The sequence below is a fragment of the Biomphalaria glabrata genome, chromosome 9 (assembly GCF_947242115.1).
Source record: "Biomphalaria glabrata chromosome 9, xgBioGlab47.1, whole genome shotgun sequence".
Classification (NCBI taxonomy): Eukaryota; Metazoa; Mollusca; class Gastropoda; family Planorbidae; genus Biomphalaria; species Biomphalaria glabrata.
This window is the reverse complement of record NC_074719.1, coordinates 8395506-8518279: the sequence shown is the minus strand read 5'-3', so window position 1 is coordinate 8518279 and position 122774 is coordinate 8395506. Positions and strand designations below refer to the sequence as shown.

Genomic DNA, 122774 nt, shown 5'->3' with positions numbered 1-122774 from the left:
CGGGACGAACAGATCTAAGAAGGGGGCAGTGTTACGAATGAACAGTGACAGGTAGAGGTCACTATGTGTGACCCCGGCGAGATGACACAGCACCGAGTGTTATCTGGAATCTATGCATGTAAACAAAGACAGGATGGGACGTGCCTCATGTGTTGTTCCAGAGGACGAACAGATTTACGAAGGGGGGCATTGTGACAAATGAACAGTGACAGTTAGAGATATTATCGCGTTAACTAACATGCAGTTCAGAGATAGTACATTGAACTTTTTTTTTCTTTTACGAAAATGTGTTTTTTTCTTGAGGACCTGAATAAGAGATTGACCCTTTACAAAACAGTTAGATCAATTAGATATTCATTACAATTTAGGACATCAGTTAGGCCAAATTCACATCTAACTTCACATTCACCTATCTTTTAGTCAGCTGGACCGCTGGGGCACAACACAAGATCTGTCAACCTTATTTCTCCATTCTTCTCTGTCATTTGTGTTCGATAGAATTTCCTTCTGATGTTCTTTCTGAATATATTGAAACCTTCCTTTTTACCTGCCTGAGTGGACCACTTTTGGGGCCGATTTTGAGTTTCCACAAAAACTGTTTTGGTAACCTTGTTTTACATAAACATTCTTAGAGATGGCTTCATAATGCGTATTCTTTGTGATGTAAATGTACATTTTAAGTTCCTGTGTGAATCTTAAAGATACTAAACTCTAATAGTAACTAGAGTCAATGTGCATTTGAGGAAGTGTTTTTTCCTTTTATTAACTGAACTTATAAATCCTCCTCATAAACAGAGCCTGCAATAAATAGTTCTATTTGTATGCTTAGTTGAAATTTTTTTTACTTAATAAAGGCTTTTGGGTGGAGATGGTATAAGACCTATTTGAGTTTTATTTTCAAGCAGAATTTCTTTTTCAACTATGTAGTTTCCCTGGCTTTTACGGTTGAAATAACTTTTACGGACTTTTCAAAGCTGTGTGCAAACTATTCTCATTAAATCTACAGTAGATCTAAAGTCTTGATCTAAGTATATCTAAGTCACTAAAATTCGCGGAGAGAGAATTATATTCTAGAGATTTAGCGTAAATAGCGGTGGAAGCGCGCTTGAACTTGGCTTGGCTACCTAGAAGGGGGCTCGAGGTTCGACACCCGACACGGGCAGAGTTGTGTTTACTGAGCGCCTAAAGGCAGCACGGAAAACCAACTCCTAGATTACCCCCCCTTCCCAATTGCTCCACAAATGAGATTGGACCAAAAGCGCTCTGAGCATGCTATAAGCATGAAAGTAGCGCTATATAAAAGCTCTAATAATAATAAATCTAGTCTAATTTGCGAGCTTTTCATGGTTGAGAGAAAATTATCTTCTTTAGATTTTTGTAGTGATTGAGCGTAAATTTTAGAATCTAGCGTATTTCATGAGTTTTCGGGTTAGTTGAGTTTTTTGGCCCATCGGCACACTTTAGGCCATGTTGTGATTTCGGGTTGTTTGCGATAGTAGTTACGCTGAGGTTGTCAATGTAATCAAACTGAATTTCCATTTGATTGGATCAATAAAAATTATCTTATAGACCTAACTCGATAGCCTACTATATTTACAAACTTTCCAAGCGAAGTCATGGAATAGGAAGTTAATCCTTTTTGACATTTTGGACATTCAAATGATTTTTTCATTATTACGAACCAAGCAGTGTTGTTTCAAATATGAAGCACGAGAGAATACTTTTCTACATATGTGACATTTAACCAGTATGAGTCACTTGGTGGCTAACTTTTATAGATGACTTCATATAAACATTATTGTTATAAATTAAGTTGAAATTTTTTATATAAAGAGTCCCTTTTCAGACCTTGCGATCTAAATGGTTGTTCCAAATCATTTCATCTCATGGTCATTTCATCAAATACTTGGTAACAATTGTAAAAAAGTATCACATTAACAATATTTCATATATTTATTTTCATTTATATGACAACAAGAATGACTCATTAAATAAAAATAGAATAAAATGTCATTAAAATATATACAAATGTAACATCTATAGATATAGAGATAATGTAAAAAAATTATTTTTTTTGCAGGTTAATTAAAATCAATAAGATTGACTATTGATAGAAGGTACAGAAGACGATCCATAGATTCGTATTGCTTTACAACATTCTTTGTAAGTTCTTGGCCATTGTTGCATATTTCTTGAAGTCAGCGTTTATTAGAATAAATAAAACATTACATATGGGTTTGAAATGACACACTCATAATCAAGAAAGAACAATTTACAAGTAAAGATATCTTGAGAGATGGCCATCAAAAGAAAAGTTATCAGAGGCGTGATCAAAAGTAATCTAATCATTCTCATCTCTCATAAGATTTTTTTCTACTTCCACCACACTTTGGCCTTTGATCATTACATAACGCAATATGAACAGGATAATATTGATATCCGTTACATCAATAAGAAACTATTTGACTATATACAACTCCGTTTTATAATATATTATTTCATTTCTCTACAAGTATAAAAAGAGGAGGGGGAACTTTAATAACATATCCAATATATCCAAAAAAAAACATTCTAAATAAACATATTTATAAATTAGATTAAATCAGTGCTTAAAGACAAAGCCTAAAAAGCTTCTTTAACTTGTTCAGGGGGAGCAAAGGTTTTGTTTACTAATAAAGGGATCTTGCTGGAAAAATTTGGGATCCATTTTGAATAATAGGACAATAGTCCAATCACCCGCTTTTGTGATTTCATACCTAGTGGTGGAGGTAGATTTCTCAAAGCCCAAAATCATTTTTATGAACCGAGCAGTGTTTTTTCAAATATGAAGCAAGAGAGAATACTTTTCCACATGAGTCACATTTAAATGGTTTTTCACCAGTATGACTCTGTAGGTGGACTTTCAAATTATATAAAAGTGCAAATCCTTTCTGACACATTAAACATTTAAATCGTTTTTCGCCAGTATGAATCAGTTGGTGTTGTTTCAAATGAGTACAGTTAGTAAATCCTTTCTGACATATTCGACATTTAAATAGTTTTTCACCAGAATGAATCAGTTGGTGTTTATTTAAAGATGAAGAACTAGATAATTCTTTTCCACATGTGTAACATTTACATGGATTTTCACCAGAATGAAACTGTTGGTGTTTTTTTAAAGATGAAGAATTAGATAATCCTTTTCCACATGTGTCACATTTAAATGGTTTTTCACCAGAATGAACTACTTGGTGTTGTATCAAATGATGAGACTGAGAAAATCCTTTCTGACATATTGGACATTTAAATGGCTTTTCACCAGAATGAATCAGTTGGTGTTTATTTAAAGATGAAGAACTACATAATTCTTTTCCACATGTGTCACATTTAAATTGATTTTCACCAGAATGAATCTGTTGGTGTTTTTTTAAAGATGAAGAATTAGATAATCCTTTTCCACATGTGTCACATTTAAATGGTTTTTCACCAGTATGAGTCACTTGGTGGAGTTTTAAATTACTAGACTGAGAAAATCCTTTCTGACATATTGGACATTTAAATGGCTTTTCACCAGTATGAATCACTTGGTGGAGTTTCAAAGTATAAGACTGAGAAAATCCTTTCTGACATATTAAACATTTAAATGGTTTTTCACCAGTATGAATCAGTTGGTGTTTTTTCAAATGACTAGGCTTATAAAATCCTTTCTGACATATAGGACATTTAAATGGCTTTTCACCAGTATGAATCACTTGGTGGAGTTTCAAAGTATAAGACTGAGAAAATCCTTTCTGACATATTAAACATTTAAATGATTTTTCACCAGTATGAGTCAGTTGGTGTTGTTTGAAATGACTAGACTGATAAAATCCTTTCTGACATATTGGACATTTAAATGGCTGTTCACCAGTATGAGTCAGTTGGTGTAGTTTCAAACTATGAGACTGAGAAAATCCTTTCTGACATATTGGACATTTAAATGGTTTTTCACCATTATGAGTAAGTTGGTGTTTTTTCAAATGAATAGGCTTATAAAATCCTTTCTGACATATTGGACATTTAATTAGTTTTTCAGCAGTATGAGTCAGTTGATGTAGTTTCAAAAGACCAGACTGAGAAAATACTTTCTGACATATATGACATTTAAATGTTTTTTCACCAGTATGAGTCAGTTGGTGTCGTTTCAAATTACTAGAATTACAAAATCCTTTCTGACATATTGGACATTTAAATGGCTTTTCACCAGTATGAGTCAGTTGGTGGAGTTTCAAACTTTGAGACTGAGAAAATCCTTTCTGACATATTGGACATTTAAATGGTTTTTCACCATTATGAGTCAGTTGGTGTTTCTTCAAACTACTAGAATGAAAAAATCCTTTCTGACATATTGGACATTTAAATGGTTTTTCACCAGTATGAGTCAATTGGTGTAGTTTCAAACTTTGAGACTGAGAAAATCCTTTCTGACATATTTGACATTTAAATGTTTTTTCACCAGTATGAGTCTGTTGGTGTTGTTTCAAACTAGAAAAATAAAAATATTCTTTCTCACATATTTGACATTTAAATGTTTTTTCACCAGTATGAATCCGTTGGTGGAATTTAAAATTAAAAGACTGAGTAAATCCTTTCTGACATATTTGACATTTAAATGGTTTTTCACCAGTATGAGTCTGTTGGTGTTGTTTCAAATTAAAAGACTGAGTAAATCCTTTCTGACATATTTGACATTTAAATGGTTTTTCACCAGTATGAGTCTGTTGGTGTTGTTTCAAATTGGAAGAATGAAAATATTCTTTCTGACATATTTGACATTTAAATGGTTTTTCACCATTATGAGTCTCTTGGTGTCGTTTCAAATTGGAAGAATGAAAATATTCTTTCTGACATATTTGACATTTAAATGTTTTTTCACCAGCATGAATCAACTCATGATTTTGTAATATTTTAGAGCTAGAAAACCTTTTTTGAGAAATTTGACAAGTAAAAAGTTTATTTATTTGATGATTATCAGTGCACGTAGAATTCTTGGTCTTATCTAAAACAGTTTCATTGGATAGGCTTTGTTCCATATGATCATTCATATCCTTTACAAATACATTTGTTGAAGTCATTTCTTTGTCTTGCTTTGTGATTTTTATCTATGAAAAAAAAATGTATTAATTAAATGCAATTTGAATATGCACGATTTAACATTGTTAGTTTTAAAAAAAGAGCCACTCATACACAGAATAGGTAAAGTTGTCTAAAAGTGATTTTTAAACAGGCATTAAATAGAAGAATATTGATTTTGTGCACTGCAATTCAAGCATATAAGCAGTAAAGTTATTATAAGCAGTAATCAGTTAGGCATTATAATTTTCTGAAGCAGCTAAAAAATTTAGAAGTTTCTTCAGTGCATTTTAATCATTGTATATTTCCAAGGCTAAAAGATTGTTGGTGCCATTGAATATATCTAAAGTGAATTATTGTATTGTAAACACAATCATAGAAAACTTATCCCAAATAAGACTAAGACTAGCCTCTTCCACAAACTTCCTATAAACATTATTGTTATAAATTTAGTTGAATTTCTTTATATAAAGAGTTCCCTTTCAGACCTTGCAATCTAAATGGCGGTTCCTAACTTTTCATGTCCTGGTCATTTCATCAAATACCCAGTAATCATTGTAAAAAGTGTGAAATTAACAATATATATATAAATCTCTTCATGGCTCAAGAGTTTGGACAAGAAAAAGAGTAAAGGAAAGATCACTCTTATTTCTGTGGATAGAGTTATTATATGAAAAAACGAAAGGGGGGGAGTACAAGTAGTATTCACATGTCGCTACGGATGGCTGCCTGGTCGTGCGGTTTGCGCGCTGGACTGTCAAACCCTGCCTGCTCCATTCCCCCTTCGTCCTGCAATATAAACAGGATAATATTGATATCCCTTACATTAAAAAGAAACAATATGACTAAATACAACCCTGTTTTATAATATATGATTTCATTTCTCTACAAGCATGAAAAGAGGAGGGGGGAACTCTATAAACACTTTAATAACATATTCAATATATCCAAAAACATTCTAAATACATGGTCAAGAGGCTAAGTACGCTTGAACTTGGCTTGGCTACCTATGAAGGGGACTCGAGCTTCGACACCCAACTTGGGCAGAGTTGTATTTACTGAGCACCTAAAGGCAGCACGGAATAACCTTCTACTAGATACCCCCTCCCCCCAATGGTCCACAAATGAGATTGGACCAAAGCGCTTGAGCATGCTATAAGCATGAAGTAGCGCTATTAAAAAGCCATAATTTATTTAAAAATTAGATTAAATCAGTGCTTAAAGACAAAGCCTTAACATTACAATTACACAATGACTAAGAAAACATATTTAATCAGGTATGACCAGAGATGAAGTGACCAACGATGAAATGACCAGTCATCCTAAAGGGCTGAAGCTATAAAGGTCATCTGTTTCTGTAACTCACAATTAACAAGGTTGTCATAAAGCCAGCACAACGACCAAGCTCTTTAATTTTCCCCTACTAATGTCAGGTATGCATTAGATTTAGCTGAACTTAGAAGCCCCCAAAAGATTCCCAAATTTAAAATCCCAGTCCACATCAGGATTCAGACCCGTACCCTCTTCAGTTCAGAAGCAAAACACTTTACTACTCAGTTACAGTGCCTCCTAATTTTTTTATATACCAATATTCAAAGCCAAAAAGATTCCAGTAGTGTTAAAACTAAGATATCTCTTTTCTAGCATTTAATTTTAAAAAATCAACAGTCTCTTACCTCACTCATTGACAGTTCTGCGACAGATACGTGTTCAGTTAGTTTTAAGTTCGGCAAAATAATAGGCACCGGATAAAAGTTTCTGTCTGCCTTTTTTGACATAGCCAGTAGTCTTGATGCTAAGGACAATGGTTCATCACTTTCAGTAGTACAAGACATTTTTATCTCCTGCTTTAGAACATCATCTGCCTGTAAGACAAAGAAATTTAATTCATAAACTACTAATTAAAAAAAAAAATATTTGTTATAAATAGGAATGTAAATATTAAACAAATTTTCACATTGAAAATAATTAGCACCAACATTCCGGTGTGCTACTTATTTCACAAATTAAACCCTGAAATTATACTAGTCAACTTTTAAAAACACCCAAGGTAACAATTAGATACTATAATTGAAAAAAAAAATGTTTGGCTAAATAAAGAAGCTGTACATCATCATTAATGAGTATTATATAATGACACAAAATTATTTCATAAATAATTGTTAACACTAAAAGCTTATAAAATGTTTTATTTCTTTATTTTCAACTACTGAAACTTCTGTTTATAGAAATAAGATAAATAGAATAAATAGATAAAACACAGAGTAAAGGCATCCAGAGACTATCCCTCTTGAAGATCTACTAATCATCTACTAATACTACTAATAGTAATATTCTATATAGTTAGTTATACACGTAAATATATTGATCTAGAATTAGATCTAGATCTAGTCTAGGTCTTTATTTTAAATAAACCATTTGATTTGATTTGATTGTCATTGTAAATTAGCTTTCACTTTAGACTTAGACTTAACTTAGGCATTGTAAACCTTAAACTAGATTTAGACTAGACCTTTAAAAACTAAAATCAACAACAGTCATCATGAAAATGCTCTGGCTGTTTATCCTAATAATTACTAAATACCCTAACCTAACCCTAACCCTGTGTATTATGCCTTAAGCAACAAAGACGCATCATCGCACCACATACCGTGTGGGTTACCTCAATTTACATCAGGACTGTTTGATTCCTTTGATGAGGACACTTCTAACCGATACAACATCCTAAACCAAACTCACCAACCACTAGCCAGATCCAGGATGGCTGCCTGGTCGTGCGGTTTGCACGCTGGACTGTCGTTCAGATTAATCGATGGTCCCGGGTTCAAACCCTGCCCGCTCCCATCCCCCGGCGTCCTGTGGGAGGTTTGGACTAGGAAGTAATTATCTTCAACTCTGAAGGAACATCCGAAACATGTAAAACATTTTACAAACATTTTTACTCCTGTTAAACCTAAATCTACTAAAATTAATACAACAGCCTCACTAAACAAACCTACTAAAGAAGTAATACCAAAATACCTTAAAACCTTAGTAATAAATTTTCAAAGCATTAGGAACAAAACAGCAAACTTATAAATTTTATTAGAATGTGAGAAACCAGACATAATTGCAGGAACAGAAATTTGGCTACATCCTGAAATTTATAATGCAGAAATTTTCAATAGTAATTATGAAATTTTTAGAAAATATAGGGCTGATAATCATGGAGGAGTTCTTTTAGCAATAAAAAAGACTCTTATAGCAGAAGAAATTACCTTACCTAGCTCAAAAAATATAGAATCAACATTTTGTAAAATTAATACCACCTCAACATCCCTAATACTAGGCAGCATTTACAGACCACCAAATTCTAGTTTAGAATACATGCAGGAACTATGTAATCAGATTACTACACTTAAAGAGACAAATAAAAATGCAGTTTTTTGGATTATGGGTGATTTCAACCTACCTTATATAAATTGGAAAACACTAACCATAGATAAACACCAAAACCTAAAGGACATAAATGAGCTTTTCATAGAAACTTTACACAACCTAAGTTTAGATCAAATCATTAAAAAGCCAACTAGATTAAACATAAACAACACATTAGATCTCTTCTTAACCAACAGACCCGGATTAGTAGTTGATTATGATATTATCCCTGGTCTATCAGACCATGAGACCATAAAAATACACAGTCAGATAAAAGCAGTAGCCAATACATAACCCAAAAGAAAAATCTTACTCTGGAATAAATGTAACCTAACACAACTACACCAAGCTGCATTAAACTTTCAACAAACATTCTTATTAGAAAAAGACATTAACCAACCAGTCTGGAATTTCATTAAAAAGTATCTTAAAAGCATTATAGAAAATCAGTCATATACCAACTAAATACACATCAAATAAAATAAATAAATGCTGGTTTAATAACAGACTAAAGAAGCTTTGTAAACAGAAGGAAAACCTATATAGAAAATTTAAAGAAACTAAGGCAGAAAGAGTTTACAAAAAGTATATAAAAATTAAACACATAACCCAAAAAGTAAGCAGACAGCTGCAGAGTGAATACATAACAATGTAATATCTAAAGATAACAACAAAAACCTATGGTCATACATTAAGTCTAAGAAAATGGAAATAACAGGCATAGCGCCATTAAAAGATGAACATAACATAATACATAATGATAATGAAACTAAAGCAAACATCCTAAACAAATATTTTGCATCAGCTTTCTCAGCCCCAGGAGACAAAGACATATTACTTAATTTGAACCAAGTAGACAACATAGAAGATATAGTAGTACAAGAAAATGGAATTCAAAAACTATTAGCCAACACCAAACCAAATAAAGCGTCTGGACCTGATGGTATTCCAGCTAGATTACTCAAAGAACTAAGCAATGAGCTAGCCCCAGTGTTCAAAATACTCTTTCAGGCATTGCTTAACCAGGGCAGAGTACCAAAGGACTGGAAAGAAGCGAATGTCACTCCCCATTTAAAAAAAAGTGAAAAATCTGACCCAGGAAACTACAGACTAGTATCACTTACCAGCATCACATGTAAAATCCTAGAACACATAAGATGTAGCAACATCATAAACCACTTAGACAAACATAATGTCCTCACACCATACCAACATGGCTTTAGGAAATATAGATCATGTGAAACACAACTAATAGGACTAATTGATGATTTTTCAAAAGGTTTAGATAATAGTGAACAAATACATGCTATCTTACTAGATTTTTCTAAGGCTTTTGACAAAGTTCACCACCATAGTTTGCTTAAAAAATTAAAATATTTCAGCATTAATGGTCCACTGCATCAGTGGATTAAAGATTTTCTGATAGGGAGAGAACAAACTGTAATAATAAATGGCTCTAAATCAACACAGATAACAATAAACTCAGGTGTACCTCAAGGAACATAATATATAGAACAATAAAAACAACACAAGACATAGATATTTTACAAAGAGAATTAGATGAATTACAGAAATGGGAATCAAATTGGAGCATGTCTTTCCACCCAGAAATATGTCAGTTGTTAAGAGTAACAAAAAACTAAAACAAATTAATTCCACTTATCTTATTCATGGCAAACCAGTAACACAGACTAAAAACGCAAAATACCTAGGTGTTATAATAAATGAAAAACTGTCATGGAATCCACATATTGATGAAACTATAAAAAAATCAAACAAAGCATTAGGATTTATTAAAATAAATTTCTATAAACAAAATAAGAACATAAAACTAAAATGTTATTTAACATTGGTTAGGCCAATAATAGAATATGCATCCTCTGTTTGGGACCCCTCAACTCAAGAAAACATTAAGAAACTGGAACAGACACAAAATAGAGCAGTGAGATTCATAACAAACGAATATTCACATTTGACTAGAGTAACACCTTTAGTAAAATCACTAAATTTAGAAAGCCTTCATGACAGAAGACTCAAAAGTAAAGTAGCAATTATACATAAAACACTGAACCATAATCTTCAAATACAAAAACAAAATTTAATAAAATACTCTGAAAGACACAAAGATAAAGGCACATTCCTCGTCCCATATGCTAGGACAAATTTGTACAAATACTCCTTCTTCCCTAGTGCTATTAATGCATGGAATGGGTTGCCTGAGCTAGCCAGGAAAACCAGTGACTTGGCAGAATTTAAGTCATTGGTTAATATGCATGACTAAATAATCTTCTTTTTTGAAGTAACGTCTGTATATAAGATAAGATGAAAAGATTAGCTGGCACAGATTGGGGAGCTAATCACAACATCCTGAAAAAGATGTATACCAGTTACATAAGACCTGTACTAGAATATGGTGCCACAGCATGGGGTTCAGCAGCCCAAACAAACCTAAGAAAAACAGACAAGGTTAAAAACATTGGTCTAAGGATAATGACAGGAGCAATCAAAACAACACCCATAAGAGCTATGGAGGAAACCGCTGCCCTGATTTCTCTGGATGAAAGAAGAGAAATAAAAATCCTTTCCCAATTCACTAAATTGGAAACCTTGGAGAGGCACCCACTCAGAACAAAAATCCACAAAACTGGCACAAAAAAAACATCTCAAAAGGACCAATTTCATACAGGAATCTCTAAACCTAAAAAAGAAACACCAACTTGAAAAAATTACTCAGGAATCCTCGATACACTATAATGAATCTCCACCCTGGGACGAAAGCCCTCTTCCTACTATAAGGGACCATATTGAAAACATAAAAAGAAAATCTGATTACAGACCAACAGAGCTCAAGAAAATAGTTAACTGTTTTCTACATACCAATTATCCTAGCAATCAGTGGATCAGAGTTTACATGGATGGCTCATCCCATAAAGCCACCACAAATGGAGGAGCTGGAATACTTATCGAATGGTCAGATGGAGGAAAACTAGAATAATCCATTGCAACTGGAGAGCTCTCTGACAGTCACAGAGCAGAAAGGGAAGCACTAGCACTAGCTGCTACCATGCTAGCAAATCATCCAAGTTCCCCACACAGTCAGATGCCTTTCTAACTGATGCGAAAACAACCCTCCAAAGCTTGCAAAACTCTGATTCCTCTTATATTAAAAACCTCAGAACAGCACTTTCAAAGCTCAACAACAACAGCAAAAAAAAACTGTTATTCAATGGATACCAGCTCATATACAACTAGAAGGAAATGAGAAGGCTGACACACTTGCCAAGAGTGGGAGAACTAACTCACAAATAAACTCTGCACTCTATCCAGAAGAATTGAAGAAATTAATTGTAAATAAAATAAATGAGAAATGGACGAGCTCTCATCCAAATCATAAGAAAGATGACCTTACTATAAGCTATCCCGACAAGACCGTCTAATCTTTCGACTCAGGACCGGACACAACAGAATGTGACAACACATGTACCGGAAGCTCAAAATTGGAACCAGTGAAATCTGCCCATGTGAGGTATCACCAGAGAATGCCGACCACATCCTCCAAAACTGCTCTCTTTACCAAGAGGCCTGTATAAGACATTGGCCCCAAATCACCCCAATAGAAAGAAAACTATATGGAGAGCTCCCTGATTTGGAAACCACTGCACAGTTCATCTCATGTATTGGTCTAGTCATCTGAACACTCCAACATAACAATGAGAACAAAGAAGAAGAAGTATATAGTTTATATTTCAAGCATTACTCCTTGATAATCTTAGTTCTAATATTGTTATGCACTTTCTTACAAAAGAGTTTGCAATATTAGTAAATCAATCAAAATCAATTTTTATTATAGATTTAAGCTTGTCATTTCACATTCTTATTTCTACTTAATATAACTTCCTTCACCTATCACTTAGTCTGTTGAACTGTTGGCAGGGCCGGTCCTAGCCATTGCGGGGCCCTATGCGAAACGGATTGCGCGGGGCCTATTCTGGATAGGGATAAGGATAATAAGTGAAAATTATGATTCGTCTTTGCATTTTATACATTCAGTAGATCATCAAAATTCTGTTTCCTACATAGATCACCCTCAATAGCAAGAATTGCCACATTGTTCAATCTCAATTGTGAATTGTTGACCTTAAGTAATTCTTCATTAGTTTAAGACGCGAGAAACTTCTTTCACAAGATGCCACAGTTACAGTTCAAATCTCAGCTGCAAGTAAATTGCAGTGTTCACAATTCTGTTGAAGCATTTCATCCTGTAGCTATCTTCAGCTTTTCGATGTGTGAAGTTTTCCACATATTTATCATACTGCCTTTTCCTTTGACTTTTGGTTGGAAAGATTGCAACAACATCCATGTTTCCATCCAACTTCAATTTGCTGTCATAAGAAGAAACAACAGGAAGAAACTTAAAACGTTCATACACAACCACAAGCTCTTTCACATTAACTCTAATCTGAGAGATACCTATAACATCTGCTCATTGTGACTTATGTCTGGAGTACAATCCAATATCACTGCATGTCTCGAAAGATAGAATTCACCACAGCATCAGCTACTACAGTAATAAGTTCGTTTTGAATCTTCTTTCCCAGGTAACGATCATGAATTTCTGCATTGGTAACACGTCGAAGTTGTTCCCCCATTACTGGGTCAAACTTTGTGAGTAATTCTACTAGACCAGGAAATTCCCATTGCTTGGCTCTTTAAGTCTGTCAATGGTCCCTCTGAAAGCTAAATTGCGCTTCGCTAGAGATTGTACAATTGCAACTAGTCCAACGTTTAATTTCAGAATAAATCATCTCCTGGTGAACTTTGTCAATGCCTGTTTTTTTTTTTTTACTTAGTCTTGCTCCAGCTAGACAGCAACTGGTCATGGCGTCTAAATGCCTTTGCGATTTTTCATGCTCTGCTAGCCTTGTGGTACAGCTTTGCCACTGGTCAAATCCTTCATTTAAAAAGGAACTTTTTTTGTTTTTCCATTAGACAACAGTAGAAAAAATAGATCTTGTCTGCTGACACAGAATATATCAGCCAAGGACGCAAAACACTTTCACCATTACTCAGGTTTGGTTTGCAATGCACTTAAGAGAAATGTCTACAATCCTTATTTTTTGGAAAATTCTCCAAAGTAATCTCAGGTGGACATTTTTGTAATAAATAGTCAATACAAGATCTTTCCATTTTTTCTAGACACATGGCAGGATAATCCAGATTTCTCAATGAATCGACCACATTTAGCTCATTATCTATATGTTGATCAGTTATTACATTATTGCCTTCATTTCTTACATGTTGATCAGTTATTAGTGTTACATCATTTTCTTCTTCTCTTACGACATTCACCACTGCAGTTTTTGCATTCTTCATAGAAAACTGTTTCAGCTGTCTCACTAGAAGTGATTATGTTCTCATTTTCAGGTTTCGATCGTTTTAAAAACGTATTCTAGTTCTAATGGAACTTTCATTTTGGTTAAAATGTGCACTATTATTATATTTTTATTTAAATTTGAAAGCTGACAATGCTTTTTTTTATTCGCGTAAGATTTGTGTTTTCCATATAACAATTTTGTCTAATTTTCAGGAGATTTTTTAAATAATTTCCACGACATTTTCGTATATTTTGCATCATTATGCAATTACAGATATACTTAGCGCGGGGCCTATGAAAGCGCGGGGCCCACTGCGGCTGCATAGGTTGCAGTGGCTTAAGACCGGCCCTGACTGTTGGGGCACCACACAAGATCTGTTGACCAGCTTTTCCCATTCCTCTCTTGTCCTTTGCCTTGGATAGAATTGCTTTCAATGACAGGCCTGCGCATCCTTTTATGTTTTTTCCTATCGCTTTCTCTATCTGCCTCTTCTTTTTCCTGGTACTACTCCCTGCAAGCCCTGAAGACCCAGTAATATGACCATAGGGTTTAAGTTTGCATCTTTTGATCAGGTCATTGTGGACTCAAATTGCTATATTAATCCTGGTTCTAATCTCTTCATTTGTGATGCAGTCTTTGTAAGTGATACCTAGGATCTTTCTTTAGCATCTCAATTCCATTGCTAGGATGCTCCTCTCTAGATCTGCAGTCAGTTTCCAAGATTCGCAGGCATGTAAGAATGTGAAGGTGATCAGTGAGCTCATCAGACTGATTTTAGTGTCTACGGCTATGCCTTTGTTTAAACACCACCCCCTCAAATAGTACAGCAGAAGCAGTTTTCCAGAGCAAGGCCCTAGGAGCCACATGTGAGAGATTTAGGGGTTGGAAAGTGACCAGTAAGGCAATCCAAAGGTGCAATATGCTGGACCATCAAAGGTACTACCCATTTCCAGCTCACCCTATGCAGTAATTCATGTAAATATAAAATAATCCATCGTGGTACTACTCATTAGACAAATGTAGTCCACAGTCTGATGCGGCTATAAACAAATGATAGCTTTAGTTGCTGACCAGGCTATAGAGCCTAGTGTAAAGCTTACATGCAAGAAGAAGTTGTAATATAAACTTCTTTGTTTGTAATTTATTCTGAATAAATAGAAGACCAACTCTAGAGATTATCATATCATGACTTCAAATAATCTTATAACGATAATATTCTAACTATATATTCACTTATTATTGAAAATGTATGACTTTGATTGCTTTCTAGCTTAGTAAAATTACACTAAAATACAAACCAATGAAATATGAGATTAATGAAAGGACTGCCTAGTATGGCTGATGAAGAATACTTTAAGATTTCTCTGTATGTAATAAGCATTATTTATATTAGCTTTCTGTTATTTTTACTCATTGTGCACCTTTCTTATACTAGTAACTATTTTATTAAATGTATTACCTACTATATACTAGAAATGAAATACCTGATATCCTGGGGTCACATTACAAGTTTGATCATGGCTGTAGTTTTCAAATGGCTGCATAGAAGAAGTTACTTCATCTCCTTCAGTCTTTTCAATTTTTACATGTGACAATTTCATGTCTTGTAGTTCACATGACTGTGTTATCAAACATATTTCATTAAGACTTTCTTTCTTCTCATGTTTTATTACATTGCCCAGGTCAAGACTGGACTCATGTTCTATATCAGCCATCAGTGATACTTTGATGTCTTCTTCTTCAGATAACAGTATTAACAAATATTTTTGAATTTGGTACTTTACTTGTACTTTTTACTAGCAGCATGGATTTCAACAATGCTTCAATTGGTCCATTAACAATGTTACTGAAGAAAAAGGAAATGAGAGAGATTAAGTTAGATTAGAAAAAATAAATAGGGGTGACAACTAGTTCTTTCAAGGAAAATATAACAAATGTTCAGCATGGTTATCAGAAGTGTCAACACAGTAAATGTCTACACAGGAAATGTCTACAAGGAAATGTCTGTGTGGTGCAAGGCACACATCCTGAACTAGAAGGTAACAAACAACAAGTGTTACAATTTCTTGTGTGTCAATCCTTTACATTATTGAATGACATTGCTGCTGTCTTAGAGATTTGTACAAACTTATGGATGTATGTGTAAATGTAAAGAAAGATCCTTGAAACTGATGATTATTAAATACAAAAGGAGAAAAACAATGGTGGTCCAAAGATGTGGCATTGAAAAAGTTCTTCAGGTCACTCTTAAACAAACAATTATCTCTCTAAATCAGTATTAAATTCTTGTGCTTGACAAATTTGAAAAGAATAGCATATTAAAAGCAGACCCAATATCAAAATATAGCATTCAAAGATACTTTACAATAGCATTTGTTTTCTTACATGTCTTTGAACTTACCACACCTCTTTCAAATTACCTTGAAACAAATAAAATGGATGTTTTGAGAGCATCTAATATGATGTCTATAACAAAACCAAGATCAAAAAAAAATTTTGAAGTGGTGTAGAAAGATAATGCAAGGAGAACAGGAAAATGATTATATAACTCTCGATGCTCAAAAAAAGCTTAAATGAAATTCAGGACCTTCTTGCCAACATTTGCAGATCAGTTCGTGTAGTACAGACTAGTTCAGAGGTTGGCTGGGTGTGGTTTTGCACTGTTTCAGAAGATCTGAACAGTGAGGATACCATCGCATACAGAGGCTTTGCTGGCAGTTATGTCTACTTATCAATCGTCTTATGTTGACTATAGTTTTGTTGAGTTCTGTTTGGGTGGATATTTCATCTAGCTGAATCTACTTTATCTCTAGCTCATTCATTGTGTGTGGGTAATTCAAGTAATTGGATAGTCAAGACATCTACTGATCTAGATCTAGAAATTAGACACAAGGTCTAGAGAAAGTAGAGACTAGAGACAGAAGAGTGACTAAGTCTAGTAAAGTAAGGCACTAACTAACTTCATGACACGGTGTAAGAGTGTATAGATCTATCCTAGATCTATATTATATATAGTATCAGTCACTTACTGAACTTACTGTCTGTGTGACTAGATACGCAGAATCAGGTTTCTCTTATATTTTAAGAATATGCAGAAAAAAATGCAGATTATAAATATGTAGTTTGAATTTTCCAGAGATAAATAATTTTTTAAAATATATGTATTTAATTAATTTCTTATTACTGTATATTGACAGGGGACATGACAATTCGTTCACTGACATTTCGTTCAACGATAAATTGATCACGACTTTTTTGTTCATGCGACTATTCGTTCATGCAACATGTCGCTCACAGACAACTTGTTGTATTTTTAAGTTTAATTTCTTATTACTGTATATTAACAGGGGACACGACAATTCGTTCACTGACATTTCGTTCACCGACAAATCGATCACAACTTTTTGTTCATGCGACTATTCGTTCACGCAACATATCGCTCACCGACGATTCACTCACAGACAACTTGTTGTTGGTTGGTTCACGACAAATCGTTCATTGAAAAATTGTTCACTGGATAGTAACATAATGTTAATATTATATATTGTCGCGTGTTTAATTTGTATACATTAAGACTTTTTAGACTTTTTTGGAAAAAAAAAGAAAATGTTCCAAACAAGCCTAAAAAAAAAATATTATTATTCAAGTACCAATGAAGCTATAGTAACATATTTGGTATCAAAGTAACGGTAAATGAATGGAGAATGTGAAAATGTAAACATCTTTCTATTTAAATATAAGATACAAATTATAATCTAAATAATATGACCCTAAAAAAAATGGATGCCAGCTTTCGAACTTCTGAGACCTAAATATAGATTTTGATCTTTGCATTTCTGTTGAAACATCATATTAGACTATTGACATCTTTTTGAAAAAGAAATGTAATAAAACAGTCAATAAAAGATGATGAATCACTGATTATATTATTATTTTTACACGGCTTTTTAGTCAGAAAAGGGAAAAAATATTGCACTATTTCTACCAATAACAATAGATACCAGTACTAAATCTATCAATCAAATGTACTCAAATATTATGTACATTTGATTCAATGGGATATATATCTAGATTTGTCTTCTTTCTATTTGCCTAGAACATCTTTCATTCTAATACTAGACCAGTGCAAGACATAGGCTAGCGAGAGATCAAAGCGTAAATCTCTAACTAGATGAAGGACAATAAAATTCTAATTCATTATACCTAAGATCTAGACCTACACCATTATACGGAAAAATGGAATAAAATTACCGTAACTTATCTAAAATTGGACATGTGCAGTCCCAAAACGTCGTTTTTAGCTCCAAACATAAAAACAAATGAATTACAAACAAAAAAAAAGCGACCTGTTCAAAAAGGAGAATTGGATGGAGTGTTCAAAATATAAGAACCTCCTCTAGTCTAGATCTACCATTCCATTTCCTTTCTTTTTATTTATCATAAGCTTTGATCTAGAGATTTATGTACAAATTAACAAATAATGTAGATCTATATAGAGTCTAAATCTAGAGATAAAAGCTTATATCTAGTCAATCTCGATCTACACTCTACACCTAGCCTACTGAAAATAATAGATTTAGACATTAGTAATTAGTATCATCATATTACATATAATGATAAAAAAAAATAATCATTTAAATTTAAAAATGACTAAATTACTAATTAAAGTAAAGTAATTATTATTATTTATAATAATATTATTAAATATACCGTTATATAGTGTATGAAATTACCACTCTGGATTTGTGATAAAACTAGCGTAGTCATGGCGACGTTTTTATAAATCGTAAAAAAAGTAAAAATAAATGTGTAAGTACTAAGTTAAGTCTAAATAAAGCCAAAAGCTTCTAATTCCTACTTAAACAAAGGATGAAGAATTCTTTTATAAAGTAAAAATAGTTCCACTGTTGCTAGTTAAAAAGTTTAATTTAAAAATGCAACAAAACAAAGGTAGGGTATAAACGTCTATGGCAGGGGTTCTCAACCTGTTGGTCGCGACCCCCTTGGAGGTCGATTGACGAATTGCCAGGGGTCGCCAATGACAGGGCCGGCCTTAGCCAATGCAGCCTATGCGGTCGCAGTGGGCCTCGCGCTTTCATAGGCCCCGCGCTAATTCAAAGTGTACATTATTAAATTAAACCATTATAACGTATATACAATAACAGGGTTTTCGCGACCTTCTGATTTTCCTGGGCCTCCAGGAAATCTCACGAAAAGGCCAAAATATACGATAAAGTCCTGAACTTTTTTTTGAATTTATTCAAATCTCCTGAAGAATAGACGAAATTGACATTTAGGGGTGCCAATAAATAAAAAGTGGCATTGCGAGCTTTCATTTGATAAAAATTTATTGCAAAGACGAAAGTAGGCCTATTTTCTAATAAAAAAAAAAGTTTTTGACATTATGCTTATCCCTAGCCAGACTAGGCCCCGCGCGATCCGTTTCGCATAGGCCAAAGACCATCGAAAAAATGAATTGTTATTGTCTATTTTTCTATTGTTGTATGTGTGAGCGCGGGGGGGGGGACGCAGAAGAGTGGGGGGATAGTAAAAAGGGGACGCCGAGCATAAAAGGTTGAGAACCGCTGGTCTATGGGATAGACGGGGATAGACGTTCCGTGCGTATAGGGGCAGAAAGACCGTCTATGGCAGTGATGCCCAAACTACGGCCCGCGGGCCAGATTCGGCCCGCGACGTTGTTCCAACCGGCCCGTCTAAAGATTGACACAAAATGTAGAAAAAAAAAAAAAAAAAGAAAAGGTTGAAAAAGTTACCTTCTCAATGTTAGGAGTTTTTCTTTGATGGAACTCATTCTAATCTATTGCAACAGGCATCAGCGAAAGTATGTGGGAAAACATAGCCAAAGACCGGAGTGCATGGAGACAGACTGTGCATGTTGGGACAACCCTCGCTGAGAACAAAAGAATTGAAGCGGCCTTAATCAAGAGGGAAAAAAAGAAAGCTGCTCTGTCCGCTAGCCCTGAATCAGATGTATGAATTGTGGCAAAGTCTGCCGTTCTAGAATTGGCTTAATTGGCCACACCAGATTCTGCCCTGTCTCAAGATTAAGCCAAAACCAGTGACTCATTTGGGCGCATCCATTGCCTTATGAGACAAAAGGAGCTATATATATTGTCTTTCTAAAACAAACCATTACAAAAATATGGTGGCATTGTTGGTTTGAGCCGCTAAGAAAAGATTGCTAATTTACGCCTAGAAGTAAGCGATTGACTCAATTATTTACCAAGAAGTCAAGAAAGTGAGTCGGCTGTCATGGAGGCTACAAAGTTGCTCAATTGTAAAGAAGAGAAATGAAGCATAAAAAAATGCTGGCTACCACGTAATAGAATCAAATCGTCCTGTAAACTAAAGTTGAAGCTGTGCCGCCTTTCTGGAATGACAACTGCAAAATGAGTGAACGATGTTGGTGAAAATCTCCATTCTTAAACTAAATGACAAGAGCAGCAGATTGTGAAATTATTGCTATCAGTGGCGTAGCTACCAATGTGCGGGTGGTGCGGGCCGCACAGGGCACCAAGTGGAGAGGGGCACCAAAATTCTTAATAAACATTACTATACCGAGTTCTTTTTTCATTTCATTTGAAGAATTAATTCCATATAACGTCAGAGGGAAAAAAATACACTACGTCACACGGCCTAGCTAGACTAAAAATCGCCTTCATCTATAAGAGCCATTTATCGAGTGTTCATAGTACCATAAAAAAAAATGTCTTTATTTACACGAGATATTTAACGAGGGTTCATAGACATTGGTGCACTGAGTTCTAATAGATATTATTTAAAAAGGATCAAAGCCACATTGTTTTTGCGTTTTGTCTGTCAGTCGGTCTGTCCGTTATCTTGATATAAAAAAAACAACTAAAAGTTATTAAAAATTGATTAACCTTTATTTTACGTTTCAAAACATCGCAATAATTTTTAGGTATGAACACAATTGAAAAGTTTGTATAATAGATTGTTCCGGACGTTTGTATAAATAGTAAAAGAAAAAGAGAATTTCAGATAAATGTAATACCGTTAATTAAATTTTTTGGATGGTCTCGTATAAAAATTAGATGTACTACAGCAATTTGGAGAGATTTTCATACCTTACTTTGGTGTTTGGATTCTGTTTTCCTTAAAAATCGGAACATAATATTAACGATAATTAGATTTTTTAATGTTTTAGGTAGAAAGTTAAATGTACTGTAAGAGAGTAGTGAGTTAAAATATTTTTCATAAAAATCCGTAAAAACATTATTTCGTAAATGAGAAGATTATTTGTTTATTAATTAGAAGAGGGAGTTCAAACAATTATTTGGCGTAGTAGATTTTTAAATAAATTCGGAAATTTCTGGCGACGATTTGTAAGAAACAAAATCCGGAACTTTCTTTATCGATTACAAAACTTCTATGTTATGTTTTACAAGAAAATTAAATGTCTAAAAAGTAATTTTCAGTAATCAATTCTAGTAAATTACTTTTTTTAAAAGCCTTATGCGATTTCAAACAATCATTAGGCATAATTCATGTTTTATAAAACAATATCCGGAACATTTTTACACTTAATGAAATATAAGTCAGTATAGAGATTATGATTTAGCATTAATATGCTATTTACATAAAAAACGGAACAACATATTATTGATAATGTGTTTTTGCAACTTTTAAGCATGGAAATTGAATGTAATATAAGTTAGAAGAGCAAACAAACATTTGTTGGCGTTGATTAGTTTTGCACAAAAAAATCCGGAACAATCAATTTTAGATACTTAAAACTATTGAGATGTTATGGGAGGAACATTAAAGGGTAAATCAGATTTTCAATAGCTTTTAGAGTTCTAGTTTTTTAAATCTAATCGTGACGGACAGACCGACCAACAGACAAAACGCACAAAAATAAGCTTCTTTTATTCGGATGGGGGCACTAAACAAAAAATAAATAAAATCTGATTTTTAAAAAAAGTTTAAGGAATTGGTTTAGCACCTGATCATGTTGCGACGTTACGCTACTGCACGAAAATCGCTGCATAAAAAGTCCATTTAAAAAAAATGTGCGTGATATTTACATACAAAGTGCATTATTAGCCTTTATAAACAAACAGAAATGTTTTCTTTTAATTTTAGCAGCTAGTTGACCAGAAAAAACGTCTTTAGCTATTATTTGTATTTGTTGTAAACATTTCCTGTACATTTTAAAAATATATTTGACTTAGTGATACTGAAAATACACAAAAAACTGTCCATCTTTGTTAGCATATTGTAACATTGCCTCCCTTACATTTACGTAATTGTTTTAGAATTGGTGTATTTTTATGAAAAAATCGCTTGCATAATTAATTTTATAAATTAAACGGTTTGCTTTTAGAAAACCAAAAGTAGCCGTTGCACCTAAACTTTTCAAGCCGGATTTAATGATGAAATAATATTTTTCATATCTCTTCTAGTTTTCGAGATCTGAGTGTGACAGACGGACAGACGGACAGACGGACATTTTGCACAAACCTAATAGCGGCTTTTTCCCCTTACGGGGGCCGCTAAAAAACAAGGATTGTCTATTCGAGACTGCTCACTCAAAATAAAAAAAATTGGAGACATTTTAAAGTAGTAATCGAGAGGCCATCGCTGAGCCAGCATTACCTTTGCCGAAAGCGTGTGCTCAGAACTGAGAATCAGTACAGAACCTCAAAAAAGTATTGGCCATAAGAAAAAGATGCCTGGTGAGAAATGTGACGACTCTGTACTTACACACAAAGAAGAGCTACGAAGGGAAATTTATTCTACCTTGGACAGGATTGTTCAAGAAATAATCACCCTATTCCAGCAACTTCATGATGTAGCAGATAGATATGAATTTTTGTCGCCTTCCCAGCAATTAAATCCTCAGGTCGAAATCAATCTCGATAATACTCCTAGTGACATTGATAAAAACGAATTTCTGCTGGAGCGAAAGAGGCTTCAACGGTTTGTTACAGTTTCATCAGAAGCCTCCGAACTTCCAAAACCTGTTGAGCTCTTGAAATTAAAAAAAAATATATCAACTAGATGATTCAGTCCCGAATTTCGTCATCATGATTCGCATATTTTTGACTATTGTGGTAAGCGTCGCTACATGCAAGAGAAGTTTTTCCAAACTTAAACTGATCAAGAATTATTTGCGATCAACGATGACAAATTTACGACTCACTAATTTGGCCATTTTGTCCATTGAACAAGAGCTGGTGGAAAAAATTGATTTCGATAAAATTATTGATAGGCCTACTTTTGCCAGCAAGAAAGCGCGTAAAATTCACTTGTAGTATGTTTAAGTAAAAGTGATTTTTGAATTAACAATATTTGATTAATGAATACATATTATTTTGAACAAAAAATTAATGTTTTGCAATGTTAGTATTTAGTTATCTTTTTTTTTTTGGGGGGGGGGGCATCAAGATGAGGTACCGCACCAGGCATCATATACTCTAGCTACGCCACTGATTACTATTGCTGCTGAAGAGTGACACCAACTGGAACTTACTAAGCCAGACTTCCCTTCTTGACAAATTTCAAGCAATACAAACAATAGATTTCTATACCGCGTTGTCTACTAAAACCTTGCACATTTCCGAAAAAAATTGCTGCGTAGGACCACAATGTTTACAAGCACTTCAGTTAGTAGAAAAACTTTTTTAGTTATAAGACCCCTGAAATCCTTGTTACGTAATTAGCTTTAGGGTGTAAGTAAACCTATTGGAGCCACGGGAATTGTAATAAAACAATTTTAAATGGGTTAATCTTTATTTCGAGGCGCTATGGTTGAGCGGTAAAGCGCTTGGCTTCCGAACCGAGGTCCCAGTAAGAATCTTGTCGAAGAATGTGATTTTAATTTCGAGATCTTTGTGCGCCTTTGAGTCCACCCAATTCTGATGGGTGCCGTACATTAGTTGGGGAAAGTAAAGGAGGTTGGTCGTTGTCCTGGCCACATGAAACCCTGGTTAACCGTAGGTCAAAGAAACAAATAGATGATCTTAACATCATCTGCCCTATAGACTGCAAGGTCTATCGCAACTATTCTCTATTTCATGTTTGTGTATCTTTTTGTTAATATGGCCCGCGAAAAGAGTGTCTGAAATTAAAATGGCCAGCAGGCCGCATAACGTTGGGCATCACTGGTCTATGGGATAGACCAGTGATTCCCAAAGTGGTCTATATAGACCCCCAGGGGTCTACGAAGAGCTCCAAGGGGTCTACGAAAGTGAAAAAATAAATTGGAGGTCTATGAGATGTCCATGGGGGTCTACGAAAATGGATTTCATTTCAGCAGGTCGGGACTTTTATTTTCACATCTCATCAATGTAATTATTTCATACACTAATATATGATTTGTAACTTAGTTAATCCTTTCAATATTTATCCTGCTATTCAAACGAAAAATTGTTATATTTAATTTCAATACGTATTTAAATAGCTTAATTTTTTCTACATGTAACAAAAATAAATGTAGATTATATACAGCGTTGGTTATTTAAAATTGGAATTCATTCAAACAAGCGATTGCCTAAGTGCCTTTTTATGATGATATGAATAATCATGCTGGAGGATCAATTGTGACAATGCCACCCTGATAAAAAGATAAAGATTTGAAAAACTTTAGAAATCCCAAAGATAAAAGTTCAGTCCACAAAATCTCTCTTCAACGTCATATAGAGAAGATGATGGTGTGTGCGGGTCTTAAAAGATCTCTTTACTTATAGCCATATACGGAAAACACCATAGATAAATCATGATTTTACCAGCTGTTAAAGTAGTTTTAAAAACTATTTTACACAAATGTACATCTGATATTATTTTAAACACATTTCTTTAAGCAACAATACAGTAGGCACATCAGTGGTATGAGTTACAACAAAAGCTTATGTAATTCTTTGCAAATAACGTATACAGTTTGGGATCCGCGGCCTCGCAGGCTCGCTCTGACTGGGTGTAGCGCTGTGTGCTGCCTACTTCCTAAGGATCATCTGCTCTTTATTTTTCTTCGGGATTGACCCACGAAAAGTTCCCATGTTTGGGTATATCTGCAAAGGCAGCAGAGATTTGAATTCTGTTTTCCCCCTGATAGGTGGGATGCAACATAGGCTAATGAGTCCCTCCTTCCCAAAGCTTACTGGTTTAGACACCAGTTACTTCGCCCCTTCTCCTGTTTAAGAAAACAGTTCCGTGGACCCAATATTTGAGCCAGACGTAAAAGATGAAGAAATACAAAAACAGTGATACCTAAGACCAATTAATTAATTAATATTTTTTGTTTGAAGAACTACTTCATAGAACAACAAATTCCTATGTGAAACATAAAATCCCTCGCAATGGATGATGAACCTGCAAAAAAAACAACAACACATTTCCAGTATGTTTGGTGGTTTCAGTAATACGTATCAATTGTTATTTAAATTGGTTATAAATTTGAATTTTATGAATAAAAAAGATAGAGCTCTATAACTTGCAAAGTAGCTTTAAATTACTTATTTGCTCTTCGACTCACAACAGTTAGAAATTACTTTTAAAAATGGAGTTGGGGAATTTGCAAAAATGCAGTACCGGTGTAAGTTAAGCAGGGGGTCTACCGAAAACCAAAAAACATAGCGAGGGGTCTACCCTAACCCTAACATGGAAGCCAAAACGAGGAAAGCGCAAACAGGGACGTCCTCGTATTACCTGGCGACACACCTTCATGGAGGACCTCAGAACAGTGGACACCAGATGGGAAGAGGCTTCAGACATTGCCAGTGACAGATCATTATGGAGACAGCTTGCCGCCCAATGCGCCGAACGGCGCGGGAGGACCTAAGTCTAAGTCTACGAGACAAAAAAGTTTGGGAACCACTGGGATAGACTCTCCGCACTGAATTAGTGAAGAGTGTTCATTCAAGGGGCGCAACTCTCGTAATAAAATGGATAAAGGGGGAGATGATTTATAACTCTTTTCTAAGCGCAGTGCCAATACATTAGCAAGATTAGAGATTAAATCAAATAAGATGTACAAGCATTTACATTTTGCATCAAATTGCAAAATATATACGAAAATTCCTGGAAATCTCCTAAATTTATTAAAATCTCCAGAAAACTCATAAAAATCTCCTGAAAAAATCAACAAAATTGTCATTTATAGGTGTCATTCATTGACAAAAACGCTAATCGTAAGCGCGATAAAAGAAAAAAAAAGGCATTGTCAGCTTTCGTGTGATAAAATGTAATAAACTTGCGAATATTCACCTTAATCAAAAGTTCCAATACCTTATTTACTTTACAGTCATTGACATATAAATGTGTCATAGGTTACAAAGTTCGTTATGTGGAGTATATTTGATCGCAATTTTGTACTTTGAATAAAATTCAAAGTCAAATTTATTTTCTAATACACAATCTTAATTTTCACTTATTATCCAGAATAGGCCCCGCGAAATCAGTTCCGCATAGGGCCCCGTAATTGCTACGACGGCCCTGTATACAAGGTTGTGTCAAATGATCGATTCAGCAACGTAGCAATAATATTGTGAACATAAGTTAATGCAATATATAAACATGCACATATGCAATGGTTATGTTTCTTACTTACGACAGCGAGAAATACACAATGTAGCCTACACATTAAACAGAAATGAAATAAGTGTGAGCAGGCCAGTCAGGCGCGAGTGGGATAGAGAGAGATGACCTATTCTCTGCTGCTCAACATTAAAATTTACCAACAGTAGGCAGATGTTTGCGCTACTGGGTGGGCTCAATCTGTGCACCTCGGTATGGTGACCAAGGGGCTAGAGTAGCCTAAGTAACCAGACAACTAACTATACTAACTCAACTAAATGAAAACAAGATAAAAAACTTTAGTTTACGATAAATAAAACAAAAAGAAACTTTATTTACATGGAATCAAATAATAATAAAATATAATATATACACTAACCACTATAAACTACCCTCTAAATCTACACCACAACAAACACTAACAAACTAACCAAACCAACTATCTAACTAAATCACTACAACTACTACACTAGACCTAGATCTACACAAACACACTACAATAAACTAGTCTAGATCTACAATATCCTACTATTACACTCATAACACTAACACTAAAACAAGAATATCTTATAAATCCTTAGGCTCAGTACCTTACTATTCACTAAGAACAGAACTGAGAAACAGACTATAAATATAACTAAGTTTACTAAGGTAAGGCGATAATAAAGAAACAAAATAACACTAGCTTAAGCTTCCCTAGAACTTATCTTATCTTAGAATAGATCTCCACTAGAATAGATCTAACAACAGCAGTTATAAACAGTAATATTCAACAGCTAAAAGGCAGCAGTTAAAAGCAGTAACACAGCAGTTACACAGCAGTAATAATAGCAGGCCGTCCCAGGTACAGGAATAAAAATATAATTAGACGACAGACCACAAATATCTTCAGCTGTCACACAGACAGATATGGTACTGACCACTGGTCAACTGTACACTGAACTGTTTTAAAACAGCGTGGCATCACTTTTTATACACAAAAAGCGGAAGTAGAAATAATAAGTTTGGCACTAGCCTATAAAAATAAAATATATAAAAATATAGCTCTGGGAGCGCAAGCTCACATTCATCCCGCCTTAAATTTTTGCGTCCTCGCAAAACAAAATACTAACAAACTACTTAAAATGCATTACATACATACTGCTGACATATTCTACCATCAAAGAAAATACACACTAAAATCTATTTCACACAAAAATATACATCTCCATGACATGACTTAAATTACATTGCTTTACCAGGACAAAAGCAAAAAAAAATATACACTTCATCAGCTAAAAACACAAGAAAATACTCATGATTCTGTACATTCTCAAATAGGTACAGCAACTACTAAGCTTTTTAAAAAAACTTTTAAATACACATGTAGATAACAAGTACTCATAGAGTTATTACAAACTAATACATCTTGATACATTGGAATGCAACCAACATATTAAATAAAAATTACAAATATACAAATGAAGAATTATGCTAGTATGGTGAGGAAACGAACTTCATTTCCTCCTCTCGTACATATCGGTAAGTACTGCCGTCTTCTGCTTCTACCATGTACCAGCCAGAAGCATACTTGGGTACTGCAGTAATTATAAAACACGAGGGCTCATACTGCATGAACATTCTTCCCTGGCCTCTGACTCTCTGTTCAACAAGAACTCTGCACCCAATGTTCAGAAGGTCGTTCCTTTTCTTCTGCAACTCAGGAACCTCATGGGAAAGCAAGGTGGATTCTGGTTGGACCGGATGAAACTGTAGGAAAGGATTTGTTTCCCTACCTCCTTCTGCATGATTACTGGAAGTGTCAGGTGAGGCAACTTCTGTACTAATCGACATCATTTCTGCCACTGCGTGTTGGCTTCTGCGAACCAACGAATCAGGCGCAGTGTTGGATCGCCTAGGATTCTGTGGCACCTCCACCGACAATTCTGTTGGCTTGGGGGCAGGTTGCAGTTGTACTGCCTGTGGTTGTTCAACTGAGGCAATCTGAACGTGATTCAATGCTGCAGTGACATCAGGGCAAGCTCGGGTGAAGTGGTCCCGGCTTCCACAATTCGAGCAGTTGCTTCTAGAAGGGTGTTGCTGGTGAGCCCGGTTCCCTGGCTTCTTTCGCTGACCTTGGAACCTGTTCTGCAGCCTGCAATTTCTTGCCAGATGGCCAGGTTTGCCACAAGTGTAGCATTTCCTGTTCTTCGTCATTGGCCTCTTATGGTTAAGAGTGCGCTTTGTCTCCACGCGCTGTTGTGAGGTAATCTGTCTCACATTACCGCTAATGTGATCAGGTTGATGGTGGTTGCAGTGGGGACAGTTAGAGTTCTGTGGTCCCGAAAGTTGTAGGCGCACAATCTGGGCTGCAAGCTCCTCCACTTGCTTGGAGAGCGCAGCTAGCTGGCCTTCAATCTTTATCTCACTGCATGTGACGTTGACTTGTGGTGCGACCTCCTCGTCTTGTGCCCACCTAATGGCCATGTCTCTTAACGCCAGGAATTCAGTTTCTGGCCTGTCAAGTAGTCTCTCTCGTAGATCTCTCCTTAGGATCCTGTCACTGAGGTTTTCTACAAACTGGTCCCTCAGGATAGACTCGCTGAAGGGAGTTTCAGATAGAGCTCTCTGCCTGTCTGTGAGTGCTTCAAATGCTTGAAGGAGACGGTGTGAGTATGCGCGGACAGACTCATACTGGTGCTGGCTTATTCGGAACAGCTCCCCAATGAGGCAGTTGATGCTCTGCCTTTCTCCATAAGTGGAGCGTAGAACTTGTACAAGGACATCTGGACATGCCCTTGTCGTCTGAGGGTGACACCTAAGTTCGGCCTTCACTGCCTCACCTAGATGTGCAAAGAGGAAGTCACATTTTTCCTCTGGATGCACCATGTGTTGAGACTTCCAAGCTCTCTCAACATTATGAAGGAACTCTTCAATTTCCCTGGCAGGACCATCACCATGGAAGCGCCGGATACTCATCTCTGTCCTAGGCACCAAGATCATTGTCTGAGACGGCTGCATTCTTGCTGCTGCTGCTGCCTTGCTGTTCATCTACGTAACTACTCAACAAAACTAAAGCCTAATAACCTCTCAATAACAATACCAAAAAAACAACTAAACTAACACTATCTATACCGCCTATCAATGCCTAAACTCCTACGCAAACCTAATCTATGCCAATAAAAAATACAAGTCTGGTCACTCAAGCACAGATCCCACTTCTGACACCAAAAATGTGAGCAGGCCAGGCAGGCGCGAGTGGGATAGAGAGAGATGACCTATTCTCTGCTGCTCAACATTAAAATTTACCAACAGTAGGCAGATGTTTGCGCTACTGGGTGGGCTCAATCTGTGCACCTCGGTATGGTGACCAAGGGGCTAGAGTAGCCTAAGTAACCAGACAACTAACTATACTAACTCAACTAAATGAAAACAAGATAAAAAACTTTAGTTTACGATAAATAAAACAAAAAGAAACTTTATTTACATGGAATCAAATAATAATAAAATATAATATATACACTAACCACTATAAACTACCCTCTAAATCTACACCACAACAAACACTAACAAACTAACCAAACCAACTATCTAACTAAATCACTACAACTACTACACTAGACCTAGATCTACACAAACACACTACAATAAACTAGTCTAGATCTACAATATCCTACTATTACACTCATAACACTAACACTAAAACAAGAATATCTTATAAATCCTTAGGCTCAGTACCTTACTATTCACTAAGAACAGAACTGAGAAACAGACTATAAATATAACTAAGTTTACTAAGGTAAGGCGATAATAAAGAAACAAAATAACACTAGCTTAAGCTTCCCTAGAACTTATCTTATCTTAGAATAGATCTCCACTAGAATAGATCTAACAACAGCAGTTATAAACAGTAATATTCAACAGCTAAAAGGCAGCAGTTAAAAGCAGTAACACAGCAGTTACACAGCAGTAATAATAGCAGGCCGTCCCAGGTACAGGAATAAAAATATAATTAGACGACAGACCACAAATATCTTCAGCTGTCACACAGACAGATATGGTACTGACCACTGGTCAACTGTACACTGAACTGTTTTAAAACAGCGTGGCATCACTTTTTATACACAAAAAGCGGAAGTAGAAATAATAAGTTTGGCACTAGCCTATAAAAATAAAATATATAAAAATATAGCTCTGGGAGCGCAAGCTCACATAAGCAAAATCCAAATAATATTATAGAGCAAGAAAATACACAAACTAATTAAGGTGGAACTGTGAGTAAGTTCGGCTTACCACCAGGTATTCCTCTAGAAGTAGGAATAAATTATTAATAATAATAATAATATAATAATAATAATTATATAAGTTGTTTAATAATGAAAAAAAAAAGAAAAGATTTTACCTGTTTTTAATTATTACATTTAATGTGAAGGGTGTGCCTGTTTTTGAGAGCAAATGCGATCTAATCGAGGCTCCAGAGCCGACAAACAAACTCGCATTTCATCGTCTATTGTAAGAAGTCTCTTTCTTTTCTTAGACTTTATTTCAGTCAGTGCTGAAAATCTAAACTCACAAAACAATGATGATGCCAATGGAAGAATTATTTTGATCGCTTTGATTGCAGGATATAACTTGTTGATTGAAATCCAAAACACATCCAGGCTTTTCTCGGCAAAACTTGACTTAAGAACTGCATCGTTTTTTTAAATCTATGAGCTGCTCTGCTTCTTCAGTTGTCAGATTTGTAGCTACATTGTTTCCAAATGGATAGCTGACCCATCCATATTCATTACTTCCAACTGTTGGAAAGTAATGCTGCAATGCTGACTGCAGGTGTGTCAAAGTGTCCAGAATTTTGGGGGCGATTTCTTTATTTGAAGCACATTCATTGTAAGTAGGAAAGCAGTCGAACACTCCTTACGAGATCTTACTTTTGCACTTTTACAGCTCGATGTTTTGTTCCCAAGTGTCTCTTCAATTTGCTTGCAACAAGCGCCTCATTCGACAGAGTTGCATTACAGATAAGCCAGAATGGGAGTGGAGATTCTTCAAGTCCAGAAGATAAAAAATTATATCCGATGTAATCTTCTTTGTACCTTCGTTTGGTTCCTTGCTTTTCATTTAACGCTTTCGCCGTTTCATTCTTGCTAACGTATTTCTCCATAGATAACAATGAATAAGGCTTATTGCTAATTTGTCATTATTAGCATACACCTACACAATTTACATGAAACACATCGCTTATTATTATCGTTACCAATTCAAGAACTGATGTGAGTCTGCTAAGTGGGAGTGTCATCGCAACATAAAATAAAAATGTAATAGTAGGCAACCTGTGTAACGCTGCACTTGTGGCGTTCTGAAAACTCACGCGGCACACCTGCAAATCTTCGGCGGCACACTGGTGTGCCGCGGCACACAGTTTGAGAAACACTGCGATAGACTAAAGATTATCTCCCACGTGGGTGAATTCTGACTCGAGACTGAATTCGCATCTTGAGATGTCAAGAGGCGGGTTAAAACGAATAATCTCCTTGATCAAAGAGAGACGTCTAGATAACATCATTAAAAAAGCATCAAAAATTACACTCACAACATTACCACATTTAAAGGAACTTTTTGAACAAACGTGCCTAAGAAAAATCGAAAAAATCTTGGAAGACAACGGCCACCATCTCCATCAGAACTACGCCAGGTCGTCGCGAAGTGGGCGACTGCTGTCAATCAAAACAAGAACGGAGCGGTACAAAAACTCGTTCGTACCTCACTCGGTCAGACTCTATCACCGCCACTCATTGATCAGGGAACATGAAATGCACCAAGATACCTGTTTGTAGTCGCTGAATGAATTCTTTATGTTGTCTGTTGTATTTATGTGTATTTTTCTGATGTGTTGTCTTTATATGAGAAACGAGTCCTTGTAATCACAACAAATTTCCGTAAGGATCAATAAAGCAGTCTTAGTCTTAGACTTAGTAAGGGGTGGAAGAAAAAATGAAGTATATGCCAGCCTAGGTGGTGTCGAGTGTAGCTTCAGACACCCGGCGCCTATGACCAATGCCTGTGACGGGAGTGTATATATTTCCCCGGGTCAAGGGGAGATAAGCGAAAAGTCGTGGCCTTGTTGTCCCCAAGGTGGTGGACTTTTTTTTTTTAGGATACCTCAGCTTTTTAGCTTTTGATTTCAGTTGTCGAGCTGTTTACATCCTAGGAATCCTTGGGCTTTTGCCTCTTTTCTTTGCCTCTTTTTTTGGGCATTGCCTCTTTTTTGGGGGGCTATCGGCCTCTTTATTGGGCTTTTTTTTTGCTTTTTTTTTTATTAACAAAAAGATGCATATTTTATTGGTAAGCTTACAAATTGAATAATTACATTTTAAAGTAGGCCTACAATGATTGCAAACATGGCAATGCAAATAGTTACATTTAGGTTGTCATAATATTTTAACATTTTAAATTGCTTTGTATATGGCAGTTTTTTTTCCAATAGCATATAATGAAATATTTTTAAAATTTAAGGTTCTTAAAATATATGTGGTGAGAATGTCAACAATAGGTAATTAAATAGAAACAATCAAAAAGTGAAAGTAGAAACTTAACTGATATTAAAACATAAACATCGTAGTCACATTTTTTTCCACTTTGTCTACATTGCTTATGGTTGTTTCCCTTGTGCTTTGCTACATTGCCCCAGTTTTTTATATTAACTTCTATCAAACGTGCATACACATCTATGTGTGTACACACTTATGCGAACATAGTCATTTAAACATTTTTATTGTTTCTTTTGTAGTCTCCCTTCATATGACAATTTTTTATTTCCTCCCTTGAGATTTGGAAAACTACTTCCTTATCATCAAGGTCGAAATCCTGTCTGCCAGAGTCAGTCGAGAGTTTCTGTTCTGAGACAATTTCTCTATGGCTTTTTTTTTTTTTTTGGTCACAATTAGGGTCGTACTGAAAGTTATTTTATGTGTATCTATATATATGTGTAAATATATAGGCTACTTTTTTTTCTTGAATATTTCCCCCACCCCCTTTTTTTTTATTTTTCCTCTTCACCTCTTTAATATATTATTTCTCTGCAGCCTGCACAAGCATGCGCAATATTGACAATGGTGGTGGAGAATTTGTTTTTTTTTTTAACATTAGTAAAAACTTTGACATATGTATAAAAAAAATGAAACTAAATACTAATTTGGTAAAATTTGATGCAAAAGCTTGTTGAGATATGAGGTTATGTTGATGCTCAATATAAGAACTAACAAGATTACAAAGAGAGTTTGTGTTACACAAACTCAGAGGCGGCCCCCGTCGAAGTCGGATCCCTGTCGGATCTGCATATTCGCAAATAATATTTAAGAGGTCATTTAATTTTGATGGTCAAAAGTAATAATGTTTCAAAGATTCATTAGCCGTCAATTTAAATTAAATTTTTAAAAGTAGATTAGTTTTAGTATATTAAAACATTGCAATATTGATCAAAACGTTTGGAAATGAAAATCTACAATTTTTTTTACACTTTAAGTTTAGAAATTGAAATTCTACATCTTAATCTAGTCTATTTTAGTCTTAACTAGATCTAGAAATTGTAGATCAAGACTCTAAAATAATTTTAATTAGAATGTAAATCCAGATCTAGATATACTGTAATAAAAATCTAGATCTAGTTTAAAAAATCTAGATTAGATATAAATCGAGATATCATTCCTTTTTTAAACGCGAGTTACATAACGAGGCTTAATAAACATTACTTTACCGAGTTCTTTTTTCATTTCATTTAAAGAATTCATTCCATATGACGTCAAAGGAAAAAAAAACACTACGTCACACGGCCTAGCTAGACTAAAAATCGTCTTCATCATTACGAGCCATTTATCGAGTGTTCATAGACATTGGTGCACCGAGTGCGTTCTTTTAGCATTTTATTTAAAGAATTCATTCCATATGACGTCAAAGGAAAAAAAAAACACTACGTCACACGGCCTAGCTAGACTAAAAATCGTCTTCATCATTACGAGCCATTTATCGAGTGTTCATAGACATTGGTGCACCGAGTGCGTTCTTTTAGCATTTCTTTTAAAGAATTCATTCCATATGACGTCAAAGAAAAAAAATTCCATTACCTCACAATAGGCTAGTACCGGTACCATAAAAAAATGTCTTTATTTACACGAGATATTTAACGAGTGTTCATATACATTGGTGCACTGAGTTCTAATAGAATTTATTTAAAGAGGATCAAAGCCGCATTGTTTTTGCGTTTTGTCCGTCATCTTGATATAAAAAAAACAACAACTAAAAGTTATTAAAAATTGATTAACCTTTATTTTACGTTTCAAAACATCGCAATAATTTTTAGGTATGAACACAATTGAAAAGTTTATATAATAGATTGTTCCGGATGTTTGTATAAATAGTAAAAGAAAAAGAGAATTTCAGATAAATGTAATACCGTTAATTAAATTTTTTGGATGGTCTCGTATAAAAATTAGATGTACTACAGCAATTTGGAGAGATTTTCATACCTTACTTTGGTGTTTGGATTCTGTTTTCCTTAAAAATCGGAACATAATATTAACGATAATTAGATTTTTTAATGTTTTAGGTAGAAAGTTAAATGTACTGTAAGAGAGTAGTGAGTTAAAATATTTTTCATAAAAATCCGTAAAAACATTATTTCGTAAATGAGAAGATTATTTGTTTATGAATTAGAAGAGGGAGTTCAAACAATTATTTGGCGTTAGTAGATTTTAAAAAAAAATTCGGAACTTTCTGGCGACGATTTGTAAGAAACAAAATCCGGAACATTCTTTATCGATTACAAAACTTCTATGTTATGTTTCAGCAAGAAAATTAAATGTCTAAAAAGTAATGTTCAGTAATCAATTCTAGTAAATTACTTTTTTTTAAGCCCTGAACAACCTATTGTCGATATTTTTAAAATTTGTTTAAAGATGAAAATACGGAACAATTTGATATTGATAACCAAATTATAGTGACGCATTGTCAAATAATATAAGTGTAATATTAGTAAATTATGCGATTTCAAACAATCATAAGGCATAATTCATGTTTTATAAAACAATATCCGGAACATTTTTACACTTCATGAAATATAAGTCAATATAGGGATTTTGATTTAGCATTAATATGCTATTTACATAAAAAACGGAACAACATATTATTGATAATGTGTTTTTGCAACGTTTAAGCATGGAAATTAAATGTAATATAAATTAGAAGAGCAAACAAAAATTTGTTGGGGTTGATTAGTTTTGCACAAAAAAATCCGGAACAATCAATTTTTAGATACTTAAAACTATTGAGATGTTATGGGAGGAAAATTAAAGGGTAAATCAGATTTTCAATAGCTTTTAGAGTTCTAGTTTTTTTTAATCTAATCGTGACGGACAGACCGACCAACAGACAAAACGCACAAAAATAATCTTCTTTTATTCGGATGGGGACACTAAACAAAAAATAAATAAAATCTGATTTTTTTAAAAAGTTTATGGAATTGGCTTAGCACCTGATCATGTTGCGACGTTACGCTACTGCACGAAAATCGCTGCATAAAAAGTCCATTTAAAAAAATGTGCGTGATATTTACATACAAAGTGCATTATTAGCCTTTATAAACAAACAGAAATGTTTTCTTTTTAATTTTAGCAGCTAGTTGACCAGAAAAAAACATCTTTAACTATTATTTATATCTGTTGTAAACATTTCCTGTACATTTTAAAAATATATTTGACTTAGTGATACTAAAAATACACAAAAATTGTCCATCTTTGTTAGCATATTGTAACATTGCCTCCCTTACATTTACGTAATTGTTTTAGAATTGGAGTATTTTTATGAAAAAATCGCTTGCATAATTAATTATATAAATTAAACGGTTTGCTTTTAGAAAACCAAAAGTAGCCGTTGCACCTAAACTTTTCAAGCCGCATTTAATGATGAAATAATATTTTTCATATCTCTTCTAGTTTTCGAGATCTGAGTGTGACAGACGGACAGACGGACATTTTGCACAAACCTAATAGCGGCTTTTTTCCCTTACGGGGGCTGCTAAAAATGAAGAACAGTGTCTCTATAGAAAGTAAACGTCAGCAAGGTAGTAAAAAATAACATATTTGCATATAGACGCACATGTAAGCTTAATACGGATAGTGGTGGTATTCGTAAAGAAGCCACTATGGACATAATTGTTAGGGTTTATACAAAGAATTGTTTGTTTAGATATCATGTGGTCATGCTTGATTCGTAATACAGGAATAACAGTGTTTACATAAGACGTAAAAGTCTGCCCTTGTTCTTCATTTCTTGGAGTTACTCTTCTTTCCTCTTTCTTGGGTTTTCACGTGATTGCTCCTGATTCTTTATTGTGCTTCCGTCCCTTGACTTGCCGGCCTAATATTTCATTTCGCTATGATTCTCTGTTTTAATCGAATGAGATCTCTCGTTTTCTCCTGCCTAACTCGCTCGTCTTTGTAGATCAAAACTTTGGTTTAAGTCTCTACAGTCACAAGGTCAAGGCGTGGCCTTCGTGATTGTGTACTGTCTTGAATTGTCTTAACCCTTGTCAATTTCAAGGGGCGATCATTGTTTTTTTTTTATTATTATTATTTGGAGTACTAGCTTTTTTAATTATATGGTTACAGGGTTTTTAAATATATAAAAGGGATCACTTGGGATATATATCTATACACACGCATACACACTCGCATACACATATTCATATATATATATATATATATATATATATATATATATATATATATATATATATATATATATATATATATATATATATATATATATATATATATATATATATATATATATATATATATATCCTTTTCTTTAAGTTAGTGGACACTCTTGATATATTTATTTAGCGCTTTATTTTAGCAATAATTTTCTTAAAAATGTGATCTAATAATACTTTATTATACAGTTTATTATGGTAGACAATTTGTAGGTAGGTATTCCAAATAAGGTTTCTATATTCTGATAAAACAATTACATTGATATCTCTTAGTTTTTTAGCGGCCCCGTAAGGGGAAAAAGCCGCTATTAGATTTGTGCAAAATGTCCGTCTGTCCGTCTGTCCGTCTGTCACACTCAGATCTCGAAAACTAGAAGAGATATGAAAAATATTATTTCATCATTAAATGCGGCTTGAAAAGTTTAGGTGCAACGGCTACTTTTGGTTTTCTAAAAGCAAACCGTTTAATTTATAAAATTAATTATGCAAGCGATTTTTTCATAAAAATACACCAATTCTAAAACCATTACGTAAATGTAAGGGAGGCAATGTTACAATATGCTAACAAAGATTGATAATCTTTGTGTATTTTCAGTATCACTAAGTCAAATATATTTTTAAAATGTACAGGAAATGTTTACCACAAATATAAATAATAGTTAAAGATGTTTTTTCTGGTCAACTAGCTGCTAAAATTAAAAAGAAAACATTTCTGTTGTTTATAAAGGCTAATAATGCACTTTGTATGTAAATATCACGCACATTTTTTTAAATGGACTTTTTATGCAGCGATTTTCGTGCAGTAGCGTAACGTCGCAACATGAACAGGTGCTAAACCAATTCCTTAAACTTTTTTAAAAAATCAGATTTTATTTATTTTTTGTTTAGTGCCCCCATCCGAATAAAAGAAGATTATTTTTGTGCGTTTTGTCTGTTGGTCGGTCTGTCCGTCACGATTAGATTAAAAAAACTAGAACTCTAAAAGCTATTGAAAATCTGATTTACCCTTTAATGTTCCTCCCGTAAAATCTCAATAGTTTTAAGTATCTAAAAATTGATTGTTCCGGATTTTTTTTTTGTGCAAAACTAATCAACCCCAACAAATGTTTGTTTTCTCTTCTAATTTATATTACATTCAATTTCCATTCTTAAACGTTGCAAAAACACATTATCAATAAAATGTTGTTCTGTTTTTTATGTAAATAGCATATTAATGCTAAATCAAAATCTCTATACTGAATTATATTTCATTAAGTGTAAAATTGTTCCGGATATTGTTTTATAAAACATGAATGATTGTTTGAAATCGCAAAATTTACTAATATTACACTTATATTTTTTGACAATGCGTCACTATAATTTGGTTATCAATATCAAATTGTTCCGTATTTTCATCTTTAAACAAATTTTTAAAATATCGACAATAGGTTGTTCAGGGCTTTAAAAAAAAAGTAATTTACTAAAATTGATTGCTGAAAATTACTTTTTAGACATTTAATTTTCTTGCTAAAACATAACATAGAAGTTTTGTAATCGATAAAGAATGTTCCGGATTTTGTTTCTTACAAATCGTCGTTAGAAATTTCCGAATTCATTTAAAAATCTACTAACGCCAAATAATTGTTTGAACTCCTCTCTTCTAATTAATAAACAAATAATCTTCTCATTTACGAAATAATGTTTTTTCGGATTTTTATGAAAAATATTTCATCTCACTACTCTCTTACAGTACATTTAACTTTCTACCTAAAACATTAAAACATATAATTATCGTTAATATTATGTTCCGATTTTTAAGGAAAACAGAATCCAAACACCAAAGTAAGGTATGAAAATCTCTCCACATGGCTGTAGTACATCTAATTTTTATACGAGACCATCCCAAAAAAATTAATTAACGGTATTACATTTATCTGAAATTCTCTTTTTCTTTTACTATTTATACAAACATCCGGAACAATCTATTATATAAACTTTTCAATTGTGTTCATACCTAAAAATTATTGCGATGTTTTGAAACGTAAAATAAAGGTTAATTAATTTTAATAACTTTTAGTTGTTTTTTTTTTTATATCAAGATGACGGACGGACCGACTGACAGACAAAACGCAAAAACAATGCGGCTTTGATCCTCTTTAAATAAATTCTATTAGAACTCAGTGCACCAATGTATATGAACCCTCGTCAAATATCTCGTGTAAATAAAGACACTTTTTTAGGGTACCGGTACTAGCCTATTGTGAGGTAATGGAATTTTTTTTCTTTGACGTCATATGAATGAACTCTTTAAATGTAATGTTAAAAGAACGCACTCGGTGCACCAATGTCTATGAACACTCGAATCGATAAGTGGCTCGTAATGATGAAGGTGATTTTTAGTCTAGCTAGGCCGTGTGACGTAGTGTTTTTTTTCCCTCTGACGTTATATGGAATTAATTCTTCAAATGAAATGAAAAAAGAACTCGGTATAGTAATGTTTATTAAGCCTCGTTATGTAACTCGCGTTTAAAAAAGGAATATCTTGATTTAGATCTAATCTAGATTTTTTAAACTAGATCTAGATTTTTATTACAATATATCTAGATCTGGATTTATATTCTAATTAAAATTATTTTAGAGTCTAGATCTAGAATTTCTAGATCTAGTTTAGACTAAAATAGACTAGATTAAGATGTAGAATTTCAATTTCTAAACTTAAAGTGTAAAAAAAAAAGTGTAGATTTTCATTTCCAAACGTTTTGATCAATATTGCAATGTTTTATTATACTAAAACTTATCTAAAAAATTTTATTTAATTAAAATTTAAATTTACGGCAAATGAATCTTTGAAACATTATTACTTTTGACCATCAATATAAAATCACCTCTTGAATATTATTTGCGAATATGCAGATCCGACAGGGGCCGCCTCTGAGTTTGTGTAACACAAACTCTCTTTGTAATCTTGTTATTTATGGCTTTTTGTACTTTTTTTTAAAAAAAAAGCTGTATTTACATTTGCACAGGTCTGACTGTTTGCGTCAATAAAATCTTCTAGTTTTTTTGTTTTTTTTTGCTTCCTCAACCAACTCACATTCACTAAATAAGTGTTTCTCTGGGTTTTGGTTTTCTTTATTACAAATTACATAGGTGTATTTGGACCCTGTTGTAGTTGAGAGTCTTCCTTTTATTGGGGTCATCCCGAAGAGTAATCTGTAGGCCACTTCTCGTGCTTTGGGTGTTATGTATTTGTTGTGTAAATGCGTGAATGTGTCTGTCTGTGACAAGTCAAAAACTCGCTGTCAGAGTCACTCAAATTTATCACAGCATTTATAATTATTTTTCATTATTTATTTATTTTATTTTAATTATTTCCCCATCCAACCCCTAAATCATTCACCCGCCACACCTTTTCCGCTCCAGGCTAGACTTAGTTGACCACATTGGAGATAGTTAAGGCGCGTCCTTTCATTTATCTTCCCTTGACCGGGGCAAAGATACACATAGACTCTTTGATCTTATCGCAGGATGTCTGACAGCCACAGTGGACACCACCTTGTGTGGAATGCAAGTCACTCCCCCCCCCCTTTTTTTTCTCCTATGTCTCTCTTTGATCTAGGAGACCACGAGAACAAACACGCCACTTGACCTCCCGATGTGCGAATCCCATCTCAAGTCTACTTTACCCACGTGTAAGATAATTCTTAGCCTAGGACATTTCCTGTGTCCGCCCGCACTTTCCAGGCTTATATAAAGTAAACTAAATCAGGCCAGACTCTCTTTCATTCCTCATTCGAGCTGAGCTATCGAGTCTGGACTACTTCATTTATTCTAACTCCTAGAGGAATACCTGGTGGTAAGCCGAACTTAATCACAAGTTCCATCTTAATTACTCTATGTATATTTCCATTTTATTTTATCATGTGTATTTTGCTTAGTTCATTTATATTTAATTAGTGCATTGTGTATTTCTCACTGGCGTAAGTAGAAAACATAAACATGTCCTATGTATTTATTTATGGATTGCATTAATCGATTAATGCTACGTTGCTCAATTGATCGTTGATGCAACCATGCATATATTTGTACATCTTATTTTATTTCCTTTATCTCGGTTGGCCGCCTTGATAATTTTACTAGCGCACTGATACTGCGTTTAGAGAAGATATATGAATTATCTCCCCTTTACTCATTTTACTATAATGAGAGTTGCGCCGCTTGAAGGGACACCCTCTCCATTCAAGCACGCTCCATTGTTCTCGACCCACGGTCATATGTAAATAAACCATCTGGGTCGCTGACCACCGCCCATTCACCCCCCCCCCCTTTTCTTTCTCTATCCACCTGTGTTGTTTATTTGAGATTAATATTTCCCCTTCTATGTACATTTTATATTATTACTTTCCCTTTTATGTACAATTTTATATTACTACTATCAGCCATCTATTATTCCAAATCCCATTTGTCATCATCTCCCCTTTTGTGCTCAAAAGCAATTTTACCAATCTGACGAATGCACCTCAGTCGAGGGCATCGATAAGATGCATGAGAGACATGTCCTAACTTGTCTTTATTTATCCGCAGCCTCCCTCAGGTGTCTGCCTATTTACCTGCCTATTTATTTATTGGATCAACGATCTATTTACCTGCATCTGTGCTTAGTGCTACTCAGCACTGCACTTGCCTACTGAGATCTACTCAACTCCACCACTTGGCGCTATCGGCATTGCCCGCCTATTCGACAGCCCACCTGTCAAGCTATTAGGTGCGACGTTCCTATAGATTCAGATCTGTGTGAGACGTCATAGCTACGCCAAACCCTCTGCAACTCACTGGACAAATCCTGTCAACTACGCTGCCCACGGCAGATCAGCTCTGCCCGCAGTACACTTGTGCCCACGGAAGTCGGCCACCCGCTCTACTGTGCCCACTACAGATATTAGATTTTGGGATTAAAACTCCACAAGAACTATATCACCGGCGTCCCTCTATCCGCTAGAGTGCCACCTCCAGCTGCAGAACCTCAAGCCAGGACACAGCCAGCTGCGATATCAACAGGACAACCAGCTAAGTCAGGGGACAAAGTGACATACTCTCTTATTAAGTGCAAGAGTGATGATTTAACATAATATTCTTTAGAGATAGATGCAAACCCTCCCCCTTTTTATTATTATATGTATATTTATGTAAATAAATATCCTTTATTTTAACTTTTGTATCTATCTTTCATTGCTTTGTCTCGTTACAAATTTCATTCTAAGCGTTTTGATTTTTGTGTGAATGTCTTGTAAGCCTTCTTTTTTGTCTTGTATGAGTGTTGTATGTTTTATGTTCCTTATTGTGTTTTTGAAAATAAAATTTCTGATAGTGGTATTGATGTTATTTATGAAATTAGGAGGCGGTTCTACTGTATTTGCTAAGTAGATTATCGTCGGGATGACCAAGTTGTTTTATTAATATAGCTCTCCCAAATATGGTTGTCGCCATATACTGAAACATTCTTATCACGTTCTTTGTGTGGGCCAGAATCTCCGCCCACTGTTCATGGAAATAGTGTGCTGGGTTGCTAGTCCACACGATGCCACATACTTTTATTTCTTTCTGTATTTTAAGGTTAAAGGGGGTGTTGGGGGGGGGGATTTCCCACCTACCTAGTCCCATAATGGAGGATTTATTAATGTTTATTTTGGACCCGCTCGCCCTCCCAAATAATGTAAACTTCTCTATAATTTTAGCTATGTCTTTTTCTGAGGTGGGGAAAAGTGTGGTATCGTCGGCATAAGCTTTAATTTTGACTACGGGGGTTGGGCCGGCGATTTTTATTCCTAAAATTTCTTTGTCTAACCTAATATTCTCTAACAGGGGTTCTAGGCAAAGGATGTATAAAAAGCGGGATAGGGGACAAACTTGCCTAACAGATCTTCAAATAGAAATCTTACTGCTTAGTGTTTGATTTATTATAAGTTGACTTGTGGCATCGGTGTAGACTAGTTTTATGTATGTTATCAAAGTCTTGTCTATGTCTGTCTTGTCTAGTATTTTGAATAAGTAGTCATGGTCAATTCTGTCGAAAGCTTTTTCTTGAATAACTGACATAAGGGCTGCTTTCGAGTCTTTGTCTTTACAGTAATATATGATGTCTCGTAAAAAGTAGTTCATTCGTCTGTTTTTTCCGGGTTGCTACAGTACTGGTCTTGTCCTAGTAGGTGGGGTATAAGGGGCCTAACTCTTAAAAAAATCATTTTGGTCAGCAGTTTATAGTCAGCATTTAAAAGGGAAATGGGTCTAAAGTCACTAGGTGTTGTGTTGTTTTCAGGTTTTTTTTGGTAATAGTGTGATGTATGCAAGAAGTCCATAGGCGTCTGTCCTGTTTCTAACATCGTCATTGTAAAGTCTTAGTAGTAGGGGTCCTATTTGGGAGAAAAAGGTTTTATAGAATTCATATGTCAAACCGTCTGGGCCAGGGGATTTGTTATTTTGTGTTGTGTCTAAAGCAGCCCTCAGCTCCTCTAATGTAAAGGGTCTATTTGTCGTTTGTTTTTCTGATGGGTGTAATGTTTTACAGTGTTTTAAAAGTATGTTTTGTACGTCTGTATCTGTTTGTTCTTCACTATACATGTTGACGAAATGTTTTGTAAAAATTTCTATTATTTTGTCACTCTCCTGTGTTTTGTTTCCTTCTTTGTTATGTTGGTTATTCTTCTTTTTTTTTTTTTTTTTGTGTGCATTTTGTTCAACCGCCAAGTATAATTTATTTGGCCCGATATTTGGGTGTTTTTTCATCTGATTTCGGCTCCTCTATATTTGTGTTTGTATAACTCTTCAAGTTATGTTAGCAATATATTTATTTATTCCCAAAATCAAGTAACAATAATTGATTTCATAAATGCTAAATTTTTAGTGTTTTACAATGTATCTAACAAACGGACGGAACACACAAATTTATTATTTATATATATATATATATATATATATATATATATATATATATATATATATATATATATATATATATATATATATATATATATATATAGTGGTATTTAGTATGCATACAATTTGGACATAATTTAAAACAACAATTAATATGTAGTTGTTAATATTATCGCGTTAACTGACATGCAGTTGACAAATAGTACATTGAACTTTTTTTTTCTTTTACGAAAATGTGTTGTTGTTTTTTCTTGAGGACCTGAATAAGAGATTGACCCTTTACAAAACATATCAATTAGATATTCATTACAATTAAGGACATCAGTTAGGCCAAGTTCACATCTAACTTCACATTCACCTATCCTTTAGTCTGCTTGACCGCTGGGGCACCACACAAGATCTGTCAACCTTATTTCTCCATTCTTCTCTATCATTTGTGTTTGATAGAATTTCCTTCTGATGTTCTTTCTGAATATATTGAAAACTTCCTTTTTACCTGCCTGGGTGGACCACTTTTGGGGCCGATTTTGAGTTTCCACAAAAACTGTCTTTGTAACCTTGTTTTACATAAGAAACATTCTTAGAGATGCCTTCATAATGCGTATTCTTTGTGATGTAAATGTACAATTTAAGTTCCTATGTAAATCTTAAAGATACTAGACTCTATAAGTAACTAGAGTCAATGTGCATTTGAGGAAGTGTTGTTTTTTCCTTTTATTAACTGAACTTATAAATCCTCCTCATAAACAGAGCCTGCAATAAATAGTTCTATTTGTATGTTTAGTTGACATTTGCTTACTTAATAATGGCTTTTGGGTGGAGGAGGTATAAGACCTATTAGAGTTTTATTTTCAAGCAGAATTTCTTTTTCAACTATGTAGTTTCCCTGGCTTTTACGGTCGAAATAACTTTTACGGACTTCTCAAAGCTGTGTGCAAACTATTTTCGTTAAATCTACAGTAGATCTAAAGCCTTGATCTAAGTATATCTAATCACTAAAATTCGCGGACTTTTCACAGTTGAGAGAATTATCTTCACTATATTCTAGAGATTTAGCGTTAATAGCGGTGGGAAGCGTTTTCGAGAGGCCAAGTACGCTTGAACTTGGCTTGTCTACCTAGAAGGGGGCTCGAGGTTCGACACCCGACTCGGACAGAGTTGTGTTTACTGAGCGCCTACGCTCCCCCCCCCCCCCCAACTGCTCCACAAATGAGATTGGACCAAAAGCGCTCTGAGCATGCTATAAGCATGAAAGCTCTAATAATAATAAGTCTAGTCTAATTTGCGAGCTTTTCACGGTTGAGAGAAAATTATCTTCATTAGATTCTTGTAGTGATTGAGCGTAAATTTTAGAATCTAGCGTATTTCATGAGTTTTCGGGTTAGTTGAGTTTTTTGGCCCATCTGCACACTTTAGGCCATGTTGTGATTTCGGGTTGTTTGCGATAGTAGTTACGCTGAGGTTGTCAATGTAATCAAACTGAATTTCCATTTGATTGGATCAATAAAAATTATCTTATCTTATAGACCTAACTCGATAGCCTACTATACTTACAAACTTTCCAAGCGAAGTCACTCATGCTGTTAGAAATTGGAATAGGAAGTATATCCTTTTTGACATTTTGGACATTCGAATGATTTTTTCCTTACTACGAACCAAGCAGTGTTGTTTCAAATGTGAAGCACTAGAGAATCCTTTTCTACTTATGTGACATTTAAACGCTTTTTAACCAGTATGAGTCACTTGGTGGCTAACTTTTATAGATGACTTCATATAAACATTATTGTTATAAATTAAGTTGAAACTTTTTATATAAAGAGTCCCCTTTCAGACCTTGCGATCTAAATGGTTGTTCTTAATCATTTCATCTCCTGGTCATTTCATCAAATACTCGGTAACAATTGTAAAAATGTATCAAATTAACAATATTTCATATATTTATTTTCATTTATATGACAACAAGAATGACTTATTAAATAAAAATATAATAAAATGTCATTTAAAATATATACAAATGTAACGTCTATAGATATAGAGGTTATTAAAAAAAATGTTTTTTTTTTGCAGGTTAATTAAAATCAATAAGATTGACTATTGATAGAAGGTACAGAAGATGATCCATAGATTCGTATTGCTGTACAACATTCTTTGTAAGTTCTTGGCCATTGTTGCATATTTCTTGAAGTCAGCGTTTATTAGAAAAAATAAAACATTACATCTGGGTTTGAAATGACACTCATAATCAAGAAAGAACAATTTACAAGTAAAGATATCTTGAGAGATGGCCATCAAAAGAAAAGTTATCAGAGGCATGATCAAAAGTAATCTAATCATTCTCATCTCTCATAAGATTTTTCCTACTTCCACCACACTTTGGCCTTTGATCATTACATAACGCAATATGAACAGGGTAATATTGATATCCGTTACATCAAGAAGAAACTATTTGACTAAATACAACTCCGTTTTATAATATATTATTTCATTTCTCTACAAGTATAAAAAGAGGAGGAGGAACTTTAATAACATATCCAATATATCAAAAAAAAACATTCTAAATAAACATATTTATAAATTAGATTAAATCAGTGCTTAAAGACAAAGCCTAAAAAGCTTCTTTAACTTGTTCAGGGGGAGCAAAGATTTTGTTTACTAATAAAGGGATCTTGCTGGAAAAATTTGGGATCCATTGAGAATAATAGGACAATAGTCCAATCACCCGCTTTTGTGATTTAATACCTAGTGGTGGAGGTAGATTTCTCAAAGCCCAAAATCCTTTTTATGAACCAAGCAGTGTTTTTTCAAATATGAAGCAAGAGAGAATACTTTTCCACATGTGTCACATTTAAATGGTTTTTCACCAGTATGACTCTGTAGGTGGACTTTCAAATTATATAAAAGTGCAAATCCTTTCTGACACATTAAACATTTAAATGTATGAATCAGTTGGTGTTGTTTGAAATGAGTAGAGTTAGTAAATCCTTTCTGACATATTTGACATTTAAATAGTTTTTCACCAGAATGAATCAGTTGGTGTTTATTTAAAGATGAAGAACTAGATAATTCTTTTCCACATGTGTCACATTTAAATTGATTTTCACCAGAATGAATCTGTAGGTGTTTTTTTAAAGATGAAGAATTAGATAATCCTTTTCCACATGTGTCACATTTAAATGGTTTTTCACCAGAATGAACAACTTGATGTTGTATCAAATGATGAGACTGAGAAAATCCTTTCTGACATATTGGACATTTAAATGGCTTTTCACCAGCATGAATCAGTTGGTGTTTATTTAAAGATGAAGAACTACATAATTCTTTTCCACATGTGTCACATTTAAATTGATTTTCACCAGAATGAATCTGTTGGTGTTTTTTTAAAGATGAAGAATTAGATAATCCTTTTCCACATGTGTCACATTTAAATGGTTTTTCACCAGAATGAACAACTTGATGTTGTATCAAATGATGAGACTGAGAAAATCCTTTCTGACATATTGGACATTTAAATGGTTTTTCACCAGTATGAATCAGTTGGTGTCTTTTCAAATGACTAGGCTTATAAAATCCTTTCTGACATATTGGACATTTAAATGGCTTTTCACCAGTATGAGTCAGTTGGTGGAGTTTCAAACTATAAGACTGAGAAAATCCTTTCTGACATATTAAACATTTAAATGGTTTTTCAGCAGTATGAGTCAGTTGGTGTTTTTTCAAATTACTAGACTGATAAAATCCTTTCTGACATATTGGACATTTAAATGGCTGTTCACCAGTATGAGTCAGTTGGTGTAGCTTCAAAAGACCAGACTGAGAAAATCCTTTCTGACATATTTGACATTTAAATGTTTTTTCACCAGTATGAGTCAGTTGGTGTTGTTTCAAATTACTAGAATTACAAAATCCTTTCTGACATATTGGACATTTAAATGGCTTTTCACCAGTATGAGTCAGTTGATGGAGTTTCAAACTATAAGACTGAGAAAATCCTTTCTGACATATTGGACATTTAAATGGTTTTTCACCATTATGAGTCAGTTGGTGTTTCTTCAAACTACTAGAATGAAAAAATCCTTTCTGACATATTAGACATTTAAATGGCTTTTCACCAGTATGAGTCAGTTGGTGGAGTTTCAAACTTTGAGACTGATAAAATCCTTTCTGACATATTGGACATTTAAATGGTTTTTCACCATTATGAGTCAGTTGGTGTATCTTCAAACTACTAGAATGAAAAAATCCTTTTTGACATATTGGACATTTAAATGGTTTTTCACCAGTATGAGTCAATTGGTGTAGTTTTAAACTTTGAGACTGAGAAAATCCTTTCTGACATATTCGACATTTAAATGTTTTTTCACCAGTATGAGTCTGTTGGTGGTGTTTCAAACAAGAAAAATAAAAATATTCTTTCTCACATATTTGACATTTAAATGTTTTTTCACCAGTATGAATCCGTTGGTGGAATTTAAAATTAAAAGACTGAGTAAATCCTTTCTGACCTATCTGACATTTAAATGGTTTTTCACCAGTATGAGTCTGTTGGTGTCTTTTCAATTTGGAAGAATGAAAATATTCTTTCTGACATATTTGACATTTAAATGGTTTTTCACCAGTATGAGTCTGTTGGTGTTGTTTCAAATTAGAAGAATGAAAATATTCTTTCTGACATATTTGACATTTAAATGGTTTTTCACCAGTATGAGTCTCTTGGTGTCGTTTCAAATTGGAAGAATGAAAATATTCTTTCTGACATATTTGACATTTAAATGTTTTTTCACCAGCATGAATCAACTCATGATTTTGTAATATTTTAGAGCTAGAAAACCTTTTTTGAGAAATTTGACAAGTAAAAAGTTTATTTATTTGATGATTATCAGTGCACGTAGAATTCTCGGTCTTATCTGAAACAGTTTCATTGGATAGGCTTTGTTCCATATGATCATTCATGTCCTTTACAAATACATTTGTTGAAGTCATTTCTTTGTCTTGCTTTGTGATTTTTATCTATGAAAAAAAAAATGTATTAATAAAATGCAATTTGAATATGCACGATTTAACATTGTTAGTTTAAAACAAGAGCCACTCATACACTGAATAGGTAAAGTTGTCTAAAAGTGATTTTTAAACAGGCATTAAATAGAAGAATATTGATTTTGTGCACTGCAATTCAAGCATATAAGCAGTAAAGTTATTATAAGCAGTAATCAGTTAGGCATTAAAATTTTCTGAAGCAGCTAAAAAAGTTTCTTCAGTGTATTTTAATCATTGTATATTTCCAAGGCTAAAAGATTGTTGGTGCCATTGAATATATCTAAAGTGAATTATTGTATTGTAAACACAATCATAGAAAACTTATCCCAAATAAGACTAAGACTAGCCTCTTCCAAAAACTTCCTATAAACATTATTGTTATTAATTTAGCTGAATTTCTTTTTATAAAGAGTTCCCTTTCAGACCTTGCGATCTAAATGGCGGTTCCTAACTTTTCATCTCCTGGTCATTTCATCAAATACCCAGTAATCATTGTAAAAAGTGTGAAATTAACAATATATATATAAATCTCTTCATGGCTCAAGAGTTTGGACAAGAAAAAGAGTAAAGGAAAGATCACTCTTATTTCTGTGGATAGAGTTATTATATGAAAAAACGAAAGGAGGGGAGTACAGTAGTATTCACATGTCGCTACGGATGGCTGCCTGGTCGTGCGGTTTGCGCGCTGGACTGTCAAACCCTGCCTGCTCCCATCCCCCTTCGTCCTGCAGGAGATTTGGACTAAGAAGAACATCCAAAACATGTAAAACATTTTACAAACAAACATTTTAGAAACACTAAATAGCAGCGCCCGACTTAACCATTGTGACCAAGAAGTCATGGAAAGAGAACAAGTAATCTTGTATATTCACCCGTCACTAAATAGCAGCGCCCGATTTAAGCTTTGTGACCAAGAAGTCATGGAAAGAGAACAAGTAATCTTATATATTCACCCGTCACTAAATAGCAGCGCCCGATTTAACCATTGTGACCAAGAAATCATGGAAAGAGAACAAGTAATCTTAAATATTCACCCGTCACTAAATAGCAGCGCCGGACTTAACCATTGTGACCAAGAAGTCATGGAAAGAGAACAATTAATCTTATATATTCACCCGTCACTAAATAGAAGGGCCCGATTTAACCATTGTGACAAAGAAGTCATGGAAAGAGAACAAGTAATCTTATATATTCACCCGTCACTAAATAGAAGGGCCGGATTTAAGCATTGTGGGGTCCTATGCGAAACAGATTTCATGGGGCCAAGTTTAGGTAGGGAAGCGGACAATAAGTGAAATTTAAGACTATTAGAAAATAAATTTGTCTATGCATTTATTCATTCTTTACTACGTACAGAATTACTTCATGAGCCTTGCATGAAGCAAAGTCATACAGTATATCATAATAATAGATCCCGCTCAATAGCAAGAATTACCAAATGTTTCAATCTATTTTTAAGAATTGTTGACCTCAAGTAATTCTTTATTAGTTTGAGGCGCGAGAAGCTTCTTTCACAAGATTACACAATTACGGCTAATGCATAATGCTGTTTTTATTTATCCCAAATAGGATTGGTGTTTTCCATATTGAATGACACCTCAAAATGACAATTTTTTTCTATATATTGCCTTATATTTTAAGGACTTTTGGTATATTTTGCAAAAACTGGTGATTTCCAGGAGCTCCTGGTAAATTGACAGGAGGGCAGGAAATCAGTTTTAATTTATAAAATGGTTTAATTTAATAATTTATACACCTTGAATTAGTGCGGATCCTATGAAAGTGCGGATCCTTTGAAAGTGGGGGCCCACTGCGGCTGCATAGGTTGCAGTGGCTTAAGACAGGCCACGCAAAATAGCATCGTATTCTACACCGCTGGTCGACTAGTTTCATATTTTTATTTTCATGTACATAACAAAAAGAATGACACATTAAATAAGAATTGAAAAATCAAGAGATAAGTTATCAGCGGCATGCTCATAAGTAATCTAATCGTTCTCATCTCTCAAAAGATTTTCCATATTTCCACCACTACTTCCTTTGATCATTACATAACGCTATATGAACAGGATAATATTGATATCCCTGACATTAAAATGAAACAATATGACTAAATACAACCCTGTTTTATAATATATGATTTCATTTCTCTACAAGCATGAAAAGAGGAGGGGGGAACTCTATAAACTCTTTAATAACATATCCAATATATCCAAAAACATTCTAAATACATGGTCAAGAGGCTAAGTACGCTTGAACTTGGCTTGGCTACCAATGAAGGGGACTCGAGCTTCGACACCCGACTTGGGCAGAGTTGTATTTACTGAGCACCTAAAGGCAGCACGGAATAACCTTCTCCTAGATACCCCCTCCCCCCACTGGTCCACAAATGAGATTGGACCAAAGCGCTTGAGCATGCTATAAGCATGAAGTATGACCAGAGATGAAGTGACCAATGATGAAATGACCGGTCATCCTAAAGGGCTGAAGCTTTAAAGGTCATCTGTTTCTGTAACTCACAATTAACAAGGTTGTCATATAGCCAGCACAACGACCAAGCTCTTTAATTTTCCCCTACTAATGTCAGGTATGCATTAGATTTAGCTGAACTTAGAAGCCCCCAAAAGATTCCCAAATTTAAAATCCCAGTCCACATCAGGATTCAGACCCGTACCCTCTTCAGTTCAGAAGCAAAACACTTTACTACTCAGTTACAGTACCTCCTAATTTTTTTATATACCAATATTCAAAGCCAAAAAGATTCCAGTAGTGTTAAAACTAAGATATCTCTTTTCTAGCATTTAATTTTAAAAAATCAACAGTCTCTTACCTCACTCATTGATGACAGTTCTGCGACAGATATGTGTTCAGTTAGTTTTAAGTTCGGCAAAATAATAGGCACCGGATAAAAGTTTCTGTCTGCCTTTTTTGACATAGCCAGTAGTCTTGATGCTAAGGACAATGGTTCATCACTTTCAGTAGTACAAGACATTTTTATCTCCTGCTTTAGAACATCATCTGCCTGTAAGACAAAGAAATTTAATTCATAAACTACTAACTACAAAAAAAAAATATTTGTTATAAATAGGAATGTAAATATTAAACAAATTTCCACATTGAAAATAATTAGCACCAACATTCCGCTGTCCTACTTATTTCTAATTTCACAAATTAAACCCTGAAATTATACTAGTTTTTACGACACAAGACTCTTCGAAATAATAATACACTCTCAGGTTATTACTCTATAAATACTTTAATATTACAACAAGTTATGTAAATACGAACATTTCATTTCTCTTCCTGTCAATTTCTCCCTGCTTCCCCTTTTAAACATCCCTTCCATTCATTACACAAATTCGCACCATTTTTCATGCACACCCTGCTGCGCTACAACCATAACACCCCTTGTTTGCCAAGTTCGATGTACATCAAACGCATTTTAAATATCAAATAAAATTATAAACCACTGTTCAATATAATTATATTATCTTCATTAATTCTCATTCTTTTAAACCATGTAAAAACCAACAACAACAAAAAAAAACCTCCAACAGCAAAATTAAACATCACCATTCTCCACATTATTATTTTAGGTTCAAAATTACTTACATCCATCCCAATGTATAATGTCTAGACTTCCCCAACGAACCAATCAGAGTAAATCTCATAAACTTATAAACTTAATCTTATAAACTATAATTAACTATGTAACTGTAATACTATATTTTACATTTCTAACAATGGTTTCATCAAATTCTCAATATAACATCATATATTAATATCTCGACACCTCACACATGTAACAAAGCTTCGTCAATCCATACAGTCTTCGATTACATATACATGTAATATGTGTATTTACAAAATGTTCCAATCTCTTATAGATGTCTATTCATTACACTGCTATTCATTGTGTTCTCACCAAAATGATTTTACTGACATTATTCTTTTGACCAACCAACAGAAACAAAATTGACGTGGCCTAGCTGCTTTCCTTACTTCCATTTCTTTTCCTTCTTAGGTACACCATGATAATGTGTCAGCCATCACATTGTCTTTCCCTGGTATTGTCCTGACCTCAAAGTTATAATCCATAAGTTATAATGCCCATCTGGCTATTCTGTTGTTCCCTAGTTTATTTGTATTAATGAAGGCTATGGGAGCGAGATCCGTCCATAGTTCAAATTTAGCTCCCATTTGATAGAACCCTAATTTTGTTATACACCATACAATAGCTAGTCCTTCCTTTTCAATGGTGGCATATTTCAACTCAGCTGCTGTCAGTTTTCTACTCACATATAAAACAGGATGTGGGACACCATTCCATTTTTGCATTAGACAGCCACCTATTGCAATGGTTGATGCATCCGTAGCCAAAATAAATTCCTTAGTATTGTCAGGTAATTTCAAAATCGGTGCTCCAGAAAAGAAAGTTTTAATTATGTCCAGTGCTTCTTGACATTGTTCCATCCACACTATATTGTTAGGTTTTCCTTTCTTTGTTAGATTTGTTAGTGGTTCAATTATTTCTGAAAAATTTGAGATAAAGTTTCTATAAAAGTTGCATAGATCCAAAAGGCTTCTAATTTGCTTCTTTGTCTTTGGTACCTTAATGTCCAATATTTTTGAGACTGTTTCTTCCAGTGGTGTAATGCACTCATTTTTAATCTTATACCCCAAAAATGAAATTTCACTGACACCAATTTTTATCTTTGTTGGTTTCAATGTTAAATTGTTTTCTTTGATAATTTTAAAAACTTCTCCAAGGCTTTGTATATGCTCATCCCATTGCTCACTAAAAATGCATATATCGTCTAAATAACAAATTGTGTCTCTTCTATGGCTGAATAATTTGGCCATCATTCTGTTAAACGTGGCTGGAGCATTTACCAAGCCAAAGCTCATCACATTCCATTGATATATGCCCGAAGGTGTCTTAAATGCAGATAAAGGTTTAGCTTCTTGTTTTAGAGGTACTTGCTAGTATCCTCTAGACAAATCCAAAGTGCTAAAAATCTTTACATTTTTTAGCTTAGTAAACATTTCTTCTGCTTGTGGCATTGGAAATGGATCATATTCTGTGACTTTATTCAACTGTCAATAATCCACACACAATCTTTAGTAGCCACACTTTTTTTTAACAAGCACGACTGGTGCAGCACATGGTGAGAGAAACTCCATTCACCGCGACATCCTTCCATGTTTGTCTACTTTCTGTTACCACTGTATCTATTGATCTAAACTTTTCCTCTGTCTCCGTTTCTTCCGTCACACAGGTACTCATTGCCATTGACTCATCTTTACTCCTTTCTTCACTTCTTTGTCTTGGTGTAAACTCTTTTAACTAAACATCCCTTCCATTCATTACACAAATTCGCACCATTATTCATGCACACCGTGCTGAGCTACGACCATAACACTTGTCAACTTTTAAAAACACCCAAAGTAACAATTAGATACTATAATTGAAAAAAAAAATGTTTCACTAAATAAAGAAGCTGTACATCATCATTAATGAGTATTATATAATGACACAAAATTCTTTCATAAATAATTGTCAACACTAAAAGCTTATAAAATGTTTTATTTCTTTATTTTCAACTACTGAAACTTCTGTTTATAGAAATAGATAAATAGATAAAACACAGAGTAAAGGCATCCAGAGACTATCCCTCTTGAAAAGATTAGCTGGCACAGATTGGGGGAGCTAATCACAACATCCTGAAAAAGACGTATACCAGTTACATAAGACCTGTACTAGAATATGGTGCCACAGCATGGGGCTCAGCAGCCCAAACAAACCTAAGAAAAACAGACAAGGTTAAAAATAATGGTCTAAGGATAATGACAGGAGCAATCAAAACAACACCCATAAAAGCTATGGAGGAAACCACTGCCCTGATTTCTCTGGATGAAAGAAGAGAAATAAAAATCCTTTCCCAATTCACTAAATTGGAAACCTTGTAGAGGCATCCACTCATAACAAAAATCCACAAAACTGGCACAAAAAAAAACGTCTCAAAAGGACCAATTTCATACAGGAATCTCTAAACCTAAAAAAGAAACACCAACTTGAAAAAATTACTCTGGAATCCTTGATACACTATAATGAATCTCCACCCTGGGACGAAAGCCCTCTTCCTACTATAAGGGACCATATTGAAAACATAAAAAGAAAATCTGATTACAGACCAACAGAGCTCAAGAAAATAGTGAACTGTTTTCTACATACCAATTATCCAAGCAATCAGTGGATCAGAGTTTACACGGATGGCTCATCCCATAAAGCCACCACAAATGGTGGAGCTAGAATACTTATCGAATGGCCAGATGGAGGAAAACTAGAAAAATCCATTGCAACTGGAGAGCTCTCTGACAGTCACAGAGCAGAAAGGGAAGCACTAGCACTAGCTGCTACAATGCTAGCAAATCATCCAAGTTCCCCACACAGTCAGATTGTCTTTCTAACCGATGTGAAAACAACTCTCCAAAGCTTGCAAAACTCTGATTCCTCTTATATTAAAAAACTCATAACAGCACTTACAAAGCTCAACAACTACAGCTAAAAACTATTATTCAATGGATACCAGCTCATATATAACTAGAAGGAAATGAGAAGGCTGACACACTCGCCAAGAGTGGGAGAACTAACTCACAAATAAACTCTGCACTCTATCCAGAAGAATTGAAGAAATTAATTGTAAATAAAATAAATGAGAAATGGACGAGCTCTCATCCAAATCACAAGAAAGATGACCTTACTATAAGCTATCCCGACAAGACCAACATCTAATCTTTCGACTCAGGACCGGACACAACAGAATGCGACAACACATGTACCGGAAGCTCAAAATTGGAACCAGTGAAATCTGCCCATGTGAGGTATCACCAGAGAATGCCGACCACATCCTCCAAAACTGCTCTCTTTACCAAGAGGCCCATATAAGACATTGGCCCCAAATCACCCCAATAGAAAGAAAACTATATGGAGAACTCCCTGATTTGGAAACCACTGCGCAGTTCATCTCATATATTGGTCTAGTCATCTGAACACTCCAACATAACAATGAGAACGAAGAAGAAGAAGAAGTATATAGTTTATATTTCAACCATTACTCCTTGATAATCAAAATACTAATATTGTTATGCACTTTCTTACAAAAGAGTTTGCAATATTAGTAAATCAATCAAAATCAATTTTTATTATAGATTTAAGCTTGTCATTTCAAATTCTTATTTCTACTTAATATAACTTCCTTCACCTATCACTTAGTCTTTTTAACTGTTGGGGCACCACACAATATCTGTTGATCATCTTTTCCCATTCCTCTCTTGTCTTTTGCCTTGGATAGAATTGCTTTCAATGACAGGCCTGTGCATCCTTTTATGTTTTTTTTCCTATCACTTTCTCTATCTGCCTCTTCTTTTTCCTGGTACTACTCCCTGAAAGCCCTGAAGACCCAGTGATATGACCATAGGGTTTAAGTTTGCATCTTTTGATTAGGTCATTGTGGGCTCCAATCACTATATTAATCCTGATTCTAATCTCTTCATTTGTGATGCAGTCTTTGTAAGTGATACCTAGGATCTTTCTTTAGCATCTCAATTCCATTGCTAGGATGCTCCTCTCGAGATCCGCAGTCAGTTTCCAAGATTCGCAGGCATGTAAGAATGTGAAGGTGATCAGTGAGCTCATCAGTCTGATTTTAGTGTCTACAGCTATGCCTTTGTTTAAACACCACCCCCTCAAATAATATAGCAGAAGCAGTTTTCCAGAGCAAGGCCCTAGGAGCCACATGTGAGAGATTTAGGGGTTGGAAAGTGACCAGTAAGGCAATCCAAAGGTGCAATATGCTGGACCATCAAAGGTACTACCCATTTCCAGCTCACCCTATGCAGTAATTCATGTAAATATAAAATAATCCATCGTGGTACTACTCATTAGACAAATGTAGTCCACAGTCTGATGCGGCTATAAACAAATGATAGCTTTAGTTGCTGACCAGGCTATAGAGCCTAGTGTAAAGCTTACATGCAAGAAGAAGTTGTAATATAAACTTCTTTGTTTGTAATTTATTCTGAATAAATAGAAGACCAACTCAAGAGATTATCATATCATGACTTCAAATAATCTTATAACGATAATATTCTAACTATATATTCACTTATTATTGAAAATGTATGACTTTGATTGCTTTCTAGCTTACTAAAATTACACTAAAATACAAACCAATGAAATATGAGATTAATGAAAGGACTGCCTAGTATGGCTGATGAAGAATACTTTAAGATTTCTCTGTATGTAATAAGCATTATTTATATTAGCTTTCTGTTATTTTTACTCATTGTGCACCTTTCTTATACTAGTAACTATTTTATTAAATGTATTACCTACTATATACTAGAAATGAAATACCTGATACCCTGGGGTCACATTACAAGTTTGATCATGGCTGTAGTTTTCAAATGGCTGCATAGAAGAAGTTACTTCATCTCCTTCAGTCTTTTCAATTTTTACATGTGACAATTTCATGACTGTGTTATCAAACATATTTTATTCAGACTTTCTTTCTTCTCATGTTTTATTACATTGCCCAGGTCAAGACTGGACTCATGTTCTATATCAGCCATCAGTGATACTTTGATGTCTTCTTCTTCTTCAGATAACAGTATTAACAAATATTTTTGAATTTGGTACTTTACTTGTACCTTTTACTAGCAGCATGGATTTCAACAATGCTTCAATTGGTCCATTAACAATGTTACTGAAGAAAAAAGAAATGAGAGAGATTAAGTTAGATTAGAAAAAATAAATAGGGGTGACAACTAGTTCTTTCAAGGAAAATAGAACAAATGTTCAGCATGGTTATCAGAAGTGTCAACACAGTAAATGTCTACACAGTAAATGTCTGTGTGGTGCAAGGCACACATCCTGAACTAGAAGGTAACAAACAACAAGTGTTACAATTTCTTGTGTGTCAATCCTTTACATTATTGAATGACATTGCTGCTGTCTTAGAGATTTCTACAAACTTAATGGATGTATGTGTAAATGTAAAGAAAGATCCTTGAAACTGATGATTTTAAATACAAAAGGAGAAAAACAATGGTGGTCCAAAGATGCAGCATTTAAAAAGGTCTTCGGGTCGCTCTTAAATAAACAATTATCTCTCTAAATCAGTATTAAATTCTAGTGCTTGACAAATTTGAAAAGAATAGTGTATTAAAAGAAGACCCAGTATCAAAATACATAGCATTCAAAGATGCTTTACAACAGCATTTGTTTTCTTACATGTCTTTGAACTTACCACACCTCTTTCAAATTACCTTGAAACAAATAAAATGGATGTTTTGAGAGCATCTATTCTAATATGATGTGTATAACAAAACCAAGATCAAAAAAAATTTTGAAGTGGTGTAGAAAGATAATGCAAGGAAACAGGAAAATGATTATATAACTCTCGATGCTCAAAAAAAGCTTAAATGAAATTCAGGACCTTCTTGCCAACATTTGCAGATCAGTTAGTGTAGTACAGACTAGTTCAGAGGTTAGTTGGGTGTGGTTTTGCACTGTTTCAGAAGATCTGAACAGTGAGGATACCATCGCATACAGAGGCTTTGCTGGCAGTTATGTCTACTTATCAATCATCTTATGTTGACTATAGTTTTGTTGAGTTCTGTTTGGGTGGATATTTCATCTAGCTGAATCTACTTTATCTCTAGCTCATTCATTGTGTGTGGGTAATTCAAGTAATTGGATAGTCAAGACATCTACTGATCTAGATCTAGAAATTAGACACAAGGTCTAGAGAAAGTAGAGACTAGAGACAGAAGAGTGACTAAGTCTAGTAAAGTAAGGCACTAACTAACTTCATGACACGGTGTAAGAGTGTATAGATCTATCCTAGATCTATATTATATATAGTATCAGTCACTTACAGTGTGTCACTAAGACGACTTAGTCTAGAATATTAGTTTACGTGACTAGATACGCAGAATCAGGTTTCTCTTATATTTTAAGAATATGCAGAAAAAAATGCAGATTATAAATATGTAGTTTGAATTTTCCAGAGATAAATAATTTTTTAAAATATATGTATTTAATTAATTTCTTATTACTGTATATTGACAGGGGACACGACAATTCGTTCACTGACATTTCGTTCACAGACAAATCGATCACAACTTTTTGTTCATGCGACTATTCATTCACGCAACATATCGCTCACCGACTCTTCGCTCACAGACAACTTGTTGTTGGTTGGTTCACGACAAATCGTTCACTGACAAATTGTTCATCATTCACTGGATAGTAACATATTGTTAATATTATATATTGCCCCTTTTTTAATTTGTATACATTAAGACTTTTGTAGCTATTATTTCCAAAATTTTTTGGAAAAAAAAAAAATGTTCCAAACGAGCCTAAAAAAAAATTATTATTCAAGTACCAATGAAGCTATAGTAACATATTTGGTATCAAAGTAATGGTAGATACAAATTATAATCTAAATAATATGACCCTAAAAAAAAATGGATGCCAGCTTTTGAACTTCTGAGACCTAAATATAGATTTTGATCTTTGCATTACTGTTGAAACATCATATTAGACTATTGACATCTTTTTGAAAATGAAATGTAATAAAACAGTCAATAAAAGATGATGAATCACTGATTATATTATTATTTTTACATGGCTTTTTAGTCAGAAAAGGGAAAAAATATTGCACTATTTCTACCAATAACAATAGATACCAGTACTAAATCTATCAATCAAATGTACTCAAACATTATGTACAAATGAACCAATGGGATATATATCTAGATTTGTCTTCTTTTTATTTGCCTAGAACATCTTTCATTCTAATACTAGACCAGTGCAAGACATAGGCTAGCGAGAGATCAAAGCGTAAATCTCTAACTAGATGAAGGACAATAAAAATTCTAATTCATTATACCTAAGATCTAGACCTACATCATTATTACTATTCCTTTGTAATAAATTATAGATCTAGAATAGTTTTATATTTCACTTTTATTAGTAGTAAACCTTTAAGAGTACTTACAAGAGAGATTGCAACTTGAACCAGTATAAGTAGGCCTATATTCAAAGTGATGATTTTTACCCATAAACAATACTAAATAAAAATTGCTACAAAATATCCCAAGAAAAGGCCCTGGTGGATGAATATTGGATTTAGATCTACCATTTCTGTTGTTTTCATTTATCTTAGGCTTAGATCTATAGGGATCTACCCAGGTGTAAAGATAAAAGCATAGATCCAGTCAACCTTTATCTACATTCCAGACTTAGCCTAAGCATAAGGACAGTCACAATACTAGATCTATCTAAATCTAATTCTAAATGCTAATAATGCCAAAGTCTGTTTCATCCTAAGCTAAATGTAGATCAAGATCTAAATCTTCATTATTACTATTCAATATTCATAGAAGTATAAATAGAACAATTATAAAGCTTCTTCAGTTGTAAAAATTGTGGGTGTGTCTTGGACAAGCAAAAAAAAATGAAGCATAGCCATGATGTTGTAGATTTTTACAGATAAACAAAAAAAAAAGAAAATGGGCAAAGAATCAGAATGCCCACAGTGGATGATTATTTGATGTATGGTAGATTCTTATAACTGAACACCGACTTTTGGGAACTAGGTCAATTTTTTATTTTATTTTTTTATTTGGTGAAGGTTTAACTTACAAAAAAACTGAAAGCAGATTCTTATTCTGCAAACTAAAGGACAATAAAAATAGCTGTGTTACTTTATATTTCCACCCATAGTCAAGATTTTATTTTAAAATAAATTGGGTCACTTCATGCTCCTATTTTGAACGCAGTTTTTGGGCTTTCTCCTTTAGTTGAACAGTGAGCAGCGGTGTTGAACACTACTATGTAATTGCTAATAAATTATATCTGTGTTACTTAAAAATTATTTAGATTGTAGTCAAAGAAGTAGATTCACGTTTGCAATATGTATTTATAGTCTATTTCCTCATATACTCTCTCTCTCTCTTTATATATATATATATATATATATATATATATATATATATATATATATATATATATATATATATATATATATATATATATATATATATTTTTTTTTTTTTTTTTTTTTATTTAAATACCTATATAATCTATGTGTAGAAACAGACAGAAATAAATTTATATAGATTATAGAGCTATAATTTAATTATTTTAATTTAATAAACATGATATTTTCTACTAGGCTACTTATATTTTCTCTCTGTCTTTCTTTTATTTCCCATCCAAGGACCCTCTTCTTGTTTTCATAATTTGGATGTTCGTTTTGTGACACCTTAACACCCCTCCCTCCCATAGATGCTTATAATTCTTTTCATGACTTTCTCCCCCTTCCCTCCACTGCCTGTTGGATAGTTTGTGACACTACACGCTGAGTGTATACCTCTCCTCACCGCCAGCTTATTTGCTGGCGTGATCACCTGCAGTGGGCATGGTCTCTGGCTTCAAATTAGCAGCCTGCACTTTTTCTTTCATTCATAAGTTATATATTCTAGATATCTCGATCTAGGTCAAGTTTATTCATTGAAAAAATAATAGATTTATTAATCCCAATAATATCTCTTATTACGATTTTGCTGTGTTCAAAAAGGAGAAAAAGCTGAATTCATTATTATTTGTTTGAACACCCCCTTTTTAAATTTTATTTAACAGCTAACAGTATAAATGTGATTGGAATATCTTTCTAAATATGTTTGGAAGCTTATTTTGATATGCCCATCAGCCTACAATTAAGCAGGCTCATAATTTAGCCTTCATCCCTTATATGGGTATGAATTGCCGGGGGAGGTTAAAACAACAGCTTTACATACATGGATACAGAGAATCTAAATAACTGCCATCTGCTTTGGAAAAACGGAACAAAATTACCGTAACTTATCTAAAATTGGACATGTGCAGTCCCAAAACGTCATTTTTAGCTCCAAACATAAAAACAAATGGATTACAAACAAAAAAAAAGTGACCCGTTCAAAAAGGAGAATTGGATGGAGTGTTCAAAATATAAGAACCTCCTCTAGATCTACCATTTCCTTTCTTTTTATTTATCATAAGCTTTGATCTAGAGAATCTAGAGATACATATAATATGTACAAATAATGTAGATCTATATAATAATGACATCATAATCATTATTTTATCATAAAGATAATCTAAAAAAAAAATGACTAAATTCCTAATTAAAGTAATATACTATTATTAAATATACCGTTATATTGTGTATGAAATTACCACTCTGGATTTGTGATAAAACTAGCGTAGTAATGGCGACGTTTTTATAAATCTTAAAAAAAGTAAAAATAAATGTCTAAGTCTAAATAAAGCCAAAAGCTTCTAATTCCTATGTAAACAAAGGATGAAGAACTCTTTTATAAAGTAAAAATAGTTCCACTGTTGCTAGTTAAAAAGTTTAATTTAAAAATGCAACAAAACAAAGGTAGGGTATAAACGTCTATGGCAGGGGTTCTCAGCCTGTTGGTCGAAATACGAATTGCCAGAGGTCGCCAAAGACAGGGCCGGCCTTAGGCCACTGCAGCCTATGCGGTCGCAGTGGGCCTCGCGCTTTCATAGGCCGGCGCTAATTGAAAGTGTACATTATTAAATTAAACCATTATAACGTATATAAAATAACAGGGGTTTTCGCGACCTCCTGATTTTCCTAGGCCTTCAGGAAATCTCATGAAAAGGCCAAAATATACGATAAAGTCCTGATCTTTTTTTTGAATTTCTTCAAATCTCCTGAAGAATAGACAAAATTGACATTTTGGGGTGCCAATAAATAAAAAGTGGCATTGCGAGCTTTCATTTGATAACAATTTATTGCAAAGACGAAAGTAGGAATATTTTCTAATAAAAAAAAATGTTTTTGACATTATGCTTATCCCTATAGCCAGACTAGGCCCCGCGCGATCCGTCTCGCATAGGCCAAAGACCATCGAAAAAATGAATTGTTATTGTCTATTTTTGTATTGTTGTATGTGTGAGCGGGGGGGGGGGACGCAGAAGAGTGGGGGGATTGTAAAAAGGGGACGCCGAGCATAAAAGTTTGAGAACCGCTGGTCTATCGGATAGACGGGGATAGACGTTCCGTGCGTTTAGGGACAGACAGACCGTCTATGGGATAGACGCTCCGCACTGAATGAGTGAAGAGTGTCCATTCAAGGTGCGCAACTCTCGTAATAAAATGGATAAAGGGGGAGATGATTCATAACTCTTTTCTAAGCGCAGTGCCAATACATTAGCAAGATTAGAGATTAAATAAGATGCACAAGCATATACATTTCGCATCAAATTGCAAAATATATACGAAAATTCCTAGAAATCTCCTAAATTTATTAAAATCTCCAGAAAACTCATAAAAATCTCCTGAAAAATCAACAAAATTGTCATTTATAGGTGTCATTCATTGACAAAAACGCTAATCCTACGCGCGATAAAAGAAAAAAAAAGGCATTGTCAGCTTTCGTGTGATGAAATGTAATAAACTGGCGAATATTCACCCTAATCAGAAGTTCCAATAACTTATTTACTTTTCAGTCACTGGCATATAAATGTGTCATATGTTACAAGGTTCGTTATGTTAAGTAAATTTGATCGCAATTTTGTACTTTGAATAAAATTCAAAGTCAAATTTATTTTCTAATACAAAATCTTAATTTTCACTTATTATCCAGAATAGGCCCCGCGCAATCAGTTTCGCATAGGGCCCCGTAATTGCTAGGACCGGCCCTGTATACAAGGTTGCGTCAAATGATCGATTCAGCAACGTAGCAATAATATTGTGAACATAGTTTAATGCAATATATAAACATGCACATATGCAATGGTTATGTTTCTTACTTACGACAGCGAGAAATACACAATGTAGCCTACACATTAAACAGAAATGAAATAAGCAAAATCCAAATAATATTATTCAGCAAGAAAATACACAAACTAATTAAGGTGGAACTGTAAGTTCGGCTTACCACCAGGTATTCCCCTAGAAGTAGGAATAAATTATTAATAATAATAATATTATAATAATAATAATTATATAAGTTGTTTAATAATAAAAAAAAAAGAAAAGATTTTACCTGTTTTTAAGTATTACATTTAATGTGAAGGGTGTGCCTGTTTTTGAGAGCAAATGCGATCTAATCGAGGCTCCAGAGCCGACAAACAAACTCGCATTTCATCGTCTATTGTAAGAAGTCTCTTTCTTTTCTTAGACTTTATTTCAGTCAGTGCTGAAAATCTAAACTCACAAAACAATGATGATGCCAATGGAAGAATTATTTTGATCGCTTTGATTGCAGGATATAACTTGTTGATTGAAATCCAAAACACATCCAGGCTTTTCTCGGCAAAACTTGACTTAAGAACTGCATCGTTTTTTTAAATCTATGAGCTGCTCTGCTTCTTCAGTTGTCAGATTTGTAGCTACATTGTTTCCAAATGGATAGCTGACCCATCCATATTCATTACTTCCAACTGTTGGAAAGTAATGCTGCAATGCTGACTGCAGGTGTGTCAAAGTGTCCAGAATTTCGGAGGTGATTTCTTTATTTGAAGCACATTCATTGTAAGTAGGAAAGCAGTCGAACACTCCTTACGAGATCTTACTTTGACACAAAGACAATTTTTCACCAAATGACTTCAGTATTGAGGATCTCGTGATGATGGTTTCCGATGGTCCTTGAAGACTTAAATTCAATGAATTTAATTTGTCAAATAAATCAGAGAGAAATGCCACCTTAACCCACCAGATCTCGTCATGAATAGAAAATTGAAAGTCTTTTTTTTTTCAGCCTCCAAGAATGAATCAGCTCAGCCTTGAGTTGGACGACAGGCTTCAACACTTTTTCCCTGGAGAGCCAACGAACGTTGGTGTGATACAGGAGACATTTGTAGTCTGAATTCATTGCTTCACAGAGCTGAGAGAAAAGTCGGGATTTAAGCTGTCGATATTTGATGAAGTTAACAACAATCCCGAACAGTCATCTAATCTTTCGGCAAAGATTTGAAGGCAAGAGCTTTCTGTGGATCATTCAGTAAACAACTAATACATTTGGATTTTCTTGACGCACAAGAGTGACGAGTCTTTTTCTATTTCCCTGCATGAAGGACAACCATCGGTGCAAACGCTGACACAGTTTTTCCACTGTAGTTTGAAGAGCAAAATGTTTTCATTCACCACATTGAAAATATCTTCGCCTTTGGTCTTAGTTGGTAAGTCTTTGCAAAATAAGAATTCCTTGACGCATTTTTCATCCTTTATGAAACGAATAAATGCTAGCAGCTGGGCTTTGCCGATAACGTCAATGGATTCATCAACTTGAAGAGACCACAGCAGACACTTCATCGTCAGTCACGTCGAAGTGTTCGCAGATTTGATCTTGTAAATCTGACGATAAGTCTTCAATTCTGGGCGAGATAGTATCATTTGACAAAGGAATTTTTTTTTTACATTTTCGGCGGCATCGGGTCCAAGGATAGTCTCAACAACTATTGCTAAAGCTGGTGCAATGATTGATTCAGCTTCTGTGTGTTCTTTCTTGCGTTTTGCTAATATCTGAGCAATCTTATAACTTGCAATCAATCCCTTTTCTGGCAGCTTTAGGTAGTTCGTCAGTTTCTTAGCTTGTTTATTTTGTTGAGACCTGATACTTTCGAAGTATTCCTTCGGTTGCACTTTTACAGCTCGATGTTTTGTTCCCAAGTGTCTCTTCAATTTGCTTGCAACAAGCGCCTCATTCGACAGAGTTGCATTACAGATAAGCCAGAAAGGGAGTGGAGATTCTTCAGGTCCAGAAGATAACCATATCCGATGTCATCTTCTTTGTACCTTCGTTTGGTTCCTTGCTTTTCATTTAACGCTTTCGCCGTTTCATTCTTGCTAACGTATTTCTCCATAGATAACAATGAATAAGGCTTATTGCTAATTTGTCATTATTAGCTTACACCTACACAATTTGCATGAAACACATCGCTTATTATTATCGTTACCAATTCAAGAACTGCTAAGTGAGGATGTCATCGCAACGTAAAATAAAAATGTAATAGTAGGCAGACCTGTGTAACGCTGCACTTGTGGCGTTCTGAAAACTCCCGCGACACACCTGCAAATCTTCGGCGGCACACTAGTGAATAATCTCCTTGATCAAAGAGAGACGTTGGTAAGGGGTGGAAGAAAAAATGAAGTGTACTCCAGCCCTGATGGTGTCGACCGTGACCGTCGGACACCCGGCGCCTATGACGGGAGTGTATATATTTCCCCGGGTCAAGGGGAGATAAGCGAAAAGTCGTGGCCTTGTTGTCCCCAAGGTGGTGGACTTTTCTTTTTTTTTTTTTTTTAGGATACCTCAGCTTTTTAGCTTTTGACTTCAGTTGTCGAGCTGTTTACATCCTAGGAATCCTTGGGCTTTTGCCACTTTTCTTTGCCTCTTTTTTGGGCATTGCCTCTTTTCTCACCTACATAAGTCCTATTAGGCTTTTTGTTTTCTTTTTTTTTTATTAACAAAAAGATGCATATTTTATTGGTAAGCGTACAAATTGAATAATTACATTTTAAAGTACAATAATTGCAAACATGGCAATGCAAATAGTTACATTTAGGTTGTCATAATATTTTAATGTTTTAAATAGCTTTGTATATGGCATTATTTTTTTTCCTATAGCATATAATGAATATTTTTAAAATTTTAGGTTCTTAAAATATATGTGGTGAGAATGTCAACAATAGGTAATTAAATAGAAACAATCAAAAAGTGAAAGTAGAAACTTAACTGATATTAAAACATAAACATCGTAGTCACCTTTTTTCCACTTTGTCTACATTGCTTATGGTTGTTTCTCTTGTGCTTTGCTACATTGCACAATTTCTTTATATTAACTTCTATCAAACGTGCATACACATCTATGTGTGTACACACTTATGCGAACATCATTTAAACATTTTTATTGTTTCTTTTGTTGTCTCCCTTCATATGACAATTTTTTATTTCCTCCCTTGAGATTTGGAAAACTACTTCCTTATCATCAAGGTCGAAATCCTGTCTGCCAGAGTCAGTCGAGAGTTTCTGTTCTGAGACAATTTCTCTGTGGCTTTTTTTTTTGGTCACAGGGGCCAATTGGAGTCGTACTGAAAGTTATTTTATATGTATCTATATATATGTGTAAATATATAGGCTACTTTTTTTTCTTGAATATTTCCCCCACCCCCTTTTTTTATTTTTCCTCTTCACCTCTTTAATATATTATTTCTCTGCAGCCTGCACAAGCATGCGCAATATTGACAATGGTGGTGGAGAATTTGTTTTTTTTTAACATTAGTAAAAACTTTGACATATGTAAAAAAAAAAAAAATGAAACTAAATACTAATTTGGTAAAATTTGATGCAAAAGCTTGTTGAGATATGAGGTTATGTTGATGCTCAATATAAGAACTAAAAATGAAGAACAGTGTCTGTATAGAAAGTAAACGTCAGCAAGGTAGTAAAAAATAATATATTTGCATATAGACGCACATGTAAGCAGGGGCGTAACTAGGGATTTGGGGGCCCGGGGGGGATTGACCTCTTTGGGGGCCCCTTGCATTTTGACATTCGACATATGACATGAGATAATGTACGCAAAAATATATAAGCCCCAAATCAAATTGGTTCAGTATATCAGTAAACTTAACAAAAAGTAATCAAGACTCTTTTAATGAATAATACCTTTGTTTATTAGTTAAATAATGCACAAGTGACAAATCTAAATTGATATCGCTTCACGTCGTGCATTCTGTGCAGCAAAGACATCTATAACATCAACTACATCGATACTTTCTAGTATTTGTGACTTCACTGACATTAAAGCCATGATAAGCCTTTCTTGTGTCATTGTGCTCCTGAGATAGCTTTTGATGAACTTGAGCTTTGAGAATGATCTCTCACATGACGTAATGGCCTGAGTTAGCAGTATTCGGAGGAGGTTGCAAAGTTTGAGCACACGTAATTACCATATGAAGCCTGTTTCCTCAATATCTCTATTGGTGATTGTATTACTGGTTTGTTGATGAAAAGTGCTCGTGCATCAATGACATCATTGAAAAAGCGATTTGTCATTTATTTCATCATACAAACAGGAAAAGTAGCACAGTTTGTCATAAGCGGGTCTTCATCTAACAGGTGTCGGTTCAAGAAGAAACCCAAAGGTATCCATTTTCTTTCCAGCCTTTGAAATCTTCCCTTCATCTCCATATGAAATCTGTCTAGCACATCTGTCGCAACACGTTTGAATTGCAATTCTATTGACAGTCCTACATTAGAACTCAACTTCCCATTAAGTCTTTTCTGTCTTCTGGTTGTTTTGATTACAGGGAATCCATAGTATTCACTACCTTCTTTTGCTTTTTCGATGGAATGTTTTTTTTGTCAGTTTTTCATCATTTTGCAGAAAGCATGAAATGGTACTAATTTCTTTAGCAGCTTCCCTTATATGCAGTCCAGACTTTTGTAGTTTCTTCTGAACTATATTAATTGGGCGCAAGGGCTTTGACCAGAATTCAAGATAGGCAAAAAATTATTAATTTTCCATTGCATGAAGAAGATTCTGTGCTAATAAAGCCTAATATTATATGTTATTACGTCATTGTTGGTTGTTTATGTTTTGTGCGCAAGAAAAAGGATTCAGAGCATACAAAAGTGGGAAAGATCCATATCTCGTTATGCTCGAGTATAGAAATATTCCGATAAGTGGACTGCCGTATTTACCATCACAACTGCTGACGAGTAGAAGACTCAGAGAATCATTCCAAACTGATCCCAAACTATTGAAACCATCGGTAGCTGAAAATGCAGAGACATTACTCAACGAACGACAGATGAAAAGCAAAGTGAAATACAATGCAAAAGCAAGACTACCTAAAGATTATTCTGTCGGAGAGTTTGTCTAGGTCAAACATGGCAGAAAGCAGTTGTCATAAAAAAACATTCAGCACCCAGATCTTACATCATAAAGACAAACGGAAAAAGATACAGAAGAAATCAACGCTTTTTGAATAAGTTTCGATGAAGAAATCTCTTGGTACTATGATACGGATGGAGACAATGAACTGCAAACTGTTGGAACAAACGAAACAGACAGTTATAGACCAACGTCTAGAGAACTTGTTGTGCCAGTCAAGACAACCAGAAGTGGACGAATTGTTAAAGTTCCTAGTAGACAGGGACGGACTTAGGCCACTGCAGCCTATGCGGTCGCAGTGGGCCCCGCGCTTTCATAGGACCCGCGCTAATTCTAAGTGTACATTATTAAATTAAACCATTATAACGTATATAAAATAACAGGGTTTTCGCGACCTCCTGATTTTCCAGGGCCTCCAGGAAATCTCATGAAAAGGCAAAATATACGATAAAGTCCTGAACATTTTTTAAATTTATTCAAATCTCCTGAAGAATAGACGAAATCGACATTTTGGGGTGCCTATAAATAAAAAGTGGCATTGCGAGCTTTCATTTGATAAAAAATTATTGCAAAGACGAAAGTAGGCCTATTTTCTAATTAAAAAAAAAAATTTTGACATTATGCTCATCCCTACCCAGACTAGGCCCCGCGCGATCCGTTTCGCATAGGGCCCCGCAAATGCTAGGGCCGGCCTTGCTAGTAGATATCACTCTTAAGAACTTTAAAAGGAAGGGTGTGATAATAACTTCAAAAGGAAGGATGTGCTAATATTATATGATATTAGGTCATTGTTTGTTGTTTATGTTTTGTGCGAAAGAAAAAGGATTAGATGGAAATAAAAAGAGAGTTTTCATTGGATTGATGAATAGAGGGGTAATAACTCTATTGTGAAGTTTAATTCTGAAATTATAGACGCCAAACCCGAATAATGGACTATTCTAGCATTATTAAGAATAACTTTTGAATCTGTTATACTCGATTCTGTAAATTTTCCTTCAAGGTTAATTAGTGTAGCCTTAAAATACTCGCCATTTAGATCTATTATTAGTAAAGGTAACAATAGATACCTGGAATTCGCTGTATATCATGCAGTTTTATTCGTGACAACAAAGTTTAAAATGTAAAACTAACCTTAAAAAAAAATTTTGATCTCTGTGGAAAAAAATATTTTTAAAATGTCAACAGTCAACGGACCTAGATTTAGGTTTAGTCTTTGTGATAAATTTAATCCATAAATGTTGAAAAAAAAGACACCTGTTGACACTATTTGTCAATCAAATATATTAATTAATGTATTTACAAATAAATTTCGGACACCCATTTGGGGACCCCCCCTAGGTGGGGGCTCGGGGGGATTTTAAAATTCTCCCCCCCCCCTTTAGTTACGCCACTGCATGTAAGCACAATACGGATAGTGGTGGTATTTTTGCAATATTCGTAAAGAAGCCACTATGGACATAATTGTTAGGGTTTATACAAAGAATTGTTTGTTTAGATATCATGTGGTCATGCCTGATTCTCAATACAGGAACAACAGAAGAAAAACAGTGTTTACATAGAACGTAAAGGTCTGCCCTTGTTCTTGATTTCTTGGAGTTACTCTTCTTTCCTCTTTCTTGGGTTTTCACGTGTTAACTCCTGATTCTTTATTGTGCTTCCGTCCCTTGACTTGCCGGCCTTATGTTCCATTTTAATATGATTCTCTGTTTTAATCGAATGAGATCTCTCGTTTTCTCCTGCCTAACTCGCTCGTCTTTGTAGATCCAAACTTTGGTTTAAGTCTCTACAGTCACAAGGTCAGGGCGTGGCCTTCGTGATTGTTTACTGTCTTGAATTGTCTTAACCCTTGTCAATTTCAAGGGGCAATCACTGTTTTTTTTTAAATTAATATTTGAAGTACTAGCTTTTTTAATTATATGGTTACAGGGTTTTTAAATATATAAAAGGGATCACTTGGGATATATATCTATACACACGCATACACACTCGCATACACATATTCATATATATATATATTTCCTTTTCTTTAAGTTAGTGGACACTCTTGATATATTTATTTAGCGCTATATTTTCGCTATAATTTTCTTAAAAATGTGATCTAATAATACTTTATTATACAGTTTATTATGGTAGACAATTGTAGGTAGGTATTCCAAATAAGGTTTCTATATTCTGATAAAATATTACATTGATATCTCTTAGTTTTTTATTTATGGCTTTAGGTACTTTATTTAAAAAAATAGCTGTATTTACATTTGCACAGGTCTGACTGTTTGCGTCAATAATATCTTCTAGTGTTTTTTTGCTTCCTCAACCAACTCACATTCACTAAATAAGTGTTTCTCTGGGTTTTGGTTTTCTTTATTACAAATTACACAGGTATATTTGGACCCTGTTGTAGTTGAGAGTCTTCCTTTTATTGGGGTCATCCCGAAGAGTAATCTGTAGGCCACTTCTCGTGCTTTGGGTGTTATGTATTTGTTGTGTAAATACGTGAATGTGTCTGTCCAGTTTGTTGGTTTAACCCCTAACTCCCTGACCCACTTTATTTTGACTTCTAGGTTTTCTTTCAACTTGTCTCTGAGTATAGTGTATATTGTTTTTGAGTCGTGGTGTGTTATGTTTTCATTGCTGGGTAGGTGTACTGTGAGTGATCTGTAGAATGGATGTTTATGGTTACCAAAATGATGGGGTGTGTTGTTTTGAATGGGGAAGAGTTTGTTTATTCTACGTCCAAAATAATATAATACTAAGGGGAAGTTATTGAGAGCCCTTACTACTTTCCCTACAAATTTTATTCTAAGCGTTTTGATTTTTGTGTGAATGTCTTGTAAGCCTTCTTTTTTGTCTTGTATGAGTGTTGTATGTTTTATGTTCCTTATTGTGTTTTTGAAAATAAAATTTCTGATAGTGGTATTGATGTTATTTATGAAATTAGGAGGGGGTTCTACTATATTTGCTAAGTACATTATCGTCGGGATGACCAAGTTGTTTATTAATATAGCTCTCCCAAATATGTTGTCGCCATGTACTGAAACATTCTTATCACGTTCTTTGTGTGGGCCAGAATCTCCGCCCACTGTTCATGGAAATAGTGTGCTGGGTTGCTAGTCCACACGATGCCACATACTTTTATTTCTTTCTGTATTTTAAGGTAATAATGTAAACTTCTCTATAATTGTAGCTATGTCTTTTTCTGAGGTGGGGAAAAGTGTGGTATCGTCGGCATAAGCTTTAATTTTGACTACGGGGGATGGACCGGGGATTTTTATTCCTAAAATTTCTTTGTCTAACCTAATGTTCTCTAACAGGGGTTCTAGGCAAAGGATGTATAAAAAGGGGGATAGGGGACAACATTGCCTAACAGATCTTCAAATAGAAATCTTACTGCTTAGTGTTTGATTTATTAGCCTATAAGTTGACTTGTGGCATCGGTGTAGACTAGTTTTATGTATGTTATCAAAGTCTTGTCTATGTCTGTCTTGTCTAGTATTTTGAATAAGTAGTCATGGTCAATTCTGTCGAAAGCTTTTTCTTGATCAATGGACACGAGGGCTGCTTTCAAGTCTTTGTCTTTACAGTAATATATGATGTCTCGTAAAAAGTAGTTCATTCGTCTGTTTTTTTCCGGGTTGCTACAGTACTGGTCTTGTCCTAGTAAGTGGGGTATAAGGGGCCTAACTCTTAAAAAAATCATTTTGGTCAGCAGTTTATAGTTTACATTTAAAAGGGAAATGGGTCTAAAGTCAATAGGTGTTGTGTTGTTTTCAGGTGTTTTTTTTTTTTGATAATAGTGTGATGTATGCAAGAAGTCTATAGGCGTCTGTCCTGTTTCTAACATCGTCTTTGTAAAGTCTTAGTAGTAGGGGTCCTATTTGGGAGAAAAAGGTTTTATAGAATTCATATGTCAAACCGTCTGGGCCAGGGGATTTGTTATTTTGTGTTGTGTCTAAAGCAGCCCTCAGCTCCTCTAATGTAAAGGGTCTATTTGTCGTTTGTTTTTCTGATGGGTGTAATATTTTACAGTGTTTTAGTAGTATGTTTTGTGCGTCTGTAACTGTAACATGTTGACGAAATTTTTTGTAAAAATTTCTATTATTTTTTTTACTCTCCTGTGTTTTGTTTCCTTCTTTGTCTGTTATGTTGGTTATTCTTCTTTTTTTTTTGTTCTACCGCCAAGTATAATTTATTTGGCCCGATATTTGGGTGTTTTTGCATCTGATTTCGGCTCCTCTATATTTGTGTTTGTATAACTCTTCAAGTTATGTTAGCAATATATTTATTTATTCCCAAAATCAAGTAACAATAATTGATTTCATAAATGCTAAATTTTTATTGTTTTACAATGTATCTAACAAACGGACGGAACACACACATTTATTATATATATATTTTCGGGTTATTTAGTATGCATACAATTTGGAAATAATTTAAAACAACAATTAATATGTAGTTGTTAATATTATCGCGTTAACTGACATGCAGTTGACGGATAGTACATTAAACTTTTTTTTTTCTTTTACGAAAATGTGTTGTTTTTTTTCTTGAGGACCTGAATAAGAGATTGACCCTTTACAAAACAGATCAATTAGATATTCATTACAATTTAGGACATCAGTTAGGCCAAGTTCACATCTAACTTCACATTCACCTATCCTTTAGTCTGCTGGACCGCTGGGGCACCACACAAGATCTGTCAACCTTATTTCTCCATTCTTCTCTGTCATTTGCGTTTGATAGAATTTCCTTATGATGTTCTTTCTGAATATATTGAAACCTTCCCTTTTACCTGCCTTAGTGGACCACTTTTGGGGCCGATTTTGAGTTTCCACAAAAACTGTTTTGTAACCTTGTTTTACATAAGAAACATTCTTAGAGATGCCTTCATAAGGCGTATTCTTTGTGATGTAAATGTACAATTTAAGTTCCTATGTAAATCTTAAAGATACTAGACTCTATAAGTAACTAGAGTCAATGTGCATTTGAGGAAGTGTTGTTTTTTCCTTTTATTAACTGAACTTATAAATCCTCCTTATAAACAGAGCTTGGAATAAATAGTTCTATTTGTATGTTTAGTTGAAATTTGCTTACTTAATAATGGCTTTTGGGTTTAGGAGGTATAAGACCTATTAGAGTTTTATTTTCAAGCAGAATTTCTTTTTCAACTATGTAGTTTCCCTGGCTTTTACGGTCGAAATAACTTTTACGGACTTTTCAAAGCTGTGTGCAAAATATTATCGTTAAATCTACAGTAGATCTAAAGCCTTGATCTAAGTATATCTAATCACTAAAATTCGCGGACTTTTCACAGTTGAGAGAATTATCTTCACTATATTCCAGAGATTTAGCGTAAATAGCGGTGGGAAGCGTTGTCGAGAGGCCAAGTACGCTTGAACTTGGCTTGGCTACCTAGCAGGGGGCTCGAGGTTCGACACCCGACTCGGGCAGAGTCGTCGTTACTGAGCGCCTAAAGGCAGCACGGAAAACCAACTCCTAGATACCCGCTCCCCCCCCCCCAACTGAGGGGGGGGGGACCAAATGAGATTGGACCAAAAGCGCTCTGAGCATGCTATAAGCATGAAAGCTCTAATAATAATAAATCTAGTCTAATTTGCGAGCTTTTCACGGTTGAGAGAAAATTATCTTCATTATATTCTTGTAGTGATTGAGCGTAAATTTTAGAATCTAGCGTATTTAATGAGTTTTCGGGTTAGTTGAGTTTTTTGGCCCATCGGCACACTTTAGGCCATGTAGTGATTTCGGGTTGTTTGCGATAGTATTTACGCTGAGGTTGTCAATGTAATCAAACTGAATTTCCATTTGATTGGATCAATAAAAATTATCTTATCTTATAGACCTAACTGGATAGCCTACTATATTTACAAACTTTCCAAGCGAAGTCACTCATGCTGTTAGAAATTGGAATAGGAAGTAAATCCTTTTTGACATTTTGGACATTCAAATGATTTTTTCATTACTACGAACCAAGCAGTGTTGTTTCAAATGTGAAGCACTAGAGAATCCTTTTCTACATATGTGACATTTAAACGCTTTTTAACCAGTATGAGTCACTTGGTGGCTAACTTTTTTAGATGACTTCATAATAACATTATTGTTATAAATTAAGTTGAAATTTTTTATATAAAGAGTCCCCTTTCAGACCTTGCGATCTAAATGGTTGTTCCACATCATTTCATCTCCTAGTCATTTCATCAAATACTCGGTAACAATTGTAAAAAGTATTAAATTAACAATATTTCATATATTTATTTTCATTTATGACAACAAGAATGACTCATTAAATAAAAATATAATAAAATGTCATTTAAAATATATACAAATGTAACGTCTATAGATATAGAGATAATGTAAAAAAGGTTTTTTTTTGCAGGTTAATTAAAATCAATAAGATTGACTATTGATAGAAGGTACAGAAGACGATCCATAGATTCGTATTGCTGTACAACATTCTTTGTAAGTTCTTGGCCATTGTTGCATATTTCTTGAAGTCAGCGTTTATTAGAAAAAATAAAACATTACATCTGGGTTTGAAATGACACTCATAATCAAGTAAGAACAATTTACAAGTAAAGATATCTTGAGGGATGGCCGTCAAAAGAAAAGTTATCAGAGGCATGATCAAAAGTAATCTAATCATTCTCATCTCTCATAAGATTTTTCCTACTTCCACCACACTTTGGCCTTTGATCATTACATAACACAATATGAACAGGATAATATTGATATCCGTTACATCAAGAAGAAACTATTTGACTAAATACAACTCCGTTTTATAATAAATTATTTGATTTCTCTACAAGTATAAAAAGAGGAGGAGGAACTTAAATAACATATCCAATATATCAAAAAAAAAAAACATTATAAATAAACATATTTATAAATTAGATTAAATCAGTGCTTAAAGACAAAGCCTAAAAAGCTTCTTTAACTTGTTCAGGGGGAGGAAAGATTTTGTTTACTAATAAAGGGATCTTGCTGGAAAAATTTGGGATCCATTGAAAATAATAGGACAATAGTCCAATCACCCGCTCTTGTGATTTCATACCTTGTGGTGGAGGTAGATTTCTCAAAGCCCAAAATCATTTTTATGAACCGAGCAGTGTTTTTTCAAATATGAAGCAAGAGAGAATACTTTTCCACATGTTTCACATTTAAATGGTTTTTCACCAGTATGACTCTGTAGGTGGACTTTCAAATTATATAAAAGTGCAAATCCTTTCTGACACATTAAACATTTAAATCGTTTTTCACCAGTATGAATCAGTTGGTGTTGTTTCAAATGAGTAGAGTTAGTAAATCCTTTCTGACATATTTGACATTTAAATAGTTTTTCACCAGAATGAACAACTTGATGTTGTATCAAATGATGAGACTGAGAAAATCCTTTCTGACATATTGGACATTTAAATGTCTTTTCACCAGAATGAATCAGTTGGTGTTTATTTAAAGATGAAGAACTAGATAATTCTTTTCCACATGTGTCAAATTTAAATTGATTTTCACCAGAATGAATCAGTTGGTGTATTTTTAAAGTTGAAGAACTAGATAATTCTTTTCCACATGTGTCACATTTAAATGGTTTTTTACCAGAATGAACTAGTTGATGTTGTATCAAATTACTAGACATAGAAAATCCTTTCTGACATATTGGACATTTAAATGGTTTTTCACCATTATGAGTCAGTTGGTGTTTCTTCAAACTACTAGAACGAAAAAATCCTTTCTGACATATTGGACATTTAAATGGCTTTTCACCAGTATGAGTCAGTTGGTGTTTCTTCAAATAACTAGAATGAGAAAATCCTTTCTGACATATTGGACATTTAAATGGTTTTTCACCAGTATGAGTCAGTTGGTGTTGTTTGAAATGACTAGACTGATAAAATCCTTTCTGACATATTGGACATTTAAATGGCTTTTCACCAGTATGAGTCAGTTGGTGGAGTTTCAAACTTTGAGACTGAGAAAATCCTTTCTGACATATTGGACATTTAAATGGTTTTTCACCATTATGAGTCAGTTGGTGTTTCTTCAAATAACTAGAATGAGAAAATCCTTTCTGACATATTGGACATTTAAATGGTTTTTCACCAGTATGAGTCAGTTGGTGTTTTTTCAAATGACTAGGCTTATAAAATCCTTTCTGACATATTGGACATTTAAATGGCTTTTCACCAGTATGAGTCAGTTGGTGGAGTTTCAACCTATAAGACTGAGAAAATCCTTTCTGACATATTAAACATTTAAATGGTTTTTGACCAGTATGAGTTAGTTGGTGTTGTTTGAAATGACTAGACTGATAAAATCCTTTCTGACATATTTGACATTTAAATGTTTTTTCACCAGTATGAGTCAGTTGGTGTTGTTTCAAATTACTAGACTGATAAAATCCTTTCTGACATATTGGACATTTAAATGGCTTTTCACCAGTATGAGTCAGTTGGTGGAGTTTCAAACTATGAGACTGAGAAAATCCTTTCTGACATATTGGACATTTAAATGGTTTTTCACCATTATGAGTCAGTTGGTGTTTCTTCAAACTACTAGAACGAAAAAATCCTTTCTGACATATTGGACATTTAAATGGCTTTTCACCAGTATGAGTCAGTTGGTGGAGTTTCAAACTATGAGACTGAGAAAATCCTTTCTGACATATTGGACATTTAAATGGTTTTTCACCATTATGAGTCAGTTGGTGTTTCTTCAAACTACTAGAACGAAAAAATCCTTTCTGACATATTGGACATTGAAATGGTTTTTCACCAGTATGAGTCAATTGGTGTAGTTTCAAACTTTGAGACTGAGAAAATCCTTTCTGACATATTGGACATTTAAATGGTTTTTCACCAGTATGAGTCAATTGGTGTAGTTTCAAACTTTGAGACTGAGAAAATCCTTTCTCACATATTTGACATTTAAATGTTTTTTCACCAGTATGAATCCGTTGGTGGAATTTAAATCTAAAAGACTGAGTAAATCCTTTCTGACATATTTGACATTTAAATGGTTTTTCACCAGTATGAGTCTGTTGGTGTCGTTTCAAATGGGAAGAATAAAAATATTCTTTCTGACATATTTGACATTTAAATGGTTTTTCACCAGTATGAGTCTCTTGGTGTCGTTTCAAATTGGAAGAATGAAAATATTCTTTCTGACATATTTGACATTTAAATGTTTTTTCACCAGCATGAATCAACTCATGATTTTGTAATATTTTAGAGCTAGAAAACCTTTTTTGAGAAATTTGACAAGTAAAAAGTTTATTTATTTGATGATTATCAGTGCACGTAGAATTCTTGGTCTTATCTGAAACAGTTTCATTGGATAGGCTTTGTTCCATATGATCATTCATATCCTTTACAAATACATTTGTTGAAGTCATTTCTTTATCTTGCTTTGTGATTTTCATCTATGAAAAAAAAATGTATTAATAAAATGCAATTTGAATATGCACGATTTAACATTGTTAGTTTAAAAAAAAGAGCCACTCATACACAGAATAGGTAAAGTTGTCTAAAAGTGATTTTTAAACAGGCATTAAATAGAAGAATATTGATTTTGTGCACTGCAATTCAAGCATATAAGCAGTAAAGTTATTATAAGCAGTAATCAGTTAGGCATTATAATTTTCTGAAGCAGCTAAAAAAGTTTCTTCAGTGTATTTTAATCATTGTATATTTCCAAGGCTAAAAGATTGTTGGTGCCATTGAATATATCTAAAGTGAATTATTGTATTGTAAACACAATCATAGAAAACTTATCCCAAATAAGACTAAGACAAGCCTCTTCCAAAAACTTCCTATAAACATTATTGTTATAAATTTAGTTGAATTTCTTTATATAAAGAGTTCCCTTTCAGACCTTGCGATCTAAATGGCGGTTCCTAACTTTTCATGTCCTGGTCATTTCATCAAATACCCAGTAATCATTGTAAAAAGTGTGAAATTAACAATATATATATAAATCTCTTCATGGCTCAAGAGTTTGGACAAGAAAAAGAGTAAAGAAAAGATCACTCTTATTTCTGTGGATAGAGTTATTATATGAAAAAACGAAAGGGGGGGAGTACAAGTAGTATTCACATGTCGCTATGGATGGCTGCCTGGTCGTGCGGTTTGCGCGATGGACTGTCAAACCCTGCCTGCTCCCATCCACCCTCGTCCTGCAGGAGATTTGGACTAAGAAGAACATCCAAAACATGTAAAACATTTTACAAACAAACATTTTAGAAACACTAAATAGCAGCGCCCGACTTAACCATTGTGACCAAGAAGTCATGGAAAGAGAACAAGTAATCTTGTATATTCACCCGTCACTAAATAGAAGGGGCGGATTTAAGCATTGTGGGGTCCTATGCGAAACAGATTTCATGGGGCCAAGTTTAGGTAGGGAAGCGGACAATAAGTGAAATTTAAGAGTATTAGAAAATAAATTTGTCTATGCATTTATTCATTCTTTACTACGTACAGAATTACTTCATGAGCCTTGCATGTAGCAAAGTCATACAGTATATCATAATAATAGATCCCGCTCAATAGCAAGAATTACCAAATGTTTCAATCTATCTTTAAGAATTGTTGACCTCAAGTAATTCTTCATTAGTTTGAGGCGTGAGAAGCTTCTTTCACATGATTACACAATTACGGCTAATGAATAATGCTGTTTTTATTTATCCCAAATAGGATTGGTGTTTTCCATATTGAATGACACCTCAAAATGACTTTTTTTTTCTATATATTTCCTTATATTTTAAGAACTTTTTCATATATTTTGCAATAACTGGTGATTTCTAGGAGCTCCTGGTAAATTGACAGGAGGGCAGGAAATCAGTTTTAATTTATAAAATGGTTTAATTTAATAATTTATACACCTTGAATTAGTGCGGATCCTTTGAAAGTGAGGGCCCACTGCGGCTGCATAGGTTGCAGTGGCTTAAGACTGGCCACGCAAAATAGCATCGTATTCTACACCGCCGGTCTACTAGTTTCATATTTTTATTTTCATGTACATAACAAAAAGAATGACACATTAAATAAGAATTGAAAAATCAAGAGATAAGTTATCAGCGGCATGCTCTTAAGTAATCTAATCATTCTCATATCTCAAAAGATTTTCCCTATTTCCACCACTACTTCCTTTGATCATTACATAACGCAATATGAACAGGATAATATTGATAGCCCTTACATTAAAAAGAAACAATATGACTAAATACAACCCTGTTTTATAATATATGATTTCATTTCTCTACAAGCATGAAAAGAGGAGGGGGGAACTCTATAAACACTTTAATAACATATTCAATATATCCAAAAACATTCTAAATACATGGTCAAGAGGCTAAGTACGCTTGAACTTGGCTTGGCTACCTATGAAGGGGACTCGAGCTTCGACACCCAACTTGGGCAGAGTTGTATTTACTGAGCACCTAAAGGCAGCACGGAATAACCTTCTCCTAGATACCCCCTCCCCCCAATGGTCCACAAATGAGATTGGACCAAAGCGCTTGAGCATGCTATAAGCATGAAGTAGCGCTATTAAAAAGCCATAATTTATTTAAAAATTAGATTAAATCAGTGCTTAAAGACAAAGCCTTAACATTACAATTACACAATGACTAAGAAAACATATTTAATCAGGTATGACCAGAGATGAAGTGACCAACGATGAAATGACCAGTCATCCTAAAGGGCTGAAGCTATAAAGGTCATCTGTTTCTGTAACTCACAATTAACAAGGTTGTCATATAGCCAGCACAACGACCAAGCTCTTTAATTTTCCCCTTCTAATGTCAGGTATGCATTAGATTTAGCTGAACTTAGAAGCCCCCAAAAGATTCCCAAATTTAAAATCCCAGTCCACATCAGGATTCAGACCCATACCCTCTTCAGTTCAGAAGCAAAACACTTTACTACTCAGTTACAGTACCTCCTAATTTTTTTATATACCAATATTCAAAGCCAAAAAGATTCCAGTAGTGTTAAAACTAAGATATCTCTTTTCTAGCATTTAATTTTAAAAAATCAACAGTCTCTTACCTCACTCATTGATGATAGTTCTGCGACAGATACATGTTCAGTTAGTTTTAAGTTCGGCAAAATAATAGGCACCGGATAAAAGTTTCTGTCTGCCTTCTTTGACATAGCCAGTAGTCTTGATGCTAAGGACAATGGTTTATCACTTTCAGTAGTACAAGACATTTTTATCTCCTGCTTTAGAACATCATCTGCCTGTAAGACAAAGAAATTTAATTCATAAACTACTAATTACAAAAAAAAATATTTGTTATAAATAGGAATGTAAATATTAAACAAATTTCCACATTGAAAATAATTAGCACCAACATTCCGGTGTGCTACTTATTTCACAAATTAAACCCTGAAATTATACTAGTCAACTTTTAAAAACACCCAAGGTAACAATTAGATACTATAATTGAAAAAAAAAATGTTTCGCTAAATAAAGAAGCTGTACATCATCATTAATGAGTATTATATAATGACACAAAATTATTTCATAAATAATTGTTAACACTAAAAGCTTATAAAATGTTTTATTTCTTTATTTTCAACTACTGAAACTTCTGTTTATAGAAATAGATAAATAGAATAAATAGATAAAACACAGAGTAAAGGCATCCAGAGACTATCCCTCTTGAAGATCTACTAATCATCTACTAATACTACTAATAGTAATATTCTATATAGTTAGTTATACATGTAAATATATTGATCTAGAATTAGATCTAGATCTAGTCTAGATCTATATTTTGAATAAACCATTTGTAAAATGTTGTTTGTAAAATGTTTTACTTATTTCGGATGTTCCTTCAGAGTTGAAGATAATTACTTCCTAGTCCAAACCTCCCGCAGGACGGCGGGGGATGGGAGCGGGCAGGGTTTGAACCAGGGACCATCGATAAGTCCGAACGACAGTCCAGCGTGCAAACCGCACGACCAGGCAGCCATCCATTTGATTTGATTGTCATTGTAAATTTGCTTTCACTTTAGACTTAGACTTAACTTAGGCATTGTAAACCTTAAACTAGATTTAGACTAGACCTTTAAAAACTAAAATCAACAACAGTCATCATGAAATTGCTCTGGCTGTTAATCCTAATAATTACTAAATACACACTAGCTGAACACAGAACTAGATCTACCTTAGTCAACACTAAACTTAAAAAGGAAACAACAGTCATAATCAATCATCACAATTTAGATCAATGCAACTTCAAAAATAACCTAACATACATATCCATAACATTAAAGAAGATTACCCATCACATATGGAAGTTCTCAATCAGACACAGCAGAAATAAATACCTATCACAGTTAATATTAATAGCAGGAGATGTAGAGTCAAATCCAGGGCCTAGATCTAAAGATAGATGCAACATCTGCAAAAAAGTATGCACCATGAAACAGAAAGCCATTCAATGTGACACCTGCGATGAATGGTACCATGCATCATGTCTCCATATGAATACACCTGTGTATTATGCCTTAGGCAACAAAGACGCATCATGGCACTGTGTACCGTGTGGGTTACCTCAGTTTACATCAGGAGAACCACTAGCCAGATCCACTCCTGTTAAACCTAAATCTACTAAAATTAATACAACAGCCTCATTAAACAAACCTACTAAAGAAGTAATACCAAAATACCTTAAAACCTTAGTAATACATTTTCAAAGCTTTAGGAACAAAACAGCAGACTTAGAAATTTTATTAGAATGTGAGCAACCAGACATAATTGCGGGAACAGAAACTTGGCTACATCCTGAAATTTATAATGCAGAAATTTTCAATAGTAATTATGAAATTTTTAGAAAAGATAGGGCTGATAATCATGGAGGAGTTCTTTTAGCAATAAAAAACACTCTAATAGCAGAAGAAATTACCTTAACTAACTCAAAAAATATAGAATCAACATTTTGTAAAATTAATACCACCTCAACATCCCTAATAATAGGCAGCATTTACAGACCACCAAATTGTAGTTTAGAATACATGCAGGAACTATGTAATCAGATTACTACACTTAAAGAGACAAATAAAAATGCAGTTTTTTGGATTATGGGTGATTTCAACCTACCTGATATAAATTGGAAAACACTAACCATAGATAAACACCAAAACCTTAAGGACATAAATGAGCTTTTCATAGAAAAGACAACCTAAGTTTAGATCAAATCATTAAAAAGCCAACCAGATTAAACAACACATTAGATCTCTTCTTAACCAAGAGACCTGGATTAGTAGTTGATTATGATATTATCCCTGGTCTATCAGACGATGAGATCTTAAATATACACAGTCAGATAAAAGCAGTAGCTAATACAAAACCCATAAGAAAAATCTTACTCTGGAATAAATGTAACCTAACACAACTACACCAAGCTGGATTAAACTTTCAACAAAACATTCTTATTAGAAAAAGACATTAACCAACCAGTCGATGACCTCTGGAATTTCATTAAAAACCATATTAAAAGCATTATAGAAAATCATATACCAACTAAATACACATCAAACAAAATAAATAAATGCTGGTTTAATAACAGACTAAAGAAGTTTTCTAAACAGAAGGAAAACCTATATAGAAAATTTAAAGAAACTAAGGCAGAAAGAGTTTACAAAAAGTATATAAAAATTAAAAACTTAACCCAAAAAGTAAGCAGACAGCTGCAGAGTGAATACATAAACAATGTATGGTCATACATTAAGTCTAAGAAAATGGAAACAACAGGCATAGGGCCATTAAAAGATGAACATAACATAATACATAATGATAATGAAACTAAAGCAAACATCCTAAACAATTATTTTGCATCAGCATTCTCAGCCCCGGAGACAAAGACATATTACTTAATTTCAACCAAGTAGACAACATAGAAGATATAGTAGTACAAGAAAATGGAATTCAAAATCTATTAGCCAACACCAAACCAAATAAAGCATCTGGACCTGATGGTATTCCAGCTAGATTACTCAAAGAACTAAGCAATGAGCTAGCCCCAGTGTTCAAAATACTCTTTCAGGCATCGCTTAACCAGGGCAGAGTACCAAAGGACTGGAAAGAAGCTAATGTCACCCCCCTATTTAAAAAAGGAGAAAAATCTGACCCAGGAAACTACAGACCAGCATCACATGTAAAATCCTAGAACACTTAATATGTAGCAACATCATAAACCACTTAGACAAACATAATGTCCTCACCCCATACCAACATGGCTTTAGGAAATATAGATCATGTGAAACACAACTAATAGAACTAATTGATGATTTTTCAAAATGTTTAGATAATAATGAACAAATAGATGCTATCTTACTAGATTTTACTAAGGTTTTGACAAAGTTCACCACCATAGTATGCTTAAAAAATTAAAATATTTCTGCATTAATGGTCCACTGCATCAGTGAATTAAAGATTTTCTGATAGGGAGAGAACAAACTGTAATAATAAATGGCTCTAAATCAACACAGATAACAGTAAACTCAGGTGTACCTCAAGGAACAGTCTTGGGTCCACTACCATTTTTAATTTACATAAATGATTTACCAAATTGCATTACTTCAGGAACAAAAGTCAGATAATTTGCAGACGATTGCATAATATATAGAACAATGAAAACAACACAAGTCACAGATATTTTACAAAGAGAATTAGATGAATTACAGAAATGGGAATCAGATTGGAGCATGTCTTTCCACCCAGAAAAATGTCAGTTGTTAAGAGTAACAAAAAAACTAAAACAAATTAATTCCACTCATCTTATTCATGGCAAACCAGTAACACAGACTAAAAATGCAAAATACCTAGGTGTTATAATAAATGAAAAACTGTCATGGAATCCACATATTGATGAAACTATAAAAAAAATCCAACAAAGCATTAGTGTTTATTAAAAGAAATTTCTATAAATCAAATAAGAACATAAAACTAAAATGTTATTTAACCTTGGTTAGGCCAATAATAGAATATGCATCCTCTGTTTGGGACCCCTCAACTCAAGAAAACATTAAGAAACTGGAACAGACACAAAATAGAGCAGTGAGATTCATAACAAACGAATATTCACATTTGACTAGTGTAACACCTTTAGTAAAATCACTAAATTTAGAAAGCCTTCATGACAGAAGACTCAAAAGTAAAGTAGCAATTATACATAAAACACTGAACCATAATCTTCAAATACAAAAACAAAATTTAATAAAATACTCTGAAAGACACAAATATAAAGGCACATTCCTCGTCCCATATGCTAGGACAAATTTGTACAAATACTCCTTCTTCCCTAGTGCTATTAGAGCATGGAATGGGTTGCCTGAGCTAGCCAGGAAAACCAGTGACTTGGCAGAATTTAAGTCATTGGTTAATATGCATGACTAAATGTATGACGTGTAGGACGTAATCATCTTCTTTTTTGAAGTAACGTCTGTATTATATAAGATAAGATAAGATGAAAAGATTAGCTGGCACAGATTGGGGAGCTAATCACAACATCCTGAAAAAGATGTATACCAGTTACATGAGACCTGTACTAGAATATGGTGCCACAGCATGGGGCTCAGCAGCCCAAACAAACCTAAGAAAAACAGACAAGGTTAAAAATATTGGTCTAAGGATAATCAATCAAAACAACACCCATAAGAGCTATGGAGGAAACCGCTGCCCTGATTTCTCTGGATGAAAGAAGAGAAATAAAAATCCTTTCCCAATTCACTAAATTGGAAACCTTGGAGAGGCACCGACTCAGAACAAAAATCCACAAAACTGACAAAAAAAATGTCTCAAAAGGACCAATTTCATACAGGAATCTCTAAACCTAAAAAAGAAACCCCAACTTGAAAAAATTACTCTGGAATCGTCGATACACTATAATGAATCTCCACCCTGAGACAAAAGCCCTCTTTCTACTATAAGGGACCATATTGAAAACATAAAAAGAAAATCTGATTACAGACCAACAGAGCTCAAGAAAATAGTGAACTGTTTTCTACATACCAATTATCCTAGCAATCAGTGGATCAGAGTTTACATGGATGGCTCATCCCATAAAGCCACCACAAATGGAGGAGCTGGAATACTTATTGAATGGCCAGATGGAGGAAAACTAGAATAATCCATTGCAACTGGAGAGCTCTCTGACAGTCACAGAGCAGAAAGGGAAGCACTAGCACTAGCTGCTACCATGCTAGCAAATCATCCAAGTTCCCCACACAGTCAGATTGTCTTTCTAACTGATGCAAAAACAACTCTCCAAAGCTTGCAAAACTCTTATTCCTCTTATATTAAAAACCTCATAACAGCACTTACAAAGCTCAACAACAACAGCAAAAAAAAAATGTTATTCAATGGATACCAGCTCATATACAACTAGAAGGAAATGAGAAGGCTGACACACTCGCCAAGAGTGGGAGAACTAACTCACAAATAAACTCTGCACTCTATCCAGAAGAATTGAAGAAATTAATTGTAAATAAAATAAATGAGAAAACAGAATGCGACAACACATGTACCGGAAGCTCAAAATTGGAACCAATGAAATCTGCCCATGTGAGGTATCACCAGAGAATGCCGACCACATCCTTCAAAACTGCTCTCTTTACCAAGAGGCCTGTATAAGACATTGGCCCCAAATCACCCCAATAGAAAGAAAACTATATGGAGAGCTCCCTGATTTGGAAACCACTACGCAGTTCATCTCATGTATTGGTCTAGTCATCTGAACACTCCAACATAACAATGAGAACAAAGAAGAAGAAGAAGTATATAGTTTATATTTCAACCATTACTCTTTGATAATCTTAGTTCTAATATTGTTATGCACTTTCTTACAAAAGAGTTTGCAATATTAGTAAATCAGTCAAAACAATTTTTATTATAGATTTAAGCTTGTCATTTCGCATTCTTATTTCTACTTAATATAACTTCCTTCACCTATCACTTAGTCTGTTGAACTGTTGGGGCACCACACAAGATCCGTTGACCATCTTTTCCCATTCCTCTCTCTCTTTTGCCTTGGATAGAACTGCTTTCAATGACAGGCCTGCGCATCCATTTATGTTTTTTTCCTATCGCTTTCTCTATCTGCCTCTTCTTTTTCCTGGTACTACTCCCTGCAAGTCCTGAAGACTCAGTGATATGACCATAGGGTTTAAGTTTGCATCTTTTGACCAGGTCATTGTGGGCTCCAATTGCTATATTAATCCTGATTCTAATCTCTTCATTTGTGATGCAGTCTTTGTAAGTGATACCTAGGATCTTACTTTAGCATCTCAATTCCATTGCTAGGATGCTCCTTTTGAGATCTGCAGTCAGTTTCCAAGATTCACAGGCATGTAAGAATGTGAAGGTGATCAGTGAGCTCATCAGTCTGAGTTTAATGTCTACGGCTATGCCTTTGTTTAAACACCACCCCCTCAAATGGTACAGTCCACCATCAGAAGCAGTTTTCCAGAGCAAGGCCCTAGGAGCCACATGTGAGAGATTTAGGGGTTGGAAAGTGACCAGTAAGGCCATCCAAAGGTGCAACATGCTGGACCATCAAAGGTACTACCCATTTCCAGCTCCCCCTACACAGTAATTCATGTAAATATAAAATAATCCATCGTGGTACTACTCATTAGACAAATGTAGTCCACAGTCTGATGCGGCTATAAACAAATGATAGCTTTAGTTGCTGGCCAAAGCTATAGAGCCCAGTGTGAAGGTTAAATGCAAGAAGAATTTGTAATATAAACTTCTTTGTTTGTAATTTATTCTGAATAAATAGAAGACCAACTCTAGAGATTATCATGTCATGACTTCAAATAATTTTGTCACAATAGTACTAGAACTATGCTTTCACACTAAAATACAAACCGATGAAATATGAGATTAATGAAAGGACTGCCTAGTATGGCTGATGAATGAATATTTTAAGATTTCTCTGTATGTAATAAGCATATTTTATATTAGCTTTCTGTTATTTTTACTCATTGTGCACCTTTCTAGATCTAATACTAGTAACTATTTTATTAAATGTATTACCTACTATAAACTAGAAATGAAATACCTGATGTCCAGGGATTACATTACAAGTTTGACCATGGCAGTAGTTTTCTTCAAATGGCTGCATAGAAGAAGTTACTTCATCTCCTTCAGTCTTTTCAATTTTCACATGTGAAAATTTCATGTCTTGTAGTTCACATGACTGTGTTATTAAACATATTTCATTCAGACTTTCTTTCTTCTCATGTTTTATTACATTGCCCAGGTCAAGACTGGACTGTTCTATATCAGCCATCAGTGATACTTTGATGTCTTCTTCTTCATCAGATAACTGTATTAAAAAATATTCTTGAATTTGGTACTTTACTTGTACTTTTTACTAGCAGCATGGATTTCAACAATGCTTCAATTGGTCCATTAACAATGTTACTGAAGAAAAAAGAAATGATAGAGATTAAGTTAGATTAGAAATCTTGATGTAACGCAGGAAAAAATAAATAGGGGTGACAACTAGTTCTTTCAAGGAAAATAGAACAAATGTTCAGCATGGTTATCAGAAGTGTCAACACAGTAAATGTCTACACAGTAAATGTCTGTGTGGTGCAAGGCACACATCCTGAACTAGAAGGTAACAAACAACAAGTGTTACAATTTCTTGTGTGTCAATCCTTTACATTATTGAATGACATTGCTGCTGTCTTAGAGATTTGTACAAACTTAATGGATGTATGTGTAAATGTAAAGAAAGATCCTTGAAACTGATGATTATTAAATACAAAAGGAGAAAAACAATGGTGGTCCAAAGATGCGGCATTGAAAAAGTTATTCAGGTCACTTTTAAACAAACAATTATCTCTCTAAATCAGTATTAAATTCTAGTGCTTGACAAATTTGAAAAGAATAGTGTATCAAAAGCAGACCCAGTATCAAAATACATAGCATTCAAAGATGCTTTACAACAGCATTTGTTTTCTTACATGTCTTTGAACTTACCACACCTCTTTCAAATTACCTTGAAACAAATAAAATAAATGTTTTGAGAGCATCTAATATGATGTGTGTAACAAAACCAAGATCAAAATTATTTTGAAGTAGTGCAGAAAGCAAATGCAAGGAGAACAGGAAAATGGTTATATAACTCTCGATGCTCATTCATTGTGTGTGGGTAATTCAAGTAATTGGATAGTCAAGACATCTACTGATCTAGATCTAGAAATTAGACACAAGGTCTAGAGAAAGTAGAGACTAGAGACAGAAGAGTGACTAAGTCTAGTAAAGTAAGGCACTAACTTCATGACACGGTGTAAGAGTGTATAGATCTATCCTAGATCTATATTATATATAGTATCAGTCACTTACTGAACTTACTGTCAGTGTGACAGTGTGTCACTAAGACGACTTAGTCTAGAATATTACTTTATGTGACTAGATACACAGAATCAGGTTTCTCTTATATTTTAAGAATATGCAGAAAAAAATGCAGATTATAAATATGTTGTTTGAATTTTCCAGAGATAAATAATTTTTTAAAATATATGCATTTAATTAATTTCTTATTACTGTATATTGACAGGGGACATGACAATTCGTTCACTGACATTTCGTTCACCGACAAATCGATCACAACTTTTTGTTCATGCGACTATTCGTTCATGCAACATATCGCTCACCGACTATTCGCTCACAGACAACTTGTTGGTTGGTTCACATTCACTGACAAATTGTTCATCGTTCACTGGATAGTAACATATTGTTAATATTATATATTGTCGCATGTTTAATTTGTATACATTAAGACTTTTGTAGCTATTATTTCCAAAATTTTTTGGAAAAAAAAAATGTTCCAAACAAGCCTAAAAAAAAATTATTATTCAAGTACCAATGAAGCTATAGTAACATATTTGGTATCAAAGTAACGGTAAATGAATGGAGAATGTGAAAATGTAAACATCTTTCTATTTAAATATAAGATGCAAATTATAATCTAAATAATATGACCCTAAAAAAAAAGGGGATGCCAGCTTTTGAACTTCTAAGACCTAAATATAGATTTTGATCTTTGCATTACTGTTGAAACATCATATTAGACTATTGACATCTTTTTGAAAAAGAAATGTAATAAAACAGTCAATAAAAGATGATGAATCACTGATTATATTATTATTTTTACATGGCTTTTTAGTCAGAAAAGGGAAAAAATATTCTACCAATAACAATAGATACCATTACTAAATCTATCAATCAAATGTACTCAAACATTATGTACATTTGAATCAATGGGATATATATCTAGATTTGTCTTCTTTTTATTTGCCTAGAACATCTTTCATTCTAATACTAGACCAGTGCAAGACATAGGCTAGCGAGAGATCAAAGCGTAAATCTCTAACTAGATGAAGGACAATAAAAATTCTAATTCATTATACCTAAGATCTAGACCTACATCATTATTACTATTCCTTTGTAATAAATTATAGATCTAGAATAGTTTTATATTTCACTTTTATTTAGTAGTAAACCTTTAAGAGTACTTACAAGAGAGATTGCAACTTGAACCAGTATAAGTGATGATTTTTACTGATAAACAATACTAAATAACAATTGCTACAAAATATACCAAGAAAAGGCCCAGCATGGTGGATGAATATTGGATTTAGATCTACCATTTCTGTTGTTTTCATTTATCTTAGGCTTAGATCTATAGGGATCTACCCAGGTGTAAAGATAAAAGCATAGATCCAGTCAACCTTTATCTACATTCCAGACTTAGCCTAAGCATAAGGACAGGACAGTCACAATACTAGATCTATCTAAATCTAATTCTAAATGCTAATAATGCCAAAGTCTGTTTCATCCTATGCTAAATGTAGATCAAGATCTAAATCTTCATTATTACTATTCAATATTCAAAGAAGTATAAATAGAACAATTAAACAGCTTCTTCAGTTGTAAAAATTGTGGGTGTGTCTTGGACAAGCAAAAAAATGAAGCATAGCCATGATGTTGTAGATTTTTACAGATAAACAATACTAAAAAAAAAAAAGAAAATGGGCAAAGAATCAGAATGCCCATAGTGGATGATTATTTGATGTATGGTAGATTCTTATAACTGAACACCGACTTTCGGGAACTAGGTCAATTTTTTATTTTATTTTTTTATTTGGTGAAGGTTTAACTTACAAAAAAACTGAAAGCAGATTCTTATTCTGCAAACTAAAGGACAATAAAAATAGCTGTGTTACTTTGTATTACCACCCATAGTCAAGATTTTATTTTAAAATAAATTGGGTCACTTCATGCTCCTATTTTGAACGCAGTTATTGGGCTTTCTCCTTTAGTTGAACAGTGAGCAGCGGTGTTGAACACTACTATGTAAATGCTAATAAATTATATCTGTGTTACTTAAAAATTATTTAGATTGTAGTCAAAGAAGTAGATTCACTTTTGCAATATGTATTTATAGTCTATTTCCTCATATACTCTCTCTCTCTTTCTCTCTCTCTCTCTCTCTCTCTAGACGTACTGGCACAGGCAGTGATATTACTTGATGCTGATTTCAATGTAGTCATTTCGTTGAATAAGTCTGGGTGTTTTGAGCGTAGATGACTAATCATAGTGGTGGTTGAGAAGTCTTTAGGTTTGCTGGTTTACCATGTGACAGTACTACTTTACAAGCATTGCAAACTGCTTTAGAGTTGTCCATTGTTTTGACATTAAAGTAACGCCAAATAAGTGATGACTTTTTATCAGCCATTATTATTATTATTTAATTTACTAAATGCCCTTGCAAGCCACTTTTATACCCGTGGCTTGTGTAACAAAATACTTGTAGGGGTGTGTCCTGTAGTTCAGCGCTCTAATTTACATTTCTCTTTAAGTAAACAAACCTAGTGTCATCATCTAGTGACCTCTAGACAGTGTCAATATGTCTTAACAATTTGGTTTGTGGTCCAGACCCTTCATTGACAACCTATCTCATAATAAACAAACTCATACCAGATTAACCTCATAGAGATTTGGCTTGTAGTCCCGCCCCTAATAAAAATTCTACTCCAAGTAAACAAACTCAGTTCCCTCATAAGATGTGACCTCTAGAAAGTGTCAACACGTTGACATCTGGCTTAATGTGGTCAGCTGCCTATCTGTGAACTCAATGTTATGGACTAAACAAACAAAAGGAGGTGGGGGTGCTCATCTCTACCTCTGGAGATATACTCGCACATCTAGACAGATTATCAGCATGACGTAGTTAAGGAAGTGTTTACAAGACCACTCAAAGGTCAAGACAAGCTTTTAAAATGTGCCAGACATCGCTGCTACGTATTTAATACGAATTTATAATGTAAAGTCTAGTCCACCCCCCACCCCCCCAATAACAAACCTAGTTCCCTCGTGTGACCTCTAGAGAGTGCTTACGTCCATCGTATCTGACTTGGGGTCACCTGTCAATCAATGAACTCAATGTGATGGGCTAAACAAATAAAAGGGGAAGGGAGTTGTTCATCTAGAAATATACCTGGTTACATTAGAGGTGTGGCTCTTGTAGTCCAGCTCCCCCCCCCCCTCCTAATAAAGATTAACTACTAAGTAAACAAACTCAGTTCCCTCGAAAGGTGTGACCACTAGAGAGTGTCAATACGCTGACATTAAACCTACGTCCATCGTATTTAACTTGTGGTTACCCACCCATAAAAAACAAAATGTGATGGACTAAACAAATAAAAGGGGGTGGGAGTTGTTCATCTCTACCTCTGGAGATATACCCGCACAGCTAGACAGATGTCTGGTCAGCATGACGTAGTCAAGGAATGTAGCATTTTAACATGTTAACTAACTTACTCAAAGGTCAAGACAAATTGAAAAAAGTGCCAGCCATTGCTGCTCTGTATGTAAAGCGCATTTATGATGTAAAGTTTCATCTCTATTTATATTAAGTTATTAACACGCCTTGTCTTTATAATAAACGATGTTTGGTGCATATTCATAATGGCTCTATTTTTAAGCACATTATTTTGTTTTCATATAAACATTAATACATTCTATAACAGACAGTAATGGAACTAGGTCCAATTTATGCATATTAAATTATGTACTTTTTACTATCCGGTTTACTATCCGGTAGTGATATCCGACCGGAGCCGAATAGCACCGGATACTAAAAAATGCCGGATATTCAGCAAAAGCCTGAGCCGGAGGGACTATCTGGTGCACCCCTAATATATATAGTTTATTTATTTAAATACCTATATAATCTATGTGTAGAAACAGACAGAAATAAATTTATATAGATTATAGAGCTATAATTTAATTATTTTAATTTAATAAACATGATATTTTCTACTAGGCTACTTGTATTTTCTCTCTGTCTTTCTTTTATTTCCCATCCAAGGACCCTCTTCTTGTTTTCATAATTTGGATGTTTGTTTTGTGACACCTTAACACCCCTTCCTCCCATAAATGCTTATAATTCTTTTCATGACTTTCTCCCCCTTCTCTCCACTGCCTGTTGGATAGTTTGTGACACTACACGCTGAGTGTATACCTCTCCTCACCACCAGCTTATTTGCTGGTGTGATCACCTGCAGTGGGCATGGTCTCTGGCTTTAAATTAGCAGCCTGCACTTTTTCTTTCATTCATAAGTTATATATTCTAGATATCTTGATCTAGGTCATGTTTATTCATTGAAAAAATAATAGATTTATTAATCCCAATAATATCTCTTTTTACGATTTTGCTGTGTTCAAAAAGAAGAAAAAGCTGAATTCATTATTATTTGTTTGAACACCCCCTTTTTAAATTTTATTTAACAGCTAACAGTATAAATGTGATTGGAATGTCTTTCTAAATATGTTTGGAAGCTTATTTTGATATGCCCATCAGCCTACAATTAAACAGGCTCATAATTTAGCCTTCATCCCTTATATGGGTATGAATTGCCGGGTGAGGTTAAAACAACAGCTTTACATACATGGTTACTGAGAATCTAAATAACTGCCATCTGCTTTGGAAAAACGGAACAAAATTACCGTAACTTATCTAAAATTGGACATGTGCAGTCCCAAAACATCGTTTTTAGCTCCAAACATAAAAACAAATGGATTACAAACAAAAAAAAAGAGACCCATTCAAAAAGGAGAATTGGATGGAGTGTTCAAAATATAAGAACCTCCTCTAGATCTACCATTTCCTTTCTTTTTATTTATCATAAGCTTTGATCTAGAGAATCTAGAGATATAATATATATAAAATGTACAAATAATGTAGATCTATATAGTATATAGTCTAAATCTAGAGATAAAAGCTTAGATCTAGTCAATCTCGATCTACACTCTACACCTAGACTACTGAAAATAATAGATTTAGACATTATTATCATAATATAATGAATAATAATGACATCATTATCATATTCATAATGATAATCATAATCTAAAAAAAAAAAATGACTACATTTAAATACTATTAATAATTAAGGATTTAGTATTTAAATAGTAAATTCCTAAATTACTAATTAAAGTAAAGTAATTATTATTATTTATAATAATATTATTAAATATACCGTTATATAGTGTATGAAATTACCACTCTGGATTTGTGATAAAACTAGCGTAGTCATGGCGACGTTTTTATAAATCGTAAAAAAAGTAATAATAAATGTCTACTAAGTCTAAATAAAGCCAACAGCTTCTAATTTCTATGTAAACAAAGGATGAAGAACTCTTTTATAAAGTAAAAATAGTTCCACTGTTGCTAGTTAAAAAGTTTAATTTAAAAATGCAACAAAACAAAGGTAGGGTATAAACGTCTATGGCAGGGGTTCTCAACCTGTTGGTCGAGATTGACGAATTGCCAAGGGTCGCCAAAGACAGGGCCGGCCTTAGGCCACTGCAGCCTATGCGGTCGCAGTGGGCCTCGCGCTTTCATAGGCCCCGCGCTAATTCAAAGTGTACATTATTAAATTAAACCATTATAACAGGGTTTTCGCGACCTTCTGATTTTCCTGGGCCTCCAGGAAATCTCACGAAAGGGCCAAAATATACGATAAAGTCATGATCTTGTTTTTTAATTTATTCAAATCTCCGGAAGAATAGACGAAATTGACATTTTGGGGTGCCAATAAATAAAAAGTGGCATTGCGAGCTTTCATTTGATAAAAATTTATTGCAAAGACGAAAGTAGGCCTATTTTCTAATTTAAAAAAAAGTTTTTGACATTATGCTTATCCCTAGCCAGACTAGGCCCCGCGCGATCCGTTTCGCATAGGCCAAAGACCATCGAAAAAATGAATTGTTATTGTCTATCTTTCTATTGTTGTATGTGTGAGCGCGGGGGGGGGGGGACGCAGAAGAGTGGGGGGGATAGTAAAAAGGGGACGCCGAGCATAACCGCTGGTCTTTCGAATAGACGGGCATAGACGTTCCGTGCGTTTAGGGGCAGACAGACCGTCTATGGGATAGACACTCCACACTGAATGAGTGAAGAGTGTCCATTAAAGGTGCGCAACTCTCGTAATAAAATGGATAAAGGGGGAGATGATTCATAACGCTTTTCTAAGCGCAGTGCCAATACATTAGCAAGATTAGAGATTAAATAAGATGTACAAGCATATACATTTCGCATCAAATTGCAAAATATATACGAAAATTCCTGGAAATGCAATATATAAACATGCACATATGCAATGGTTATGTTTCTTACTTACGACAGCGAGAAATACACAATGTAGCCTACACATTAAACAGAAATGAAATAAGCAAAATCCAAATAATATTATTCAGCAAGAAAATACAGAAACTAATTAAGGTGGAACTGTAAGTTCGGCTTACCACCAGGTATTCCTCTAGAAGTAGGAATAAATTAATAATAATAATAATATTATTATAATAATAATAATTATATAAGTTGTTTAATAATAAAAAAGATTTTGCCTGTTTTTAAGTATTACATTTAATGTGAAGGGTGTGCCTGTTTTTGAGAGCAAATGCGATCTAATCAAGGCTCCAGAGCCGACAAACAAACTGGCATTTCATCGTCTATTGTAAGAAGTCTCTTTCTTTTCTTAGACTTGATTTCAGTCAGTGCTGAAAATACAAACTCACAAAACAATGATGATGCAAATGGAAGAATTATTTTGATCGCTTTGATTGCAGGATATAACTTGTTGATTGAAATCCAAAACACATCCAGGATTTTCTCGGCAAAATTTGATTTAAGAACTGCATCGTTTTTTTAAATCTATGAGCTGCTCTGCTTCTTCAGTTGTCAGATTTGTAGCTACATTGTTTCCAAATGGATAGCTGACCCATCCATATTCATTACTTCCAACTGTTGGAAAGTAATGCTGCAATGCTGACTGCAGGTGTGTCAAAGTGTCCAGAATTTTGGGGATGATTTCTTTATTTGAAGCACATTCATTGTAAGTAGGAAAGCAGTCGAACACTCCTTTCGAGATCTTACTTTGACACAAAGACAATTTTTCACCAAATGACTTCAGTATTGAGGATGTCGTGATGATGGTTTCCGATGCCACCTTAACCCACCAGATCTCGTCATGAATAGAAAATTCAAAGTCTTTTTTTTTTTCAGCCTACAAGAATGAATCAGCTCAGCCTTGAGTTGGACGACAGGCTTCAACACTTTTTCCCTGGAGAGCCAACGAACGTTGGTGTGATACAGGAGACATTTTTAGTCTGAATTCATTGCTTCACAGAGCTGAGAGAAAAGTCGGGATGTAAGGGGTCGATATTTGATGAAGTTGACAACAATCCCGAACAGTCATCTAATCTTTCGGCAAAGATTTGAAGGCAAAAGCTTCTCTGTGGATCATGCAGTAAACAACTAATACATTTGGATTTTCTTGACGCACAAGAGTGACGAGTCCTTTTCTATTTCCCTGCATGGAATGACAACCATCGGTGCAAACGCTGACACAGTTTTTCCACTGTAGTTTGAAGAGCAAAATGTTTTCATTCACCACATTGAAAATATCTTCGCCTTTGGTCGTAGTTGGTAATTCTTTGCAAAATAAGAATTCGTTGACGCATTTTTCATCCTTTATGAAACGAATAAATGCTAGCAGCTGGGCTTTGCCGCTAACGTCAATGGATTTATCAACTTGAAGAGACCACAGCAGACACTTCATCGTCAGTCACGTCGAAGTGTTTGCAGATTTGATCTTGTAAATCTGACGATAAGTCTTCAATTCTGGGCGAGATAGTATCATTTGACAAAGGAATTTTTTTTTTACATTTTCGGCGGCATCGGGTCCAAGGACAGTCTCAACAACTATTGCTGAAGCTGGTGCAATGAACAATTCAGCCTCTCTCTGTGTGTGCTTTCTTGCGTTTTGCTAATAACTGAGCAACCTTATAACTTGCAATCAATCCCTTTTCTGGCAGCTTTAGGTAGTTCGTCAGTTTCTTAGCTTGTTTATTTTGTTGAGACCTGATACTTTCCAAGTATTCCTTCGGTTGCGCTTTTACAGACGGATGTTTTGTTTCCAAGTGTCTCTTCAATTTGCTTGCAACAAGCCCCCCATTCGACAGAGTTGCATTACAGATCAGACAGAAAGGGAGTGGAGATTCTTCAGGTCCAGAAGATATGAAATTATATCCGATGTAATCTTCTTTGTACCTTCGTTTGGTTCCTTGCTTTTCATTGAACGCTTTCGCCGTTTCATTCCTGCTAACGTATTTCTCCATAGATAACAACGAATAAGGCTTATTGCTAATTTGTTATTATTAGCATACACCTACACAATTTAAATGAAACACATCGCTTATTATTATCGTTACCAATTCAAGAACTGCTAAGTTGGAGTGTCATCGCAACGTAAAATAAAAATGTAATAGTAGACAGACCTGTGTAACGCTGCACTTGTGGCGTTCTGAAAACTCCCGCGGCACACCAGTGAATAATCTCCTTGATCAAAGAGAGACGTTGGTAAGGGGTGGAAGAAAAAATGAAGTATATTCCAGCCCAGGTGGTGTCGAGTGTAGCTTCAGACACCCGGCGCCTATGACCAATGCCCGTGACGGGAGTGTATATATTGCCCCGGGTCAAGGGGAGATAAGCGTAAAGCCGTGGCCTTGTTTTCCCCAAGGAGTTGGACTTTTTTTTTTTTTTTTAGGATACCTCAGCTTTTTAGCTTTTGACTTCAGTTGTCGAGCTGTTTACATCCTAGGAATCCTTGGGCTTTTGCCTCTTTTCTTTGCCTCTGTTTTTGGGCATTGCCTCTTTTTTGGGGGGCTATCGGCCTCTTTATTGGGCTTTTTTTTTCTTTTTTTTTTATTAACAAAAGATGCATATTTTATTGGTAAGCTTACAAATTGAATAATTACATTTTAAAGTACAATGATTGCAAACATGGCAATGCAAATGGTTACATTTAGGTTGTCATAATATTTTAACGTTTTAAATTGCTTTGTATATGGCATTTTTTTTTCCAATAGCATATAATGAATATTTTTAAAATTTAAGGTTCTTAAAATATATGTGGTGAGAATGTCAACAATAGGTAATTAAATAGAAACAATCAAAAAGTGAAAGTAGAAACTTAACTGATATTAAAACATAAAAATAGTAGTCACATTTTTTTCCACTTTGTCTACATTGCTTATGGTTGTTTCCCTTGTGCTTTGTTACATTGCCCCAGTTCTTTATATTAACTTCTATCAAACGTACATACACATCTATGTGTGTACAAACTTATGCGAACAGAGTCATTTAAACATTTTTATTGTTTCTTTTGTTGTCTCCCTTCATATGACAATTTTTGATTTCCTCCCTTGAGATTTGGAAAACTACTTCCTTATCATCAAGGTCGAAATCTTGTCTGCCAGAGTCAGTCGGGAGTTTCTGTTCTGAGACAATTTCTCTGTGTTTTTTTTTTTTTTTTTTTTGGTCACAGGGGCCAATTAGAGTCGTACTGAAAGTTATTTTATGTGTATCTATATATATGTGTAAATATATAGGCTACTTTTTTTTTCTTAAATATTTCCCCCACAACCTTTTTTTTAATTTTTCCTCTTCACCTCTTCAATATATTATTACTCTGCAGCCTGCACAAGCATGCGCAATATTGACAATGGTGGTGGAGAATTTGTTTTTTTTTTAACATTAGTAAAAACTTTGACATATGTAAAAAAAAAAATGAAACTAAATACTAATTTGGTAAAATTTGATGCAAAAGCTTGTTGAGATATGAGGTTATGTTGATGCTCAATATAAGAACTAAAAATGAAGAACCGTGTCTGTATAGAAAGTAAACGTCTGCAAGGTAGTAAAAAATAATATATTTGCATATAGACGCACATGTAAGCACAATACGGATAGTGGTGGTATTTTTGCAATATTCATAAAGAAGCCACTATGGACATAATTGTTAGGGTTTGTTTATACAAAGAATTGTTTGCTTAGATATGTGGTCGTGATTGATTCTCAATACAGGAACAACAGAAAAAAAAAACAGTGTTTACATAAAACGTAACCTTGTTCTTGATTTGTCTGCCCTTGTTCTTATTTCTTGGAGTTACTCTTCTTTCCCCTTTCTTGGGTTTTCACGTGTTTACTTTTATTTCTTTATTGTGCTTCCGTCCCTTGACTTGCCGGCCTAATGTTCCATTTCGCTATGATTCTCTGTTTTAAAATCGAATGAGATCTCTCGTTTTCTCCTGCCTAACTCGATCGTCTTTGTAGATCAAAACTTTGGTTTAAGTCTCTACAGTCACAAGGTCAAGGCGTGGCTTTCGTGATTGTGTACTGTCTTGAATTGTCTTAACCCTTGTCAATTTCAAGGGGCGATCACTGTTTTTTTTTTATTATTATTTGGAGTACTAGCTTTTTTAATTATATGGTTACAGGGTTTTTAAATATATAAAAGGGATCACTTGGGATATATATCTATACACACGCATACACACTCGCATACACATATTAATATATATATATACATTTCCTTTTCTTTAAGTTAGTGGACACTCTTGATATATTTATTTAGCGCTATATTTTAGCAATAATTTTCTTAAAAATGTGATCTAATAATACTTTATTAGGCTATACAGTTTATTATGGTAGACAATTTGTAGGTAGGTATTCCAAATAAGGTTTCTATATTCTGATAAAATAATTACATTGATATCTCTTAGTTTTTTATTTATGGCTTTAAGTACTTTATTTTAAAAAATAGCTGTATTTACATTTGCACAGGTCTGACTGTTTGCGTCAATAATATCTTCTAGTTTTTTTAGCTTCCTCAACCAACTCACATTCACTAAATGTTTCTCTGGGTTTCGGTTTTCTTTATTACAAATTACACAGGTATATCCGTACCCTGTTGTAGTTGAGAGTCTTCCTTTTATTGGGGTCATCCCGAAGAGTATTATAATCTAGTATTTTGAATAAGTAGTCATGGTCAATTCTGTCGAAAGCTTTTTCTTGATCAATGGACATGAGGGCTGCTTTCAAGTCTTTGTCTTTACAGTAATATAAGATGTCTCGTAGAAAGTGATTCAGTTCGTCTATATTTTTTTCCGGGTTGCTACAGTCGTGACCTCCGTGACCCGTATGTCGAAGGTGCCGCTACAGTACTGGTCTTGTCCTAGTAGGTGGGGTACGGTATAAGGGGCCTAACTCTTAAAAGAATCATTTTGGTCAGCAGTTTATAGTCTGCATTTAAAAGGGAAATGGGTCTAAAGTCACTAAGTGTTGTGTTGTTTTCAGGTTCTTTGTTTTTGGTAATAGTGTGATGTATGCAAGAAGTCTATAGGCGTCTGTCCTGTTTCTAACATGTCATTGTATAGTCTTAGTAGTAGGGGTCCTATTTGGTAGAAAAAGGTTTTATAGATTTCATATGTCAAACCGTCTGGGCCAGGGGATTTGTTATTTTGTGTTGTGTCTAAAGCAGCCCTCAACTCCTCTAATGTAAAGGGTCTATTTGTCGTTTGTTTTTCTGATGGGTGTAATGTTTTACAGTGTTTTAGTAGTATGTTTTGTGCGTCTGTATCTATTTGTTCTTCACTAAATATTTAGTGTTTTACAATGTATCTAACAAACGGACGGAACACACAAATTTATTATATATATATATATATATAGCATGGGCGTAGCCAGGATTTTTTTTCGGCGAGGGTTTTGGGGGGGGGGGGGGATTCCCCCCCCCCCGACCTCCCCCCCCCCCCCCCCGCGAAAATTTTTTATATATATATATATATATGTGTGTATACCTAATTAATCTTTATTACATTCTGACCCTTTCGGAAGACGTTTATTGTTTATTGTAGACTCCCCGCCCTTGCTAGCAAGGGGGTCTGGGGGAGTTCGAGCACTATTTCTGGTATTGAAAGCCAACAAAATGCATATTCTGAGGTATCTACAGTGCATTATCTTGCTATTAAAAAGTTTTATTTCAAAAACCTAATGTGCTATTCTTACTGACTTTAAACCCTCTCGCGCCGTTCGGCGCATTTTCCGGCAAGCTGTTTCATTTTGTGTGAGAACATGTCCCGCAAAACCTCATGCGACGCTCTGTCACAACCTTACTAAGGATTCGACTCCCAGTTCGGCATATGATTTCTTTGATTTAGACTCGATCTCTATGACTGACTCCTAAAATCTGTCTTAGCCATCTTTGTTGAGACACATTTAATGATTTTCAATTTCGGCAGAAGACTATTCACACTTAATTAATGGAGCCCAAGCCACTGGTAGAAATTTGTAACCTTTCTTAACTACGCTCTTGGAATTGCATGCCTGTATTTCGCTTTAGATTTTATATCGAAAAAGAAAGTTTTTTCGTCAAATCATCTGTTGAGGGGTTTTAAACTAAAAAATCTCTGGGTTTTTTTTGTTTTGTTTTGTTTTTAATTCAAAACCCCATTTAGCTACGATCATAGAATTTGGTGACTGTAGTTTGCTTTAAAATAATATTGAAGAGAGAGGTTTTCAACTCTAAACGCTCTGTAGGGGAATTTTAAACTCAAAACCATCTGGAGGGGTTTTAAACTTTAAAGAAAAAGCCATCTGGAGGAGGGGGATTTAAACTCAAAACCCCTTAGGCTACGCTCATAGATTTTATAGTGTGTAATTTGCTTTTTTTTTATATTGAAGAGGTACTTTTTAGCTTCAAACCCCAACTGGAAGGGGGAGGGGGGTTAAACTCAAAACCCTTTTGGCTACGCTCATAGAATTTTGAGTGTGTAATATGCTATTTTTATATTGAAGATGGGGTTATCGTAAATTTTGGATGGGGTTTTAAAATCAAAATCTTCCTCAACTGTGCTGTTGGAATTTGGGGATTGTTGTTTGCATTTTTTTTTTGTTTTGTTTTATAGAAGAGGGGGATTTAACTGCAAAAACCTCTGGTAGGGGGTTTAAAATTCAAAACCCCCTGTAGGGGGTTTTAAACTCAAAGCCCCCTGGTAGAGGGATTTGTATCTCAAAACCCCCTGATAGGGGTTTTTAAAATCTCAAAACCCCCTGGTAGGGGGATTTAAACTCAAAACCCCCTGGTAGAGAGTGTTTAACTCAAAACTGCATCGGCTCTGCTGTGGTAAGTGATGATTTAGTATTAAAATCTCACCTAAAATAAACAAAATGAAAGCAAAAATCAGTCACTTAATTCCGCCCCCCCCCCTGCGGGGGGGGGGATTTCATTTCGGGGGGGGGTTTGAACCCCAAGAACCCCCCCCCCCTGGCTACGCCCATGATATATAGTATTATTTAGTATGCATACAATTTGGACATAATTTAAAACAACAATTAATATGTAGTTGTTAATATTATCGCGTTAACTAACATGCAGTTCAGAGATAGTACATTGAACTTTTTTTTTCTTTAACGAAAATGTGTTTTTTTTTTCTTGAGGACCTGAATAAGAGATTGACCCTTTACAAAACAGTTAGATCAATTAGATATTCATTACAATTTAGGACATCAGTTAGGCCAAGTTCACATCTAACTTCACATTCACCTATCTTTTAGTCAGCTGGACCGCTGGGGCACCACACAAGATCTGTCAACCTTATTTCTCCATTCTTCTCTGTCATTTGTGTTCGATAGAATTTCCTTCTGATGTTATTTCTGAATATATTGAAACCTTCCTTTTTACCTGCCTGAGTGGACCACTTTTGGGGCCGATTTTGAGTTTCCACAAAAACTGTTTTGGTAACCTTGTTTTACATAAACATTCTTAGAGATGGCTTCATAATGCGTATTCTTTGTGATGTAAATGTACATTTTAAGTTTCTATCTCAATCTTAAAGATACTAGACTCTATAAGTAACTAGAGTCAATGTGCATTTGAGGAAGTGTTGTTTTTTCCTTTTATTAACTGAACTTATAAATCCTCCTCAAAAACAGAGCCTGCAATAAATAGTTCTATTTGTATATCCTCCTCAAAAACAGAGCCTGCAATAAATAGTTCTATTTGTATGTTTAGTTGAAATTTGCTTACTTAATAAAGGCTTTTGGGTGGAGGAGGTATAAGACCTATTTGAGTTTTATTTTCAAGCAGAATTTCTTTTTCAACTATGTAGTTTCCCAGGCTTTTACGGTCGAAATAACTTTTACGGACTTTTCAAAGCTGTGTGCAAACTATTCTCATTAAATCTACAGTAGATCTAAAGTCTTGATCTAAGTAAATCTAAGTCACTAAAATTTGCAGAGAGAGAATTATATTCTAGAGATTTAGCGTAAATAGCGGTGGAAGCGCGCTTGAACTTGGCTTGGCTACCTAGAAGGGGGCTCGAGGTTCGACACCCGACACGGGCAGAGTTGTGTTTACTGAGCGCCTAAAGGCAGCACGGAAAACCAACTCCTAGATACCCCCCCCCCCCCAACTGCTCCACAAATGAGATTGGACCAAAAGCGCTCTAAGCATGCTATAAGGATGAAAGTAGCGCTATAAAAAAGCTCTAATAATAATAAATCTAGTCTAATTTGCGAGCTTTTCACGGTTGAGAGAAAATTATCTTCATTAGATTTTTGTAGTGATTGAGCGTAAATTTTAGAATCTAGCGTATTTCATGAGTTTTCGGGTTAGTTGAGTTTTTTGGCCCATCAGCACACTTTAGGCCATGTTGTGATTTCGGGTTGTTTGCGATAGTAGTTACGCTGAGGTTGTCAATGTAATCAAACTGAATTTCCATTTGATTGGATCAATAAAAATTATCTTATAGACCTAACTCGATAGCCTACTATATTTACAAACTTTCCAAGCGAAGTCATGGAATAGGAAGTTAATCCTTTTTGACATTTTGGACATTCAAATGATTTTTTCATTATTACGAACCAAGCAGTGTTGTTTCAAATATGAAGCACTAGAGAATACTTTTCTACATATGTGACATTTAACCAGTATGAGTCACTTGGTGGCTAACTTTTATAGATGACTTCATATAAACATTATTGTTATAAATTAAGTTGATTTTTTTTATATAAAGAGTCCCTTTTCAGACCTTGCGATCTAAATGGTTGTTCCAAATCATTTCATCTCCTGGTCATTTCATCAAATACTCGGTAACAATTGTAAAAAAGTATCACATTAACAATATTTCATATATTTATTTTCATTTATATGACAACAAGAATGACTCATTAAATAAAAATAGAATAAAATGTCATTAAAATATATACAAATGTAACATCTATAGATATAGAGATAATGTAAAAAAATTATTTTTTTTGCAGGTTAATTAAAATCAATAAGATTGACTATTGATAGAAGGTACAGAAGACGATCCATAGATTCGTATTGCTTTACAACATTCTTTGTAAGTTCTTGGCCATTGTTGCATATTTCTTGAAGTCAGCGTTTATTAGAATAAATAAAACATTACATATGGGTTTGAAATGACACACTCATAATCAAGAAAGAACAATTTACAAGTAAAGATATCTTGAGAGATGGCCATCAAAAGAAAAGTTATCAGAGGCATGATCAAAAGTAATCTAATCATTCTCATCTCTCATAAGATTTTTTTCTACTTCCACCACACTTTGGCCTTTGATCATTACATAACGCAATATGAACAGGATAATATTGATATCCGTTACATCAATAAGAAACTATTTGACTATATACAACTCCGTTTTATAATATATTATTTCATTTCTCTACAAGTATAAAAAGAGGAGGGGGAACTTTAATAACATATCCAATATATCCAAAAAAAAACATTCTAAATAAACATATTTATAAATTAGATTAAATCAGTGCTTAAAGACAAAGCCTAAAAAGCTTCTTTAACTTGTTCAGGGGGAGCAAAGGTTTTGTTTACTAATAAAGGGATCTTGCTGGAAAAATTTGGGATCCATTTTGAATAATAGGACAATAGTCCAATCACCCGCTTTTGTGATTTCATACCTAGTGGTGGAGGTAGATTTCTCAAAGCCCAAAATCATTTTTATGAACCGAGCAGTGTTTTTTCAAATATGAAGCAAGAGAGAATACTTTTCCACATGAGTCACATTTAAATGGTTTTTCACCAGTATGACTCTGTAGGTGGACTTTCAAATTATATAAAAGTGCAAATCCTTTCTGACACATTAAACATTTAAATCGTTTTTCGCCAGTATGAATCAGTTGGTGTTGTTTCAAATGAGTACAGTTAGTAAATCCTTTCTGACATATTCGACATTTAAATAGTTTTTCACCAGAATGAATCAGTTGGTGTTTATTTAAAGATGAAGAACTAGATAATTCTTTTCCACATGTGTCACATTTAAATGGATTTTCACCAGAATGAAACTGTTGGTGTTTTTTTAAAGATGAAGAATTAGATAATCCTTTTCCACATGTGTCACATTTAAATGGTTTTTCACCAGAATGAACTACTTGGTGTTGTATCAAATGATGAGACTGAGAAAATCCTTTCTGACATATTGGACATTTAAATGGCTTTTCACCAGAATGAATCAGTTGGTGTTTATTTAAAGATGAAGAACTACATAATTCTTTTCCACATGTGTCACATTTAAATTGATTTTCACCAGAATGAATCTGTTGGTGTTTTTTTAAAGATGAAGAATTAGATAATCCTTTTCCACATGTGTCACATTTAAATGGTTTTTCACCAGTATGAGTCACTTGGTGGAGTTTCAAATTACTAGACTGAGAAAATCCTTTCTGACATATTGGACATTTAAATGGCTTTTCACCAGTATGAATCACTTGGTGGAGTTTCAAAGTATAAGACTGAGAAAATCCTTTCTGACATATTAAACATTTAAATGGTTTTTCACCAGTATGAATCAGTTGGTGTTTTTTCAAATGACTAGGCTTATAAAATCCTTTCTGACATATAGGACATTTAAATGGCTTTTCACCAGTATGAATCACTTGGTGGAGTTTCAAAGTATAAGACTGAGAAAATCCTTTCTGGCATATTAAACATTTAAATGATTTTTCACCAGTATGAGTCAGTTGGTGTTGTTTGAAATGACTAGACTGATAAAATCCTTTCTGACATATTGGACATTTAAATGGCTGTTCACCAGTATGAGTCAGTTGGTGTAGTTTCAAACTATGAGACTGAGAAAATCCTTTCTGACATATTGGACATTTAAATGGTTTTTCACCATTATGAGTAAGTTGGTGTTTTTTCAAATGAATAGGCTTATAAAATCCTTTCTGACATATTGGACATTTAATTAGTTTTTCAGCAGTATGAGTCAGTTGATGTAGTTTCAAAAGACCAGACTGAGAAAATACTTTCTGACATATATGACATTTAAATGTTTTTTCACCAGTATGAGTCAGTTGGTGTCGTTTCAAATTACTAGAATTACAAAATCCTTTCTGACATATTGGACATTTAAATGGCTTTTCACCAGTATGAGTCAGTTGGTGGAGTTTCAAACTTTGAGACTGAGAAAATTTTTTCTGACATATTGGACATTTAAATGTTTTTTCACCATTATGAGTCAGTTGGTGTTTCTTCAAACTACTAGAATGAAAAAATCCTTTCTGACATATTGGACATTTAAATGGTTTTTCACCAGTATGAGTCAATTGGTGTAGTTTCAAACTTTGAGACTGAGAAAATCCTTTCTGACATATTTGACATTTAAATGTTTTTTCACCAGTATGAGTCTGTTGGTGTTGTTTCAAACTAGAAAAATAAAAATATTCTTTCTCACATATTTGACATTTAAATGTTTTTTCACCAGTATGAATCCGTTGGTGGAATTTAAAATTAAAAGACTGAGTAAATCCTTTCTGACATATTTGACATTTAAATGGTTTTTCACCAGTATGAGTCTGTTGGTGTTGTTTCAAATTAAAAGACTGAGTAAATCCTTTCTGACATATTTGACATTTAAATGGTTTTTCACCAGTATGAGTCTGTTGGTGTTGTTTCAAATTGGAAGAATGAAAATATTCTTTCTGACATATTTGACATTTAAATGGTTTTTCACCAGTATGAGTCTCTTGGTGTCGTTTCAAATTGGAAGAATGAAAATATTCTTTCTGACATATTTGACATTTAAATGTTTTTTCACCAGCATGAATCAACTCATGATTTTGTAATATTTTAGAGCTAGAAAACCTTTTTTGAGAAATTTGACAAGTAAAAAGTTTATTTATTTGATGATTATCAGTGCACGTAGATTTCTTGGTCTTATCTGAAACAGTTTCATTGGATAGGCTTGGTTCCATATGATCATTCATATCCTTTACAAATACATTTGTTGAAGTCATTTCTTTGTCTTGCTTTGTGATTTTTATCTATGAAAAAAAAATGTATTAATTAAATGCAATTTGAATATGCATGATTTAACATTGTTAGTTTTAAAAAAAGAGCCACTCATACACAGAATAGGTAAAGTTGTCTAAAAGTGATTTTTAAACAGGCATTAAATAGAAGAATATTGATTTTGTGCACTGCAATTCAAGCATATAAGCAGTAAAGTTATTATAAGCAGTAATCAGTTAGGCATTATAATTTTCTGAAGCAGCTAAAAAATTTAGAAGTTTCTTCAGTGCATTTTAATCATTGTATATTTCCAAGGCTAAAAGATTGTTGGTGCCATTGAATATATCTAAAGTGAATTATTGTATTGTAAACACAATCATAGAAAACTTATCCCAAATAAGACTAAGACTAGCCTCTTCCACAAACTTCCTATAAACATTATTGTTATAAATTTAGTTGAATTTCTTTATATAAATAGTTCCCTTTCAGACCTTGCAATCTAAATGGCGGTTCCTAACTTTTCATGTCCTGGTCATTTCATCAAATACCCAGTAATCATTGTAAAAAGTGTGAAATTAACAATATATATATAAATCTCTTCATGGCTCAAGAGTTTGGACAAGAAAAAGAGTAAAGGAAAGATCACTCTTATTTCTGTGGATAGAGTTATTATATGAAAAAACGAAAGGGGGGGAGTACAAGTAGTATTCACATGTCGCTACGGATGGCTGCCTGGTCGTGCAGTTTGCGCGCTGGACTGTCAAACCCTGCCTGCTCCATTCCCCCTTCGTCCTGCAATATAAACAGGATAATATTGATATCCCTTACATTAAAAAGAAACAATATGACTAAATACAACCCTGTTTTATAATATATGATTTCATTTCTCTACAAGCATGAAAAGAGGAGGGGGGAACTCTATAAACACTTTAATAACATATTCAATATATCCAAAAACATTCTAAATACATGGTCAAGAGGCTAAGTACGCTTGAACTTGGCTTGGCTACCTATGAAGGGGACTCAAGCTTCGACACCCGACTTGGGCAGAGTTGTATTTACTGAGCACCTAAAGGCAGCACGGAATAACCTTCTACTAGATACCCCCTCCCCCCAATGGTCTACAAATGAGATTGGACCAAAGCGCTTGAGCATGCTATAAGCATGAAGTAGCGCTATTAAAAAGCCATAATTTATTTAAAAATTAGATTAAATCAGTGCTTAAAGACAAAGCCTTAACATTACAATTACACAATGACTAAGAAAACATTTAATCAGGTATGACAAGAGATGAAGTGACCAACGCTGAAATGACCGGTCATCCTAAAGGGCTGAAGCTATAAAGGTCATCTGTTTCTGTAACTCACAATTAACAAGGTTGTCATAAAGCCAGCACAACGACCAAGCTCTTTAATTTTCCCCTACTAATGTCAGGTATGCATTAGATTTAGCTGAACTTAAAGGCCCCCAAAAGATTCCCAAATTTAAAATCCCAGTCCACATCAGGATTCAGACCCGTACCCTCTTCAGTTCAGAAGCAAAACACTTTACTACTCAGTTACAGTGCCTCCTAATTTTTTTATATACCAATATTCAAAGCCAAAAAGATTCCAGTAGTGTTAAAACTAAGATATCTCTTTTCTAGCATTTAATTTTAAAAAATCAACAGTCTCTTACCTCACTCATTGACAGTTCTGCGACAGATACGTGTTCAGTTAGTTTTAAGTTCGGCAAAATAATAGGCACCGGATAAAAGTTTCTGTCTGCCTTTTTTGACATAGCCAGTAGTCTTGATGCTAAGGACAATGGTTCATCACTTTCAGTAGTACAAGACATTTTTATCTCCTGCTTTAGAACATCATCTGCCTGTAAGACAAAGAAATTTAATTCATAAACTACTAATTAAAAAAAAAAATATTTGTTATAAATAGGAATGTAAATATTAAACAAATTTCCACATTGAAAATAATTAGCACCAACATTCCGGTGTGCTACTTATTTCACAAATTAAACCCTGAAATTATACTAGTCAACTTTTAAAAACACCCAAGGTAACAATTAGATACTATTATTGAAAAAACAAAATGTTTCGCTAAATAAAGAAGCTGTACATCATCATTAATGAGTATTATATAATGACACAAAATTATTTCATAAATAATTGTTAACACTAAAAGCTTATAAAATGTTTTATTTCTTTATTTTCAACTACTGAAACTTCTGTTTATAGAAATAAGATAAATAGAATAAATAGATAAAACACAGAGTAAAGGCATCCAGAGACTATCCCTCTTGAAGATCTACTAATCATCTACTAATACTACTAATAGTAATATTCTATATAGTTAGTTATACACGTAAATATATTGATCTAGAATTAGATCTAGATCTAGTCTAGGTCTTTATTTTAAATAAACCATTTGATTTGATTTGATTGTCATTGTAAATTAGCTTTCACTTTAGACTTAGACTTAACTTAGGCATTGTAAACCTTAAACTAGATTTAGACTAGACCTTTAAAAACTAAAATCAACAACAGTCATCATGAAATTGCTCTGGCTGTTTATCCTAATAATTACTAAATACCCTAACCTAACCCTAACCCTGTGTATTATGCCTTAAGCAACAAAGACGCATCATCGCACCACGTACCGTGTGGGTTACCTCAATTTACATCAGGACTGTTTGATTCCTTTGATGAGGACACTTCTAACCCATACAACATCCTAAACCAAACTCACCAACCACTAGCCAGATCCAGGATGGCTGCCTGGTCGAGCGGTTTGCACGCTGGACTGTCGTTCAGATTAATCGATGGTCCCGGGTTCAAACCCTGCCCGCTCCCATCCCCCGGCGTCCTGGGGGAGGTTTGGACTAGGAAGTAATTATCTTCAACTCTGAAGGAACATCCGAAACATGTAGAACATTTTACAAACATTTTTACTCCTGTTAAACCTAAATCTACTAAAATTAATACAACAGCCTCACTAAACAAACCTACTAAAGAAGTAATACCAAAATACCTTAAAACCTTAGTAATAAATTTTCAAAGCATTAGGAACAAAACAGCAAACTTATAAATTTTATTAGAATGTGAGAAACCAGACATAATTGCAGGAACAGAAATTTGGATACATCCTGAAATTTATAATGCAGAAATTTTCAATAGTAATTATGAAATTTTTAGAAAATATAGGGCTGATAATCATGGAGGAGTTCTTTTAGCAATAAAAAAGACTCTTATAGCAGAAGAAATTACCTTACCTAGCTCAAAAAATATAGAATCAACATTTTGTAAAATTAATACCACCTCAACATCCCTAATACTAGGCAGCATTTACAGACCACCAAATTCAGAATACATGCAGGAACTATGTAATCAGATTACTACACTTAAAGAGACAAATAAAAATGCAGTTTTTTGGATTATGGGTGATTTCAACCTACCTGATATAAATTGGAAAACACTAACCATAGATAAACACCAAAACCTAAAGGACATTAATGAGCTTTTCATAGAAACTTTACACAACCTAAGTTTAGATCAAATCATTAAAAAGCCAACTAGATTAAACAACACATTAGATCTCTTCTTAACCAACAGACCCGGATTAGTAGTTGATTATGATATTATCCCTGGTCTATCAGACCATGAGACCATAAAAATACACAGTCAGATAAAAGCAGTAGCCAATACATAACCCAAAAGAAAAATCTTACTCTGGAATAAATGTAACCTAACACAACTACACCAAGCTGCATTAAACTTTCAACAAACATTCTTATTAGAAAAAGACATTAACCAACCAGTCTGGAATTTCATTAAAAAGTATCTTAAAAGCATTATAGAAAATCAGTCATATACCAACTAAATACACATCAAATAAAATAAATAAATGCTGGTTTAATAACAGACTAAAGAAGCTTTGTAAACAGAAGGAAAACCTATATAGAAAATTTAAAGAAACTAAGGCAGAAAGAGTTTACAAAAAGTATATAAAAATTAAACACATAACCCAAAAAGTAAGCAGACAGCTGCAGAGTGAATACATAACAATGTAATATCTAAAGATAACAACAAAAACCTATGGTCATACATTAAGTCTAAGAAAATGGAAATAACAGGCATAGCGCCATTAAAAGATGAACATAACATAATACATAATGATAATGAAACTAAAGCAAACATCCTAAACAAATATTTTGCATCAGCTTTCTCAGCCCCAGGAGACAAAGACATATTACTTAATTTGAACCAAGTAGACAACATAGAAGATATAGTAGTACAAGAAAATGGAATTCAAAAACTATTAGCCAACACCAAACCAAATAAAGCGTCTGGACCTGATGGTATTCCAGCTAGATTACTCAAAGAACTAAGCAATGAGCTAGCCCCAGTGTTCAAAATACTCTTTCAGGCATTGCTTAACCAGGGCAGAGTACCAAAGGACTGGAAAGAAGCGAATGTCACCCCCCATTTAAAAAAAAGTGAAAAATCTGACCCAGGAAACTATAGACTAGTATCACTTACCAGCATCACATGTAAAATCCTAGAACACATAAGATGTAGCAACATCATAAACCACTTAGACAAACATAATGTCCTCACACCATACCAACATGACTTTAGGAAATATAGATCATGTGAAACACAACTAATAGGACTAATTGATGATTTTTCAAAAGGTTTAGATAAAAGTGAACAAATACATGCTATCTTACTAGATTTTTCTAAGGCTTTTGACAAAGTTCACCACCATAGTTTGCTTAAAAAATTAAAATATTTCAGCATTAATGGTCCACTGCATCAGTGGATTAAAGATTTTCTGATAGGGAGAGAACAAACTGTAATAATAAATGGCTCTAAATCAACACAGATAACAATAAACTCAGGTGTACCTCAAGGAACATAATATATAGAACAATAAAAACAACACAAGACATAGATATTTTACAAAGAGAATTAGATGAATTACAGAAATGGGAATCAAATTGGAGCATGTCTTTCCACCCAGAAAAATGTCAGTTGTTAAGAGTAACAAAAAAACTAAAACAAATTAATTCCACTTATCTTATTCATGGCAAACCAGTAACACAGACTAAAAACACAAAATACCTAGGTGTTATAATAAATGAAAAACTGTCATGGAATCCACATATTGATGAAACTATAAAAAAATCAAACAAAGCATTAGGATTTATTAAAATAAATTTCTATAAACAAAATAAGAACATAAAACTAAAATGTTATTTAACATTGGTTAGGCCAATAATAGAATATGCATCCTCTGTTTGGGACCCCTCAACTCAAGAAAACATTAAGAAACTGGAACAGACACAAAATAGAGCAGTGAGATTCATAACAAACGAATATTCACATTTGACTAGAGTAACACCTTTAGTAAAATCACTAAATTTAGAAAGCCTTCATGACAGAAGACTCAAAAGTAAAGTAGCAATTATACATAAAACACTGAACCATAATCTTCAAATACAAAAACAAAATTTAATAAAATACTCTGAAAGACACAAAGATAAAGGCACATTCCTCGTCCCATATGCTAGGACAAATTTGTACAAATACTCCTTCTTCCCTAGTGCTATTAATGCATGGAATGGGTTGCCTGAGCTAGCCAGGAAAACCAGTGACTTGGCAGAATTTAAGTCATTGGTTAATATGCATGACTAAATGCATGACGCGTAGGACGTAATCATCTTCTTTTTTGAAGTAACGTCTGTATATAAGATAAGATGAAAAGATTAGCTGGCACAGATTGGGGAGCTAATCACAACATCCTGAAAAAGATGTATACCAGTTACATAAGACCTGTACTAGAATATGGTGCCACAGCATGGGGCTCAGCAGCCCAAACAAACCTAAGAAAAACAGACAAGGTTAAAAACATTGGTCTAAGGATAATGACAGGAGCAATCAAAACAACACCCATAAGAGCTATGGAGGAAACCGCTGCCCTGATTTCTCTGGATGAAAGAAGAGAAATAAAAATCCTTTCCCAATTCACTAAATTGGAAACCTTGGAGAGGCACCCACTCAGAACAAAAATCCACAAAACTGGCACAAAAAAAACATCTCAAAAGGACCAATTTCATACAGGAATCTCTAAACCTAAAAAAGAAACACCAACTTGAAAAAATTACTCTGGAATCCTCGATACACTATATTGAATCTCCACCCTGGGACGAAAGCCCTCTTCCTACTATAAGGGACCATATTGAAAACATAAAAAGAAAATCTGATTACAGACCAACAGAGCTCAAGAAAATAGTGAACTGTTTTCTACATACCAATTATCCTAGCAATCAGTGGATCAGAGTTTACATGGATGGCTCATCCCATAAAGCCACCACAAATGGAGGAGCTGGAATACTTATCGAATGGCCAGATGGAGGAAAACTAGAATAATCCATTGCAACTGGAGAGCTCTCTGACAGTCACAGAGCAGAAAGGGAAGCACTAGCACTAGCTGCTACCATGATAGCAAATCATCCAAGTTCCCCACACAGTCAGATGTCTTTCTAACTGATGCGAAAACAACCCTCCGAAGCTTGCAAAACTCTGATTCCTCTTATATTAAAAACCTCAGAACAGCACTTTCAAAGCTCAACAACAACAGCAAAAAAAAACTGTTATTCAATGGATACCAGCTCATATACAACTAGAAGGAAATGAGAAGGCTGACACACTTGCCAAGAGTGGGAGAACTAACTCACAAATAAACTCTGCACTCTATCCAGAAGAATTGAAGAAATTAGTTGTAAATAAAATAAATGAGAAATGGACGAGCTCTCATCCAAATCACAAGAAAGATGACCTTACTATAAGCTATCCCGACAAGACCGTCTAATCTTTCGACTCAGGACCGGACACAACAGAATGTGACAACACATGTACCGGAAGCTCAAAATTGGAACCAGTGAAATCTGCCCATGTGAGGTATCACCAGAGAATGCCGACCACATCCTCCAAAACTGCTCTCTTTACCAAGAGGCCTGTATAAGACATTGGCCCCAAATCACCCCAATAGAAAGAAAACTATATGGAGAGCTCCATGATTTGGAAACCACTGCACAGTTCATCTCATGTATTGGTCTAGTCATCTGAACACTCCAACATAACAATGAGAACGAAGAAGAAGTATATAGTTTATATTTCAAGCATTACTCCTTGATAATCTTAGTTCTAATATTGTTATGCACTTTCTTACAAAAGAGTTTGCAATATTAGTAAATCAATCAAAATCAATTTTTATTATTGATTTAAGCTTGTCATTTCACATTCTTATTTCTACTTAATATAACTTCCTTCACCTATCACTTAGTCTGTTGAACTGTTGGCAGGGCCGGTCCTAGCCATTGCGGGGCCCTATGCGAAACGGATTGTGCGGGGCCTATTCTGGATAGGGATAAGGATAATAAGTGAAAATTATGATTCGTCTTTGCATTTTATACATTCAGTAGATCATCAAAATTCTGTTTCCTACATAGATCACCCTCAATAGCAAGAATTGCCACATTGTTCAATCTCAATTGTGAATTGTTGACCTTAAGTAATTCTTCATTAGTTTAAGATGCGAGAAACTTCTTTCACAAGATGCCACAGTTACAGTTCAAATCTCAGCTGCAAGTAAATTGCAGTGTTCACAATTCTGTTGAAGCATTTCATCCTGTAGCTATTTTCAGCTTTTCGATGTGTGAAGTTTTCCACATATTTATCATACTGCCTTTTCCTTTGACTTTTGGTTGGAAAGATTGCAACAACATCCATGTTTCCATCCAACTTCAATTTGCTGTCATAAGAAGAAACAACAGGAAGAAACTTAAAACGTTCATACACAACCACAAGCTCTTTCACATTAACTCTAATCTGAGAGATACCTATAACATCTGCTCGTTGTGACTTATGTCTGGAGTACAATCCAATATCACTGCATGTCTCGAAAGATAGAATTCACCACAGCATCAGCTACTACAGTAATAAGTTCATTTTGAATCTTCTTTCCCAGGTAACGATCATGAATTTCTGCATTGGTAACACGTCGAAGTTGTTCCCCCATTACTGGGTCAAACTTTGTGAGTAATTCTACTAGACCAGGAAATTCCCATTGCTTGGCTCTTTAAGTCTGTCAATGGTCCCTCTGAAAGCTAAATTGCGCTTCGCTAGAAATTGTACAATTGCAACTAGTCCAACGTTTAATTTCAGAATAAATCATCTCCTGGTGAACTTTGTCAATGCCTGTTTTTTTTTTTACTTGCTCCAGCTAGACAGCAACTGGTCATGGCGTCTAAATGCCTTTGCGATTTTTCATGCTCTGCTAGCCTTGTGGTACAGCTTTGCCACTGGTCAAATCCTTCATTTAAAAAGGAACTTTTTTGTTTTTCCATTAGACAACAGTAGAAAAAATAGATCTTGTCTGCTGACACAGAATATATCAGCCAAGGACGCAAAACACTTTCACCATTACTCAGGTTTGGTTTGCAATGCACTTAAGAGAAATGTCTACAATCCTTATTTTTCAGAAAATTCTCCAAAGTAATCTCAGGTGGACCTTTTTGTAATAAATAGTCAATACAAGATCTTTCCATTTTTTCTAGACACATGGCAGGATAATCCAGATTTCTCAATGAATCGACCACATTTAGCTCATTATCTATATGTTGATCAGTTATTACATTATTGCCTTCATTTCTTACATGTTGATCAGTTATTAGTGTTACATCATTTTCTTCTTCTCTTACGACATTCACCACTGCAGTTTTTGCATTCTTCATAGAAAACTGTTTCAGCTGTCTCACTAGAAGTGATTATGTTCTCATTTTCAGGTTTTGATCGTTTTAAAAACGTATTCTAGTTCTAATGGAACTTTTGTTTTGGTTAAAATTCGCACTATTATTATATTTTTATTTAAATATGGAAGCTGACAATGCTTTTTTTTATTCGCGTAAGATTTGTGTTTTCCATATAACAATTTTGTCTAATTTTCAGGAGATTTTTAAAATAATTTCCACGACATTTTCGTATATTTTGCATCATTATGCAATTACATATATATTTAGCGCGGGGCCTATGAAAGTGCGGGGCCCACTGCGGCTGCATAGGTTGCAGTGGCTTAAGACCGGCCCTGACTGTTGGGGCACCACACAAGATCTGTTGACCATCTTTTCCCATTCCTCTCTTGTCCTTTGCCTTGGATAGAATTGCTTTCAATGACAGGCCTGCGCATCCTTTTATGTTTTTTCCTATCGCTTTCTCTATCTGCCTCTTCTTTTTCCTGGTACTACTCCCTGAAAGCCCTGAAGACCCAGTGATATGACCATAGGGTTTAAGTTTGCATCTTTTGATCAGGTCATTGTGGACTCCAATTGCTATATTAATCCTGGTTCTAATCTCTTCATTAGTGATGCAGTCTTTGTAAGTGATACCTAGGATCTTTCTTTAGCATCTCAATTCCATTGCTAGGATGCTCCTCTCTAGATCTGCAGTCAGTTTCCAAGATTAGCAGGCATGTAAGAATGTGAAGGTGATCAGTGAGCTCATCAGACTGATTTTAGTGTCTACGGCTATGCCTTTGTTTAAACACCACCCCCTCAAATAGTACAGCAGAAGCAGTTTTCCAGAGCAAGGCCCTAGGAGCCACATGTGAGAGATTTAGGGGTTGGAAAGTGACCAGTAAGGCAATCCAAAGGTGCAATATGCTGGACCATCAAAGGTACTACCCATTTCCAGCTCACCCTATGCAGTAATTCATGTAAATATAAAATAATCCATCGTGGTACTACTCATTAGACAAATGTAGTCCACAGTCTGATGAGGCTATAAACAAATGATAGCTTTAGTTGCTGACCAGGCTATAGAGCCTAGTGTAAAGCTTACATGCAAGAAGAAGTTGTAATATAAACTTCTTTGTTTGTAATTTATTCTGAATAAATAGAAGACCAACTCTAGAGATTATCATATCATGACTTCAAATAATCTTATAACGATAATATTCTAACTATATATTCACTTATTATTGAAAATGTATGACTTTGATTGCTTTCTAGCTTAGTAAAATTACACTAAAATACAAACCAATGAAATATGAGATTAATGAAAGGACTGCCTAGTATGGCTGATGAAGAATACTTTAAGATTTCTCTGTATGTAATAAGCATTATTTATATTAGCTTTGTTATTTTTACTCATTGTGCACCTTTCTTATACTAGTAACTATTTTATTAAATGTATTACCTACTATATACTAGAAATGAAATACCTGATATCCTGGGGTCACATTACAAGTTTGATCATGGCTGTAGTTTTCAAATGGCTGCATAGAAGAAGTTACTTCATCTCCTTCAGTCTTTTCAATTTTTACATGTGACAATTTCATGTCTTGTAGTTCACATGACTGTGTTATCAAACATATTTCATTAAGACTTTCTTTCTTCTCATGTTTTATTACATTGCTCAGGTCAAGACTGGACTCATGTTCTATATCAGCCATCAGTGATACTTTGATGTCTTCTTCTTCAGATAACAGTATTAACAAATATTTTTGAATTTGGTACTTTACTTGTACTTTTTACTAGCAGCATGGATTTCAACAATGCTTCAATTGGTCCATTAACATTACTGAAGAAAAAGGAAATGAGAGAGATTAAGTTAGATTAGAAAAAATAAATAGGGGTGACAACTAGTTCTTTCAAGGAAAATATAACAAATGTTCAGCATGGTTATCAGAAGTGTCAACACAGTAAATGTCTACACAGTAAATGTCTACACAGTAAATGTCTACACAGTAAATGTCTACAAGGAAATGTCTGTGTGGTGCAAGGCACACATCCTGAACTAGAAGGTAACAAACAACAAGTGTTACAATTTCTTGTGTGTCAATCCTTTACATTATTGAATGACATTGCTGCTGTCTTAGAGATTTGTACAAACTTATGGATGTATGTGTAAATGTAAAGAAAGATCCTTTAAACTGATGATTATTAAATACAAAAGGAGAAAAACAATGGTGGTCCAAAGATGTGGCATTGAAAAAGTTCTTCAGGTCACTCTTAAACAAACAATTATCTCTCTAAATCAGTATTAAATTCTAGTGCTTGACAAATTTGAAAAGAATAGCGTATTAAAAGCAGACCCAATATCAAAATATAGCATTCAAAGATACTTTACAATAGCATTTGTTTTCTTACATGTCTTTAAACTTACCACACCTCTTTCAAATTACCTTTAAACAAATAAAATGGATGTTTTGAGAGCATCTAATATGATGTCTATAACAAAACCAAGATAAAAAAAAAATTTGAAGTGGTGTAGAAAGATAATGCAAGGAGAACAGGAAAATGATTATATAACTCTCGATGCTCAAAAAAAGCTTAAATGAAATTCAGGACCTTCTTGCCAACATTTGCAGATCAGTTTGTGTAGTACAGACTAGTTCAGAGGTTGGCTGGGTGTGGTTTTACACTGTTTCAGAAGATCTGAACAGTGAGGATACCATCGCATACAGAGGCTTTGCTGGCAGTTATCTCTACTTATCAATCGTCTTATGTTGACTATAGTTTTGTTGAGTTCTGTTTGGGTTGATATTTCATCTAGCTGAATCTACTTTATCTAGCTCATTCATTGTGTGTTCAAGTAATTGGATAGTCAAGACATCTACTGATCTAGATCTAGAAATTAGACACAAGGTCTAGAGAAAGTAGAGACTAGAGACAGAAGAGTGACTAAGTCTAGTAAAGTAAGGCACTAACTAACTTTATGACACGGTGTAAGAGTGTATAGATCTATCCTAGATCTATAATATATATAGTATCAGTCACTTACTGAACTTACTGTCTGTGTGACAGTGTGTCACTAAGATGACTTAGTCTAGAATATTAGTTTACGTGACTAGATACGCAGAATCAGGTTTCTCTTATATTTTAAGAATATGCAGAAAAAAATGCAGATTATAAATATGTAGTTTGAATTTTCCAGAGATAAAAAAAATTTTAAAATATATATATATATGTATTTAATTAATTTCTTGTTACTGTATATTGACAGGGGACACGACAATTCGTTCACTGACATTTCGTTCACCGATAAATTGATCACGACTTTTTGTTCATGCAACTATTCGTTCACGCAACATATCGCTCACCGACAACTTGTTGTATTTTTAAGTTTAATTTCTTATTACTGTATATTGACAGGGGACATGACAATTCGTTCACTGACATTTCGTTCACCAACAAATTGATCACGACTTTTTGTTCATGCGACTATTCGTTCACGCAACATATCGCTCACCGACAACTTGTTGTATTTTTAAGTTTAATTTCTTATTACTGTATATTGACAGGGGGCATGACAATTCGTTCACTGACATTTCGTTCACCAACAAATTGATCACAACGTTTTGTTCATGCAACTATTCGTTCACGCAACATATCGCTCACCGACAACTTGTATTTTTAAGTTTAATTTCTTATTACTGTATATTGACAGGAGACACGACAATTCGTTCATTGACATTTCGTTCACAGACAAATCAATCACAACTTTTTGTTCATGCGACTATTCGTTCACGCAACATATCGCTCACCGACTATTCGCTCACAGACAACTTGTTGTTGGTTGGTTCACGACAAATCGTTCACTGACAAATTGTTCACTGGATAGTAACATATTGTTAATATTATATATTGTCATGTGTTTAATTTGTATACATTAAGACTTTTGTAGCTATTATTTCCAAAATTTTTTGGAAAAAAAAGAAAATGTTCCAAACAAGCCTAAAAAAAAATTATTATTCAAGTACCAAGGAAGCTATAGTAACATATTTGGTATCAAAGTAATGGTAAATGAATGGAGAATGTGAAAATGTAAACATCTTTCTATTTAAATATAAGATACAAATTATAATCTAAATAATATGACCCTAAAAAAAATGGATGCCAGCTTTTGAACTTCTGAGACCTAAATATACTCAAATATTATGTACATTTGAATCAATGGGATATATATCTAGATTTGTCTTCTTTTTATTTGCCTAGAACATCTTTCATTCTAATACTAGACCAGTGCAAGACATAGGCTAGCGAGAGATCAAAGAGTAAATCTCTAACTAGATGAAGGACAATAAAAATTCTAATTCATTATACCTAAGATCTAGACCTACATCATTATATGGAAAAAAGGAATAAAATTACTGTAACTTATCTAAAATTGGACATGTGCAGTCCCAAAATGTCGTTTTTAGCTCCAAACATAAAAACAAATGAATTACACATTTTTTTAAAAAGCGACCCATTCAAAAAGGAGAATTGGATGGAGTGTTCAAAATATAAGAACCTCCTCTAGAGATCTAGATCTACCATTTCCTTTCTTTTTATTTATCATAAGCCAAGCTTTGTTGATCTAGAGATATATGTACAAATAATGTAGATCTATATAGAGTCTAAATCTAGAGATAAAAGCTTAGATCTAGTCAATCTCGATCTACACTCTACACCTAGCCTACTGAAAATAATAGATTTTGACATTAGTATCATCATATAATGATAATCATTTAGAATATTAGATTTAAAAAAAAATGACTATAAATTATAAACTAAATTGTCTAAATTTAAAATTACTAATTAATTAAAGTAAAGTAATTATTATTATTTATAATAATATTATTAAATATACCGTTATATAGTGTATGAAATTAACACTCTGGATTTGTGATAAAACTAGCGTAGTCATGGCGACGTTTTTATAAATCGTAAAAAAAGTAAAAATAAATGTATAAGTCTAAATAAAGCCAAAACCATCTAATTTCTATGTAAGCAAAGGATGAAGAACTCTTTTATAAAGTAAAAATAGTTCCACTGTTGCTAGTTAAAAAGTTTAATTTAAAAATGCAACAAAACAAAGGTAGGGTATAAACGTCTATGGCAGGGGTTCTCAACCTGTTGGTCGCGACCCCCTTGGGGGTCGATTGACGAATTGCCAGGGGTCGCCAAAGTCAGGGCCGGCCTTAGGCCACTGCAGCCTATGCGGTCGCAGTGGGCCTCGCGCTTTTATAGGTCCCGCGCTAATTCAAAGTGTACATTATTAAATTAAACCATTATAACGTATATAAAATAACAGGGTTTTCGCGACCTTCTGATTTTCCTGGGCCTCCAGGAAATCTCATGAAAAGGCCAAAATATACGATAAAGTCCTGATCTTTTTTTGAATTTATTCAAATCTCCTGAAGAATAGACGAAATTGACATTTTGGGGTGCCAATAAATAAAAAGTGGCATTGCGAGCTTTCATTTGATAAAAATTTATTGCAAAGTCGAAAGTAGGCCTATTTTCTAATAAAAAAAAATGTTTTTGACATTATGCTTATCCCTAGCCAGACTAGGCCCCGCGCGATCCGTTTCGCATAGGCCAAAGACCATCGAAAAAATGAATTGTTATTGTCTATTTTTCTATTGTTGTATGTGTAAGGGGGGGGGGAACGCAGAAGAGTGGGGGGATTGTAAAAAGGGGACGCCGATCATAAAAGTTTGAGAACCGCTGGTCTATGGGTTAGACGGGGATAGACGTTCCGTGCGTTTAGGGACAGACAGACCGTCTATGGCAGTGATGCCCAAACTACGGCCCGCGGGCCAGATTCGGCCCGCGACGTGGTTCTGACCGGCCCGCCTAAAGATTGACACAAAATGTAGAAAAAAAAAAAAAAAAAAGAAAAGGTTGAAAAATTTATCTTCTCAATGTTAGGAGTTTTTCTTTGATGGAACTCATTCTAATCTATTGCCACAGGCATCAGCGAAAGTATGTGGGAAAACATAGCCAAAGACCGGAGTGCATGAGACAGACTGTGCGTGTTGGGACAACCCTCGCTGAAAACAAAAGAATTGAAGCGGCCTTAATCAAGAGGGAAAAAAAGAAAGCTGCCCTG

The 122774-nt window shown here is 34.3% G+C and overlaps 3 protein-coding genes across 10 annotated transcripts; all 3 read right to left on the bottom strand.

Annotated features, from left to right (window-relative positions):
* Positions 1-1939: 1939 nt before the first annotated feature.
* Positions 1940-18740, bottom strand: LOC129928204 (zinc finger protein 493-like). 2 transcript variants are annotated; one of them, XM_056041343.1, is made up of 4 exons: positions 18617-18740; positions 15368-15729; positions 6768-6956; positions 1940-5120 (listed from the first exon to the last, which is right to left on the bottom strand). In XM_056041343.1, exons 2-4 carry the CDS (start codon positions 15596-15598, stop codon positions 2778-2780), a joined length of 2763 nt encoding a protein of 920 aa, XP_055897318.1. In that variant the 5' UTR covers positions 15599-15729; positions 18617-18740; the 3' UTR covers positions 1940-2777. The 2 variants fall into 2 exon arrangements, with proteins under 2 accessions (XP_055897318.1, XP_055897317.1); XM_056041342.1 differs by having other exon boundaries at positions 18594-18735.
* A 27282-nt stretch (positions 18741-46022) lies between these two features.
* On the bottom strand, positions 46023-62549 carry LOC129928205 (zinc finger protein ZFP2-like). 5 transcript variants are annotated; one of them, XM_056041345.1, is made up of 5 exons: positions 62406-62548; positions 59370-59445; positions 57557-57905; positions 51968-52159; positions 46023-49110 (listed from the first exon to the last, which is right to left on the bottom strand). In XM_056041345.1, exons 3-5 carry the CDS (start codon positions 57689-57691, stop codon positions 46864-46866), a joined length of 2574 nt encoding a protein of 857 aa, XP_055897320.1. In that variant the 5' UTR covers positions 57692-57905; positions 59370-59445; positions 62406-62548; the 3' UTR covers positions 46023-46863. The 5 variants fall into 5 exon arrangements, with proteins under 5 accessions (XP_055897320.1, XP_055897319.1, XP_055897322.1 ...); XM_056041344.1 differs by lacking the exon at positions 59370-59445 and having other exon boundaries at positions 62406-62549; XM_056041347.1 differs by lacking the exon at positions 59370-59445 and having other exon boundaries at positions 62429-62548.
* A 12825-nt stretch (positions 62550-75374) lies between these two features.
* LOC129928203 (zinc finger protein 493-like) lies at positions 75375-121669 on the bottom strand. 3 transcript variants are annotated; one of them, XM_056041340.1, is made up of 4 exons: positions 109520-109604; positions 88212-88576; positions 81187-81378; positions 75375-78557 (listed from the first exon to the last, which is right to left on the bottom strand). In XM_056041340.1, exons 2-4 carry the CDS (start codon positions 88440-88442, stop codon positions 76215-76217), a joined length of 2766 nt encoding a protein of 921 aa, XP_055897315.1. In that variant the 5' UTR covers positions 88443-88576; positions 109520-109604; the 3' UTR covers positions 75375-76214. The 3 variants fall into 3 exon arrangements, with proteins under 3 accessions (XP_055897315.1, XP_055897314.1, XP_055897316.1); XM_056041339.1 differs by lacking the exon at positions 109520-109604 and adding an exon at positions 94708-94846; XM_056041341.1 differs by lacking the exons at positions 75375-78557; positions 81187-81378; positions 88212-88576 and adding exons at positions 104689-107874; positions 118117-118475; positions 121530-121669 and having other exon boundaries at positions 109520-109708.
* Positions 121670-122774: the final 1105 nt, after the last annotated feature.

Bases quoted from the DNA above. Each gene is read 5' to 3' on its own strand.
- LOC129928205 (XM_056041344.1), bottom strand. From the start codon at position 57,691: ATGTTTGATAACACAGTCATGAAATTGTCACATGTAAAAATTGAAAAG. The intron at 52,160-57,556 runs GTATTTCATTTC...TTTGTCTTACAG, and splicing joins ATGTGACCCCAGGGTATCAG to GCAGATGATGTTCTAAAGCA. The intron at 49,111-51,967 runs GTAAGAGACTGT...TTTTTTTCATAG, and splicing joins AACTGTCATCAATGAGTGAG to ATAAAAATCACAAAGCAAGA.
- LOC129928203 (XM_056041340.1), bottom strand. From the start codon at position 88,442: ATGGCTGATATAGAACAGTCCAGTCTTGACCTGGGCAATGTAATAAAA. The intron at 81,379-88,211 runs GTATTTCATTTC...TTTGTCTTACAG, and splicing joins ATGTAATCCCTGGACATCAG to GCAGATGATGTTCTAAAGCA. The intron at 78,558-81,186 runs GTAAGAGACTGT...TTTTTTTCATAG, and splicing joins AACTATCATCAATGAGTGAG to ATGAAAATCACAAAGCAAGA.
- LOC129928204 (XM_056041343.1), bottom strand. From the start codon at position 15,598: ATGGCTGATATAGAACATGAGTCCAGTCTTGACCTGGGCAATGTAATA. The intron at 6,957-15,367 runs GTATTTCATTTC...TTTGTCTTACAG, and splicing joins ATGTGACCCCAGGATATCAG to GCAGATGATGTTCTAAAGCA. The intron at 5,121-6,767 runs GTAAGAGACTGT...TTTTTTTCATAG, and splicing joins CAGAACTGTCAATGAGTGAG to ATAAAAATCACAAAGCAAGA.